The 122,483-nt window shown below is 24.0% G+C and overlaps 2 protein-coding genes and 2 long non-coding RNA genes across 10 annotated transcripts; all 4 read right to left on the bottom strand.

Annotated features, from left to right (window-relative positions):
• Positions 1 to 61,329: 61,329 nt before the first annotated feature.
• Positions 61,330 to 63,099, bottom strand: LOC133846952 (uncharacterized). 6 transcript variants are annotated; one of them, XR_009895082.1, is made up of 7 exons: positions 63,062 to 63,099; positions 62,943 to 63,008; positions 61,844 to 61,933; positions 61,715 to 61,765; positions 61,603 to 61,653; positions 61,512 to 61,548; positions 61,333 to 61,447 (listed from the first exon to the last, which is right to left on the bottom strand). It is a non-coding gene; the product is annotated as an uncharacterized LOC133846952 (long non-coding RNA). The 6 variants fall into 6 exon arrangements; XR_009895081.1 differs by having other exon boundaries at positions 62,943 to 63,005; XR_009895085.1 differs by lacking the exons at positions 62,943 to 63,008; positions 63,062 to 63,099 and adding an exon at positions 62,166 to 62,228 and having other exon boundaries at positions 61,330 to 61,447; positions 61,833 to 61,933.
• A 10,781-nt stretch (positions 63,100 to 73,880) lies between these two features.
• Positions 73,881 to 77,098, bottom strand: LOC133846895 (uncharacterized). 2 transcript variants are annotated; one of them, XR_009895049.1, is made up of 5 exons: positions 76,987 to 77,098; positions 76,748 to 76,825; positions 76,446 to 76,482; positions 74,811 to 76,384; positions 73,881 to 74,752 (listed from the first exon to the last, which is right to left on the bottom strand). It is a non-coding gene; the product is annotated as an uncharacterized LOC133846895 (long non-coding RNA). The 2 variants fall into 2 exon arrangements; XR_009895048.1 differs by having other exon boundaries at positions 73,881 to 75,624; positions 75,740 to 76,384; positions 76,987 to 77,093.
• Positions 77,099 to 85,215: 8,117 nt separating this feature from the next.
• On the bottom strand, positions 85,216 to 85,686 carry LOC133846885 (protein pangolin, isoforms A/H/I/S-like). The gene has a single exon (XM_062281596.1). The coding sequence runs from the start codon at positions 85,504 to 85,506 to the stop codon at positions 85,285 to 85,287; it is 222 nt and encodes a 73-aa protein (XP_062137580.1). The 5' UTR covers positions 85,507 to 85,686; the 3' UTR covers positions 85,216 to 85,284.
• A 1,020-nt stretch (positions 85,687 to 86,706) lies between these two features.
• Positions 86,707 to 121,979, bottom strand: LOC133846884 (protein pangolin, isoforms A/H/I/S-like). Its single transcript, XM_062281595.1, is given in 14 exon segments — positions 86,707 to 87,341; positions 91,550 to 91,619; positions 92,937 to 93,096; positions 95,279 to 95,388; positions 95,391 to 95,470; positions 103,357 to 103,506; positions 103,586 to 103,627; positions 103,629 to 103,664; positions 105,749 to 105,836; positions 110,603 to 110,714; positions 116,502 to 116,599; positions 118,843 to 118,891; positions 119,764 to 120,173; positions 121,292 to 121,979. Coding segments are annotated over 13 exon segments (1,596 nt in total). The 5' UTR covers positions 119,929 to 120,173; positions 121,292 to 121,979; the 3' UTR covers positions 86,707 to 86,905.
• Between the last annotated feature and the right edge of the window lie 504 nt (positions 121,980 to 122,483).

Here is a 122,483-nt window from a genome sequence, read left to right as displayed (position 1 = left end):
TTTCACCTAAATTAACTTAATCAAACTATTTCCGTCCTCCTTTAACAATGACCTGTTTACCATATTAATTAACTGTCAAGATGTCTCACAAATAAATTCCACTGACTATTGATAGCGGCAGAGTTGCAATTTATTTATTAAGAGCTTAATTATGCAAGGTATATTAAAACATGTACATTAAAATAAACTAATATAGATTAATAATGATATTATAATTGTAACACTAAACTTAGATTAATTATATATTGCTAAGTCTAGTCAAACTACCTTAACGCCTAATGTAAATCTGTTACTCATGTCCAATACTTTAATCTAACTATAGCTTCATAAGCGCCATTTGTACCTAAACCTAGCCTACAAAAAACATCAATTACTCCAAAACTATATTTGTTTAGGAACATTGCTCCCAAACCCTAGTAATGTAACAGACAACTTATCTAGCTTAATCTAAATGTTAATGTAAAGTCAATCCTAGCAGGCAAATATTTTCAAATTTTTATTTTTCAAAATTTTTTGATTTTAATTTTTATTTTTCAAAATTTTTTTTTTAATTTTTATTTTTCAAAATTTTTTGATTTTAATTTTTATTTTTCAAAATTTTTTGATTTTTTAATTTTTTTATTTTTCAAAATTTTTTCGATTTTAATTTTTATTTTTCAAAATTTTCCGATTTTAATTTTTATTTTTCAAAATTTTTCCGATTTTAATTTTTATTTTTCAAAATTTTTCCGATTTTAATTTTTTATTTTTCAAAAATTTTTCCGATTTTAATTTTTATTTTTCAAAATTTTTCCGATTTTATTTTTTATTTTTCAAAATTTTTTGAATTTTTTTTCAAAATTTTCCGATTTTAATTTTTATTTTTCAAAATTTTTTTTTAATTTTTTTTCAAAATTTTTCCGATTTTTTTTTTTTTTATTTTTCAAAATTTTTCCGATTTTAATTTTTATTTTTCAAAATTTTTCCGATTTTAATTTTTTTATTTTTCAAAATTTTTCCGATTTTTTTTTTTTTTTATTTTTCAAAATTTTCCGATTTTAATTTTTATTTTTCAAAATTTTTCCGATTTTAATTTTTATTTTTCAAAATTTTTTTTAATTTTTATTTTCCGATTTTTTTTATTTTTCAAAATTTTTCCGATTTTAATTTTTATTTTTCAAAATTTTTCCGATTTAATTTTTTTTTATTTTTCATTTTTTTTCCGATTTTAATTTTTTTTATTTTTCAAAATTTTTCCGATTTTAATTTTTATTTTTCAAAATTTTTCCGATTTTAATTTTTTTATTTTTCAAAATTTTTCCGATTTTATTTTTTTTATTTTTCAAAATTTTTCCGATTTTAATTTTTATTTTTCAAAATTTTTCCGATTTTTTAAATTTTTTATTTTTCAAAATTTTTCCGATTTTTTTTATTTTTCAAAATTTTTCGATTTTAATTTTTATTTTTCAAAATTTTTCCGATTTTAATTTTTTTTCAAAATTTTTCCGATTTTAATTTTTTATTTTTCAAAATTTTTCCGATTTTATTTTTTTATTTTTCAAAATTTTTCCGATTTTAATTTTTATTTTTCAAAATTTTTCCGATTTTTTAATTTTTTTATTTTTCAAAATTTTTTCCGATTTTTAAATTTTTTTATTTTTCAAAATTTTTCCGATTTTAATTTTTATTTTTCAAAATTTTTCCGATTTTAAATTTTTTTATTTTTCAAAATTTTTCCGATTTTAATTTTTATTTTTCAAAATTTTTCCGATTTTAATTTTTTATTTTTCAAAATTTTTCCGATTTTATTTTTTTTTATTTTTCAAAATTTTTCGATTTTAATTTTTATTTTTCAAAATTTTTCCGATTTTAATTTTTATTTTTCAAAATTTTTCCGATTTTAATTTTTATTTTTCAAAATTTTTTCGATTTTATTTTTTTTTATTTTTCAAAATTTTTTAATTTTTATTTTTCAAAATTTTTCCGATTTTAATTTTTTTTTCAAAATTTTTCCGATTTTAATTTTTTTTTTTCAAAATTTTTCCGATTTTAATTTTTTATTTTTCAAAATTTTTCCGATTTTATTTTTTTTTATTTTTCAAAATTTTTCCGATTTTAATTTTTATTTTTCAAAATTTTTCCGATTTTAATTTTTATTTTTCAAAATTTTTCCGATTTTATTTTATTTTTTTTATTTTTCAAAATTTTTCCGATTTTAATTTTTATTTTTCAAAATTTTTCCGATTTTAATTTTTTATTTTTCAAAATTTTTCCGATTTTAATTTTTTTCAAAATTTTTCAAAATTTTTCCGATTTTTCCGATTTTTTTATTTTTCAAAATTTTTCCGATTTTATTTTTTTTTATTTTTCAAAATTTTTCCGATTTTAATTTTTATTTTTCAAAATTTTTCCGATTTTAATTTTTATTTTTCAAAATTTTTCCGATTTTAATTTTTATTTTTCAAAATTTTTCCGATTTTAATTTTTATTTTTCAAAATTTTTCCGATTTTAATTTTTTATTTTTCAAAATTTTTCCGATTTTAATTTTTATTTTTCAAAATTTTTCCGATTTTAATTTTTATTTTTCAAAATTTTTCCGATTTTAATTTTTATTTTTCAAATTTTTCCGATTTTAATTTTTATTTTTCAAAATTTTTCCGATTTTAATTTTTATTTTTCAAAATTTTTCCGATTTTAATTTTTCCGATTTTTCAAAATTTTTCCGATTTTAATTTTTATTTTTCAAAATTTTTCCGATTTTAATTTTTTATTTTTCAAAATTTTTCCGATTTTAATTTTTTATTTTTCAAAATTTTTCCGATTTTATTTTTATTTTTCAAAATTTTTCCGATTTTAATTTTATTTTTCAAATTTTTCCGATTTTAATTTTTTATTTTTCAAAATTTTTCCGATTTTAATTTTTATTTTTCAAAATTTTTCCGATTTTAATTTTATTTTTCAAAATTTTTTTTTTTATTTTTTAATTTTTTTTTATTTTTTTCAAAATTTTTCCGATTTTAATTTTTATTTTTCAAAATTTTTCCGATTTTAATTTTTATTTTTCAAAATTTTTCCGATTTTAATTTTTTATTTTTCAAAATTTTTCCGATTTTTTAATTTTTTTTATTTTTCAAAATTTTTCCGATTTTAATTTTTTATTTTTCAAAATTTTTCCGATTTTAATTTTTATTTTTTTTTATTTTTCAAAATTTTTCCGATTTTAATTTTTTTATTTTTCAAAATTTTTCCGATTTTAATTTTTATTTTTCAAAATTTTTCCGATTTTAATTTTTTTTCAAAATTTTTCCGATTTTAATTTTTATTTTTCAAAATTTTTCCGATTTTAATTTTTATTTTTCAAAATTTTTCCGATTTTAATATTTTTTATTTTTCAAAATTTTTCCGATTTTAATTTTTTTTTCAAAAATTTTTTTTAATTTTTTATTTTTCAAAATTTTTCCGATTTTAATTTTTTTTTTTTTATTTTTCAAAATTTTTCCGATTTTCAAAATTTTTCCGATTTTAATTTTTTTTCAAAATTTTATTTTTTTTATTTTTCAAAATTTTTCCGATTTTAATTTTTATTTTTCAAAATTTTTCCGATTTTAATTTTTATTTTTCAAAATTTTTCCGATTTTAATTTTTATTTTTCAAAATTTTTCCGATTTTAATTTTTATTTTTCAAAATTTTTCCGATTTTAATTTTTATTTTTCAAAATTTTTCCGATTTTAATTTTTATTTTTCAAAATTTTTCCGATTTTAATTTTTATTTTTCAAAATTTTTCCGATTTTAATTTTTTTTATTTTTCAAAATTTTTCCGATTTTATTTTTTTTTCCGATTTTTCAAAATTTCAAAATTTTTCCGATTTTTTTTATTTTTCAAAATTTTTCCGATTTTAAATTTTTATTTTTCAAAATTTTTCCGATTTTAATTTTATTTTTTATTTTTCAAAATTTTTCCGATTTTAATTTTTATTTTTCAAAATTTTTCCGATTTTTTAATTTTTTTATTTTTCAAAATTTTTCCGATTTTAATTTTTATTTTTCAAAATTTTTCCGATTTTAATTTTTATTTTTCAAAAATTTTCCGATTTTTCCGATTTTTTTTTATTTTTCAAATTTTTTTTCAAAATTTTTCCGATTTTTTTATTTTTCAAAATTTTTCCGATTTTATTTTTATTTTTCAAAATTTTTCCGATTTTAATTTTTATTTTTCAAAATTTTTCCGATTTTTTTTTATTTTTCAAAATTTTTCCGATTTTAATTTTTATTTTTCAAAATTTTTCCGATTTTATTTTTTTTTATTTTTCAAAATTTTTTTCCGATTTTTCCGATTTTAATTTTTTTCAAAATTTTTCCGATTTTAATTTTTATTTTTCAAAATTTTTCCGATTTTAATTTTTATTTTTCAAAATTTTTCCGATTTTAATTTTTTATTTTTCAAAATTTTTCCGATTTTAATTTTTATTTTTCAAAATTTTTCCGATTTTAATTTTTATTTTTCAAAATTTTTCCGATTTTAATTTTTATTTTTCAAAATTTTTCCGATTTTAATTTTTATTTTTCAAAATTTTTTTTTAATTTTCAAAATTTTTCCGATTTTTTTATTTTTCAAAATTTTTCCGATTTTAATTTTATTTTTCAAAATTTTTCCGATTTTAATTTTTATTTTTCAAAATTTTTCCGATTTTAATTTTTATTTTTCAAAATTTTTCCGATTTTAATTTTTTATTTTTCAAAATTTTTCCGATTTTAATTTTTTATTTTTCAAAATTTTTCCGATTTTTTAATTTTTTATTTTTCAAATTTTTTTTCGATTTTTTAATTTTTTTTATTTTTCAAAATTTTTCCGATTTTAATTTTTTTTTTTTTTTCCGATTTTAATTTTTTTTTTCAAAATTTTTTTTAATTTTTATTTTTCAAAATTTTCCGATTTTAATTTTTATTTTTCAAAATTTTTCCGATTTTAATTTTATTTTTTATTTTTCAAAATTTTTCCGATTTCCGATTTTTTTTTATTTTTCAAAATTTTTTCGATTTTATTTTTTTATTTTTCAAAATTTTCCGATTTTAATTTTTATTTTTCAAAATTTTTCGATTTTAAATTTTTCAAAATTTTTCCGATTTTTTTTATTTTTCAAAATTTTCCGATCCGATTTTATTTTTCAAAATTTTTCCGATTTTTCAAAATTTTTCAAAATTTTCCGATTTTTTATTTTTCAAAATTTTTCCGATTTTAATTTTTATTTTTCAAAATTTTTCCGATTTTAATTTTTATTTTTCAAAATTTTTCCGATTTTTTAATTTTTTTTATTTTTCAAAATTTTTCCGATTTTAATTTTTATTTTTCAAAATTTTTCCGATTTTAATTTTTATTTTTCAAAATTTTTCCGATTTTAATTTTTTTATTTTTCAAAATTTTTCCGATTTTAATTTTTATTTTTCAAAATTTTTCCGATTTTCAAAATTTTTTTTTAATTTTAAAAATTTTTCAAAATTTTTCCGATTTTAATTTTTATTTTTCAAAATTTTTCCGATTTTAATTTTTATTTTTCAAAATTTTTCCGATTTTAATTTTTATTTTTCAAAATTTTTTCCGATTTTAATTTTTATTTTTCAAAATTTTTCCGATTTCAAAATTTTTTTATTTTTTTTCAAAATTTTTCCGATTTTAATTTTTATTTTTCAAAATTTTTCCGATTTTTTAATTTTTTTTATTTTTCAAAATTTTTCCGATTTTAATTTTTTATTTTTCAAAATTTTTCCGATTTTAATTTTTATTTTCAAAATTTTTCCGATTTTAATTTTTTATTTTTCAAAATTTTTCCGATTTTAATTTTTATTTTTCAAAATTTTTCCGATTTTAAAAATTTTTCAAAATTTTTCCGATTTTAATTTTATTTTTCAAAATTTTTCCGATTTTAATTTTTATTTTTCAAAATTTTTCCGATTTTAATTTTTTATTTTTCAAAATTTTTTCGATTTTTTAATTTTTTTATTTTTCATTTTTTTTTCGATTTTTTAATTTTTTTATTTTTCAAAATTTTTCCGATTTTAATTTTTATTTTTCAAAATTTTTCCGATTTTAATTTTATTTTTCAAAATTTTTCCGATTTTAATTTTTTATTTTTCAAAATTTTTCCGATTTTAATTTTTATTTTTCAAAATTTTTCCGATTTTAATTTTTATTTTTCAAAATTTTTCCGATTTTAATTTTTATTTTTCAAAATTTTTCCGATTTTAATTTTTTTTTTCAAAATTTTTCCGATTTTAATTTTTTTTTTTCAAAATTTTTCCGAATTTTTATTTTTCAAAATTTTTCCGATTTTAATTTTTATTTTTCAAAATTTTTCCGATTTTAATTTTTATTTTTCAAAATTTTTCCGATTTTAATTTTTATTTTTCAAAATTTTTCCGATTTTAATTTTTATTTTTCAAAATTTTTCCGATTTTAATTTTTATTTTTCAAAATTTTTCCGATTTTATTTTTTATTTTTCAAAATTTTTCGATTTTAATTTTTTATTTTTCAAAATTTTTCCGATTTTATTTTTCAAAATTTTTCCGATTTTAATTTTTATTTTTCAAAATTTTCCCGATTTTTATTTTTCAAAATTTTTCCGATTTTAATTTTTATTTTTCAAAATTTTTCCGATTTTAATTTTTTATTTTTCAAAATTTTTCCGATTTTAATTTTTATTTTTCAAAATTTTTCCGATTTTAATTTTTTTTTTCAAAATTTTTCCGATTTTAATTTTTATTTTTCAAAATTTTTCCGATTTTAATTTTTATTTTTCAAAATTTTTCCGATTTTATTTTTTTTTATTTTTCAAAATTTTTCCGATTTTAATTTTTTATTTTTCAAAATTTTTCCGATTTTAATTTTTTTTTCAAATTTTTCCGATTTTAATTTTTATTTTTCAAAATTTTTCCGATTTTAATTTTTATTTTTCAAAATTTTTCCGATTTTAATTTTTTATTTTTCAAAATTTTTCCGATTTTAATTTTTATTTTTCAAAATTTTTCCGATTTTATTTTTTTTATTTTTCAAAATTTTTCCGATTTTAATTTTATTTTTCAAAATTTTCCGATTTTAATTTTATTTTTCAAAATTTTTCCGATTTTAATTTTATTTTTCAAAATTTTTCCGATTTTAATTTTTATTTTTCAAAATTTTTCCGATTTTAATTTTTATTTTTCAAAATTTTTCCGATTTTAATTTTTTTTTTCAAAATTTTTTTTTAATTTTATTTTTCAAAATTTTTCCGATTTTAATTTTTATTTTTCAAAATTTTTCCGATTTTAATTTTTATTTTTCAAAATTTTTCCGATTTTAATTTTTATTTTTCAAAATTTTTCCGATTTTAATTTTTATTTTTCAAAATTTTTCCGATTTTATTTTTATTTTTCAAATTTTTCCGATTTTAATTTTTATTTTTCAAAATTTTTCCGATTTTAATTTTTATTTTTCAAAATTTTTCCGATTTTAATTTTTATTTTTCAAAATTTTTCCGATTTTAATTTTTATTTTTCAAAATTTTTCCGATTTTTCAAATTTTTTTTTTATTTTTCAAAATTTTTCCGATTTTAATTTTTTTTATTTTTCAAAAATTTTTTTTAATTTTTATTTTTCAAAATTTTTCCGATTTTAATTTTTATTTTTCAAAATTTTTCCGATTTTAATTTTTATTTTTCAAAATTTTTCCGATTTTAATTTTTATTTTTCAAAATTTTTCCGATTTTAATTTTTTATTTTTCAAAATTTTTCCGATTTTAATTTTATTTTTCAAAAATTTTTTATTTTTCAAAAAATTTTTCCGATTTTCAAAATTTTTCCGATTTTTTTATTTTTCAAAATTCCGATTTTATTTTTCAAAATTTTTCGATTTTAATTTTATTTTTCAAAATTTTTCCGATTTTAATTTTTATTTTTCAAAATTTTTCCGATTTTAATTTTTTATTTTTCAAAATTTTTCCGATTTTAATTTTTATTTTTCAAAATTTTTCCGATTTTATTTTTTTTTTCAAAATTTTTCCGATTTTAAAATTTTTCCGATTTTAATTTTTATTTTTCAAAATTTTTTCGATTTTTATTTTTTTTTATTTTTCAATTTTTTTCCGATTTTAATTTTTATTTTTCAAAATTTTTCCGATTTTAATTTTTATTTTTCAAAATTTTTCCGATTTTAATTTTTATTTTTCAAAATTTTTCCGATTTTAATTTTTATTTTTCAAAATTTTTCCGATTTTAATTTTTATTTTTCAAAATTTTTCCGATTTTAATTTTTATTTTTCAAAATTTTTCCGATTTTAATTTTTATTTTTCAAAATTTTTCCGATTTTAATTTTTATTTTTCAAAATTTTTCCGATTTTAATTTTATTTTTCAAAATTTTCCGATTTATTTTAATTTTTCAAAATTTTTCAAAATTTTTCCGATTTTAATTTTTATTTTTCAAAATTTTTCCGATTTTAATTTTTATTTTTCAAAATTTTTCCGATTTTAATTTTTATTTTTCAAAATTTTTTTTTTAAAAATTTTTCCGATTTTAATTTTTATTTTTCAAAATTTTTCCGATTTTAATTTTTATTTTTCAAAATTTTTCCGATTTTAATTTTTATTTTTCAAAATTTTTCCGATTTTATTTTTTTTATTTTTCAAAATTTTTCCGATTTTAATTTTTATTTTTCAAAATTTTTCCGATTTTAAATTTTTATTTTTCAAAATTTTTCCGATTTTAATTTTTATTTTTCAAAATTTTTCCGATTTTAATTTTTATTTTTCAAAATTTTTCCGATTTTAATTTTTATTTTTCAAAATTTTTTTTCCGATTTTATTTTTTTTATTTTTTTCAAAATTTTTCCGATTCCGATTTTTTTTTATTTTTCAAAATTTTTCCGATTTTAATTTTTATTTTTCAAAATTTTTCCGATTTTAATTTTTATTTTTCAAAATTTTTCGATTTTAATTTTATTTTTCAAAATTTTTCCGATTTTAATTTTATTTTTCAAAATTTTTCCGATTTTAATTTTTATTTTTCAAAATTTTTCCGATTTTAATTTTTATTTTTCAAAATTTTTCCGATTTTAATTTTTATTTTTCAAAATTTTTCCGATTTTAATTTTTATTTTTCAAAATTTTTCCGATTTTAATTTTTATTTTTCAAAATTTTTCCGATTTTAATTTTTTATTTTTCAAAATTTTTCCGATTTTAATTTTTATTTTTCAAAATTTTTCCGATTTTAATTTTTATTTTTCAAAATTTTTCCGATTTTAATTTTTATTTTTCAAAATTTTTCCGATTTTAATTTTTATTTTTCAAAATTTTTCCGATTTTAATTTTTATTTTTCAAAATTTTTCCGATTTTAATTTTTATTTTTCAAAATTTTTCCGATTTTAATTTTTATTTTTCAAAATTTTTTTCCGATTTTTATTTTTCAAAATTTTTCAAAATTTTTCCGATTTCCGATTTTTTTATTTTTCAAAATTTTTCCGATTTTAATTTTTATTTTTCAAAATTTTTCCGAAATTTTAATTTTTATTTTTCAAAATTTTTCCGATTTTAATTTTATTTTTCAAAATTTTTCCGATTTTAATTTTTTTTCAAAATTTTTCCGATTTTAATTTTTATTTTTCAAAATTTTTCCGATTTTAATTTTTATTTTTCAAAATTTTTCCGATTTTAATTTTTATTTTTCAAAATTTTTCCGATTTTAATTTTTATTTTTCAAAATTTTTCCGATTTTAATTTTTATTTTTCAAAATTTTTCCGATTTTATTTTTTTTTTTTTTTTCCGAAAATTTTTCCGATTTTCAAATTTTTTTTTTTAATTTTTTTTCAAAATTTTTCCGATTTTAATTTTTATTTTTCAAAATTTTTCCGATTTTAATTTTTTATTTTTCAAAATTTTTCCGATTTTAATTTTTATTTTTCAAAATTTTTCCGATTTTAATTTTTTTTATTTTTCAAAATTTTTCCGATTTTAATTTTTTTTATTTTTCGAAATTTTTTTTCCGATTTTAATTTTTATTTTTCAAAATTTTTCCGATTTTAATTTTTATTTTTCAAAATTTTTCCGATTTTTTAATTTTTTCGATTTTTTAATTTTTTTTATTTTTCAAAATTTTTCCGATTTTAATTTTTATTTTTCAAAATTTTTCCGATTTTAATTTTTATTTTTCAAAATTTTTCCGATTTTAATTTTATTTTTCAAAATTTTTCCGATTTTAATTTTTATTTTTCAAAATTTTTCCGATTTTTTTTTTTATTTTTCAAAATTTTTCCGATTTTAATTTTTATTTTTCAAAATTTTTCCGATTTTAATTTTTATTTTTCAAAATTTTTCCGATTTTAATTTTTATTTTTCAAAATTTTTCCGATTTTAATTTTTATTTTTCAAAATTTTTCCGATTTTTTTTTTATTTTTCAAAATTTTTCCGATTTTAATTTTTATTTTTCAAAATTTTTCCGATTTTAATTTTTATTTTTCAAAATTTTTCCGATTTTAATTTTTATTTTTCAAAATTTTTCCGATTTTAATTTTTAATTTTTATTTTTCAAAATTTTTCCGATTTTAATTTTTTATTTTTCAAAATTTTTCCGATTTTAATTTTTATTTTTCAAAATTTTTCCGATTTTAATTTTTATTTTTCAAAATTTTTCCGATTTTAATTTTTATTTTTCAAAATTTTTCCGATTTTAAATTTTTTTATTTTTCAAAATTTTTCCGATTTTAAATTTTTATTTTTCAAAATTTTTCCGATTTTAATTTTTATTTTTCAAAATTTTTCCGATTTTAATTTTTATTTTTCAAAATTTTTCCGATTTTAATTTTATTTTTCAAAATTTTTCCGATTTTATTTTTTTATTTTTCAAATTTTTATTTTTCAAAATTTTTCCGATTTTAATTTTTATTTTTCAAAATTTTTCCGATTTTAATTTTTATTTTTCAAAATTTTTCCGATTTTAATTTTTATTTTTCAAATTTTTTTTAATTTTTATTTTTCAAAATTTTTCCGATTTTATTTTTTTTATTTTTCAAAATTTTTCCGATTTTAATTTTTATTTTTCAAAATTTTTCCGATTTTAATTTTTATTTTTCAAAATTTTTCCGATTTTAATTTTTATTTTTCAAAATTTTTCCGATTTTAATTTTTATTTTTCAAAATTTTTCCGATTTTAATTTTTTATTTTTCAAAATTTTTCCGATTTTATTTTTTTTATTTTTCAAAATTTTTCCGATTTTAAAATTTTCCGATTTTATTTTTTTCAAAATTTTTCCGATTTTAATTTTTATTTTTCAAAATTTTTCCGATTTTAATTTTTATTTTTCAAAATTTTTCCGATTTTAATTTTTTATTTTTCAAAATTTTTCCGATTTTAATTTTTTTTTTCAAAATTTTTCCGATTTTAATTTTTTTTTCAAAATTTTTCCGATTTTAATTTTTATTTTTCAAAATTTTTCCGATTTTAATTTTTATTTTTCAAAATTTTTCCGATTTTAATTTTTATTTTTCAAAATTTTTCCGATTTTAAATTTTTATTTTTCAAAATTTTTCCGATTTTAATTTTTATTTTTCAAAATTTTTCCGATTTTAATTTTTATTTTTCAAAATTTTTCCGATTTTAATTTTTCCGATTTTATTTTTCAAAATTTTTCCGATTTTAATTTTATTTTTCAAAATTTTTCCGATTTTAATTTTTATTTTTCAAAATTTTTCCGATTTTAATTTTTATTTTTCAAAATTTTTCCGATTTTAATTTTTTTTATTTTTCAAAATTTTTTCCGATTTTAATTTTTTATTTTTCAAAATTTTTCCGATTTTTTTTATTTTTCAAAATTTTTCCGATTTTAATTTTTATTTTTCAAAATTTTTCCGATTTTAATTTTTATTTTTCAAAATTTTTCCGATTTTATTTTTATTTTTCAAAATTTTTCCGATTTTAATTTTTTATTTTCAAAATTTTTCCGATTTTAATTTTTATTTTTCAAAATTTTTCCGATTTTAATTTTTTTTTTATTTTTCAAAATTTTTCCGATTTTAATTTTTTATTTTTCAAAATTTTTCCGATTTTAATTTTATTTTTCAAAATTTTTCGATTTTAATTTTATTTTTCAATTTTTCAAAATTTTTTTCAAAATTTTTTAATTTTTATTTTTCAAAATTTTTCCGATTTTAATTTTTATTTTTCAAAATTTTTCCGATTTTAATTTTTATTTTTCAAAATTTTTCCGATTTTATTTTTATTTTTCAAAAATTTTCCGATTTTTCAAAATTTTTCAAAATTTCCGATTTTTTTTATTTTTCAAAATTTTTCCGATTTTAATTTTTATTTTTCAAAATTTTTCCGATTTTAATTTTTATTTTTCAAAATTTTTCCGATTTTTAATTTTTATTTTTCAAAATTTTTCCGATTTTAATTTTTATTTTTCAAAATTTTTCCGATTTTAATTTTTATTTTTCAAAATTTTTCCGATTTTAATTTTTATTTTTCAAAATTTTTCCGATTTTAATTTTTATTTTTCAAAATTTTTTTTCCGATTTTATTTTTCAAAATTTTTCCGATTTTATTTTTCAAAATTTTTCCGATTTTATTTTTTTTTATTTTTCAAAATTTTTCCGATTTTAATTTTTATTTTTCAAAATTTTTCCGATTTTAATTTTTTATTTTTCAAAATTTTTCCGATTTTAATTTTTATTTTTCAAAATTTTTCCGATTTTAATTTTTATTTTTCAAAATTTTTCCGATTTTAATTTTTATTTTTCAAAATTTTTCCGATTTTTTAATTTTTATTTTTCAAAATTTTTCCGATTTTATTTTTTTTATTTTTCAAAATTTTTCCGATTTTAATTTTTATTTTTCAAAATTTTTCCGATTTTAATTTTTATTTTTCAAAATTTTTCCGATTTTAATTTTATTTTTCAAAATTTTTCCGATTTTAATTTTTATTTTTCAAAATTTTTCCGATTTTAATTTTTTTTATTTTTCAAAATTTTTCCGATTTTAATTTTTATTTTCAAAATTTTTCCGATTTTAATTTTTATTTTTCAAAATTTTTATTTTTCAAAATTTTTTCGATTTTTTAAATTTTTTTTTTCAAAATTTTTCCGATTTTAATTTTTATTTTTCAAAATTTTTCCGATTTTAATTTTTATTTTTCAAAATTTTTCCGATTTTAATTTTTATTTTTCAAAATTTTTCCGATTTTAATTTTTATTTTTCAAAATTTTTCCGATTTTAATTTTCCGATTTTTTTTATTTTTCAAAATTTTTCCGATTTTAATTTTTATTTTTCAAAATTTTTTCGATTTTAATTTTTTTATTTTTCAAATTTTTCCGATTTTAATTTTTTATTTTTCAAAATTTTTCCGATTTTTAATTTTTCAAAATTTTTCAAAATTTTTTTTTTCGATTTTAATTTTTATTTTTCAAAATTTTTCCGATTTTAATTTTTTTATTTTTCAAAATTTTTCCGATTTTAATTTTTATTTTTCAAAATTTTTCCGATTTTAAATTTTTATTTTTCAAAATTTTTCCGATTTTAATTTTTATTTTTCAAAATTTTTCCGATTTTAATTTTTTTTTTTCAAAATTTTTCGAAAATTTTTCCGATTTCCGAATTTTTATTTTTCAAAATTTTTCCGATTTTAATTTTTATTTTTCAAAATTTTTCCGATTTTAATTTTTTATTTTTCAAAATTTTTCCGATTTTAATTTTTATTTTTCAAAATTTTTCCGATTTTAATTTTTATTTTTCAAAATTTTTCCGATTTTAATTTTTATTTTTCAAAATTTTTCCGATTTTTTAATTTTTTTTATTTTTCAAATTTTTTTTGATTTTTTAATTTTTTTTATTTTTCAAAATTTTTCCGATTTTAATTTTTATTTTTCAAAATTTTTCCGATTTTAATTTTTTATTTTTCAAAATTTTTTCCGATTTTAATTTTTCCGATTTTTTTTATTTTTCAAAATTTTTCCGATTTTAATTTTTATTTTTCAAAATTCCGATTTTATTTTTTTTATTTTTCAAAATTTTTCCGATTTTTTTTATTTTTCAAAATTTTTCCGATTTTAATTTTTATTTTTCAAAATTTTTCCGATTTTAATTTTTATTTTTCAAAATTTTTCCGATTTTAATTTTTTTTTATTTTTCAAAATTTTTCCGATTTTAATTTTTTATTTTTCAAAAATTTTCCGATTTTAATTTTTATTTTTCAAAATTTTCCGATTTTAATTTTTATTTTTCAAAATTTTTCCGATTTTAATTTTTCAAATTTTTCAAAATTTTTCCGATTTTTCAAAATTTTTATTTCAAAATTTTTCCGATTTTAATTTTTTTTATTTTTCAAAATTTTTCCGATTTTAATTTTTATTTTTCAAAATTTTTCCGATTTTAATTTTTATTTTTCAAAATTTTTCCGATTTTAATTTTTATTTTTCAAAATTTTTCCGATTTTAATTTTTATTTTTCAAAATTTTTCCGATTTTAATTTTATTTTTCAAAATTTTTCCGATTTTAATTTTTATTTTTCAAAATTTTTCCGATTTTAATTTTTATTTTTCAAAATTTTTCCGATTTTAATTTTTTTATTTTTCAAAATTTTTTTGATTTTTTAATTTTTATTTTTCAAAATTTTTTCGATTTTAATTTTTTTATTTTTCAAAATTTTTTCGATTTTAATTTTATTTTTCAAATTTTTCCGATTTTTTTTTTATTTTTCAAAATTTTCCGATTTTAATTTTTATTTTTCAAAATTTTTCCGATTTTAATTTTTTATTTTTCAAATTTTTTTCCGATTTCAAAATTTTTTTTTTTTTTCAATTTTTTTTCCGATTTTAATTTTTATTTTTCAAAATTTTTCCGATTTTAATTTTTATTTTTCAAAATTTTTCCGATTTTAATTTTATTTTTCAAAATTTTTCCGATTTTTTTATTTTTTTTCCGATTTTAAAAATTTTTCAAAAATTTCCGAATTTTTATTTTCAAAATTTTTCCGATTTTTCCGATTTTAAAAATTTTTATTTTTCAAATTTTTTTTTCAAAATTTCCGATTTTTTTTTTTTCAAAATTTTTCCGATTTTAATTTTTATTTTTCAAAATTTTTCCGATTTTAATTTTTATTTTTCAAAATTTTTCCGATTTTAATTTTTTATTTTTCAAAATTTTTCCGATTTTAAATTTTTATTTTTCAAAATTTTTCCGATTTTAATTTTTATTTTTCAAAATTTTTCCGATTTTAATTTTTATTTTTCAAAATTTTTCCGATTTTAATTTTTATTTTTCAAAATTTTTCCGATTTTAATTTTTTTATTTTTCAAAATTTTTCCGATTTTTTAATTTTTTTATTTTTCAAAATTTTTCCGATTTTAAATTTTTATTTTTCAAAATTTTTCCGATTTTAATTTTTATTTTTCAAAATTTTTTCGATTTTTTATTTTTCAAAATTTTTTTTAATTTTTATTTTTCAAAATTTTTCCGATTTTAATTTTTATTTTTCAAAATTTTTCCGATTTTAATTTTTATTTTTCAAAATTTTTCCGATTTTAATTTTTATTTTTCAAAATTTTTCCGATTTTAATTTTTATTTTTCAAAATTTTTCCGATTTTAATTTTATTTTTCAAAATTTTTCCGATTTTAATTTTTATTTTTCAAAATTTTTCCGATTTTAATTTTTATTTTTCAAAATTTTTCCGATTTTAATTTTTCAAAATTTTTCCGATTTTAATTTTTTATTTTTCAAATTTTTCCGATTTTAATTTTTATTTTTCAAAATTTTTCCGATTTTAATTTTTATTTTTCAAAATTTTTCCGATTTTAATTTTTATTTTTCAAAATTTTTCCGATTTTAATTTTTATTTTTCAAAATTTTTCCGATTTTAATTTTTATTTTTCAAAATTTTTCCGATTTTAATTTTTTATTTTTCAAAATTTTTCCGATTTTAATTTTTATTTTTCAAAATTTTTCCGATTTTAATTTTTATTTTTCAAAATTTTTCCGATTTTAATTTTTATTTTTCAAAATTTTTCCGATTTTAATTTTTATTTTTCAAAATTTTTCCGATTTTTTTTATTTTTCAAAATTTTTCATTTTAATTTTATTTTCAAAATTTTCCGATTTTTTTATTTTTTTTTTTTTTCAAAATTTTTATTTTTAAAAATTTTTCCGATTTTAATTTTTATTTTTCAAAATTTTTCCGATTTTAATTTTTATTTTTCAAAATTTTTCCGATTTTAATTTTTATTTTTCAAATTTTTCCGATTTTAATTTTATTTTTCAAAATTTTTCCGATTTTAATTTTTATTTTTCAAAATTTTTCCGATTTTAATTTTTATTTTTCAAAATTTTTCCGATTTTAATTTTTTATTTTTCAAAATTTTTCCGATTTTAATTTTTTTTTTTCAAATTTTTCCGATTTTAATTTTATTTTTCAAAATTTTTCCGATTTTAATTTTATTTTTCAAAATTTTTCCGATTTTAATTTTTATTTTTCAAAATTTTTCCGATTTTAATTTTTATTTTTCAAAATTTTTCCGATTTTAATTTTTTTTTATTTTTCAAAATTTTTCCGATTTTAATTTTTATTTTTCAAAATTTTTCCGATTTTAATTTTTTTTTCAAAATTTTTCCGATTTTAATTTTTATTTTTCAAAATTTTTCCGATTTTAATTTTTTTATTTTTCAAAATTTTTCCGATTTTAATTTTTATTTTTCAAAATTTTTCCGATTTTTAATTTTTATTTTTCAAAATTTTTCCGATTTTAATTTTTATTTTTCAAAATTTTTCCGATTTTAATTTTTATTTTTCAAAATTTTTCCGATTTTAATTTTTATTTTTCAAAATTTTTCCGATTTTAATTTTTATTTTTCAAAATTTTTTTTTAATTTTATTTTTCAAAAATTTTTTTTATTTTTCAAAATTTTTCCGATTTTAATTTTATTTTTCAAAATTTTTCCGATTTTAATTTTTATTTTTCAAAATTTTTCCGATTTTAATTTTTATTTTTCAAAATTTTTCCGATTTTAATTTTTATTTTTCAAAATTTTTCCGATTTTAATTTTTATTTTTCAAAATTTTTCCGATTTTAATTTTTATTTTTCAAAATTTTTCCGATTTTAATTTTATTTTTCAAAATTTTTCCGATTTTTTAAAATTTTTCCGATTTTATTTTTTTTTCCGATTTTAAATTTTTTTTTCAAAATTTTTCCGATTTTAATTTTTATTTTTCAAAATTTTTCCGATTTTAATTTTTTATTTTTCAAAATTTTTCCGATTTTAATTTTTATTTTTCAAAATTTTTCCGATTTTAATTTTTATTTTTCAAAATTTTTCCGATTTTAATTTTTATTTTTCAAAATTTTTCCGATTTTAATTTTTATTTTTCAAAATTTTTCCGATTTTAAATTTTTATTTTTCAAAATTTTTCCGATTTTAATTTTTATTTTTCAAAATTTTTCCGATTTTAATTTTTTTTTTCAAAATTTTTCCGATTTTAATTTTTAAAATTTTTCCGATTTTAATTTTTATTTTTCAAAATTTTTCCGATTTTAATTTTTATTTTTCAAAATTTTTCCGATTTTAATTTTTATTTTTCAAAATTTTTCCGATTTTAATTTTTATTTTTCAAAATTTTTTTCCGATTTTTTTCAAAATTTTTATTTTCAAAATTTTTCCGATTTTAATTTTTTATTTTTCAAAATTTTTCCGATTTTAATTTTTATTTTTCAAAATTTTTCCGATTTTAATTTTTATTTTTCAAAATTTTTCCGATTTTAATTTTTTTTATTTTTCAAAATTTTTCCGATTTTAATTTTTATTTTTCAAAATTTTTCCGATTTTAATTTTTATTTTTCAAAATTTTTCCGATTTTAATTTTTATTTTTCAAAATTTTTCCGATTTTAATTTTTATTTTTCAAAATTTTTCCGATTTTAATTTTTATTTTTCAAAATTTTTCCGATTTTAATTTTTTTTTTCAAAATTTTTTTAATTTTATTTTTCAAAATTTTTCCGAATTTTTATTTTTCAAAATTTTTCCGATTTTAATTTTTTATTTTTCAAAATTTTTCCGATTTTAAATTTTATTTTTCAAAATTTCCGATTCCGATTTTTTTTCAAAATTTTTCCGATTTTAATTTTTTTCAAAATTTTTTCGATTTTAATTTTTATTTTTCAAAATTTTTCCGATTTTAATTTTTATTTTTCAAAATTTTTCCGATTTTAATTTTTATTTTTCAAAATTTTTCCGATTTTAATTTTTATTTTTCAAAATTTTTCCGATTTTAATTTTTATTTTTCAAAATTTTTCCGATTTAATTTTTTTTTTTTCAAAATTTTCCGATTTTAATTTTTATTTTTCAAAATTTTTCCGATTTTAATTTTTATTTTTCAAATTTTTTCCGATTTTAATTTTTTATTTTTCAAAATTTTTCCGATTTTAATTTTTATTTTTCAAAATTTTTCCGATTTTTTAATTTTTTTTTATTTTTCAAAATTTTTCCGATTTTAATTTTTTATTTTTCAAAATTTTTCCGATTTTAATTTTTCAAAATTTTTCCGATTTTAATTTTATTTTTCAAAATTTTTCCGATTTTAATTTTTATTTTTCAAAATTTTTCCGATTTTAATTTTTATTTTTCAAAATTTTTCCGATTTTAATTTTATTTTTCAAAATTTTTCCGATTTTATTTTTTTTTATTTTTCAAAATTTTTCCGATTTTTTAATTTTTTTATTTTTCAAAATTTTTCCGATTTTAATTTTTATTTTTCAAAATTTTTCCGATTTTAATTTTTCAAAATTTTTCGATTTTAATTTTATTTTTCAAAATTTTTCCGATTTTAATTTTTATTTTTCAAAATTTTTCCGATTTTAATTTTTATTTTTTAAAAATTTTTCCGATTTTAATTTTTTTTATTTTTCAAAATTTTTCCGATTTTAATTTTTATTTTTCAAAATTTTTCCGATTTTAATTTTTTATTTTTCAAAATTTTTCCGATTTTAATTTTTTATTTTTCAAATTTTTCCGATTTTAATTTTATTTTTCAAAATTTTTCCGATTTTAATTTTTATTTTTCAAAATTTTTCCGATTTTAATTTTATTTTTCAAAATTTTTCCGATTTTAATTTTTATTTTTCAAAATTTTTTTCCGATTTTAATTTTTATTTTTCAAAATTTTTCCGATTTTAATTTTTATTTTTCAAAATTTTTCCGATTTTAATTTTTATTTTTCAAAATTTTTCCGATTTTAATTTTTATTTTTTAAAAATTTTTCCGATTTTAATTTTTATTTTTCAAAATTTTTCCGATTTTAATTTTTATTTTTCAAAATTTTTTTCCGATTTTTTTAATTTTTCCGATTTTTTTTATTTTTCAAAATTTTTCCGATTTTAATTTTTTATTTTTCAAAATTTTTCCGATTTTAATTTTTATTTTTCAAAAATTTTCCGATTTTAATTTTTATTTTTCAAAATTTTTCCGATTTTAATTTTTATTTTTCAAAATTTTTCCGATTTTAATTTTTATTTTTCAAAATTTTTCCGATTTTAATTTTTATTTTTCAAAATTTTTCCGATTTTAATTTTTTTTCAAAATTTTTTTTTAATTTTATTTTTCAAAATTTCCGATTTTAATTTTTATTTTTTTTCCGATTTTTTTTTTTTTTTATTTTCAAAATTTTTCCGATTTTAATTTTTATTTTTCAAAATTTTTCCGATTTTAATTTTTTTTTTTCAAAATTTTTCAAAATTTTTCCGATTTTTAATTTTTATTTTTCAAAATTTTTCCGATTTTTATTTTTATTTTTCAAAATTTTTCCGATTTTAAATTTTTATTTTTCAAAATTTTTCCGATTTTAATTTTTATTTTTCAAAATTTTTCCGATTTTAATTTTTATTTTTCAAAATTTTTCCGATTTTAATTTTTATTTTTCAAAATTTTTCCGATTTTAATTTTTATTTTTCAAAATTTTTCCGATTTTAATTTTTTTTTTCAAAATTTTTCCGATTTTAATTTTTTATTTTTCAAAATTTTTCCGATTTTAATTTTTATTTTTCAAAATTTTTCCGATTTTAATTTTTTATTTTTCAAAAATTTTAATTTTATTTTTCAAAATTTTTCCGATTTTAATTTTTATTTTTATTTTTCGAAATTTTTTCCGATTTTATTTTTTTTATTTTTCAAAATTTTTCCGATTTTAATTTTTTATTTTTCAAAATTTTTCCGATTTTAATTTTTATTTTTCAAAATTTTTCCGATTTTAATTTTTATTTTTCAAAATTTTTTTTCCGATTTTAATTTTTCAAAATTTTTCCGATTTTATTTTTTTTCAAAATTTTTCCGATTTTAATTTTTCAAATTTTTCGATTTTAAAATTTTTTCCGATTTTAATTTTTATTTTTCAAAATTTTTCCGATTTTAATTTTTATTTTTCAAAATTTTTCCGATTTTAATTTTTATTTTTCAAAATTTTTCCGATTTTAATTTTTATTTTTCAAAATTTTTCCGATTTTAATTTTTATTTTTCAAAATTTTTCCGATTTTAATTTTTATTTTTCAAAATTTTTCCGATTTTAATTTTTTATTTTTCAAAATTTTTCCGATTTTAATTTTATTTTTCAAAATTTTTCCGATTTTTTTTTTATTTTTCAAAATTTTTCCGATTTTAATTTTTATTTTTCAAAATTTTTCCGATTTTAATTTTTATTTTTCAAAATTTTTCCGATTTTAATTTTTATTTTTCAAAATTTTTCCGATTTTAATTTTTATTTTTCAAAATTTTTCCGATTTTAATTTTTATTTTTCAAAATTTTTCCGATTTTAATTTTTATTTTTCAAAATTTTTCCGATTTTAATTTTTATTTTTCAAAAATTTTTCCGATTTTAATTTTTTTTTATTTTTCAAAATTTTTCCGATTTTAATTTTTATTTTTCAAAATTTTTCCGATTTTATTTTTATTTTTTTCCGATTTTAATTTTTATTTTTCAAAATTTTTCCGATTTTAATTTTTATTTTTCAAAATTTTTCCGATTTTAATTTTTTATTTTTCAAAATTTTTCCGATTTTATTTTTTTATTTTTCAAAATTTTTCCGATTTTAATTTTTATTTTTCAAAATTTTTCCGATTTTAATTTTTATTTTTCAAAATTTTTCCGATTTTAATTTTTTTATTTTTCAAAATTTTTCCGATTTTAATTTTTATTTTTCAAAATTTTTCCGATTTTAATTTTTATTTTTCAAAATTTTTCGAAAATTTTTCCGATTTTTATTTTTTTATTTTTCAAAATTTTTTTAATTTTTTTATTTTTCAAAATTTTTCCGATTTTAATTTTTATTTTTCGAAAATTTTTCCGATTCCGATTTTTATTTTTCAAAATTTTTCCGATTTTAATTTTTATTTTTCAAAATTTTTCCGATTTTAATTTTTATTTTTCAAAATTTTTCCGATTTTAATTTTTTATTTTTCAAAATTTTTCCGATTTTAATTTTTATTTTTCAAATTTTTCCGATTTTAATTTTTATTTTTCAAAATTTTTCCGATTTTAATTTTTATTTTTCAAAATTTTTCCGATTTTAATTTTATTTTTTTTTTTTTAATTTTTATTTTTTTCCGATTTTAATTTTTTTATTTTTCAAAATTTTTCCGATTTTAATTTTTATTTTTCAAAATTTTTCCGATTTTAATTTTTATTTTTCAAAATTTTTCCGATTTTAATTTTTATTTTTCAAAATTTTTCCGATTTTAATTTTTATTTTTCAAAATTTTTCCGATTTTAATTTTTATTTTTCAAAATTTTTCCGATTTTAATTTTTATTTTTCAAAATTTTTCCGATTTTAATTTTTATTTTTCAAAATTTTTCCGATTTTAATTTTTATTTTTCAAAATTTTTCCGATTTTAATTTTTATTTTTCAAAATTTTTCCGATTTTAATTTTTATTTTTCAAAATTTTTCCGATTTTAATTTTTATTTTTCAAAATTTTTCCGATTTTAATTTTTATTTTTCAAAATTTTTCCGATTTTAATTTTTATTTTTCAAAATTTTTCCGATTTTAATTTTTATTTTTCAAAATTTTTCCGATTTTAATTTTTTTTATTTTTCAAAATTTTTCCGATTTTAATTTTTATTTTTCAAAATTTTTCCGATTTTATTTTTATTTTTATTTTTTTTTCAAAATTTTTCCGATTTTAATTTTTTTTTTATTTTTTTTTTCCGATTTTTTTTATTTTTCAAAATTTTTCCGATTTTATTTTTCAAAATTTTTCCGATTTTAATTTTTTATTTTTCAAAATTTTTCCGATTTTAATTTTTTTTTCAAAATTTTTCCGATTTTAATTTTTATTTTTCAAAATTTTTCCGATTTTAATTTTTATTTTTCAAAATTTTTCCGATTTTAATTTTTATTTTTCAAAATTTTCAAAATTTTGATTTTTTTTATTTTTCAAAATTTTTCCGATTTTAATTTTTTATTTTTCAAAATTTTTCCGATTTTAATTTTTATTTTTCAAAATTTTTCCGATTTTAATTTTTATTTTTCAAAATTTTTCCGATTTTAATTTTTATTTTTCAAAATTTTTCCGATTTTAATTTTTATTTTTCAAAATTTTTCCGATTTTAATTTTTTTTCAAAATTTTTGATTTTAATTTTTTTTTTCAAAATTTTTTTTTTTATTTTTCAAAATTTTTTATTTTTTTTATTTTTCAAAATTTTTCCGATTTTAATTTTTATTTTTCAAAATTTTTCCGATTTTAATTTTTATTTTTCAAAATTTTTCCGATTTTATTTTTTTATTTTTCAAAATTTTTCCGATTTTAATTTTTTATTTTTCAAAATTTTTCCGATTTTAATTTTATTTTTCAAAATTTTTCCGATTTTATTTTTATTTTTCAAAATTTTTCCGATTTTATTTTTATTTTTCAAAATTTTTCCGATTTTATTTTTTTTATTTTTCAAAATTTTTCCGATTTTAATTTTTTTTTATTTTTCAAAATTTTTCCGATTTTAATTTTTATTTTTCAAAATTTTTCCGATTTTAATTTTTATTTTTCAAAATTTTTCCGATTTTAATTTTTATTTTTCAAAATTTTTCCGATTTTAATTTTTATTTTTCAAAATTTTTCCGATTTTAATTTTTATTTTTCAAAATTTTTCCGATTTTAATTTTTATTTTTCAAAATTTTTCCGATTTTAATTTTTATTTTTCAAAATTTTTCCGATTTTTTTTATTTTCAAAATTTTTCCGATTTTATTTTATTTTTCAAAATTTTTCCGATTTTAATTTTTATTTTTCAAAATTTTTCCGATTTTAATTTTTATTTTTCAAAATTTTTCCGATTTTAATTTTTATTTTTCAAAATTTTTCCGATTTTAATTTTTCCGATTTTTTTTTTATTTTTCAAAATTTTCCGATTTTAATTTTTATTTTTCAAAATTTTTCCGATTTTAATTTTTTATTTTCAAAATTTTTCCGATTTTAATTTTATTTTTCAAAATTTTTCCGATTTTAATTTTTTATTTTTCAAAATTTTTCCGATTTTAATTTTTTATTTTTCAAAATTTTTCCGATTTTAATTTTTATTTTTCAAAATTTTTCCGATTTTAATTTTATTTTTCAAAATTTTCCGATTTTTTTTTATTTTTCAAAATTTTTCCGATTTTTATTTTTCAAAATTTCCGATTTTAATTTTTTATTTTTCAAAATTTTTCCGATTTTTTTATTTTCAAAATTTCCGATTTTAATTTTATATTTCAAATTTTGATTTTTAATTTTCAAAATTTTTCCGATTTTAATTTTTTATTTTTCAAAATTTTACTTTATTTCAAAATTTTATTTTAATTTAAAATTTTTCCGATTTTAATTTTATTTTTCAAAATTTCCATTTTAATTTTTATTTTTCAAAATTTTTCCGATTTTAATTTTTATTTTTCAAAAATTTTCCCGATTTTAATTTTATTTTTCAAAATTTTTCCTGAATTTAATTTTATTTCAAAATTTTTTCTGATTTTAATTTTATTTTTCAAAATTTTCCGATTTTAAATTTTATTTTTCAAAATTTTTCCGATTTTAATTTTATTTTTCAAAAATTTTCCGATTTTAATTTTATTTTTCAAAATTTGATTTTATTTCAAATTTTTTTCCCGATTTTAATTTTTATTTTTCATTTTAACGATTTTTCAAAATTTTTTAATTTTATTTCAAAATTTTTTTTATTTTAACGCATTTTATTTTTCAATTTTATTTTCAAATTTAATTTTATTTTTCAAATTTTCCTGATTTTAATTTTTTATTTTTCAAAATTTTTTCGATTTTAATTTTATTTTTCAAAATTTTTCAAAATTTTTAATTTTATTTATTTTAATTTATTTTAAATTTTTTCGATTTTAATTTTATTTTTTAAAATTTTCCGATTTTAATTTTTCATTTTTCAAAAATGTTCTGATTTTAAATTTTTTATTTTAATTTTTTGATTATTTTATTTTCAAAATTTGATTTTAATTTTATTTTTTAATTTTTCGATTTTAAATTTTTGTATTTTAAAATTTTTCCGATTTTTTAATTTTTTTATTTTTCAAAATTTTATCCTAATTTTATTTTTCAAAATTTCTGATTTTAATTTTATTTTTCAAAATTTTTTCGATTTTAATTTTTATTTTTCAAAATTTTCCTGATTTTAATTTTTATTTTTCAAAATTTTTTTATTTTTCAAATTTTTTTCGATTTTAATTTATTTTTCAAAATTTTAAAATTTTTCCGATTTTAATTTTTATTTTCAAAATTTCTGATTTTAATTTTATTTTTCAAAATTTTTCCGATTTTAATTTATTTTTCAAAATTTTTCGATTTTAATTTTTAATTTCCGATTTTAATTTTATTTTTCAAAATTTCCTGATTTTTAATTTTTATTTTCAAAAATTTCCTGATTTTAATTTTATTTTTCAAAATTTTTTCGATTTTATTTTTTTATTTTTCTTAATTTTTTTGATTTTTTTATTTTTCAAAATTTTTCGATTTTAATTTTATTTTTCAAAATTTTGATTTTAACTTTTTATTTTTCAAAATTTTAATTTTTAATTTTAATTTTATTTTTCTTAATTTCCGATTTTAATTTTATTTAACCTGATTTTAATTTTTTTTATTTTTCAAAATTTTTCCGATTTTTAATTTTTTTATTTTTCAAAATTTTTCCGATTTTAATTTTTATTTTTCAAAATTTTTTCCGATTTTTTATTTTCAAAATTTTTTTTTATTTTTTTTCAAAATTTTTCCGATTTTATTTTTTTTATTTTTCAAAATTTTTCCGATTTTAATTTTTATTTTTCAAAATTTTTCCGATTTTTTAATTTTTTTATTTTTCAAAATTTTTCCGATTTTAATTTTTATTTTTCAAAATTTTTTCGATTTTAATTTTTTTTTTATTTTTCAATTTTTTTTTTTCAAAATTTTTTAATTTTTTTATTTTTCAAAATTTTTCCTGATTTTTAATTTTTTTTTTTTTTCAAAATTTTTCCGATTTTAATTTTTTATTTTTCAAAATTTTTCCGATTTTAATTTTTATTTTTCAAAATTTTTCCGATTTTTTAATTTTTTTTATTTTTCAAAATTTTTCCGATTTTAATTTTTTTTATTTTTCAAAATTTTTCCGATTTTAATTTTTATTTTTCAAAATTTTTCCGATTTTAAATTTTTATTTTTCAAAATTTTTCCGATTTTAATTTTTATTTTTCAAAATTTTTCCGATTTTAATTTTTATTTTTCAAAATTTTCCGATTTTTCCGATTTTTCAAAATTTTTCCGATTTTTTTTCAAAATTTTTCCGATTTTAATTTTTATTTTTCAAAATTTTTCCGATTTTAATTTTTATTTTTCAAAATTTTTCCGATTTTAATTTTTATTTTTCAAAATTTTTCCGATTTTAATTTTTATTTTTCAAAATTTTTCCGATTTTAATTTTTATTTTTCAAAATTTTTCCGATTTTAATTTTTATTTTTCAAAATTTTTCCGATTTTAATTTTTTATTTTTCAAAATTTTTCCGATTTTAATTTTTATTTTTCAAAATTTTTCCGATTTTAATTTTTATTTTTCAAAATTTTTCCGATTTTAATTTTTTTATTTTTCAAAATTTTTCCGATTTTAATTTTTTATTTTTCAAAATTTTTCCGATTTTTAATTTTTATTTTTCAAAATTTTTCTGATTTTAATTTTTTATTTTTCAAAATTTTTCCGATTTTAATTTTTTATTTTTCAAAATTTTTCCGATTTTAATTTTTATTTTTCAAAATTTTTCCGATTTTAATTTTTATTTTTTCCGATTTTTTTCCGATTTCAAAATTTTTCCGATTTTAATTTTTCAAAATTTTTCCGATTTTAATTTTTATTTTTCAAAATTTTTCCGATTTTAATTTTTTATTTTTCAAAATTTTTCCGATTTTAATTTTTATTTTTCAAAATTTTTCCGATTTTAATTTTTATTTTTCAAAATTTTTCCGATTTTAATTTTTATTTTTTTTCAAAATTTTTCCGATTTTAAATTTTTATTTTTCAAAATTTTTCCGATTTTAATTTTTATTTTTCAAAATTTTTCCGATTTTAATTTTTATTTTTCAAAATTTTTCCGATTTTTTAATTTTTTTTATTTTTCAAAATTTTTCCGATTTTAATTTTTATTTTTCAAAATTTTTCCGATTTTAATTTTTATTTTTCAAAATTTTTCCGATTTTAATTTTTTTTAAAATTTTTCCGATTTTAATTTTTTATTTTTTCAAAATTTTTCCGATTTTAATTTTTATTTTTCAAAAATTTTTCCGATTTTAATTTTTTATTTTTCAAAATTTTTCCGATTTTAATTTTTTTATTTTTCAAAATTTTTCCGATTTTAATTTTTTATTTTTCAAAATTTTTCCGATTTTAATTTTTTTATTTTTCAAAATTTTTCCGATTTTAATTTTTTATTTTTCAAAATTTTTCCGATTTTAATTTTTTATTTTTCAAAATTTTTCCGATTTTAATTTTTTATTTTTCAAAATTTTTCCGATTTTAATTTTTTATTTTTCAAAATTTTTCCGATTTTAATTTTTATTTTTCAAAATTTTTCCGATTTTAATTTTTTATTTTTCAAAATTTTTCCGATTTTAATTTTTTATTTTTCAAAATTTTTCCGATTTTAATTTTTTATTTTTCAAAAATTTTTCCGATTTTAATTTTTTATTTTTCAAAATTTTTCCGATTTTAATTTTTTATTTTTCAAAATTTTTCCGATTTTAATTTTTTATTTTTCAAAATTTTTCCGATTTTAATTTTTTATTTTTCAAAATTTTTCCGATTTTAATTTTTTATTTTTCAAAATTTTTCCGATTTTAATTTTTTATTTTTCAAAATTTTTCCGATTTTAATTTTTTATTTTTCAAAATTTTTCCGATTTTAATTTTTATTTTTCAAAATTTTTCCGATTTTAATTTTTTATTTTTCAAAATTTTTCCGATTTTAATTTTTTATTTTTCAAAATTTTTCCGATTTTAATTTTTTATTTTTCAAAATTTTTCCGATTTTAATTTTTTATTTTTTCAAAATTTTTCCGATTTTAATTTTTTATTTTTCAAAAATTTTTCCGATTTTAATTTTTTATTTTTCAAAATTTTTCCGATTTTAATTTTTTATTTTTCAAAATTTTTCCGATTTTAATTTTTTATTTTTCAAAAATTTTTCCGATTTTAATTTTTTATTTTTCAAAATTTTTCCGATTTTAATTTTTTATTTTTCAAAATTTTTCCGATTTTAATTTTTATTTTTCAAAATTTTTCCGATTTTAATTTTTTATTTTTCAAAATTTTTCCGATTTTAATTTTTTATTTTTCAAAATTTTTCCGATTTTAATTTTTTATTTTTCAAAATTTTTCCGATTTTAATTTTTTATTTTTCAAAATTTTTCCGATTTTAATTTTTTATTTTTCAAAATTTTTCCGATTTTAATTTTTATTTTTCAAAATTTTTCCGATTTTAATTTTTTATTTTTCAAAATTTTTCCGATTTTAATTTTTTATTTTTCAAAATTTTTCCGATTTTAATTTTTTATTTTTTCAAAATTTTTCCGATTTTAATTTTTTATTTTTCAAAATTTTTCCGATTTTAATTTTTTATTTTTCAAAATTTTTCCGATTTTAATTTTTTATTTTTCAAAAATTTTTCCGATTTTAATTTTTATTTTTTCAAAATTTTTCCGATTTTAATTTTTTATTTTTCAAAATTTTTCCGATTTTAATTTTTTATTTTTCAAAATTTTTCCGATTTTTTAAATTTTTTATTTTTCAAAATTTTTCCGATTTTTTAATTTTTTTATTTTTCAAAATTTTTCCGATTTTAATTTTTATTTTTCAAAATTTTTCCGATTTTAATTTTTTATTTTTCAAAATTTTTCCGATTTTAATTTTTTATTTTTCAAAATTTTTCCGATTTTAATTTTTTATTTTTCAAAATTTTTCCGATTTTAATTTTTTATTTTTCAAAATTTTTCCGATTTTAATTTTTTATTTTTCAAAATTTTTCCGATTTTAATTTTTTATTTTTCAAAATTTTTCCGATTTTAATTTTTTATTTTTCAAAAATTTTTCCGATTTTAATTTTTTATTTTTCAAAATTTTTCCGATTTTAATTTTTTATTTTTCAAAATTTTTCCGATTTTAATTTTTTATTTTTCAAAATTTTTCCGATTTTAATTTTTTATTTTTTCAAAATTTTTCCGATTTTTAATTTTTTATTTTTCAAAATTTTTCCGATTTTTTAATTTTTTATTTTTTCAAAATTTTTCCGATTTTAATTTTTTATTTTTCAAAATTTTTCCGATTTTAATTTTTATTTTTCAAAATTTTTCCGATTTTAATTTTTTATTTTTCAAAATTTTTCCGATTTTAATTTTTTATTTTTCAAAATTTTTCCGATTTTAATTTTTTATTTTTCAAAATTTTTCCGATTTTAATTTTTATTTTTCAAAAATTTTTCCGATTTTAATTTTTATTTTTCAAAAATTTTTCCGATTTTAATTTTTTATTTTTCAAAATTTTTCCGATTTTAATTTTTTTATTTTTCAAAAATTTTTCCGATTTTAATTTTTTATTTTTCAAAATTTTTCCGATTTTAATTTTTTATTTTTCAAAATTTTTCCGATTTTAATTTTTTATTTTTCAAAATTTTTCCGATTTTAATTTTTTATTTTTCAAAATTTTTCCGATTTTAATTTTTTATTTTTCAAAATTTTTCCGATTTTAATTTTTTATTTTTCAAAATTTTTCCGATTTTAATTTTTTATTTTTCAAAATTTTTCCGATTTTAATTTTTTATTTTTCAAAAATTTTTCCGATTTTAATTTTTTATTTTTTCAAAATTTTTCCGATTTTAATTTTTATTTTTTCAAAATTTTTCCGATTTTAATTTTTTATTTTTCAAAATTTTTCCGATTTTAATTTTTTATTTTTCAAAAATTTTTCCGATTTTAATTTTTTATTTTTCAAAATTTTTCCGATTTTAATTTTTTTATTTTTCAAAATTTTTCCGATTTTTTAAATTTTTTATTTTTCAAAATTTTTCCGATTTTTAATTTTTTATTTTTCAAAATTTTTCCGATTTTAATTTTTTATTTTTCAAAAATTTTTCCGATTTTAATTTTTATTTTTCAAAATTTTTCCGATTTTAATTTTTTATTTTTCAAAATTTTTCCGATTTTAATTTTTTATTTTTTCAAAATTTTTCCGATTTTAATTTTTTATTTTTCAAAATTTTTCCGATTTTAATTTTTATTTTTCAAAATTTTTCCGATTTTAATTTTTTATTTTTCAAAATTTTTCCGATTTTAATTTTTTATTTTTCAAAATTTTTCCGATTTTAATTTTTTATTTTTCAAAAATTTTTCCGATTTTAATTTTTTATTTTTCAAAATTTTTCCGATTTTAATTTTTATTTTTTCAAAATTTTTCCGATTTTAATTTTTTATTTTTCAAAAATTTTTCCGATTTTAATTTTTTATTTTTCAAAATTTTTCCGATTTTAATTTTTTATTTTTCAAAATTTTTCCGATTTTAATTTTTTATTTTTCAAAATTTTTCCGATTTTAATTTTTTATTTTTCAAAATTTTTCCGATTTTAATTTTTTATTTTTCAAAATTTTTCCGATTTTAATTTTTTATTTTTTCAAAAATTTTTCCGATTTTAATTTTTTATTTTTCAAAATTTTTCCGATTTTTTAATTTTTTTATTTTTCAAAAATTTTTCCGATTTTAATTTTTTATTTTTCAAAATTTTTCCGATTTTAATTTTTATTTTTCAAAATTTTTCCGATTTTAATTTTTTATTTTTCAAAATTTTTCCGATTTTAATTTTTTATTTTTCAAAATTTTTCCGATTTTAATTTTTTATTTTTCAAAATTTTTCCGATTTTAATTTTTTATTTTTCAAAATTTTTCCGATTTTAATTTTTTATTTTTCAAAATTTTTCCGATTTTAATTTTTTTATTTTTCAAAATTTTTCCGATTTTAATTTTTTATTTTTCAAAATTTTTCCGATTTTAATTTTTTATTTTTCAAAATTTTTCCGATTTTAATTTTTTATTTTTCAAAATTTTTCCGATTTTAATTTTTTATTTTTCAAAATTTTTTCCGATTTTAATTTTTTATTTTTCAAAATTTTTCCGATTTTAATTTTTTATTTTTCAAAATTTTTCCGATTTTAATTTTTTATTTTTCAAAATTTTTCCGATTTTAATTTTTTATTTTTCAAAATTTTTCCGATTTTAATTTTTTATTTTTCAAAATTTTTCCGATTTTAATTTTTTATTTTTCAAAAATTTTTCCGATTTTAATTTTTTATTTTTCAAAATTTTTCCGATTTTAATTTTTTATTTTTCAAAATTTTTCCGATTTTAATTTTTTATTTTTCAAAAATTTTTCCGATTTTAATTTTTTATTTTTCAAAATTTTTTCCGATTTTAATTTTTTATTTTTCAAAATTTTTCCGATTTTAATTTTTTATTTTTCAAAATTTTTCCGATTTTTAATTTTTTATTTTTCAAAATTTTTCCGATTTTAATTTTTTATTTTTCAAAATTTTTCCGATTTTAATTTTTTATTTTTCAAAATTTTTCCGATTTTAATTTTTTATTTTTTCAAAATTTTTCCGATTTTAATTTTTTATTTTTCAAAATTTTTCCGATTTTAATTTTTTATTTTTTCAAAATTTTTCCGATTTTAATTTTTTATTTTTCAAAATTTTTCCGATTTTAATTTTTTATTTTTCAAAAATTTTTCCGATTTTAATTTTTTATTTTTCAAAATTTTTCCGATTTTAATTTTTTTATTTTTCAAAATTTTTCCGATTTTAATTTTTTATTTTTCAAAAATTTTTCCGATTTTAATTTTTTATTTTTCAAAAATTTTTCCGATTTTAATTTTTTATTTTTCAAAATTTTTCCGATTTTAATTTTTTTATTTTTCAAAATTTTTCCGATTTTAATTTTTTATTTTTCAAAATTTTTCCGATTTTAATTTTTTATTTTTTCAAAATTTTTCCGATTTTAATTTTTTATTTTTTCAAAATTTTTCCGATTTTAATTTTTTATTTTTTCAAAATTTTTCCGATTTTAATTTTTTATTTTTTCAAAATTTTTCCGATTTTAATTTTTTATTTTTCAAAATTTTTCCGATTTTAATTTTTTATTTTTCAAAATTTTTCCGATTTTAATTTTTTATTTTTTCAAAAATTTTTCCGATTTTAATTTTTTATTTTTCAAAATTTTTCCGATTTTAATTTTTTATTTTTCAAAATTTTTCCGATTTTTAATTTTTTATTTTTCAAAATTTTTCCGATTTTTTAAATTTTTTATTTTTCAAAATTTTTCCGATTTTAATTTTTTATTTTTCAAAATTTTTCCGATTTTAATTTTTTATTTTTCAAAATTTTTCCGATTTTAATTTTTTATTTTTCAAAATTTTTCCGATTTTAATTTTTTATTTTTCAAAATTTTTCCGATTTTAATTTTTTATTTTTTCAAAATTTTTCCGATTTTAATTTTTTATTTTTCAAAATTTTTCCGATTTTAATTTTTTATTTTTCAAAATTTTTCCGATTTTAATTTTTTATTTTTCAAAATTTTTCCGATTTTAATTTTTTATTTTTCAAAATTTTTCCGATTTTAATTTTTTTATTTTTAATTTTATTTTTCAAAATTTCGATTTTAATTTTTATTTTTCAAATTTTTCCGATTTTAATTTATTTCAAAATTTTTGATTTTAATTTTATTTTTCAAAATTTTCCGATTTTAATTTTTATTTTTCAAAATTTTTCCGATTTTAATTTATTTTTCAATTTTGATTTTAATTTTATTTTTCAAAATTTCCGATTTTAATTTTATTTTTCAAAATTTTTCCGATTTTAATTTTTTATTTTTCAAAATTTTCCGATTTTTTAATTTTTTTATTTTTCAAAATTTTATTTTTAAATTTTTTGATTTTAATTTTATTTTTCAAAATTTTCGATTTTTAAATTTTTCATTTTTCAAAATTTTTTTTTTCCGATTTTAAATTTTATTTTTAAATTTTCCTGATTTTTAATTTTTATTTTTCAAAATTTTTCCGATTTTAATTTATTTTCAAAATTTTATTTTTAAAATTTTCGATTTTAATTTTTATTTTTCAAAATTTTCCGATTTTAATTTTCATTTTTCAAAATTTTTTCCGATTTTAATTTTTTTTATTTTTTCAAAATTTTTCAAAATTTTAATTTTATTTTTCAAAATTTTTCCTGATTTTAATTTTTATTTTTCAAAATTTTTTTGATTTTAATTTTTTTATTTTTCAAAATTTTTCCTGATTTTAATTTTATTTTTCAAAATTTTTCCGATTTTAATTTTTATTTTTCAAAAATTTTTGATTTTAATTTTTTTATTTTTCAAAATTTTTCCTGATAATTTTTATTTTTCATTTATTTTTCCGATTTTAATTTTATTTCTTAAAATTTTTCCGATTTTTTTATTTTCAAAATTTTTTGATTTTTTTATTTTTCAAAATTTTCCGATTTTTAATTTTTATTTTTCAAAAATTTTTTTGATTTTAATTTTTTATTTTTTTCAAAATTTTTCCTGATTTTAATTTTATTTTTTTCAAAAATTTTTCTGATTTTAATTTTTATTTTTCAAAATTTTCCTGATTTTAATTTTTCAAAATTTTTCCTGATTTTAATTTTTTATTTTTCAAAATTTTTCCTGATTTTAATTTTTTTTTTATTTTTCAAAATTTTTCCTGATTTTAATTTTTATTTTTCAAAATTTTTTTGATTTTTTAAATTTTTATTTTTCAAAATTTTTTTGATTTTTTAATTTTTATTTTTCAAAATTTTTTGATTTTTTATTTTATTTTTCAAAATTTTTCTTTTTTTAATTTTTATTTTTCAAAATTTTCCTGATTTTAATTTTTTTATTTTTCAAAAATTTTTTTGATTTTAATTTTTATTTTTCAAAATTTTTCCGATTTTAATTTTTATTTTTAAAAATTTCCGATTTTAATTTTTTATTTTTTCAAAATTTTTCCTGATTTTAATTTTATTTTTCAAAATTTTTCCTGATTTTAATTTTTTTATTTTTCTTAAAATTTTTTTCGATTTTAATTTTTTATTTTTCAAAATTTTTCCTGATTTTAATTTTATTTTTCAAAATTTTTCCGATTTTAATTTTTTATTTTTCAAAATTTTTTCGATTTTTTAATTTTTTTCAAAATTTTTTTGATTTTAAATTTTATTTTTCAAAAATTTTTCCTGATTTTAATTTTTTATTTTTCAAAATTTTTCCGATTTTAATTTTATTTTTCAAAAATTTTTCCGATTTTAATTTTTATTTTTCAAAATTTTTCCGATTTTAATTTTTATTTTTCAAAAATTTTTCCGATTTTAATTTTTTTATTTTTCAAAAATTTCCGATTTTAATTTTTTATTTTTCAAAATTTTTCCGATTTTTTAATTATTTTATTTTTCAAAATTTCTGATTTTAAATTTTATTTTTCAAAATTTTTTTGATTTTTTTTTTTTTTTTTAATTTTAAAATTTTTCCGATTTTAATTTTTTATTTTTCAAAATTTTTTGATTTTTTTATTTTTTTAAAATTTTTTTGATTTTTTAAATTTTTTATTTTTCAAAATTTTCCGATTTTAATTTTATTTTTATTTTTCATTTTAATTTTTCCTGATTTTCCGAAATTTTTATTTTTCAAAATTTTTCCGATTTTTAATTTTTATTTTTCAAAATTTTTCCTGATTTTAATTTTTTTTTTTTAAAAATTTTTCCTGATTTTAATTTTTATTTTTCAAAAATTTTTCCTGATTTTAATTTTTTTTTATTTTTCAAAATTTTTCTGATTTTAATTTTATTTTTCAAAATTTTTGATTTTAATTTTTATTTTTCTAAAATTTTAATTTTATTTTTCAAAAATTTTCCGATTTTTAATTTTTATTTTTCAAAATTTTTCCTGATTTTAATTTTTATTTTCAAAATTTTTCCGATTTTAAATTTTTCAAAATTTTTCTGATTTTAATTTTTATTTTTCAAAAATTTTTCCTGATTTTAATTTTTTATTTTTCAAAATTTTTCCGATTTTAATTTTTTATTTTTCAAAATTTTTCCGATTTTAATTTTATTTTTCAAAAATTTTCTGATTTTAATTTTTATTTTTCAAAATTTTTTTGATTTTAATTTTTTTTTTTTTTTAAAATTTTTTCTGATTTTAATTTTTTTTTTATTTTTCAAAATTTTTCCTGATTTTAATTTTTATTTTTCAAAATTTTTCCTGATTTTAATTTTTATTTTTCAATCAAAATTTTTTCCGATTTTAATTTTTTTATTTTTTCAAAATTTTTCCGATTTTAATTTTTTTATTTTTCAAAATTTTTCCGATTTTAATTTTTTATTTTTCAAAATTTTTCCGATTTTAATTTTTTATTTTTCAAAATTTTTCCGATTTTAATTTTTTTTATTTTTCAAAATTTTTCCGATTTTAATTTTTTATTTTTCAAAATTTTTCCGATTTTAATTTTTTTTTTCAAAATTTTTCGAAAATTTTTCATTTTTCAAAATTTTTCCGATTTTAATTTTTTTTTTCAAAATTTTTCCGATTTTTAATTTTTTATTTTTCAAAATTTTTCCGATTTTAATTTTTTATTTTTCAAAATTTTTCCGATTTTAATTTTTTTATTTTTCAAAATTTTTCCGATTTTAATTTTTATTTTTATTTTTCAAAATTTTTCCGATTTTAATTTTTTATTTTTCAAAATTTTTCCGATTTTAATTTTTTATTTTTCAAAATTTTTCCGATTTTAATTTTTATTTTTCAAAATTTTCCTGATTTTAAATTTTATTTTTCAAAAATTTTTCCGATTTTAATTTTTATTTTTCAAAATTTTTCCGATTTTAAATTTTTTATTTTTCAAAATTTTTCCGATTTTAATTTTTTATTTTTCAAAATTTTTCCGATTTTAATTTTTTATTTTTCAAAATTTTTTCGATTTTTTAATTTTTTTATTTTTCAAAAATTTTTCCGATTTTATTTTTATTTTTTAAAATTTTTCCGATTTTCAAAATTTTTCCGATTTTAATTTTTTATTTTTCAAAATTTTTCCGATTTTAATTTTTTATTTTTCAAAATTTTTCCGATTTTAATTTTTATTTTTCAAAATTTTTCCTGATTTTAATTTTTATTTTTCAAAATTTTTCCGATTTTTTAATTTTTTTTTTTTCAAAATTTTTCCGATTTTAATTTTTATTTTTCAAAATTTTTCCGATTTTAATTTTTTATTTTTCAAAATTTTTCCGATTTTAATTTTTTTAATTTTTCCGATTTTAATTTTTTATTTTTCAAAATTTTTCCGATTTTAATTTTTTTATTTTTCAAAATTTTTCCGATTTTAATTTTTTATTTTTCAAAATTTTTCCGATTTTAATTTTTTTATTTTTCAAAATTTTTTTGATTTTAATTTTTTATTTTTCAAAATTTTTCCGATTTTTTTTTTTTATTTTTCAAAATTTTTCCGATTTTAATTTTTTTTATTTTTCAAAATTTTTCCGATTTTTTTTTTCAAAAATTTTTTTCAAAATTTTTCCGATTTTTAATTTTTTTTTCAAAATTTTTCCGATTTTAATTTTTTATTTTCCAAAATTTTCCGATTTTTTTTATTTTTCAAAATTTTTCCGATTTTAATTTTTTTATTTTTCAAAATTTTTCCGATTTTAATTTTTTATTTTTCAAAAATTTTTCCGATTTTAATTTTTTATTTTTCAAAATTTTTCCGATTTTAATTTTTTATTTTTCAAAATTTTTCCGATTTTAATTTTTTATTTTTCAAAATTTTTCCTGATTTTAATTTTTTATTTTTCAAAATTTTTCCGATTTTAATTTTTTATTTTTCAAAAATTTTCCTGATTTTAATTTTTTATTTTTCAAAATTTTTTCTGATTTTAATTTTTTTATTTTTCAAAAATTTTCCGATTTTAATTTTTTATTTTTCAAAATTTTTTCCGATTTTAATTTTTTATTTTTCAAAATTTTTCCGATTTTAATTTTTATTTTTCAAAATTTTTTCAAAATTTTTCCGATTTTTAAATTTTTTATTTTTCAAAATTTTTCCGATTTTTTAATTTTTTATTTTTCAAAATTTTTCCGATTTTAATTTTTTATTTTTCAAAATTTTTCCGATTTTAATTTTTTATTTCAAAAATTTTTCCGATTTTATTTTTTTTTATTTTTCAAAATTTTTTTTGATTTTTAATTTTTTTATTTTATTTTTCAAAATTTTTCCGATTTTTTTATTTTTCAAAATTTTTCCGATTTTAATTTTTATTTTTCAAAATTTTTCCGATTTTTTAATTTTTTATTTTTCAAAAATTTTTCTGATTTTTAATTTTTTATTTTTCAAAATTTTTCCGATTTTTTAATTTTTTATTTTTCAAAATTTTTCCGATTTTAATTTTTATTTTTCAAAATTTTTCCGATTTTAATTTTTTATTTTTCAAAATTTTTCCGATTTTAATTTTTATTTTTCAAAATTTTTCCGATTTTAATTTTTTTATTTTTCAAAATTTTTCCGATTTTAATTTTTATTTTTCAAAATTTTTCCGATTTTTAATTTTTATTTTTCAAAATTTTTCCGATTTTAATTTTTTTTTCAAAAATTTTTCCGAAAATTTTTCTGATTTTCCGATTTTTTTATTTTTCAAAAATTTTTCCGATTTTAATTTTTTATTTTTCAAAATTTTTCCGATTTTAAATTTTTATTTTTCAAAATTTTTCCGATTTTAATTTTTTATTTTTCAAAATTTTTCCGATTTTTAATTTTTTATTTTTCAAAAATTTTTCCGATTTTAATTTTTTTTTTTTCAAAATTTTTCCGATTTTAATTTTTTATTTTTCAAAATTTTTCCGATTTTAATTTTTTATTTTTCAAAATTTTTCCGATTTTAATTTTTTATTTTTCAAAATTTTTCCGATTTTAATTTTTTTTTATTTTTCAAAAATTTTCCGATTTTAATTTTTTATTTTTCAAAATTTTTCCGATTTTAATTTTTTTATTTTTCAAAATTTTTCCGATTTTAATTTTTATTTTTCAAAATTTTTCCGATTTTAATTTTATTTTTCAAAATTTTTCAAATTTTATTTTCCGATTTTTCAAAATTTTTCCGATTTTTATTTTTATTTTCAAAATTTTTCCGATTTTAATTTTTTATTTTTCAAAATTTTTCCGATTTTAATTTTTTATTTTTCAAAATTTTTCCGATTTTAATTTTTTATTTTTCAAAATTTTTCCGATTTTAATTTTTCAAAATTTTTATTTTTCATTTTTCAAAATTTTTCCGATTTTTTAAATTTTTTATTTTTCAAAAATTTTTCGGTTTTTAAATTTTTTTATTTTTCAAAATTTTTCCGATTTTAATTTTATTTTTCAAAATTTTTCCGATTTTAATTTTTATTTTTCAAAATTTTTCCGATTTTAATTTTTATTTTTCAAAATTTTCCGATTTTAATTTTTATTTTTCAAAATTTTTCCGATTTTTAATTTTAAATTTTTCAAAATTTTTCCGATTTTAAATTTTCCGATTTTAATTTTTTTCAAAAATTTTTCCGATTTTAATTTTTTTTTCAAAATTTTTTTTAATTTTTATTTTTCAAAATTTTCCGATTTTTTTTTATTTTTCAAAAATTTTCCGATTTTTCCGATTTTTCAAAATTTTTCCGATTTTATTTTTCAAAATTTTTCCGATTTTAATTTTTATTTTTCAAAATTTTTCCGATTTTATTTTTATTTTTCAAAATTTTTCCGATTTTAATTTTTTATTTTTCAAAAATTTTTCCGATTTTAATTTTTTATTTTTCAAAATTTTTCCGATTTTAATTTTTTATTTTTCAAAATTTTTCCGATTTTAATTTTTTTTATTTTTCAAAATTTTTCCGATTTTAATTTTTTTTTTTTATTTTTCAAAATTTTTCCGATTTTAATTTTTTATTTTTCAAAATTTTTCCGATTTTAATTTTTTATTTTTCAAAATTTTTCCGATTTTAATTTTTTATTTTTCAAAATTTTTCCGATTTTAATTTTTATTTTTCAAAATTTTTCCGATTTTAATTTTTATTTTTCAAAATTTTTCCGATTTTAAATTTTTCAAAATTTTTCCGATTTTAATTTTTTTCAAAATTTTTCCTGATTTTAATTTTTATTTTTATTTTCCGATTTCAAAATTTTCAAAATTTTTTATTTTTTTATTTTTTTCAAAATTTTTCCGATTTTAATTTTTATTTTTCAAAATTTTTTTGATTTTAATTTTTTTTATTTTTCAAAATTTTTCCGATTTTAAATTTTTATTTTTCAAAATTTTTCCGATTTTAATTTTTTATTTTTCAAAATTTTTCCGATTTTAATTTTTATTTTTCAAAATTTTTCCGATTTTAATTTTTTATTTTTCAAAATTTTTCCGATTTTAATTTTTTATTTTTCAAAATTTTTCCGATTTTAATTTTTTATTTTTCAAAATTTTTCCGATTTTAATTTTTTATTTTTCAAAATTTTTCCGATTTTTTAATTTTTTTTATTTTTCAAAAATTTTCCGATTTTAATTTTTTATTTTTCAAAATTTTTCCGATTTTAATTTTTATTTTTCAAAATTTTTCCGATTTTAATTTTTTTTTTTTTTTAAAAATTTTTCCGATTTTAATTTTTTTTATTTTTCAAAATTTTTCCGATTTTAATTTTTTTATTTTTCAAAATTTTTCCGATTTTAATTTTTTATTTTTCAAAATTTTTCCGATTTTAATTTTTTTTCAAAATTTTTCGAAAATTTTTCCGATTTTATTTTTTTTTATTTTTCAAAATTTTTCCGATTTTAATTTTTTATTTTTCAAAATTTTTCCGATTTTTTAATTTTTTTATTTTTCAAAATTTTTCCGATTTTAATTTTTATTTTTCAAAATTTTTCCGATTTTAATTTTTTATTTTTCAAAAATTTTCCTGATTTTTATTTTTTTTTTCATTTTCCAAATTTTTCCTGATTTTTATTTTTATTTTTCAAAAATTTTCCGATTTTAATTTTTATTTTTCAAAATTTTTCCGATTTTAATTTTTATTTTCCAAAATTTTTCCTGATTTTAATTTTTTATTTTTCAAAATTTTTCCGATTTTATTTCATTTTTTTTATTTTCCAAAATTTTTCTGATTTTAATTTTTATTTTTCCAAAATTTTCCTGATTTTTAATTTTTATTTTCCAAAATTTTCCTGATTTTAATTTTTTATTTTCCAAAATTTTCCCGATTTTATTTTTTTTTTATTTTTCAAAATTTTTTCCGATTTTCCAAATTTTTTTTATTTTTTTTTCAAAATTTTTCCGATTTTAATTTTTATTTTTCAAAATTTTCCTGATTTTAATTTTTTTTTCAAATTTTCCTGATTTTAATTTTTTCATTTTTCCTGATTTTAAATTTTTTTTTCCAAAATTTTCCGATTTTTATTTTTTTATTTTTCAAAATTTTTCCGATTTTAATTTTCATTTTTCCAAAATTTTTCCGATTTTATTTTTTTTTTTTTCCAAAATTTTCCGATTTTAATTTTTATTTTTCAAAATTTTCCGATTTTGATTTTATTTTTCAAAATTTTCCTGAATTTTTCAAAATTTTCCCGATTTTTTTTCCATTTTTCCGATTTTTTTCCAAAATTTTCCGATTTTAATTTTTTCATTTTCAAAATTTTTCCTGATTTTTATTTTTATTTTCCAAAATTTTCCGATTTTATTTTTTATTTTCCAAAATTTTCCTGATTTTAAAATTTTCCAAAATTTTTCCGATTTTAATTTTTATTTTTCAAAATTTTTCCGATTTTATATTTTTTCATTTTCAAAATTTTCCGATTTTTAATTTTTCATTTTTCCAAAATTTTCCGATTTTATATTTTTTCATTTTCCAAAATTTTCCGATTTTTATTTTTCAAAATTTTTCTGATTTTTTAATTTTTTATTTTCCAAAATTTTTCCGATTTTTAATTTTTTCCAAATTTTTCCCGAAAATTTTTCCTGATTTTCTGATTTTAATTTTTCTTCAAAATTTCCAAAATTTTTTCCTGATTTTCCGATTTTTAATTTTTTTCCAAAATTTTTCCTGATTTTAATTTTTTCATTTTTCCAAAATTTTCCGGATTTTTATTTTTTCATTTTTCAAAATTTTCCCGATTTTTCAAAATTTTTCATTTTTTCAAAATTTTTCTGATTTTATATTTTTTTTTCCAAAATTTTTCCGATTTTAATTTTTTTCATTTTCCAAAATTTTCCGATTTTAATTTTTCATTTTTCAAAAATTTTTTTTTCATTTTTTTTCAAAATTTTCCTGATTTTAATTTTTTATTTTCCAAAATTTTTCCGATTTTAAATTTTTTCATTTTCCAAAATTTTCCGATTTTAATTTTTTATTTTTCAAAAATTTTCCGATTTTTATTTTTTATTTTCCAAAATTTTCCGATTTTATTTTTTTTTCCAAAATTTTCCGATTTTAATTTTTCATTTTCCAAAATTTTCCGATTTTTAATTTTTTATTTTTCCAAAATTTTTCCGATTTTCAAATTTTTTTATTTTTTCAAAATTTTCCGATTTCCGATTTTTTTTATTTTTCAAAATTTTCTGATTTTAAATTTTTCATTTTCAAAAATTTTCCAAAAATTTTTTTTTATTTTCCAAAATTTTCCGATTTTTATTTTTTTTTATTTTTCAAAATTTTTCCTGATTTTAATTTTTTCATTTTCCAAAATTTTCCGATTTTAATTTTTATTTTTCAAAATTTTCCGAAATTTTTTTTTCAAAATTTTCCGATTTTTCATTTTTTCATTTTTCAAAATTTTTTTTGATTTTCATTTTTCCAAAATTTTCCGATTTTTATTTTCCAAAATTTTCCCGATTTTAATTTTTTTTCAAAAATTTTCCGATTTTTATTTTTATTTTTCATTTTTCCGATTTTTTTCCGATTTTCCAAAATTTTTTTTTTTTTCAAAATTTTCCGATTTTCCGATTTTTTCAAAATTTTCCGATTTTAATTTTTTATTTTTCAAAATTTTTCCGATTTTAATTTTTTCATTTTCCAAAATTTTTTCCGATTTTCCAAAATTTTATTTTTCATTTTTCAAAATTTTCCGATTTTAATTTTTTCATTTTTCAAAATTTTCCGATTTTTTATTTTCATTTTTCAAAAATTTTCCTGATTTTAATTTTTATTTTTCCAAAATTTTCCGATTTTTTTTTTTTTTATTTTTCAAAATTTTTCCGATTTTCCGATTTTTTCATTTTTCAAAATTTTCCGATTTTTTTCCAAAATTTTAATTTTTTCATTTTCAAAATTTTCAAAATTTTTCCGAAAATTTTTCCGATTTTCCGATTTTTATTTTTTCCAAAATTTTTCTGATTTTAAAATTTTTCAAAATTTTCCAAAATTTTCCAAAATTTTCCGATTTTAATTTTTCATTTTTCAAAATTTTCCCGATTTTAATTTTTCATTTTCCAAAATTTTTCCGATTTTATTTTTTCATTTTCCAAAATTTTTTTTATTTTTCAAAATTTTTCCGATTTTAATTTTTCATTTTTCAAAATTTTCCGATTTTTTTTTATTTTTATTTTTCAAAATTTTCAAAATTTTCCGATTTTTTTTTTTTTCAAAAATTTTCCGATTTTAATTTTTCATTTTTCAAAATTTTTCCGATTTTTAATTTTTATTTTTCAAAATTTTTGATTTTAATTTTTTATTTTTCAAAATTTTCCGATTTTCAAAATTTTTATTTTTCAAAATTTTCCGATTTTTATTTTTTATTTTTCAAAATTTTTCCGATTTTAATTTTTTATTTTCAAAATTTTTCCGATTTTATTTTTTATTTTTCAAAATTTTTCCGATTTTAAATTTTTCAAAATTTTCCGATTTTTATTTTTCATTTTCCAAAATTTTTCCGATTTTAATTTTTTTTTTTTTCAAAATTTTTCCGATTTTAATTTTTTCATTTTCCAAAATTTTCCGATTTTTTATTTTTTCATTTTTCAAAATTTTCCCGATTTTAATTTTTATTTTCCAAAATTTTTGATTTCCGATTTTATTTTTCAAAATTTTCCCGATTTTAATTTTTCATTTTCCAAAATTTTTCCGATTTTAATTTTTTCATTTTCCAAAATTTTTCCGATTTTTATTTTTTCATTTTCCAAAATTTTTCCGATTTTAATTTTTTCATTTTTCAAAATTTTCCTGATTTTTTTTCCGATTTTTCAAAATTTTCCGATTTTAATTTTTCATTTTCCAAAATTTTCCGATTTTTTTTTTTCATTTTTCAAAATTTTTCTGATTTTTTTTTTCAAAATTTTCCAAAATTTTTCCGATTTTTTATTTTCCAAAATTTTTCCGATTTTAATTTTTTTCATTTTCAAAATTTTTCCGATTTTATTTTTTTATTTTCCAAAATTTTCCTGATTTTATTTTTTCATTTTTCAAAATTTTCCGATTTTTATTTTTTTCATTTTTCAAAATTTTTCCGATTTTATTTTTTTTTATTTTCAAAAAATTTTTCCGATTTTCAATTTCAAAATTTTTCCAAAATTTTTCGATTTTTTTGATTTTTTTTTCAATTTTTTTCCGATTTTTTAATTTTTTTATTTTTCAAAATTTTCCTGATTTTATTTTTTTTTCAAAATTTTTCAATTTTTTTCCGAAAATTTTCCGATTTTCCAAAATTTTTCATTTTCCAAATTTTCCGATTTTTTCAAAATTTTCCGATTTTTAATTTTTTTCATTTTTCAAAATTTTCCCGATTTTATTTTTTATTTTTCAAAATTTTTCCGATTTTAATTTTTTTCATTTTCCAAAATTTTCCGATTTTAATTTTTCATTTTTCAAAATTTTTCCGATTTTAATTTTTTATTTTTTTCCAAATTTTTTCCGATTTTTCAAAAATTTTCCTGATTTTAATTTTTTTTTTCAAAATTTTTTTTTTGATTTTTTTTCCGATTTTTTCAAATTTTTCAAAATTTTCCGATTTTATTTTTATTTTCAAAAATTTTCCGATTTTAATTTTTTATTTTCCAAAATTTTTCCGATTTTTTTTATTTTCCAAAATTTTCCGAAAATTTTCCAAAATTTTTGATTTTTTTTATTTTCCAAAATTTTTCCGATTTTAATTTTTTTTTTTTCCGAAAATTTTCAAAATTTTCCGATTTTAAATTTTTTTCATTTTCCAAAATTTTCTGATTTTAATTTTTCATTTTCCAAAATTTTTCCGATATTTTTCATTTTCCAAAATTTTTCCGATTTTATTTTTTTTTATTTTTCAAAATTTTTCAAAATTTTCCAAAATTTTCCGATTTTTTTTTATTTTTCAAAAATTTTCCTGATTTTTTTTTTTTTTTTTCGATTTTCATTTTTTTCCCGATTTTTTTTTTTTTATTTTTCAAAATTTTTCCGATTTTAATTTTTTTTTTCAAAATTTTTCCGATTTTAATTTTTCATTTTCCAAAATTTTTCCGATTTTTAATTTTTTTTATTTTTCAAAATTTTTCCGATTTTATTTTTATTTTTCAAAATTTTCCGAAAATTTTTCAAAATTTTCCGATTTTTTTTTCAAAATTTTTCCGATTTTAATTTTTCATTTTCCAAAATTTTCCGATTTTTTTTTTTTTTATTTTTCAAAATTTTTCCGATTTTTCCGATTTTTTTTTATTTTTCAAAATTTTTCCGATTTTAATTTTTTTATTTTCAAAATTTTCCGATCCGATTTTTTATTTTTCAAAAATTTTCCGATTTTAATTTTTTATTTTCAAAATTTTCCAAAATTTTCCGATTTTTCATTTTTTTTCAAAAATTTTCCGAATTTTTTATTTTCCAAAATTTTTCCGATTTTAAATTTTTCATTTTCAAAATTTTCCGGATTTTAATTTTTTCATTTTCAAAAATTTTTTTTAATTTTTTTCATTTTCAAAATTTTTCCGATTTTAAATTTTTTCATTTTCCAAAATTTTTCCGATTTTAATTTTTCATTTTTCAAAATTTTTCCGATTTTAATTTTTTTTTCAAAATTTTTTAATTTTTTATTTTCAAAATTTTTCCGATTTTTATTTTTCATTTTCCAAAATTTTCCGATTTTAATTTTTTATTTTTCAAAATTTTCCGATTTTAATTTTTTCATTTTTCAAAATTTTTCCGATTTTAATTTTTTATTTTTCAAAATTTTTCCGATTTTAATTTTTTATTTTCAAAAAAATTTTTTTTTCCTGATTTTTATTTTTCATTTTTCAAAATTTTTCCGAAATTTTTTTTTTCCAAAATTTTTGATTTTTTTTTTTTTCAAAATTTTTCCCGATTTTAATTTTTATTTTCCAAAATTTTTCCGATTTTACATTTTTTCATTTTCAAAATTTTCCGATTTTTATTTTTTATTTTTCAAAATTTTCCGATTTTTAATTTTTCATTTTTCAAAATTTTTCCGATTTTTATTTTCCAAAATTTTTCCGATTTTATTTTTTATTTTTCAAAATTTTCCGATTTTTAATTTTTCATTTTTCAAAATTTTCCTGATTTTAATTTTTTCATTTTTCAAAATTTTTCCGATTTTAAATTTTCAAAATTTTTCCGATTTTCAAAATTTTCAAAATTTTTTGATTTTAATTTTTCATTTTTCAAAAATTTTCCGATTTTAATTTTTTTTTTTCAAAATTTTCCGATTTTCCAAAATTTTTTCATTTTTCAAAATTTTTGATTTTATTTTTTTTTCAAAATTTTTCAAAAATTTTCCTGATTTTTAATTTTTCATTTTCAAAAATTTTCCGAAAATTTTTATTTTCCAAAATTTTTTATTTTTTTTATTTTTCAAAATTTTTCCGATTTTTTAATTTTTTCATTTTTCAAAATTTTTCCGATTTTTTTATTTTTTCATTTTTCAATTTTTTTCCGATTTTAAATTTTTCCAAAATTTTCCGATTTTAATTTTTTTTCAAAATTTTTCCGATTTTAATTTTTCAAATTTTTCAAAATTTTCCCGATTTTATTTTTTTTCATTTTTCAAAATTTTCCGATTTTAAATTTTATTTTTCAAAATTTTCCGATTTTAAATTTTCCAAAATTTTTCCTGATTTTAATTTTTATTTTTTTTTTTTGATTTTTTTTTCAAATTTTTCCTGATTTTTGATTTTTATTTTATTTTTCAAAATTTTTTCCGATTTTTTTTTTCCGATTTTTCAAAATTTTCCCGATTTTTTTAAATTTTTCATTTTCCAAAATTTTCCGATTTTAATTTTTTTATTTTTCAAAATTTTCCGATTTTAATTTTTTCATTTTCCAAATTTTTCCTGATTTTTAAAATTTTTCAAAATTTTCCGATTTTAATTTTTCATTTTCCAAAATTTTTCCGATTTTAATTTTTTTATTTTTCAAAATTTTTCCGATTTTTAATTTTTTATTTTCCAAAATTTTTCCGATTTTAATTTTTATTTTTCAAAATTTTCCGATTGATTTTCATTTTTCAAAATTTTCCGAAAATTTTTCCGATTTTATTTTTCATTTTCCAAAATTTTCCGGATTTTAATTTTTTTTTTTCATTTTCCAAAATTTTCCGATTTTTAATTTTTATTTTTCAAAATTTTTCCGATTTTCCTGATTTTTTTATTTTCCAAAATTTTTTGATTTTTAATTTTTTATTTTCCAAAATTTTCCCGATTTTAATTTTTTATTTTTCAAAATTTTCCGATTTTATTTTTTATTTTTCCAAAATTTTTCCGATTTTAATTTTTATTTTTCAAAATTTTCCGATTTTTAATTTTTTATTTTCCAAAATTTTCCGAAAATTTTCCAAAATTTTTCCGATTTTTATTTTTCATTTTCCAAAATTTTCCGATTTTAATTTTTTCATTTTCAAAATTTTCCGAAATTTTTCAAAATTTTCCGATTTTAATTTTTTCATTTTCCAAAATTTTCCTGATTTTAATTTTTATTTTTCCGATTTTCCGATTTTTTTTATTTTTCAAAATTTTCCGATTTTATTTTTTTATTTTCCAAAATTTTCCGGAATTTTAAATTTTTATTTTTCAAAATTTTTCCGATTTTAAATTTTTTATTTTTCAAAATTTTCCCGATTTGATTTTATTTTTCAAAATTTTTTTCATTTTCCAAAATTTTCCCGATTTTTAATTTTTTTTTCCAAAATTTTCCAAAATTTTCCTGATTTTCCAAAATTTTTTTTTATATTTTTCAAAATTTTTCAAAATTTTCCAAAATTTTTCAAAATTTTCCGATTTTATTTTTATTTTTCAAAATTTTTCCGAAATTTTTTTTTCCCGATTTTCCGATTTTTATTTTTTTTCAAAATTTTTCCGATTTTAATTTTTTATTTTCAAAATTTTCCGATTTTTATTTTTTATTTTTCCAAAATTTTCCGATTTTATTTTTATTTTTCAAAATTTTCCGATTTTAATTTTTCATTTTTCAAAATTTTTCCGATTTTATTTTTTTTCATTTTTCAAAATTTTTCCGATTTTAATTTTTATTTTTCAAAAATTTTCCGATTTTTAATTTTTCATTTTCCAAAATTTTTTGATTTCCAAAATTTTTATTTTTCAAAATTTTCCGATTTTAAATTTTTCAAAATTTTCCTGATTTTAATTTTTTCATTTTCAAAATTTTTCCGATTTTAATTTTTCATTTTTCAAAATTTTCCGATTTTAATTTTTTATTTTTCAAAATTTTCCGATTTTAATTTTTTATTTTTCAAAATTTTCCGATTTTTTTTTGATTTTCCAAAAATTTTTTTTCATTTTCCAAAATTTTCCGATTTTTTATTTTTTTATTTTTCCAAAATTTTCCGATTTTATTTTTTATTTTTCAAAATTTTTCCGATTTTAATTTTTTATTTTTCAAAATTTTCCCGATTTTTTATTTTTTCATTTTCCAAAAATTTTCCCGATTTTTTTTATTTTCCAAAATTTTCCGATTTTAATTTTTTTTTCAAAATTTTCCGAAAATTTTTTATTTTCCAAATTTTTCCCGATTTTCAAAATTTTCCAAATTTTCCGATTTTTTCATTTTTTTTTCCGATTTTTTTTTTTATTTTTCAAAATTTTCCGATTTTATTTTTATTTTCCAAAATTTTCCCGATTTTTTTATTTTTCAAAATTTTCCTGATTTTTTTAATTTTTTTATTTTCCAAAATTTTTTTCCGATTTTTCTGATTTTTTTTATTTTCCAAAATTTTCCGATTTTTTTATTTTCCAAAATTTCCGAAATTTTTTTTTCCAAAAATTTTTTATTTTTTTTCAAAATTTTCCGATTTTATTTTTATTTTCCAAAATTTTTCCGATTTTATTTTCCAAATTTTTCAAATTTTTTTTGATTTTTTAATTTTTTTATTTTTCAAAATTTTCCGATTTTTTAATTTTTTCATTTTTCAAAATTTTTCCGATTTTTCAAAATTTTCCGATTTTATTTTCCAAAATTTTCCGATTTTAATTTTATTTTCAAAATTTTCCTGATTTTAAATTTTCAAAATTTTTGATTTTTTATTTTTTCATTTTCCAAAATTTTCCGATTTTAATTTTTTTCATTTTTCAAAATTTTTCCGATTTTTTTTTATTTTTCAAAATTTTCCAATTTTTTTTTCGATTTTTCAAAATTTTTTTCATTTTTCAAAATTTTTCCGATTTTATTTTTTTCATTTTTCAAAATTTTTCCGATTTTATTTTTTTTATTTTCCAAAATTTTTCCGATTTTTAATTTTTTATTTTCAAAATTTTCCGATTTTTAATTTTTTTTTTCAAAATTTTTCCGATTTTTATTTTTCAAAATTTTCCTGATTTTTCAAAATTTTCCGAAAATTTTCCGATTTTTGATTTTTTTATTTTTCAAAATTTTTCCGATTTTAAATTTTTCATTTTTCAAAATTTTCCTGATTTTTAATTTTTTATTTTCCAAAATTTTCCGATTTTTTATTTTTCATTTTTCAAAAAAATTTTAATTTTTCATTTTCCAAAATTTTTTGATTTTAATTTTTATTTTCCAAAATTTTCCGATTTTAAATTTTTTTTTCAAAATTTTTTTGATTTTAATTTTTATTTTTTTTTTCCAAATTTTTTCCGATTTTTTTATTTTCATTTTTCAAAATTTTTCCGATTTTAATTTTTCATTTTTCCAAAATTTTTCCGATTTTAATTTTTTCATTTTCCAAAATTTTTCCGATTTTTAATTTTTCATTTTTCAAAATTTTCCGATTTTTAATTTTTCATTTTTCAAATTTTTCCGATTTTTTTAATTTTTCATTTTCCAAAATTTTTCCGATTTTTTTTAATTTTTTATTTTTAATTTTTCATTTTTCCAAAATTTTTTTTATTTTTTATTTTTCAAAATTTTTCCGATTTTTATTTTTTTTTTTTTCAAAATTTTCCGATTTTAATTTTTTATTTTTCCAAAATTTTTTGATTTTAAATTTTATTTTTCAAAATTTTTCCGATTTTTTTCCAAAATTTTCCGATTTTTTTTTTCCAAAATTTTCCGATTTTTTATTTTTCAAAATTTTCCTGATTTTAATTTTTCATTTTCCAAAATTTTTCCGATTTTATTTTTTCCAAAATTTTCCGATTTTTCAAAATTTTCCCGATTTTTATTTTTCAAAATTTTTCCGATTTTAATTTTTATTTTTCAAAATTTTTCCGATTTTAATTTTTTTATTTTCCAAAATTTTTCCGATTTTAATTTTTTTTCATTTTCCAAAATTTTCCGATTTTTTTTCATTTTCCAAAATTTTCCGATTTTAATTTTTATTTTCCAAAATTTTTCCTGATTTTAATTTTTCATTTTCCAAAATTTTCCGATTTTTAATTTTTCATTTTTCAAAATTTTTCCGATTTTTTTATTTTTCAAAATTTTCCGATTTTATTTTTTCATTTTCCAAAATTTTCCGATTTTAATTTTTCATTTTTCAAAATTTTCCGATTTTAATTTTTATTTTTCAAAATTTTCCGATTTTTTCCGATTTTCCAAAATTTTCCGATTTATTTTTCAAAATTTTCCGATTTTATTTTTATTTTTCCAATTTTTTTTCCGATTTTTTTATTTTTTATTTTTCAAAATTTTTCCTGATTTTTATTTTTTCATTTTCCAAAATTTTCCGATTTTAATTTTTTCATTTTCAAAATTTTCCGATTTTATTTTCCAAAAATTTTCCGATTTTTTATTTTTTATTTTTCAAAATTTTTCCGATTTTTATTTTTCATTTTTCAAAATTTTTCCGATTTTAAATTTTTTTTTCAAAAAATTTTTCCAAAAATTTTTCCGAAATTTTCCAAAATTTTTCCGATTTTTAATTTTTATTTTTCAAAATTTTTCCGATTTTATTTTTTTATTTTTCAAAATTTTCCGATTTTAATTTTTCATTTTCCAAAAATTTTCCGATTTTATTTTTCATTTTTCAAAATTTTTTCCGATTTTTTTTTTATTTTCAAAATTTTCCGATTTTAATTTTTTTTTCAAAAAAATTTTCCGATTTTTCAAAATTTTTTTTATTTTTCAAAAATTTTCCGATTTTAATTTTTCATTTTCCAAAATTTTTCCGATTTTAATTTTTTTTCAAAATTTTTCCGATTTTTTTCCGATTTTCCAAAATTTTTCCGATTTTTTTTTTTTCAAAATTTTTCCGATTTTTTATTTTTTCATTTTTCAAAATTTTCCCGATTTTATTTTTTCATTTTCCAAAATTTTCCGATTTTTATTTTTTTATTTTCCAAATTTTTCCGATTTTTTATTTTCCAAATTTTTCAAAATTTTTTTTTTTTTTTTTATTTTCCAAAATTTTCCGATTTTAATTTTTTTTTTCAAAATTTTTCAAAATTTTTCCGATTTTTATTTTTTCATTTTTCAAAATTTTTCCGATTTTTTTTTTATTTTTCAAAATTTTTCAAAATTTTCCCGATTTTCCAAAATTTTCCGATTTTTCAAAATTTTTCCGATTTTCCGAATTTTTTTTTATTTTCCAAAATTTTTCCGATTTTTTAATTTTTTTATTTTCCAAAATTTTCCGATTTTAATTTTTATTTTCCAAAATTTTTCCGATTTTAATTTTTATTTTTCAAAATTTTTCCGATTTTTTTTTTTTTCAAAATTTTTCCGATTTTTGATTTTCAAAATTTTAATTTTTTCCAAAATTTTCCGATTTTAAATTTTATTTTCCAAAATTTTTCCGATTTTAATTTTTTCATTTTCCAAAATTTTTTTTTATTTTTCAAAATTTTTCCGATTTTATTTTTTATTTTCCAAAATTTTTCCGATTTTTAATTTTTATTTTTCAAAATTTTCCGATTTTAAATTTTCAAAATTTTTCCGATTTTTTTCAAAATTTTTCCGATTTTAATTTTTTCAAAATTTTTCCGATTTTAATTTTTATTTTTCAAAATTTTCCGATTTTTTTTTTTTTCATTTTTCCAAAATTTTCTGATTTGATTTTTAATTTTTTCATTTTCCAAAATTTTCCAAAATTTTCCCGATTTTAATTTTTTATTTTCCAAAATTTTCCGATTTTAATTTTTTTATTTTTCAAAATTTTTCCGATTTTAAATTTTTATTTTTCAAAATTTTCCGAAATTTTTTATTTTCCAAAATTTTCCCGATTTTTAATTTTTATTTTTCAAAATTTTCCTGATTTTAATTTTTCATTTTTCAAAAAATTTTTCCGATTTTAATTTTTTTTTTTCCAAAATTTTCCGATTTTAATTTTTCATTTTTCAAAATTTTCCGATTTTATATTTTTTATTTTTCCAAAATTTTCCGATTTTTAATTTTTTTTTCATTTTCCAAAATTTTCCGATTTTAATTTTTATTTTTCAAAAATTTTCCGATTTTAATTTTTTTTTCAAAATTTTTCCAAAATTTTTCCGATTTTTGATTTTAATTTTTTCATTTTCCAAAATTTTTCCGATTTTCCGATTTTCATTTTCAAAATTTTCCTGAAAATTTTTTTATTTTTCAAAATTTTCCGATTTTTTTTATTTTTCAAAATTTTCCATTTTCCAAAATTTTCCGATTTTTATTTTTTATTTTCCAAAATTTTCCTGATTTTTTATTTTTTATTTTCAAAAATTTTCCGATTTTTCAAAAATTTTTTTTAAAATTTTTCAAAATTTTCCGATTTTAAATTTTTATTTTCAAAATTTTCCGATTTTAATTTTTATTTTCCAAAAATTTTCCTGATTTTAATTTTTTATTTTCCAAAATTTTTCCGATTTTTATTTTTTATTTTTCCAAAATTTTCCCGATTTTTTTTTATTTTTCAAAATTTTTCCGATTTTAAATTTTATTTTCCAAAATTTTTTTTATTTTTTCATTTTCCAAAATTTTTCTGATTTTAATTTTTATTTTCCAAAATTTTCCTGATTTTAATTTTTTCATTTTCAAAATTTTTGATTTTAATTTTTCATTTTCCAAAATTTTTTTGATTTTTTAATTTTTTTATTTTCCAAAATTTTCCGATTTTAATTTTTTATTTTTCAAAATTTTCCTGATTTTATTTTTCATTTTTTTCCGAAAATTTTCCAAAATTTTTCCGATTTTAATTTTTTATTTTTCAAAATTTTTCCGATTTTATTTTGATTTTCCAAAATTTTTCCGATTTTTTCCAAAATTTTCCGATTTTATTTTTCATTTTCAAAATTTTCCTGATTTTAATTTTTCATTTTTTCAAAATTTTCCCGATTTTTTGATTTTTGATTTTTTTCATTTTCCAAAAATTTTCCGATTTTAATTTTTCAATTTTCCAAAATTTTTCCGATTTTAAATTTTTTTTTTTCCAAATTTTCCGATTTTAAATTTTTCATTTTCCAAAATTTTTCCGATTTTTAAATTTTTCATTTTTCAAAATTTTCCTGATTTTAATTTTTATTTTTCAAAATTTTCCTGAATTTTTTTTTCAAAATTTTTTGAATTTTTCATTTTTCAAAATTTTCCGATTTTTCAAAATTTTCCGATTTTTTTTATTTTCCAAAATTTTTTTTTATTTTTATTTTTCAAAATTTTCCGATTTTAATTTTTTTCAAAATTTTTCCGATTTTAATTTTTTATTTTTCAAAATTTTTCCGATTTTTTTTTATTTTCCAAAATTTTTCCGATTTTAATTTTTTCCAAAATTTTCAAAATTTTCGATTTTAATTTTTTTTCATTTTCAAAATTTTGATTTTTTTTTATTTTCCAAAATTTTTCCGATTTTAATTTTTATTTTCCAAAATTTTCCGATTTTTATTTTTTTTTTTCCAAAATTTTTCCGATTTTTATTTTTATTTTCCAAAATTTTCCGATTTTGATTTTCCGATTTTTTTTATTTTTCAAAATTTTCCGATTTTATTTTTCATTTTTCAAAATTTTTCTGATTTTAATTTTTCATTTTTCAAAATTTTTCCGATTTTAATTTTTCATTTTTCAAAATTTTCCGATTTTTTTAATTTTTCATTTTCAAAATTTTTCCGATTTTTATTTTTCATTTTCAAAATTTTTCCGATTTTTATTTTTTCATTTTCCAAAATTTTTCCGATTTTTATTTTTTTTTCAAAAATTTTCCGAAAAATTTTCCAAAATTTTCCGGAATTTTAAATTTTTTCATTTTCAAAAATTTTCCCGATTTTAATTTTTCATTTTCCAAAATTTTCCGATTTTATTTTTTTTTTCAAAATTTTTGATTTTCCAAAATTTTTTCAAAATTTTTTTTTATTTTTTCATTTTCCAAAATTTTCCCGAATTTTTTCATTTTCCAAAATTTTCCGATTTTTAATTTTTTTCATTTTTCCATTTTTTTTCCGATTTTCCAATTTTTTTTATTTTTCAAAATTTTCCGATTTTAATTTTTATTTTTCAAAATTTTCCCGATTTTTTAATTTTTTTATTTTCCAAATTTTTCCGATTTTTATTTTTTCATTTTTCAAAATTTTCCGGATTTTTATTTTTTTTTCAAATTTTTCCGATTTTAATTTTTTTTTTCCGATTTTCCGATTTTAATTTTTTTTTCAAAATTTTCCTGATTTTTAATTTTTTTTTTTCAAAATTTTCCGATTTTTTTTTTATTTTTCAAAATTTTTCCGATTTTAATTTTTTCATTTTCCAAAATTTTTCCGATTTTAATTTTTATTTTTCCAAAATTTTTCCGATTTTAATTTTTATTTTCATTTTTCAAAATTTTTCCGATTTTCAAAATTTTTTCATTTTTCCAAAATTTTCCCGATTTTAAATTTTTATTTTCCAAAATTTTTCCGATTTTACATTTTTCATTTTCCAAAATTTTCCGATTTTAATTTTTCATTTTCCAAATTTTCCGATTTTTTTTTGATTTTCCAAAATTTTTTATTTTTCAAAATTTTCCCGATTTTCCAAAATTTTCCGATTTTTTATTTTTTTTTCCAAAATTTTTCCGATTTTATTTTTTTATTTTTCAAAATTTTCCCGATTTTAATTTTTCATTTTTCCAAAATTTTCCCGATTTTTATTTTTATTTTTCAAAATTTTCCAAAATTTTCCTGATTTTATTTTTTCATTTTCAAAATTTTTCCTGATTTTAATTTTTCATTTTCCAAAATTTTCCGATTTTATTTTTTTCATTTTCCAAAATTTTCCGATTTCCGATTTTCCAAAATTTTTTTTGATTTTCCAAAATTTTTCCGATTTTCCAAAATTTTCCGATTTTAATTTTTCATTTTCAAAATTTTTCAAAATTTTCCGATTTTTAATTTTTATTTTTCAAAATTTTCCCGATTTTATTTTTTTATTTTCCAAAATTTTCCCGATTTTTTAATTTTTCAAAATTTTGATTTTTAATTTTTATTTTCCAAAATTTTCCCGATTTTAAATTTTTCATTTTCCAAAATTTTCCTGATTTTAATTTTTTATTTTCCAAAATTTTCCCGATTTTATTTTTCATTTTCCAAAATTTTTCCGATTTTAAATTTTTCATTTTCCAAAATTTTTCCTGATTTTAATTTTTTCATTTTCCAAAATTTTTCCGATTTTAAATTTTTATTTTCCAAAATTTTCCCCGATTTTCATTTTTCAAAATTTTCCGAAATTTTTCCGATTTTTAATTTTTTTTTATTTTCAAAATTTTTCCCGATTTTTAATTTTTCATTTTCCAAAATTTTTCCGATTTTTAAATTTTTATTTTCCAAAATTTTCCGATTTTAATTTTTTCATTTCCAAAATTTTTCAAAATTTTTCCGATTTTTCAAAATTTTCCATTTTTCAAAATTTTCCGATTTTTTTTTCATTTTCAAAATTTTCCGATTTTTCAAAATTTTCCGATTTTTATTTTTTCATTTTCCAAAATTTTCCGATTTTAATTTTTCATTTTCCAAAATTTTCCGATTTTACATTTTTTCATTTTCCAAAATTTTTCCGATTTTAAATTTTTCATTTTCCAAAATTTTCCGATTTTTCAAAAATTTTCCGATTTTACATTTTTCATTTTTCAAAATTTTCCCGATTTTATTTTTTTCATTTTCCAAAATTTTTCCGATTTTACATTTTTATTTTTCAAAATTTTTCCGATTTTTATTTTTTCATTTTCCAAAATTTTCCCGATTTTAAATTTTTTTTTCCAAAATTTTTCCGATTTTATTTTTCAAAATTTTTCCGATTTTTCATTTTCCAAAATTTTCATGATTTTCAATTTTTTTTCCAAAATTTTCCGATTTTATTTTTTCATTTTCCAAAATTTTCCCGATTTTAAAGTTTTTTTCATTTCCAAAAATTTTCCGGATTTTAAATTTTTTTTATTTTTCAAAATTTTCCGATTTTTAAATTTTATTTTCCAAAATTTTTTTTTCCAAAATTTTCCGATTTTAATTTTTCATTTTCCAAAATTTTTCGGATTTTAAATTTTTTTTTCATTTTCCAAAATTTTCCGATTTTAATTTTTCATTTTCCAAAATTTTTCCGATTTTAAATTTTTCATTTTCCAAAATTTTTCCGATTTTAATTTTTCATTTTTCAAAATTTTCCGATTTTTAATTTTTCATTTTTCAAAATTTTTCCGATTTTAATTTTTTCATTTTCCAAAATTTTCCGATTTTCCGATTTTCCAAAATTTTCCGATTTTTTTCATTTTCCAAAATTTTCCGATTTTTATTTTTTCATTTTCCAAAATTTTCCGATTTTAATTTTTCATTTTCCAAAATTTTCCGGATTTTTTTTTTTTTCAAAAATTTTCCAAAATTTTTCATTTTCCAAAATTTTTCATTTTTTCATTTTCCAAAAATTTTCCCGAAAAATTTTCAAAAATTTTCCGATTTTAATTTTTTCATTTTCCAAAATTTTCCGATTTTAAATTTTTCATTTTCAAAAATTTTCGGATTTTCCAAAATTTTCCAAAATTTTCCGGATTTTCATATTTTTTCATTTTCCAAAAATTTTCCGGATTTTAAAATTTTTTTTCATTTTCCAAAATTTTCCGGATTTTACATTTTTCATTTTATTAAAGAATTGGTCGAACATGGTGGCAGAAACTTGGCTGTGTGCTTTGAAGGATCTAGATACAAATTAGGCCGAAAATTGCAGCAATCTTTAACATATAATATAATATAATTTGGCCGGAATTGCGGCAGTGAAAAATTTTTGGCCGACAATTGCGGCAGTTAATATTATTTAATTTTGATTTAAAATTTTTATTTTTGATTTCTAGGTGAAGAGTTTTCATTTTGTTAGTCGACGGCACGACTTTCGTTGTCGATAGTTATATCGCCAACTCGCTATATTGCTGTTGTTGTTGCTGCTGCTGCTGCACATATATAAAACGCGAGGAAAACTTTTTTCCCGCTCAAATATTTAACAATTTTAATAAAATATGTATAATTCAAAGAAAACAAATATACTACGACATGTATATATAAGTATATATATATATATATATAAGTAAGTAAGCAATTAATAAATTATTTGCTGCCAAAAAGGTATTTACTTACCAACATTACTTACTTATCTATACATATACACCCAATTTTCACACTTTTGTCGTTTTCCTCGCGTTTTATATATGTGCAGCAGCAGCAGCAGCAACAACAACAACAACAACAACAGCAATATAGCGAGTTGACGATATAACTATCGACAACGAAAGTCGTGCCGTCGACTAACAAAATAAAAACTCTTCACCTAGAAATCAAAAATAAAAATTTTAAATCAAAATTAAATAATATTAACTGCCGCAATTGTCGGCCAGAAATTTTCACTGCCGCAATTCCGGCCAAATTATATTATATTATATGTTAAAGATTGCTGCAATTTTCGGCCTAATTTGTATCTAGATCCTTCAAAGCACACAGCCAAGTTTCTGCCACCATGTTCGACCAATTCTTTAATCGATCGCCGTAACTTTCGACCTAAAAGCAAGCATATAAATTCAGTAACCGTTTTGTGAAACCACAGGCAAAAAAGAAATTCACTTGTGTACGACTTTCACAGACTAAGAGGATACTGATCCTTCAGAACACAAAGTTAAGTTCTAACTGCCACAATATTGGCCAATATATGAATAGATTGCTGCAATTTTCGGCCTAATTTGTATCTAGATCCTCCAAAGCATACAGCCAAGCTTCTGCCACCATGTTCGACCAATTCTTTAATCGATTGCCGTAACTTTCGACCTAAAAACAAGCTTATAATTTCAGTAACCGTTTTGTGAAACCACAGGCAAAAAGAAATTCACTTGTGTACGACTTTCACAGATTAAAAGGATACTGATCCTTCAGAACACAAAGTTAAGTTCTAACTGCCTCAATATTGGCCAATCTATGAATAGATCGCCGCAATCTTAGGCCCAAAGTTATCCAAATCCGCAATTATTGGCCTAAATTTACTACTGCTGCAAGAATTGGTCGGCTGCCCAAAAAGGAGGCCTTACGCTTACAAGTCACCGGCAACAGAAGATCCGTATCTCACGTGGACCACTAGATGGCATTTGTGAGTAACTGCAAAGGACTTTCCCCATTACTTGAGTTTACCAAATGAAAGTTTAATTCCTTTGTGGCCGTTTTAAACTCATGCCCGCAATAGGCGCGCATGTTTATGTAAAAAAATTTTGGAAAATGAAAAAATGTAAAAAATCGGGAAAATTTTGGAAAATGAAAAATGTAAAAATCCGGAAAATTTTGGAAAATGTAAAAATCGGGAAAATTTTGGAAAATGAAAAATGTAAAAATCGGGAAAATTTTTAAAATGAAAAAATGTAAAAATCCGGAAAATTTTGGAAAATAAAAAAGCAATAAATCGGAAAAATTTTGGAAAATGAAAAAATGTAAAAATCGGGAAAATTTTGGAAAATGAAAAATGTAAAAATCCAAAAAATTTTGGAAAATGAAAAATATAAAAATCCGGAAAATTTTTGAAAATAAAATGTAAAAACTGGGAAAATTTTGGAAAATAAAAAATGTAAAAATCCGGAAAATTTTGGAAAATGAAAAATGTAAAAATCGGAAAAAATTTTGGAAAATAAAAAAAGTAAAAATCGGGAAATTTTTGAAAATGAAAAAATGTAAAAATCGGGAAAATTATCGATCGCCGTAACTTTCGACCTAAAACAAGCATATAAATTCAGTAACCGTTTTGTGAAACCTTTGTGACCGTTTTAAACTCATGCCCGCAATAGGCGCGCATGTTTATATATAAAAAATAAAACCGTTTTGTGAAACCACAGGCAAAGAAAATGTGGTAGGTATACACACACGTAATAAAACAACACGAATTGCAGTTTAGCGTCCGATTTATTCTGCTGCTCGATCAAGACTGACCGCGTAGCTTAATTATGTATAATACGAATGTGAAAGGAGACAAATGATAAAGAGAGCCAATATCGAGAGAGAGAGTTCGGATAGCCGAGAGAGCATCGAGTTAAAGTATATGTATGTGTGTGTAGGCACACGTCCTACTACAACTCGGCCATCCTGCGAACCAGATCTCCTGATCTTGACTTTACAAAGAATAAAAATAAATCTTAACTAATACTTTTACTATTATTTCGTACAGTAAAACATTTTTATACATTTTTACTTATTTACTAATTTGATAAATCTTTGTTGTTCTTAACTATTTTCTTCTAATAATTCCATAAAAGTTTTTTTTTTTTCATTAAATCAATCGCCCTTAATAAATTGATCCTCTAATAGTTGTGATTTAGCATAACAATCTCGTAACAGTTGTGAGTTAGCATAACAATCTCGTAACAGTTGTGATTTACCATAACTATTTCCTAACAGTTGTTTTCATTATTCGTTCTGTTATCGTTAACAGTCTGTGCCCCTAACAATTGTTGCCTAACAGTTTATGTCCCTAACAGTTGTTGCCTAACAGTTTATGTCCCTAACAGTTGTTGCCTAACAGTTGATGTCCCTAACAGTTGTTGCCCAACAATCTGTGTTCCTAACAGATGTTGCCTAATAATCTATGTTCCTAACAGTTGTTGCCTAACAGTCTGTGTTCCTAACAGATGTTGCCTTGTGATAAAGCGATCTTCTCCCAAATGCATGCACATGATTTTCCGTCGACCTCCAGCGTAGCTTCCTTTGCGAGTGCGAGCGAGACCGCTGATCCACATTTTACTTCGTTTAGCTCAATTCTTCTCTTCTCCAGTACTGCCCATAGCTTGACATACAGAACTGCTGATGTTGTTGTTGTCGTTGTTGCCGTCGCCCAAATTCGCGACTTCTGGCGCCGAACGCTGTGCACAAATCGAGTAAGTGTGTGTGGCGCCGTTGTTGTTTGTGTCGATCCCGTTTCTGTCGTTGTTGTTGTCGCCCAAATTCGCGACTTCTGGCGCCGAACGCCGTGCAGCTGCGCGTAAAAACTGTGTGGCGCCGTTGTTGTTGTCTATTTCTGTTGTAGACATCTGATGTGCAGCTGCGTTGTACTGAGAATTTCGCAATTCCTCTTTGCTTAAACGTAATTCTTCTTCTGACTTTTCAATGGTGTTTAGCAAATCCTGGTGAACACCCTCTCCTCTGTCAGAATTTTCGCGAACATTTTGAGTCTGATCATGACGCTCGTTGTTGTTGTGCAATTGCTTTTCTTGGCTAGACAAAATATTGGCCAAACTTAATAAATCGTTGCTTCCTGCTGGTACTCTTTTAAACTTCTCTGGTGAAACATCGAGCAACCGTTTTATTAATTTCGCTTTGCTGCCTGTCGTGGGCAAACATAGCTCTGTTAGCCACTTTTTAACTAGGCCGTAGCGTATTTGTCAAATGTAGACGTGTTCATAATTTTTTTTTTTCATGGCCGATCCCACTTCTGAAATTGTGATAAGTATACACACACGTAATAAAACAACTGCAGTTTAGCGTCCGATTTATTCTGCTGCTCGATCAAACTTACCGCGTAGCTTAATTATGTATAATACGAATGTGAAAAGAGAGAAATGATAAAGAGAGCCAATATCGAGAGAGAGAGTTCGGATAGCCGAGAGAGCATCGAGTTAAAGTATATGTATGTGTGTGTAGGCACACGTCCTACTACAAAAAGAAATTCACTTGCGTACGACTTTCACAGACTAAAAGGATACTGATCCTTCAGAACACAAAGTTAAGTTCTAACAGCCACAATATTGGCTAATCTATGAATAGATTGCTGCAATTTGCGGCCTAATTTGTATCTAGATCCTTCAAAGCACACAGCCAAGTTTCTGCCACCATGTTCGACCAATTCTTTAATCGATTGCCGTAACTTTCGACCTAAAAACAAGCTTATAAATTCAGTAACCGTTTTGTGAAACCACAGGCAAAGAAAAGAAATTCACTTGTGTACGACTTTCACAGATTAAAAGGATACTGATCCTTCAGAACACAAAGTTAAGTTCTAACTGCCTCAATATTGGCCAATCTATGAATAGATCGCCGCAATCTTAGGCCCAAAGTTATCCAAATCCGCAAGTATTGGCCTAAATTTACTACTGCTGCAAGAATTGGTCGGCTGCCCAAAAAGGAGGCCTTACGCTTACAAATCACCGGCAACAGAAGATCCGTATCTCACGTGGACCACTAGATGGCATTTGTGAGTAACTGCAAAGGACTTTCCCCATTACTTGAGTTTACCAAATGAAAGTTTAAATCCTTTGTGGCCGTTTTAAACTCATGCCCGCAATAGGCGCGCATGTTTATATAAAAAAAATTCCGTCCTTATGACACTCATGCGCGAAAAATACGGCAGCCCAGTCGACAACCACTCCAAAACAAAAGAAACTCACTAGTCACTAATATCCACAAACTTAACCGCAACTCTGCTCCATTTCAACAAATTAATATAGCACATTGAAATTCCTATGGCTTTAAAACAATACAAATTAACTTAAAAGCAACATTAAACTACATTATATAGACACAATGATGGTCATAGAAACGAGGCTACACCAGAACAACTAACTCACACCTTACAACTAACACAAAACTGAAACTAACCATAACAACACAACCAACTTATGACACTCACAACACATAACTTAACTTCTTTGCTGATACACTACAAACTAATAAATCATCTCAACTCTCAGAACACTTATTCAACTGCAAGCTAAACAACGATGAAACAACTGTACATACACTAACGTCTCCCTTACAAAGTTCACTGACAATCTATTAGCCAACAGACTAACTCTACGAACACAATATAAAATACGCCTCGCCAATACACAATTAAAACTCAACAATAAAACACAATTACACATTTAAACAAAGTAAACAGCACACAGTCACTTATCACTGCAGACTCGAACAACATACATCCAGATATCTTAGCCCATTGAGAGCCAAAATTATTTTCCAGCAGCCAATAATAGAACTGTCTTCTCATATTCATCTTTCAAATTTATTTGAGCAGTTTGCTGTAGCTCTCAATTAATAATTACGCTTGGTACATTTCATTCACTATTCGCTAATACACCATTTTATCTGGAATACGAACAAATAAATACATTACTAACTTGCCATATAACAACAATATTTTCGTACTTACCATACGCCTCCTCCGGCCCATCGCTCTAACACACCACCTGCAAAAAAATAACGCAATGATTAAACAAGAATAAAAAAACACAATGCATTACCTTACGTATGAAACATTGGTTCAATCGCTGTCTCGTTGTACTGCATATAATCTGCAAAATGAATAAATAGATAAAATAGCATGCCACTTAACAACGACACACTCGTACTTACCCCGCACCTCTTCTGGTCCACTGCTCCAGCACACCAGCTCTAACACACCATCTGTAAACAAAAAAAAACACAATCAACTAATATAATGAACTCAACTTAATCTTTATGACAACATTACATTATACTCACACCACTTCTACTCATCCGGTGCCTGCACTCGTTGCATGCTCCTTCTTCCTCTGAACAGCCACATCAATGGGCACTCGTGCCACCTCGTACCTAAAAACAAAAAAATAAAAAAAATAATAACAAATTCAACCATAACATATTAAATATATTAAAATAATAAAAACATAACTCAATATAAAAGTGCTGCACCTTTGATTCTAAAGTAAAACACACTATTTTTGCCCGTCTCTCTCCTCTTCAAAGAATATACTGACATCACATAAAATTTGTCGACTGTGTTCTGCACCCCATAAATTTATTAATTAACTTATTCTAATCTTACCATACGCGTTATTAACATACATATACAACTAAACACAGTGCAATAATAAATTTAATACTTTCCTTCTGAACACATTTATCGATAACTAGAAGGCACTAAAATTGCAAAAACATCCCTCCTATAAATAACCAGCCACTAATTAAATAATTACCACAGGCTCCAGCGCCAATCGATAACCCTAACGCGCATAATTACCAATGTACCTTTGGCATATTTCCACTGCCACTGCAGAGGATCAGGCTACTTCTCTAAATACAAATAATAAATAAACACTTAAACAGCCACAAATCAATTATATCCATCAGCCCCTAGTTACAATCTGCAAATTAAAGTATTCACATAAAAAAAAATTAAATCTATTACTCCTTATTAAACTAACTCACTGATAGCGGCAGAGTTGCGGTTCATTTAAATTAAAATTTGTAAAAAATACAAAACATACACATAACATAAAATTAAAACATTAAATATATGTTCTAATGTATCACTTAAATAACCTAAGATAAATCTGATACTCTGATACTCATGTCCAATAAATAAAACTATAGCTTTATAAGATAAAATTGTACCTAAACCTAGCTTATAAGAAGCGTCAATTACTCTATAACTATATTCATTTAACATAAACCTAGCAACGTAACGGACAATATTTTTCTAATTTGTACTGAATGTTAACGTAATGTCAATTCCAGCAGGCAACATTTACCTGTAAACATTATCCCTAAGACCATATAATTGTTTAAGTTGCTATAAGAGTAATATTAGAATAAATTTTACCTTCAGTTGCTTCTGACTGGCGGGTTAATTATCATCAAAATGTCTCGTCGTGCAGCATATAACCTGCTAAACAAATAAATAGATAAATTAGCGTGCCACACAACATTACTCGTACTTACCCTGCTCCTCTCCTGAACAGCCATTCTAACGCTCAACCAATATAAATATAAATATAAATATAAATCTAAATCTAAATCTAAATCTAAATCTAAATCTAAATCTAAATCTAAATCTAAATCTAAATCTAAATATAAATATAAATATAAATATAAATATAAATATAAATATAAATATAAATATAAATATAAATATAAATATAAATATAAATATAAATATAAATATAAATATAAATATAAATATAAATATAAATATAAATATAAATATAAATATAAATATAAATATAAATATAAATATAAATATAAATATAAATATAAATATAAATATAAATATAAATATAAATATAAATATAAATATAAATATAAATATAAATATAAATATAAATATAAATATAAATATAAATATAAATATAAATATAAATATAAATATAAATATAAATATAAATATAAATATAAATATAAATATAAATATAAATATAAATATAAATATAAATATAAATATAAATATAAATATAAATATAAATATAAATATAAATATAAATATAAATATAAATATAAATATAAATATAAATATAAATATAAATATAAATATAAATATAAATATAAATATAAATATAAATATAAATATAAATATAAATATAAATATAAATATAAATATAAATATAAATATAAATATAAATATAAATATAAATATAAATATAAATATAAATATAAATATAAATATAAATATAAATATAAATATAAATATAAATATAAATATAAATATAAATATAAATATAAATATAAATATAAATATAAATATAAATATAAATATAAATATAAATGCAAATATAAATATAAATATGTATATAAATATAATATACTTTCTCCAACATAAAAACTACATCTACAAATAAATCTCAAAATTCACTTTAACTTTCCATGTACCTGCGCTCGTTGCATGATCTGATCTTGATCTGCCACTCCACTTGACCATTTTGTCCTAACGCACCATCTGAAATTTACAAGAGCAATCAATTAATATAAAGAACAAGAGTAATAAATATTAGTACACAAATATAAATACAATATAAAATTCCTAATTCAAATAACTACACTTACAACTTAAACCTCAAAGTTCACTGCAACTTGTAATGAACCTGCTGAATAAATACAATTAAAACAAAAAGACAAAAGAACACAACCATTAAATACAAAGGCTACAACAAAACAATAATACTACAAAAAAAAAAAAAATCAAACCAATGAGCAAAACACATATAAACCTACTAAATCTTGTTTCCATCCCCTTGCCCTGCGACGACACTAATTCAACTAATAAATAAATAATAATAAAATAATATATTAATTATAAATCTCACCTACTTACACTTCGCCTTGTTATATTTTCTCATTGTTTATACTCCATGTGCCAACCTCTGACTTTATCGATAAATTACAGCACAGCACTGCAAGCGTGCCTTTTAGCTTTTGTCAACTATCATTTCAGTAAAAGAGGCCACTCCATCAAAATTCAATTAATAAATAAAATTTAATTTTAAAACAAATAATAAATAATTAAGACAATATACCACATAAAATTTTACTTCTACTTTTATACTGACATTACATTACACAACGTGTATGTTACCGACAGGTATCGATACCCCCAACGCGCAAATTACCTATGTACCTTAACCCTCTAATACCCAAGAGTGCCTCAAGGCACTTATTATATAATTTGTATTATCTAAAAGCGAAACACTTTTTAATATATTTGTCAGTTCACAATAAAAATATGAGCTTATGAGTGGAAGCTTTGAAAGCTCTCGAAGCTTTAAAAGGGGACTTTTTCCGTGTTGTTTACATGCATCATGTATTCGCGCGCAAAAATTGCTGTGTGATGCGTAGTGTGTTTGTGTTAATTAATAAAAGTGAAATAACTTCAAAATCAGCCAATTAAAAATTATTGTTCTTGAAGGTGCGATATTATATTATCCAAATCAAGTTGTATATCGTGACTGATCATCGGTCAACTCGAATAATTTAAACCGTCTACGCATTCGACCTGCCATTTCGGTTTGTCTTCAATGAGAAACCATTTAGTAAACAGAAACAAACACAAAAATTGCATGCAGTTGTGAAATAAGCGGTGTTTGTAAAAGGTCGCGTGGTGTCCCAACAGTGCCTCAAGGCACTTATCACAATTTCACCGCTGCAACGCATTATTTGTATAAAGTTGCTGGATTTGTTCAATGATGTTGAAACGGACGAGGAACTCTTGGGTAACTCTAGTGATGACGATGAAGACAGCTTGGATTTAGTAGAAGCACTTAACGCGGCATTAGAGGACGCCGAAACTATTTCATTTATAGACAATAGCGGTGATAATGACAAAGAAAAGGTACAGCAGCTTGAAAATTCCCAAAATCCTCTAAAGAGACCTCGTTTACCACTGCCGACAATTGAATATTAAGTGTGTACATCTGAGCCTTCTGGTGGTTTTAATTGTGCCGGTAAGAAATCTAAGTTATAAAGTAGTACTCAAATAAGTAATTATTTTATGAACAGGTGTTGAATTTATAAACAAGGTGCCAACTAAGGTAACATGGAGGCAGCAGTCGATGCAGTTACATGTCAACGACATAGCTTTTCGGGGAGATTCTTCACTCCCAAATTGTATAAAGGAACTTGCAACACCTTTACAGATTTTCTGTTACTTCTTCGATTCACAGATTATGAATATGATTGTTGAAGAAACCATTCGGTCAGCACTAACGCAAAACATAACCAATCAATTCAAATTCAGCATTGACGATGTCCATCACTACATTGGAATTTTAATTTACATGTCAATTTATCGATACCCGAATATAAAAGCTACTGGGGTATAAATGCATTTGGACCTGTAAAACACACCATGTCGCGAAACAAGTTTGAAGAAATCAAAAATACTTCTCACTGCGGGATGAGAGCAAGCGAAGTCATCCCCCGCAGCAACATGTTTTTACACATTATCCCTAAGGTCAAAAATAGTTAAAGTTGCTTTAAGAGTAATTGAACAATAAAGAACACCATCAGTTGCTCCTGACTGGCGGGACATTACCAATCAAAGTTCAACAACGACAAAACAACAGTTCTCACACTAAGACTCCCGCAACAAAAATCACTAACAAAATATGTGACGCCAGACAAACACTACTAACACATAAAGAAAATACGTCTTACCTACATACAATTAAATACCCAACAATAACTTAATAATTCTTCACAATAAACTCACCTGCCAATCACCAATCAATAACAGCACTGCTCCGCGTCCAACTGGACGCCCTGTTTTCCGACGGTCTTGCCTGTATTGAATGTTGTGCAGTGATGGGATGGGCGGGGAGTGGTGCGTCCGCTTGGATCCCGCACAAATTGCCACTGCACTCACACCTGAAAACCAAAACTAATCCCCAACGCCTTCACAGAACTGCTGTTTCAACTACCTGCAAAACATAAGAACAAATATTAACATCTAATGTATTTAAATTAATAATTATATGCTAACAACTCTTTTACTTACTCTGTGTCTGCACCTACTGCACGCTCCCTCGTTCCCTAAGTGATAACAACTTGTCAATTCCTAGTCATTCATTTATTTGCTTAAACAATTAACAAGTACTATCAATTTGCATCAGCAGGCCCACGCGCCGGCCGCCAATTACTACGGTGTTCTGTTCACTCGCTGCTCGTTGTCTCAGCATGTTATCTGCAAAACAAAACAAATTAAATTAAATTAATTAAATTAACTCGCCACATAACTACAACACTTGCGTACCTACCTTACGCTTCTTCCGGCCCATTGCTCCAATACACCACCTGCAAATAAAAGATTACAATGAATAAACAAAGAACACAATACAATATTAACATTAATACCTAAACTGCAATTCTTACAATCTCCAAATCACTGCGACACTGCAATTAAACATGTTTAAAACTTAAATAAAATTCTTCTACTAACTTGCGTATGTATCAGTGGCCCAAATCGCCGTCTCGTTGTGCAGCATATAACTTGCAAACAAATAAATAGATTAAATAGCTTGCAACACAACATTACTCGTACTTACTCTGCTCCTCTCCTGGATAACCGTTCTAACGCACCACCTGCAATTACAAGAACACATTCAATAATTATAAAGAACAAAATATATAAATAAATAAATATAAATATAATGTACATTTTCTAATATAAATAACTACATCTACAATTCAAATCTCAAATTCACTGTAACTTCCACGTACCTGCACTCGTTGCATTCTGTTCTTATGCACCATCTGTAATTACAAGAATAAACAATAAATATAAAGAACAAGAATATATAAAAAATAATACACAAATAACAATAATACACTCGTACTTACCCTACATCTCTCCTTGTCCACAGTTCTAACACGCCATCTGCAAAACAAAGTACACATCAATAAATATAAAGGTCACAACACATTAACAAATGTTAAACTAATTAAAATAACTTATTAAATTATAATACTCACAATAATACGAGGTTGAGTATCTCAAATTACTTACTCTGTGTATCTGTTTACATTCATTAATATTCCTCTATATACCAACCTCCACAATTTATCGATAACTTCCCAGCACAGAGCTGCAAGCGTATTTCTCAGATTGTTCCCACTACCATTGCAGTAAAAATAGCATCTTCCAATAAACTCAAATTAATAAATAAATCTTTTTCTCTTTTAAAATAAAAAATTTACCTCATAAAATCCATAAATAAATATTGACTACAAGTGACATCTGCCAATTAATAATAATCTTCTTTTATATCTGTTAGCTTGTTTCCACTGGTATTGCAGTGAACATAGGCTATTTCACTAATTTCAAAAAATAAATAATATAAATTTATAATAAAATATAACACAAATAAACAACCAATATTATTTATTACTCATTCCACTTAAATCAAATTTCTCACACAATTTTATACTCCTGACTCCAGTTACCCCCAACACACTCTTTTTTCGATAACTCCAAATCACACTGCCTTGCAGTGAGAACAGACTATCCCATTAAATTCAAATTATAATACCTAAATTTAAAATATAACACATAAAACAGCCACAAAAAAATTATTTCAACGAACCACTAAATCAACTACCACACCTCTTTTCCAACTCAACGATCAATTACTTACTCCATTTAATTCCACTGACAATTGATAGCGACAAAGTTGCAATTTATTTATTAAGAGTTTAACTATGCAAGGCATATTAAAAAATGTACATTAAAATTAAAACTAAATATAGATTTAATAATGATATTATAATCGTAACACTAAACTTAGATTAATTATAAATTGCTAAGCCTAGTCAATCTAGCTTAACGCCTAAACTAAATCTGTTACTCATGTCCAATACTTAAATCAAACTATAGCTTCATAAGTTCCAATTGTACCTAAACCTAGCTTACTAGAATCATCAACTAACTAATTAACTAACCAATTAATTAATTAAATAAATAAATACAACAATTCTTTAATCGATCGCCGAAACTTTCGACCTAAAAGCATGCTTATAAGTTTAGTAACCGTTTTGTGAAACCACAGGCAAAGAAAAGAAATTCACTTGCGTACGACTTTCACAGACTAAGAGGATACTGATCCTTCAGAACACAAAGTTAAGTTCTAACTGCCTCAATATTGGCCAATCTATGAATAGATTGCTGCAATTTTCGGCCTAATTTGTATCTAGATAAAAAATCAAATGCCGCAATTATTGGCCTAAACCTACTACTGCTGTAAAAATTGGTCGGCTGCCCAAAAAGAGACCTTACGCTTACAAGTCACCGGCAACAGAAGATCCGTATCTCACGTGGACCACTAGATGGCATTTGTGAGTAACTGCAAAGGACTTTCCCCATTACTTGAATTTACCAAATGAAAGTTTAAACCCTTTATGGCCGTTTTAAACTCATGCCCGCAATAGGCGCGCATGTTTATATAAAAACAAAAGGCTGCTGGCCAGAGGCGCTGATGTCAGATGCTTCCACGACACTTGATAACTCCATACACCTGGCAACTGAGATCAACGTGGCCACTGACATTGACGATGCTGTGAATATATTATTGCGAAATATACAAACAGCTGCAGATGCCGCGTCTGCGCGAGCAAGACCATCAAATGTTGGCAACGGACAGCGAAACAGCCAGAGGCAGCGACAAGACCAAAACCTGGAATTAGATGACGACGTTAGAGCACTATTAAATGACAAGAAACGATGCAAACGCTACCTTCTTCTGACTCACACCACTGAGGCTAGACAATGCTATCGGGCTGCACAAAATCGCCTGAAAAAAGCGCTGGAAATAAGAAAAACAAAAAATTAATAAACTATTCGAGGGCATAAATTCTCAGGATCCATATGCTATACATAAATTATGGAAACTGACGAATAGGATCAAAAAGCAGCCGCAAACAAATCACCCATTAAAATACTCTACAAGCACTATTGACGCGGCCGGCAATGTTACTGAGAAAATTATTTGGACGAAAACGACGGATGAGAAAGCTGAGGTGTTTGTCTCCCATCTGGAAGACAGATTTACACCAGCCCTCTCAAACACGGAGGATGAACGCATGGCCATCAGAGAGGACCAGCTGGCCAGAGGTACTCAGCATATATTAAGAGCCTATGAAGAACGTCAATACTGCTCAGCCATATACATCGACATATCGGAGGCGTTCGATAGAGTGTGGCATGAGGGCCTGTTAAGCAAAATCATTAAAATACTTCCACTAAATTTATATACAATCATAGAAAGTTACCTGACTGATCGCACTTTTGCAGTCAAATGCAACGACGGAGTAACATCCAGAGTCGGCTGCATATCAGCTGGTGTACCACAGGGCAGCGTCTTGGGACCGATCTTATACACAATTTACTCGTCAGATATGCCGCTACCTTTGCTCACTCAAAATCGACGACATCTGGGGCCGAATGAAAGGTCGATGCTGTTGTCTACATATGCGGATGACACTGTCAGCATGTGCTCCGCTGTTCATCCGGCCAATGCAATAAATGAAACACAGCAGTACCTGCACCACTTTGTAAAATGGTCAAAGAAATGGTGCTTCAAAATAAATGCGACAAAGACAGCACATGTTATATACACGCTGCGTGACCTATACGAACGAGAGAGGACAAGAACGATTACAATAAACGGTCATGAAATTAAAATGAAATCCAAGCACACTAACCTGGGCGTCACACTTGACCGTAAATTAACGCTGGCCACACACGTGACAAGACTGTGCGTCAAAATCAGAGCAAGAGCCATGAAATTGGGCTGGCTCCTTGGGCGAAACAACAAATTGGCAAAGGACTGCAAAATGCTACTGGTTAAGCAGCTCATCATGCCAATTTGGAAATACGCTTTATCCATCTGGGGCGCGCTCACCTCAAACTGCCAGATCAATCGCTTGCAGCGGCTGCAAAATAAAATAATTCGTAAGTCGCTAAATGTATCTTGGACAATAAGAAACGAGTGCATTAGAAATACATACCAGTTGTGCACAATTGATGGCGCGTTTCACGTGGCCAGTGAACGCATGGCGAAATCACTGGCGGCACACCCGAGGCTACAAAGCTGATTAGAGAGCCATTGATTGTGCAACGCCTGCAAAGGCCCAGATACATGGAGCAGCTCGAAAAATATATTAGGCCACTGAGCACAGTTCTAAATGCAAGTATAACTAATGCAACACACTTGCAAATGCAAGGCGAGCATCTGCGCATAGAACTAAACCAGACATATGACCAGCAATTTTGCGAAGGCAGATTCGGCCGCTGTTACCGACGCTGATTCGTATCCAGGAGGAGTCCGATGAAGCCAAAGCGAACGGTCAACGTGAACGCGAACAGGCACAGCGGCAGCAACAAACTGGCACACAGACAGCTGCGAGATTAAAGGAAAGAGAAATAAATCAACTGAGACGGAAATTTGCACAAGGAATACTCACCAGAGAAGCGATTATGGAGCACATATGTGGCCAGCCATTACAAATCCAAAAATTAGTACTGCCGGACATCACAGCAGAAGAGCAGCAAAAGCTACGCAGAAAGCCGCCAGAACGTTTCTGCGAGTCAACTATAAATACGCTGCGCAAACGTTTTAGAGATGGCCTTCTTACCAGATACGACGCGCTGGAGATCACGAGAGGGCAGCCAACTGGAATTAAAAATATTATCATACCTGACATCACCATGGACGAGCATATGGCGCATCTTGAATGCACAATGCAAACAAATGACGAGCTACAGACGGGGCAGCAGTAAATACAAATCATCTGCATTGAAGATTCGCCACCACAGACTAATTCTCAACCACATTATCCACTTACCCAACACGAGGCGACTGGTCCAAATTTGGTGCCGGCAACTCCAGACGAGACGCTTGACAATGGCCTAGAGCTGGTGAGCAGACTGCTGGAGCGCCTTCTGGACGAAGAAGATCCGCCTGCTGAGGTATCGCAAGCAGCGCTAACTGCCAACAAAAATCCAGATGCAAGCAGAAAGGCCAACGAAATACACAAAGCCCAGCAGTGGCAGCAGCAAGCCTCCTAATCCTAGGATGGGCCGCCACTGCCAGCCTTGTAAGTATGCCTGCACTGGCCTCACTGCGAGTTTCTCTTTTCAGACGCGACGACGGCTGCGAACACCAGCAGACGGCCGGCAACCCACGGTGAGGCCATATTGGGAGCCTCATAGCATCCAGGAGACGACCACTGGGCCACTGCCAGCGTCCAAACGCTGAACGATGACCCGCCTGCAACTCGTCCGTGGCATCTGTTGCGCCCTAGAGAGCGCACTGCAACTCAATCCAGACGCGAGGCGGCCACCAGACGACCGCCCTGAGGACAAATCCGGATGCAGACAACTCCAGCCACTACAAAAGAAGGAACAAAATCAGAAATTATATTGAGCTAAATATATACTGATTGACACTTACCGGCAACTCATCTGCAAACACCAATTTATATCCCAATTGGTGAATGCAGAGTCCACGAGAGGCGATGAACGAGTGGAGGCGACCATGCTGGATGCCCCGGCACCTTTTGGAATTTTTCCTGTAAAATTAGATTTTTAATTTAAATTTTTCTAAATTACCTCTGTCATGTTGTTATATTTTCTGCTTCTTTTAAATATCAATGTATGTTCGTACATGTCACAGGGTGACTCTATGTTTGTACGTAAAATGACTCGGTAAAATAAGCGTAAAGTACTTGTCTTGTCTCGATTAATCGTTTGTGAGCCCGCGAGGGCAGCGCCATTTAAAATATGTATTTGAAACCAAATGTAAATGTACCAAACTAACAGCCACTGTTACCAATTCAAATTTATATGTTGCTATGTTAGAGTAATAGAGATAAATTGTACAAATAAAGGCCCCTCAGTAGGTGATCAGTTGTTGGAGGCGAGTCGTGCGCCTACGCGCCGAACTATTTGAACCGAAAAAAAAATCACTACTTACATACTCATCTTCACACCAATAACTCACAGCAACAACAATCCACTCCACGCCATTACATTTCTCTGCAATTTAAATTAAAATTATTTTGCTTTTATTTTTCTTTTTCTCACCTTTTTTTTTTCTTCATACAGCCCATGTGGCTGCATTTAGGATAATTCATACAAATCAACCCTGCTTTTTCCTTTCAAATATCACACTTCCGCTACCTTACCTTGACTATGCTATCGATATCGATTTGTGGAAAATTCTCAAATCTCCATCTCACGCCATTACTTTTTACTCCAATTAAATCTAAAAAAATGTTCTCCCCTTTTCACTACTTAAAAGAATCACAGTCAATCAATCGATAAACCGCCATACCCTTTGGCGCGAGTTATCGATTCGCGATTACCACTCAAATCCCAATTCAAATCTCTACTAACAATTCCATTACCCCGCAAGCATAAAACAAATAAAATAAATAAACATATAATGAAACTATACGAATAATTTTATTAATAAGCCAATATACTCAAAACCCTTAGCTACTCAACTCCACTCCAGCAATTAGTTAATTCCTTGAGGTGGCCTGAGCAACTACAATTAAGTTAAATTATTACACCCTACGCCAAATTATTTTATAAATGTATTTGTAAAAGTCGCCGCTCAATATAATTCTATATTACTAAGTCTTGTCAAACCCACCTTAACGCCTAATTTAAATCTGTTATTCATGTCCATACTTAAAGTAAAACTGTAGCTTCATAAGATTCAATTGTACCTAAACCTAGCTTATAAGAAACAGCAATTACTCTAAAACTATATTTGTTTAGGAACATTGCTCCTTAGCCCTAGCAACGTAACTGACAACATTAATCTAGCTCAAACTAATTATTAAGTCAATCCCAGCAGGCAACATGTACCTGTAAACATTATCCCTAAGTTGCTATAAGAGTAATAGAACAATAAAGATCACCATCAGTTGCTTCTGACTGGCGGGACATTACCATCTGAAAGAAAAAAAAATTACCCACTCAAAAAAAAAAACTAACAAAAATAAAATGCTTAGTATCACCAATAATAAAAGGAAAATAAAAAGAAAGCAGTGCGTTCAATAGTGAATAATACAGTGAATCTTGACTTAATGTCGTCCGCCGCGAGTGTAGTGAGTTTATACGACTCCGACGGCACCACCTGTCCACAGATCCCTCCTCTTCTGACATGGATATACCCAGCTCCGACGCGAATACTTCTTGGAAGTAATCTCACCTAACCAGACAATCCTAAGGAGAGAAGCAACGAAAACAAAATTCAGTGTACAACGACCATCAACCATCATGGCTACTGTAGCCAACCCTCCCGCTAGCAACATCAACTTAGCAACATACAACTACAAACATCAAACAGCCAACACAGGAAACCAGCAACAAAAACCAAGCAACATGGCGTCTCCAGTCGACACCTCCGTTGGCAACATTAAGCCAGTTACTTACAAAACAACCAACAGGCAACCATTACTAAACCACAACAACAAAAACCGACGCCAAATCTCGCGCCATCACCAGCACACACACCGACGAAGGCCAGCAATCCTACAAAGCGCAGCTTGATACACACAATTGCAAACATACAAGTGGATCCAGTGGCTCCTAAACTGCCAACTACAGCCACCACTCGTATTGATAACGATGTCTCGACACCATCTAAGCGCAAACGAGTTGAGCTTGACTCCAGTGACGACCACATAAGCATGTTTGAATCCATTAAAACTCCAGCATTTAAAAGCGACGCAGCAAAATCTATAATGCAAGCAAGAAGAGATTCCCAAATACTTACCAAAAGCCAGCAAATCATTCAACAGCAAGAACACCAACAAAGCTTCAATAAAAACGAGAATCTGATCGTAATGTTGGAGAAATTCCTCCTTTATTCATTCCAAAAGTTGATGCCATTCTTCATCTATTGGAAAAATTAAAAATACGCCAGGCATAGGCAGCTACGTGGTCAAGGTTGCATCCAACGGTGTCCGCATCATCAGCAGCTGCCTAAGTACATACAACGCCATTCTCAACACCTTAAATGAAGCTGGAACACATTTGTTTTCACACCAAATGAGGAAAGACCTGCGCGTCGTCATCAGGCATTTGCACCACACCACTCCTACCGAATGGATCGCCGCTAAGCTCGCTGAAATTGGCTACAAAACTAGATTCATCAAGGCCATTAATAACAAATTCACAAACAAGCCATACAACCTGTTTGAAGTGGAAATTGAGCCGAAAACTGATAGCTCACACTTCAAGATCCTGCAGCTTTAGCTTCTGGGTCTCCAGGTTATAAAAGTTGAAAGGCAGGCAAAGCCAATGGATCCTGCCCAATGCCACCGATGCCAAGTTTTTGGTCACACCAAGACTGCGACTGCCGTCGCCCTTTGTGAGCATGAAGTGCGCTGGATGCCATCCAACGACAACATGCCAAAAGAAGAGATGAGGCATCCAAGTGTGCCAACTGCAAGGGCAGCCACATCAGCAGCTACAAAGGCTGCCCATCATTCAAGGAAGCCAGAAGCAAATTACTCCACTCCCGCCAGATGCACCAGGCCAAAATGAACAACCTTCAAAATCATCTCCAGCACATGCAGCAGCAACAACAGACAGCGCGCCGACTCCAGATGCCTCCGCCTCCAGCCACAGGGGAGCAGCCTGCAAGCTCAATGCACGCTACTGCCTTGGTTCCAGAAGCCAACAACAGGCCAACGTACAGCGCAGTTCTCCGCAGCCCGGTACCCGAGACTGCGCCCCTGTCACCTGTACCTGGTCGAATAAACAAACATCAGCAGCCAGCCCAACACAACCTGAAAAGAAGACGATTAGCAAAGTGATGATATCAGCCAATAATACTCACCAGCCTTCTGAACATCGGGAGCATCAACATCAGCATCGGCAGCATCAGCAGTTCCAGCATCGACGTCAGCAGGCGGACGAGCAGACCCAACAGCAACAAAGCAGCAATGCCTCACCCTGCGAAATTCTTCTGGCCCTCCAGAGATCGGTGGAGATCTCGAAGGTCCTTGAAGAGAAAAGTAAATAATTTATCAAAGACTGTCTATTCCGACCTTATAACACTCATGCGCGAAAAATACGGCAGCACAGTCGACAACCACTCTAAATCTAAGGAAACACACTAGTCTCCAATATCCATGTACTTAACTGCAACTCTGCCCCTTCAACTAATTAAATATTGCTAATTGAAAATCATGCGGTGTTCAAAACAAAACAGATGAATTTAAAAGCTATTTTTAACCACATAATATAGTCATTTTGTTGGTCATAATAACGAGGCTACATGTGACTACGCCAGTACAATTAACTCACACCTTACAACAAACACAATAACTGAAACTAACCATAACTATTCAACCAACTCACTACACACACAACACAAGTCATAAAATTCTACCGCTATAAATATTACTGACAATCCATGCGACAACAAACTAACTCTACGAACACAATATAATATACGCCTCACCAACACTCAACTAAACAAAAAAAAAAATAAATAAATAACAATTACACCACTAAACAAAGTTTAACCATATAAACAGCACACCGTCACTTGACTCTGCAGACTCAGATTCAACACACATGCAGATGTCCTATCCCATCGGCCCATGTGAGCCAAACAACTTTCCAATTAGCCAATAACAAAACTGTCTTTTTCTTTTCATCCTTCATGTTTATTTGTACGGTCTGCTGTTGCTCTCATAATTGATTGTAATCATAATGTTCGTTTAGTCCATTCACTGTTTGCTCGTTCAGTATCTTATCTGGAATACGAAATAATCAATATTAGCTATCTTGGCTAACAGCTTCTATATTTGTACTTACCCTGCACCTCTCCTGGACAGCTGCTCTAACGTACCACCTGAAATTACAAGAACAAGAAAAAATAAATAAATACAAATATAATTATAATAATAAAAACAATAATAATAAAATAAATATAAATATTATATAAAATTTACTAACAATCAATAAATATAAATAACAAATATATAAATAAATAAATACAAATATAATTATAATAATTTTAAAAATAATAATAATAAAATAAATATAATTATAATATAAAATTTACTAATATAAATAACTACACCTTCATCTTAAATCTCAAATTCACAGTAACTTACCAGGTTCCTGCACTCGTTGCATGCTCTTCTGACTGTTTGTTCTGCCTCTCCATTTGGCTATCTTGTCTAACGCACCACCTGCAATTATAAGAACACATACAATAAATAAAAAGTACAAATATATAAATAAATAAAAATATATAAATTTGTAGATGTGGTTGTTTATGTTGGGAAATGTACACTATTCCAACATAAATAACTAAATCTAAAAATCAAATCTCATTTCCACTGTAACTCACCATGTACCTGCACACTCGTTGCATGATCTGATCTTTGATCTGCCACTTTATTTGGCCATCCAGTTCTAACGCATCATCTGAAATTACAAGAGCAATCAATAAATATAAAGAACAAGAATATATAAATAATAATATACAAATATAAATACAAATACAAAGTAAACACAATATAAAATTCCCTAATACAAATAACTACATCTACAACTTAAACCTCAAAGTTCACTGCAATTTGCAATGAACCTGCTGAATAAATACAACTAAAACATGTCAAATTATAATCAAAATAAATCTACTCACACTGTGCCTGTACTAGTGATATGTACAGTCCATCCACCGTCTCGCTTATACAGCAAATCATCTGCAATCGGAAAATATTAATATTGATTGTCATAACAATAATACACTAGTACTTACCTTCGCCTCTTCTGGTCCACCGTCTCCAACACTCCATCAGCAAGACAAAAGAACACAACTATCAAATACAAAGGCCACAACGCAACAATAATACTACAACTTAAAAAAAAAAATAATAATAATAAACAAGTAAAATAATCAAAGAGCAAAAACACTTTAAAACGACGACACTTGTTGTTCGCGCGCGCGGCCCAGCCACTGCCCCACTCGCACTGTTCCATGCAAACTAAAACAAAAGAATAAGAAAACAGATAAAATTCACTAATTAAATAAAAAATAACAATAAATAAATTTAATAATACTAAATCTCACCTACTTACACTTCGCCTTGTTTATATTCCTCATTGTTTATGCTCTATGTGCCAACCTCTAAATTTATCGATGAATTACAGCACAGCACTGCAAGCGTGCCTTTTAGCTTTTGTCAGCTAACACTGCAGTAAAAGAGGCCACTCCATTAAACTCAATCAATAAATAAAATTAAATTTATAACAAATAATTAAAATAATAACAATATACCACATAATAATTTTACTTCTACTTTTTCCTATAATACTGACATCACTTTACAACGTGTAATTAACTGACAGATATCGATACCTCCAACGCGCAATTTACCAATGTACCTTAACCATGTTTCCACTTCCACTGTAGAGGAATTGGCTACCACACAAACTTTTAAAATAAAACATATAAGTAATAAAACATTAAGTAATACAAACCAGCCACCAAAGTAACATTTCCATCAGCCAATTAAAAATCACAAATTAAATTCATTTCATTTAAAACTCATTTAATTATCTTACCTACTTTCCTTGCCACCGAAGTAAACACACTGACAAACGTTATTTAGCGTTACCAAATCTCTTTCTTTTTTGATAGCGGCAGAGTTGCAGTTTATTTAAATTAAATTTGTAGAACAAACTAAACATGCACATAACACAAAAATTAAAACACTAAACACAAGTTCTAATGTATCATTAAAATAACCTAAGTTAAACCCACCTTAACGCTAAATAAAAAACATCAAATATGATCAATACTTAAAAAAACTAAAATCCAATAATACCTAAACCCTAATTAAAGATACTCAATACTCTAAAACTGTAACCAATTATATTCAAACCTAAATTAAGAGACAGCCAATACTCAATACTTTAAAACTGTAACTAATTGTACCTAAACTTAATTTAGAGATACAGACTCAAAAAAAAAAAACTACAATCGCTTAGGAACATTTGTCCCTATACATGAAGCAATGTAACTGTCATTATTTATCTAGCTTTAATTTAATATAATATAATAGTTAAGTCATTCCCCGCAGCAACATGTTTGTATACAATATCCCTAAGGCCAACAAATTGTTATAGTTGCTATAAGAGTAATAAGAACAATAAAGATCACCATCAGTTGCTTCTGACTGGCGGGAAACTACCCACTATAAAAAAAATGTTCGTACATGTCACAGGGTGACTCTAAATGACTCGGTAAAATAAGCGTAAAGTACTTGACTTGTCTCGATTAATCGTTTGTGAGCCCGCGAAGGCAGCGCCATTTAAAATATGTATTTGAAACCAAATGTAAATGTACCAAACTAACAGCCACTGTTACCAATTCAAATTTATATGTTGCTATGTTAGAGTAATAGAGATAAATTGTACAAATAAAAGCCCCTCAGTAGCCGTGATCAGTTGCTGGAGGCGAGTCGTGCGCCTACGCGCCGAACTATTTGAACCGAAAAAAAAAAACAGATAAGTTCTAACTGCCTCAATATTGGCCAATCTATGAATAGATCGCCGCAATCTTAGGCCCAAAGTTATCCAAATGCCGCAATTATTGGCCTAAATTTACTACTGCTGCAAGAATTGGTCGGCTGCCCAAAAAGGAGGCCTTACGCTTACAATTCACCGGCAACAGAAGATCCGTATGTCACGTGGACCACTAGATGGCATTTGTGAGTAACTGCAAAGGACTTTCCCCATTACTTGAATTTACCAAATGAAAGTTTAAACCCTTTGTGGCCGTTTTAAACTCATGCCCGCAATAGGCGCGCATGTTTATATAAAAAAAAAATCAAACTACCACACCTCTTTCTTCCATACCTCCAACACAACGAACAATTACTTACTCCATTTAACTCCGGCACACATTTATCGATAACCCTAACGAGCAAATTCAAATTAATTAAATTAAACTATCTCCGTCCTCCTTAACAATGACCTGTTTACCATTAAATTAACTGTCAAGATGTCCACAAATTAATTCCATTGATAATTGATAGCGGCAGAGTTGCAATTTATTTATTAGAGCTTAACTATGCAAGGCATATTAAAACATGTACATTAAAATTAAAACAAAATATAGATTTAATAATAATATTATAATTGTAACACTAAACTTAGATTAATTATATATTACTAAGTCTAGTCAAACTACCTTAACGCCTAAACTAAATCTGTTACTCATATACAATACTTAAATCAAACTATAGCTACATAAGTTCCAATTGTACCTAAACCTAGCCTACTTGAAACATCAATTACCCCAAAACTGTATTTGTTTAGGAACATTGCTCCTAAACCCTAGTAACGTAACTGACAACTTTTATCTAGCTTATCTAATGTTAATGTAAAGTCAATTCTAGCAGGCAACATTTTCCTGTAAACATTATCCCTAAGGCCAAAAATTGTCAAAGTTGCTATAAGAGTAATAGAACAATAAATGAACACCATCAGTTGCTTCTGACTGGCGGAACATTAAAAAAAAAAGTTTATTTAAATTAAATTTGCAGAACTTATTAAAACATGCACTTAACATAAAAATAAAACACTAAATGTAAGCTATAATGTACCACTAAAATTACCTAAGATAATCCCCTTAACGCAAAACTAAAGATATAAAATATGTTCAATTCTCAAACAAACTAAAATCCAATAATACCTAAACCCTAATTAAAAGATACTCAAGACTATTAAACTGTAACCAAAATTATACTCAAACCTAAATTAAGAAACAGCCAATACTCAATACTTTAAAACTGTAATATAATAGTTAAGTCATTCCCCGCAGCAACATGTTTGTATACATTATCCCTAAGGCCAAAAAAATGTTAAGTTGCTTCTGACTACCACGTAAGCCGTTAACCGTTAATGGTTCTATGTACAAGCCATGCACTCTTGTTTAATTTCCCTTAGCCATAAATGTTGTATAAGTTGGTCAGCACCCAATAAAACATTTGTCTTGTGCCGGCTGTCGGATCAATCTCCCTTTGTATATTAAAAATCATTGAAAATTTGTGCTTTATATTCATTTCAATTTTAATATATTGTTCGGTCATTATGTATAATTAGTTACGTGATTGTTGAATTTTTATTTTACTTTATAATATAAATATCTATTTATGATAAGTATATTTTATATAACATTTTATATGTAAATATTTATAACTTATATATATATATATATACAAATATATATATATATATATATATATATAGGTAAAGTTACAAATGCACATACATATACATATAGATAGGTTCATGTTATATTTAACTGTTTAATAATAAATCTCTACTTACAGTTAGACCTATTAAAATTAAATGGAACAATTAACCAATCAGTTTAGTTATTGACTAAGATTATTTTTTAGAAATATAATAATTTAAGTTTGTTTGTAGTTTTACTCATTTTGCGTGCATAAGAGTTACAAAATTAAATATTGTAATAGTTTAAGTATATGCAAATTATGACTTTTGGCTACATGGTTGCCAATTGACAAATATTTATTTTTCTTTGCATCAATAGTTTGGTTTTAACAAATAAACAAGTAAATAAAAGCAAATTGCTAGATTTACTATAAAGTATTTCGATTCAGGTTCTTTTTGTAAGTTTTTTATCTCTTCAATTTAATAATTATCAAATATTTTAAATCAGAATCGGACAAAAATGTCTATATATTTTGAAATAAATGTAAACTAAAAATATTCATGAATTAAAGAGTATATATACATGTATATATGGGTAATTCTCTGGTAAATGTCGCGTGCGATCTTCACAATGACAAAAAAAAAACATAAGGTAAAATAATTTTAAAAATTAGTGAAGGTTATTCTTAAAGCTTTCGATTAGCTCTATTCTTAGAGTTAAGATTGATTTTAGAAACTTGTTCTGTTTTACGATAAATATATATATTCGTTTATTTTTGGTGTAGCGTACGAATTTGTTAATTTTTAAATTATCAGAACAGAAAACAAAACAGAAAGAAAATTCCAAAACCATTTTTAGTTATAATTAAAGTACTAATCTAGAGCTATAAGAGTAACATTTTCTTATTTTTAAAATTGTTTTAGGATATGTTTTTTCTGTTCACTGAAAAGTTGGTCGCACGCGACATTACGCGAATTATAATCCATATATGTGAATTTAAAGCCCCTCTTACGTATTTGTAAAATGGTTTACTAGTTTCTTTTTTCATTAGGTTAACTTAAAGTTAATGGTAATTCAATAAATAAATCAAAAAATATTGCAGTCAGAGATATAATTGGCTTAGATACAAATAAAAACACAGAAAAATTGGAAGCATTGGAAGTAAATTTAAAATTGTAACTTTTGATTAGATTACATTTCATTAGAACTATGTTAAGTATGCGATGTAACATACGTATTTTCATGATGTAAATATTTTGCGCATAAAGTCATAATTTAATTCGCAGAAAATGTTCTAATTTATTTGCACAACTAATTATCAATGTGTGATAAGTTTTGCAAATATTATAATCTAGATACTTGCACTGTAAGTTTTAATGTCTGAATGTATCTGTTCTTAAAATATAAATTTTTCACTTATAAAATAGTTTTAAATATAAATAATATGCAATTATACATTTGTTTGTTTATATGTATTCACGTTGTGTATTCATTTGTATGTACACTTATAAATATACTATTTCATTAACAGTCTTTATTTTTATACATATGTATACACGTATACTTATGATTGGCAATGACTATAAATATGAATGTTATTTCTAAAATATAATATTAAAATATGTACATAACATACATATTTACAATATACAATATAATGTTTTTTATATCTTAGTTAATTTTGAATTTATTTTCATCGCCCACTGTTTTTAAATCTTTAAAGCTTAATATTTAATTAATCATCAATTTATGCCTTTATGTGTACTAAAAATACATTCATACTTGAAAATTCGATAAAAACAAATAATTAACAATTTGATTGAAGTTCTCATTCATTCGGCTTGTTCAGGTATTTTGCTTGTGATAAATCGACAAAAACCTCATTTACAGATAAGTTTTTAAATTTTGTGTTAAGTAGCCCAATTAAAAAGTTGGTGAAACGAGGTAAAATTATTAAATTACTAGCGAGCTGAGCCTGCAGCTTTGCCTGCGTTGAGTTTTGATATATGTATGTATGTAAATAAATTTCATTTTAGCTGCTTAAAACTCCGTATAGAAATATTATTAAAACTAACATTTAAAAAATATTATTGTGTTCGTTTTTATTCGATGAGCTTTTATTGTGTGAAAATTGTAGACTCACGATACGACTTCTTGCTGCATATACATAAGAGCAGTAACGAGTATAAACGCGATATTTCAATTTGAATGTGACTTATGTTTTTAAGGCATGTGCATTCGCAGACTAAAAAACACTGACCAGAACCCAAATCTTAAAGTTAAACGAAATACACATCTGCAGCAAAGTTTGGATGCTTATCGTGTCTATCAAACACGCACCCACCATAGAATTTACTTTAGACTACCGATTCACCAGGTAGATCAAAGAACTATAAATATCCACATATTTTAACATAATTGTACAGTTAAATCAGTCGTAAATATGCTGTATATGTAAATATGCTGTATATATATATATATATATAATATTAGAATATATATACATATATCTGTATATATTTAAATTTGTATTATATTTTGATCAATTTTTGTTTTTTTTTGTAAATATTCTCCTTGCATATAATGATACAATGCCAATTTATCTACAGACATAAAATGGAAATTATTAAATTGTAATAGTCGCTATCAGGTCAATGGTCAATAAATTCGTACGTTTTACTTTATAAATGTGTGTATGAACCTACAAACTGCTGCCACTGAGTATATACAATATACGATCACGTATGTTCGCAAAGGTATAAATAATATACATATCTACATTGTTTACATTTGTGTATCTATAAATTCATACACATTCTTAAGTAAATGTAAAACATTATACCATATTTTATTAATTTATTTCATGATCTACTTGGTTGTACAAGTAGAGTAAAATGCCGCAAAATTCTATTACAATTGAACCGAAAAATATCAAAATTATTCCCAAAATATTAGGCATACAAATTGTTAACCTTATCGAACTCAAATTTTAATAAGTTGTTAATAACGAAAACTCATACCTAAGGCAATTTTGTATTATACATTTTGTGGGTGGTTACCCATTATAAAATTACACCACAAAATCCAAATATCCATTTGAGATGCTCTTGTATGATGTAACCTTATTTCGTGAACTCTGAATATATCTGCAATCCTTGTTATGGGAGACGACTAGTGTACACTACAATATAGAATTAATCAATTAATGATTAATATATATATTTTGGTACACATGATACTCATAATTATGATTACAGTACTTTCTTGTTTTTGGCACTTTTTAATAATGGCCGCAATTTAAATAGTATATTTTTTAATGGCAATAGTGAGAAAATGGCAAATAACGCTTCTTATTGCACGTTTATTGTGGGTGATTGTTTTGTTGAAATACATTGATATTTATATGTTGAAACATCAATTAAATCACAAAACTGCTATGAGACGCTAATGGCTCCAGTATCCGAGGTACTGGTTGTCGCAGCAGCATTGCCAGATGCTGTGGATGGAGTATCAGATGTATTGCGACGTTTTATAGTCAAGGTGGGGGTATCAATTGGAAGTACAGCTGTTTGGAGTCCGATTCCGATCCCGTTGACAGTACTGTTGCTGGTTGCTGCGAGATGATTACTTAATTGTTGCTGAAAGTGCTGTGTAAAACTGCTGTTGAATAGCGAATGATGAGGATGCGCTGCGTGAGGATTCATATACGGACTATGACGAAGTGATGCTATCGATGCTGCTGTCGATTGAGAATCGTAATTAGCCACGTCATTTAACACAATATTGTGATCGTCTCGTCTCTTTGTCAGTTGATTGATGCTCAAAGGATTGTTAATGTCGTGCGGATTAGCACCAATTGGATTGCGATGTAATGATGATGAAGTTGTTGGTAAGGGAGTTAACGATGTTGAGCTTGAGGTTACTACCTTACTGCCTGACGTCGTTGCGTTAACAGGCGCGTTATAAGTGTTAAATCCATTTGTTGCCAAAGAGGTAGAGAGGCTGTGGCTTTTACTTAAGCTGATGCTGGTATCCGTGCACGAGCTCGTGTTAAAATGATAGACGTTTGATTGAAAGATTTTTCCGTAGACAGACTTAAGCCCATACCTAAATGACTGAAACGAGTGCCAAGCATCGTGGCCCTCTCATTAGCTGATGTTGTCGTCGGTGCTATACTGGTTCCCATTCCGTTTCCGAGTCCCGACGACGAGGTCGCTGCCGATGAGGCACTTGAGGTATTTGGCGTGTTAATTATGATACTTGTTGAAACGCTACTCGACGATCCACATCCTTTCGTTTGCTGAGTATTCGTAGCAGTCGACTGCTCAGCATTGACTGCAAGTGAAAGCATACTAACTGTAGCCAGCGTCTGTGGTGTTGCTGGACTAGTTAACATATTCATATTCAGAGGACTGGCAAGGCTCGTCGTCGTTGAGCTTTGTAAGCTCGACAAGCCACTCAGGCAACCTGGACTTGACATTGACTGATTTGTTGACTCTTCTGTATCCTCAGTATCTGCCATTTTATTGGTTTCCGTCTCATCGCCGCTTCCCCACTGGCACCAGCTAGATCAGCGTCATCATCGTCGTCGTCGTCCTCATCGCTCAGTTGACTCATGTTGCCAATATCATCCATACAACTACCATCATCCTGTCTCCCGCTTCCGTTCAACGCCTCCATGTATCTGATGCACTTCTTTTACGCCTAAGTAAATAAAAAAATTATTAGCCACATTTATTAATTGAATCATGCACAACCTAAATACCAAAATACATAAACATTCCGTAATATAGTACATGATTATAATTTGTATAAATCATGCACAGGGTGCAAGGACCCATCACTACAAAGTAACAAATATCATATATAAAAGAATAATTTTTAAAATACATATTGACCGTGCAAACTAAAACAAAAAAAAAAAAATCTTTAAATTCTTCTATCTTATGCTTATGTAAAATTATTTATGCCGATAAGTCATTACATATCATGGGTATTTTTTATAAAGAAGAACAAATAGAAATATCTTTCATTTAATAGAACAATAATTGAAATTAAATCCGCTAAATAATTCTTGAGACAACATTCAATTGGTAGTGATTAGTTTTATTGTAAAATTAACCTAACAGTGTAAATATATAAAAATTTCATATCAATAACGTGCTTACTGAGAGTTAAGACTCTTTAAAATGTTTCAATGATAAAAAAGGTACAGGATTATGAACAGATAAAGCAAAGGAAACAATAAACGGAATGCAGAAGAGTAACAAAAACAAATTTTTGAACACGATTGGAACAACTCAATTAGATAGAAAGCTATTCATAAAACAATAAATAACTGTAAGTAAAATATTAATTAAAACTCAATTTCATATTGACTTTATGTTGTCTATTGCAATTCAAGACTTCATTATTATGTTATCGAGAAATAAAGCAATATATTGACGCAATATTTACAATATACATATTTAAATATGGTTTTGTAAAACTAAAGATGGTCACATATTCAAATCAAAAAGCAAACAGCAACAACAGCAACAATAAGAACATTAATAAATAGCTCTTACAAAATAGCTATCATGGTATATATCTCAATTTTTAAATGTATTTAATTTTTAATTAGGAATAAATATAATATGTTTCCTTTTATATGTACAGTTTAAGTATGCACATACATACATACAAATGTAGACTTTTAAGAGATATTTCCTAAGTTCGTTTGTTTTATGCCATATTAGCAAAATTGTCAGTAACAAATTAACTTTAAAAGATATATTGAAACATATTGGATTTTTTAAATTTCCACAATTATAAGTCAATTGGTCATTGCCCAAAAAATTCCAAATTCATTTTTAAAGATATTATCTTTAATACAAAAATAAAAATGTTAGTGAAAAATATGCTAATATGGGGTAAGCTATTTATTGAAAGAGCTATTTTCTTTTTATTATTTGAAAATATTATTTGATAGCAAATTGGTATACACTGACTTAAATATGTAATTGTAATTTATTTACTGATTTTTGAAGAGCAGAAGCTCGAAGGTCGAGTGTACCAAGCAGTTCAGTTTTAATTGATGTTATCCTGGAATTTGCCTGCTCATTTCAACGTCATCATATCCAATCTTTACAAGTTGACGTAAGTTGGAGGTGCTTGGGGATAACTGTTGAATACTTGCTGTGGTCGCAACTATTCCACCTCCATTGTTACTACTACCAAGAATGGAACCAATAACGGTCTGCTGTGCATGTTGTGTGTTTCCATTAATAGTAGATATTGTTGATCCATTTCCATTGCTATTGGCCAGTATTTGTAAGTGTGTTTGTGCTAGCGATGAAGATGTTGATGAGGACGAAGAGCTCGACGAGGAGTTTGGTAACATCACTGTGCCTCCTACACCAACTATGCCGGTCGTAAGCATGCCGACACTTATGCTATTAACACCTGAGCCCCCGACAATGCCGCTAGCGTTGTTGTTGGACACTGATGAAATGGCGCCCAAGCTCATACTTGGACTGAGGGAAAATCGCAAGTGGGCAATATACATTTTATAGGATAATTTAATAGTCCAATATATATTTGGTATAGCATTAGAAAAAACGATAATACTTAAAATTATCCTTTGATATTGTAATCTCAAATATAGAAACATTGTCTGTGAGTATGTGTGGGGATCTATCAAATCTAAATAAATTCTATCATAAATGCCTACAACCTGTAGATTTTAAAACGCCATTAATAGCCAAACCTAAGCTGTTTATACCTGAGCCCCCATTATGCCACTAACGTTGTTGTTGATAAAACCCCAAGTTTGCAATATAAATTTTGGGTTCAGAATCATTAATAGTCTAATAAATATTAAATATAGCATAAGCAAAAATAAAAATACGACGGGACCACGGGAGTAGTGCCCAATCATTGTTAATAACTCGAATAGGAATAGAGCTTAAAAAAATGTCCGAAGTCTGAACATATTAAAACAACCATAATTAATGTGTGACAGCCCAACATTAAAAAATACGTTTAGAGTTACTCTATATTATAAAATCTATTGAACTCTTGAACTAAAAACACAAAAAATAACAGTAATAATAAGATATTACTAATTGTGTTGTAATCAACCTAAAGATTAATATTACATTTTAAATTTTAATCATACTCGATTTGTACAGTGAAATGTGTTGTCTGTGTATACCGCCTACTCAAAGAAGGAAGGTAACAGCAACTCATTAGCCATTATTTATTCGAATTTGAAACAATTACTACCATGATAAGTAACTGAGTGAAAAAGTGACTTTGTCGTCAAAATTCATTAAAAGCTTTTTGCAATGCTTGCTTGCATAACTTTGGTGATTGTTCGCTCCAACCGCATGTCATCAAATGAAAATTTAAATAACAATAATTACTCTAAAATCAGTCTCCTTTAAAATTTTAAATCTTAACTTTTCACTCTAAGTTTGTAACAATTTCAAATATTCTTAAAATGTTCCCAGCATCACGTCATTGAATTGAAAAATGGTTAGCGGCCATCGCACAATTATTAATTTTGTAACTTTCGTATTTGTTTAAAATTAGTATTGTGATACATTGTGTATACATTTATAATTGAAAAATATGAACTTTATTTTAAACAATTATTTTGTATATAAAAATCGTAAGGAAAACAGCATTGTATTTATCGAAATTTGTCATAAAGTTGCACAAGTAACCTGGTTTTATATCAGATATTGACACCTATAGTATCGCTTTAGATTTGACCATCCGCTATCAATGTCAAATATAATATCCAATGTATTATCCCTCTTTATCAATGTACAATTAATACATAGTGTCGAATATTACAACACTTGTTATAGTTGCACGCTGTTCAAATTGGCTTTAGATATTTGAAACGCCCACTTCCACAGGTAATAAAATAAAATTTGAATAGCAAGTGGAATTTTAAAGCTAGAGTCACGATTCTTTGTACAAACCCATATATAAAATATTCTTTGGTTTTATTTCTACTATTTTTATTATTTTTGCGGTATATTAACTCGGTAGAATTTATTTATTTATACCTCAATATTTTGCTTTTATTCAAAAAGGGGAGCGGGCATATGAAAGTTGAGCACACTCCAATGTAGCTTTTTTACTTAATTTAATATATGTGGGATATATGGGTATTGTTTATTTGAACTATAATACAGCTGTTCCATTAGTTTGCTGTCATAGGGCAGCAGATATCTTTCAGACGAGCACAATCGATTGAATCTATTTAAAATGTTAGTATGCCTACATCGCATAAGAGATATTATTTTTTAAGAAAACCCAGAATTTATCCACAAGTGTATGAAAAACCTTCAAATTAATCGCTGATCCTTAGAGCTTGATTATTATACTTTATACTTCATTATGGAAAATATTTCACATTGACGAACTTATATTATTGCTTGTTGTTGTTTAAAGTTTGGTGTATGGTCGACCTTTTTTAGTCGTGACAATTTTCTATTTATTTCTCATGCCCGCAAATTCTCAAAATTGTTCCCGAAATATGTTAAACGTAATTTCAACTAATGAAATGTTTGTAATGTAATTGCATTTATAAGCGAGATTACCATTAGATAAATTGAAGGAAGTCGAGAGGTTTACATATGAATGCTAATACAATGCAAAATCATAATTCGCCGTATAAATCATATGGTGATTTTGAAAAATAAGAATTATGGGAGGTCTTGAACTATTTACGAAATTAAGAATAGCACCACTTTTTAAAATTTGTTTTGTTTATAAATATCTAATAAAAATTGATAAGGTGGAAAGTCTTTCAAAGAGTATTGGTATCATATATTTAGTCGTTTATTTTATTTTTTTAGCGGGAAAATTGACGAATAAAATAATAGCATAACTTGGAATATTATCGTGAAAATAAATTTCGAAACTTGCGCTAGTCGTACGTACTTTCCTTAATTTTCTCGCTAAAACCATTTAAAAATAAGCAAAGTAGTAAACCAAATAAAAAAAATTATGCCATTTTTAATTTTAATAACTGAATATCAACTGTTCATCAATGAACTTAGTAATTTTGATGACATATATATATAGCACCTATTGTCAACATGCAACAAAATATTCATTTGTATATGTCTATGTAGATGTAGATGTAGATGTAGATATAGATGTAGATGTAGATGTATATGTTGGCCCTCGTACATATACATATCCACTTGGCCCTCGCTTAACACGGACTCTTTTAGCACGAACACTCGACTGTAACTTTCTTACTTGTTTAATTTAATACCAAACTTTAATTTTGAAAATATGAATGTCATGCATTTATTAAAGGCATATGCATAATAACTTTTGGTTAATTTTGAAAAATATGTATGAAACTTTAATAAAAACAGACCAAATTTGAACAACATAAAAATTTGTTTGCTGCCAATTTTGAATTTTGCGAACGTAACCCCATATTTTGTACTGAATCCATGTTTCGCTTAACACTATTTCGTGTAACACGAAGATTTCTAGGAACGTAACCCCGTGTTAAGCGAGGGCAAAGTGTTTACGTATATGTATATATGTATATGTATATGTATATGTATATGTATATGTATATGTATATGTATATGTATATGTATATGTATATGTATATGTATATGTATATGTATATGTATATGTATATGTATATGTATATGTATATGTATATGTATATGTATATGTATATGTATATGTATATGTATATGTATATGTATATGTATATGTATATGTATATGTATATGTATATGTATATGTATATGTATATGTATATGTATATGTATATGTATATGTATATGTATATGTATATGTATATGTATATGTATATGTATATGTATATGTATATGTATATGTATATGTATATGTATATGTATATGTATATGTATATGTATATGTATATGTATATGTATACGTATATGTATATGTATATATGTATATATATATGTATGCAAATGAATATGCATGTATTCATTTGAATGTACTAATTGTTTATATGAGTGCAGGTTTGAAAAATTAGGAATACGTGAAAATTTAATTCATTGGCCTTATGTTATTAATCTATTATCATCACTAATTACTGAAACTTTAATGAAATCCTACATTCAAAAATACATTGACAGGTACATCGGACTCATCTGCGAAAATAACGTAGGCGCCACGAAACAAAAGTTTAAGTTTTTATACGTGTGTTTTTACATAATTGTGTAAGAAATAAATGTCACAAACTCGATATTTATTCATAAAGTTCAAAGCACTCAAAGAAAACCCTACAGTTCGCAGTTCAAAAATTATAGTTTGGTTTAATGATAAGTTTTTTTTGCACCAATCGACCTGCAATGTATGCAATTTAATCACGCATATTATTAATAGGTTATTATTCATTCGACCATGTTCGCCTGCAAGATAGCTGGTTTCCATATATTGAAAATTCAATATATTTAACATATATATTTATGCATTTATCATAAAAAATAATACAAGTTAATTCAAATAAATTTTGCAAGGACTGTATACCTTTAGTTTAACTTTATGTTTTCGAATTGACTAAAATATAAAATATAAGGGAATCAATTTGCATAAGGTAATCTTCACGCATTTTGTAGTTTTTCAAGCACGTTTGTATAACCATACGTAAATGTTTTTGTGCGTATTATAGCTTTTATGTATGTGGGTAATGAAGTATATGTATTTTAGGCGAAATACCTACCTGCAGGGCTTGCACCATTGATTTTGCTGATCCAGACCAAATCGAGCTCGACACTTTTTCATATTGTTACCTAAGAAGAAATTTTTTTGTAGTTGTTTTTGTTTGATAACGATAGTTGAACAGTTATAATTAAGTATTATATTGTATTTTTTAAATTTTATGATTACAAATTAATAATTTATTTGCAACTTTTGTTAGTTTGTTAGAAAATATTCAAAGCATTCATTACAACAAAACAAAAACTAAAAAATAAAATAAAATGGAAGTGAACTACGTAGTACAAGTTTTATGATACCAGCATACTATATTTTTGACTGACGATAAATAAAAGGCAATATGTATATCTTACCCTTGAATAATGAACTTAATAATAATAAACTAATATATGTACATACAAATATACTTAACGGTTCACGCTGGATTGAAGCTATGTCTATAATCAGAATTTAAATAATATTCAAAATCCTGCTATCCCATTCAAAGCTATTATTAAAATGTCATAAAATGAATACCCTGAACAATAAGATTGTAATTTAAAAACGTCAATTATGCAAGGTCTGGATTATTGGTACATATATCTAATTGTGTAAGAATAAAAACTGTGATTTTGACGAAATTGGATGTAAATAAATAATATAATAAATATAAAACATAAATATGCATGCAATAAATGGGTATGAAGAAAGGCTATATATTTTGAATATATATAATGCCTTATATATATGTATATGTATATATAATAATCATGATATTTCAAGTTTTCAATCTGCACACATTTTGTAGTTTTTCTAGCACGTGTGTATATATATATAAATAGCATTATATATATGCAAAATAATATAGGCAACTGGGACAATTTTATATATACTAACGGTGCAGCGTTTTGTTTTTAAATTTACATTGCGTTTATGGAGACTCAGACAAAGAAAACACATAATCCGGTGAATGGGTGAAGAAGTTGGAAGATTAGTTTACCGCACTTAGTGAAATAAATTATAAACAATATTTTAGACAATGTCAAATTGTCTTTATTTGTCGAAATGTATAAGTTACCATATCTACTATTTTTTTGTTGGTCAAAATAGTATTCATTTATTGTATTATTTTCCGATTTATTCTTAAAATCTATTTAACATCACTCAACCTGCCTTCAATTTTAAAGCCTATGCTGCAACGTCTATATATTGTAGTTATTTTTTATACATACATATTAAATAGTGCGTGATGTGACTTTTTTTGGTTGACTAATTTCGAAGCTCTTTTCAATTTTGTGTCAACACAAATTGATGACATACATATTATTAAGGTTTATATAATTGATTTTTAATTGAATAATTGATATAGTACATATGTATCGTACAAGAGAGTTTAATAAAGTAAATCTAACCTCCTCCGTCGTTGCTTGCCTCTGGCTTCCGCTTCCGCTTCTTTCCGCGTGTGGTGTTCGTGCGTGAACTCCAATCGGGATACATTTGCATGTGCAGTTGGCGTTCCCGTCGAGCCAACTCGTAATATTTAGCCTGCTCCTCACGCCCCAATGCATGCCACTGGGGTTGTGAGATGGTCATTTGCGATTGCGAAGGTGTCGCAAAAATTGAGAATTGTAGGTAATAGTAGTATTTGTATTCAGTACAATCGATGTGGATTGATTATTTTAATTTAAGTCGAGGCGATTGATTTAATTATTATATATTTTATATTATTATAAGTTGTATATGTAAAAAAATTTGCGCATATCGCAATATTAAATATACCTTTATTATAAGTATTATATATAAGTATTATTGTATATATTAAGGTAGAGTATATTGCGTTATGCGCAAATAAATTTTTTTTTTTTTAAAGTAAGGCAATATAATATTAGATAAAAATAAATACATTATTTAAATATGTATAATAATAACGCCAAAAGGTTAAAGTCCTGTCAACGAAAATATCACGAGAACACGTTCGATTATAATTAGATGATATTCTGCGTAGATACATATTATGGAAAAGCTTTGACTGATCGATCTTATAGACGGTTTCGGGTGCATGCATTAGCCAATTGAAAGTTCACATGTTTAGAGATTTCTAAGTTCGTATATATATTTTGTGTTGTTTTAATTCTTATACTCAAAAACTATGGAAATGAAAGCATTAAATAAAACGATATTATCTTTTTATATTTTTTCCTCATTTCTAGACATTGATCGCCAATTTTAACGTAAAGAAATATTTTTTGTATTCGTGTTATCGTAAGTGTATTATGTTGCCAATAATTTCTGTACACCTATTACTTCAGAGGACAAACCCTGATCAAATTTTTAGTCCGAAAACTTTTTCTACGGACAAGGAGCATACGAAGAGGGAATTCTAATCAACGTAGAATTGAACGCCAAGTGTAAATCTAAAAAATCTAAGACATACCTTTTAACCGAGAATACAACAGTTAAAATAACAAAATTGTTTAAGAAAACAGAAAATTTTGTCAATAAATTTATTAATTTTGAACTTCAATCCTACTAAATAAAACTTAATTTTAAGGTCTGCCAGACATCATTGTAAAGAAAATTATAACTCTTTTGAAACACTTTCTATTTTTTTAGAACTATTTTATCAGTAAAATAATATACGTTAAAAATGAAATTCGAAATCTTTTCAATATGACACTATAATCAATTTTCTATTGCAGTTAATAATACACTTCTAATTTCTGCATGTTATAGGTGCAAGCTGTAAATAAATAATGTATGCTAAATGTGAGAATCATACAATCTCCTTTTCTAACACTTCGAATTTAATGTTCAAAAGTTTGTTGCGGTTGTTGATGTTATTTTAATATGATTTTAATGCAATTTTTGATAAATAATATAATATTAGGTACGGTACGAGAATAAAATTTATTCTAAGTATTTACACAAATTACATTGATAAGTGTTACTTGAATTATTTAAATGTTATTAGTTCAAATTGTTGTTATTTTGGTGGATTAGTAGCTGATGTGAAATGTGTGTGCTGTGTGTGTTATTGTTAGTTCTATGTGTCGTATGTAAAAATATGCAATGTGTTTTTCAATGAAAGATTTTTTAACAAAATCGAACACAAGGAAAAATAAAAATTGAATGCAGTTGTTTAAAGAATAAAATAAGAAATATAGAGAGAAAAAGTGTTACAAATTCGACAATTTTGTGCAATACCTCCCGAATCCGCAGTCGATCTGTCTTTTTACGCTTTTTCTTTTTGACACGTAACCGTAGTTATCTCGTGCGCTCCACCCCGGATACAACTCCATATGCAATTGACGCTCTTGGCGCGCCTTTTCGTAATATTTGCTTTGTTCTTCGCGGGACAGTTCGTGCCACTACAAAAATGCATCATTAATGTTGGAATCAGTTAATTTTTAGATTTATTGTATACTTTATCGAGTATATGCCACTCTTACAGTGTATCTATTATATATATAAAGAAAATGTATATATATATATATATATATATATATATATATATAACAATATATATATATATATATATATAAGTCAGTCAGTGTGTCAATTACGTTACTTTGTTATTTATAAAATAAATTCCTATTATTTATTCTTTTATATCCGGTTGTGAGTCGAAATGATAAAACTCTGAAAACTTAAAGGCAGATTGTTATTTTGGTACAACCTTTCAAAAATACTTAATACTGCAGCTGAGTTGTGAAATTTATATTTTATTTTTGTTGTTCTTTGTTAAATAACTTACCCGTCTTCCTAAAATCTGATTGATTGCTGCTGACTCTTTCAGTGTACATTCGGCAACTACTTTGGCACGCATCTCTTTCATGTAGAGCATAAATGCATTTAAAGGTTTTTAATATGTGGTTTCTTCTTATCATTCGAACTATCTTTACAGTCATTTGACTGCGAATTTGATGAGGTTTTGGTATCCAAGTTTCTGCAAAATTTAGAAATAATACATTAGTAAAATAAGGTCTCCAAATAATAAATAAAATATAAGATGAAATAATAATAAATAATAATAAACTGTATCACAATTAATCTTCAAAATCATAAGAAAAATCATTTTAAAATTGACTAAAAATTAAGAAAGAATGTTAAAGAAAATTATTATTGGTATATTATTGGTATATATAAATAGTTTATTACATTAAATAGTACCCGCAAAAACAGTCATCGCATTCTGCATAGTTTATGGGATAACTCTCAAGTTTTTATTCGATAGCAACATTAAGGTAATAGTAATAACAAAGCCCAAGATGGTAATATGCAAATCACTTTATATACTCGCTACTCATAGATTAGGAGGCTACAGAAATCGCTAGCAGAATTGATTCCGCTGACAGCAATTCCACTTTTATCGTTTTCTATCCAAAGGCGTTCATTATATCCGCTACCCATAGGGTAGAAGGGTATTATAACTTTGTGCCGGCAGGAAATTTATGTAACAGGTAGAGGGAGGCATCTCCGACCCTATAAAGTATATACATATATTATTGATCAGCGTCAACAGCCGAGACGATCTAGCCATGACCGTCTGTCCATCCGTGTGTATGAGACACTGGATCTCAGAGACTATAAGAGATAGAGCTACAATATATTTTCGACAGGATTTGTTATGTTTGCTCGCAGATCAAGTTTGTTTCAAATTTTTGCCACACCCCTTCCGCCCCGCAAATCAAAAATCGAATAGCAAGTGTAATTTTAAAGCTATAGCTGCGAATTGGTATATACAATAACAACTATAGTAGTTATGATTTCTGAAAATTTGGTTGCGATCAGATAAAAATTGTGGAAGTTATTAAAGAAATACTTTTGGATGGGCAAAATGCCTACTTACTGGGGGTCTTAGTAGCTTTGGTTTTCAATCTGGTATATTGTGTCGTCTATGGTACATTTTGAATGTGCCACTATATCGATATACCACATTAATTTCAGATTAGAAAATCTGGTCGCTGACCTTAACTCAATCTCAATCAAATAAGTGGCATTACTTAACGCAAGCGATTGATAGCTGATTGATAGCGGAATCATTCCGCTCAAAATTTTTCTGCGAAATGAACTATGTCACCGAGGAATTGAGGCGGAATTTCCGATTTTGTGACATTCCTGATATTCTTGATCAACGTGAACAGCCGAGACGATATACTATAGACATATCAGTCAGTCTGCCTGTTTTGCCGTCTGCCCGTATAGGTACAATTTTATTGTATAGGAGTTGTTATTGTTGCACGCAGATGAAATTTGTAGATTCATATTTTTGCCACGACCACCACCCTTGCCCCCGTAAACTGAACAAAATATCGAAAAGAAAACGTAATTCGAAAGTTTTATACAAGATTGTTAATCCAATAATAAACATAGTTAGTTTTAATGATTGATTTGTTGCGATCCGATAAAAATCTTATAAGGTGTTGAAGAAATAATTTTATATGTCAAAAATCGGCTGTTGCTGTCAGTTCTTAATTTGGTGTTTGGTATAATTTGAATTTATATTTGCAATATCAAAATATAGCTTTTGGTATATTTCAATATTTTATTGGTTGAAGTTGGGTAGAGGGTATCTCAAAATCGAGCAAACTCGACTGTGGCTTTCTAACTTTTTTTTTGTTTGTTAAAAATAATGCTTTAGCTTTCGGTACCCCAAACATAAAACTTTTATTTTACTTTTTAATTACATTTTTTGTAGACGGCTTCCAATGCTCAAATCGTAAGGGACGTCAAATACAGTGATACCTTCACAATTATTGCTAGGAGCACCGGCTTTAGTAGTACCAATTCCAGCTGGAGTATTTCCATTTGTAATTTTACTCTCATTGGCCGTCGTCAAGGAGTTATATTGAGTCTTTAACACATTAGAAAGCGTGCGGTCTTGAAATGTAGATACAGTTGCTACTGTTGAGGAGGAAGTGGCGATGGTTGTTCGAGTAGCGGCTGAAGTTTTTGAACACACCGGCAGATTGGCAATTGAAACGACCACGTCTTGAAATACCTTCTTATTATTCGTTGCGCTGATATTTGGTAATAATGTTGCAGGTATATCAATGCGACGCGCAAATCGCGATTTCCGGCGATTATGATATCCACTGTTGTTTGAAGTAGAAGATGCACCAAGCGGACCCGTTGAGCAACTACTGTTACTACTGGTCGGTGGCGTCGATGGCGTTGGAGGGAACTGAATGTCCACCAAGTAACTGGGATCGCTAATACAAGGAACAATGTTTTCTGGTTTAAGTGCATGAGCAGTTATTGGCGATAAGTTTAAAACCGGACAATTCTTTGTCATGCCATCTTTTGGATTTTGAACAGGAGCATTTGTTTCACTTATCATGGTATTCTGCAATCGAGATTTTGATGCGAATTCCAACACAATTTCCGCAGCAGTACTGCAGCCAAGTTGAATTGGTTCTGAGCGTTGATCAGATATTGAGCTAGGATGCCAAATACACAGAGGCGTCGCCTCTTCATCGCTATTACTATCAGTATTTTCACCTTGATCATTGCAAGAGGTTTTTTGATTGAGCACCGTTGCGGCTTGTGCCAGTATGATATTTTCAATGTCGTGCAAGCTGCGTGAATGTATATCAGGATCTTGCGTGTGGGATTCCGACGGATTCCAAAAATTTTCGTGCTTCACTTCCCGTCTATCACATTCAGCAGATAGAGCAATTGCTGCTAGTGCCATCGTATCATGTGTAAGCTGACGTGGGTTTGCTCGATCTACATAGCAGGAACCATTTTCAATATCTGGTGAAAGTCCAAGACGTTGCAAGCTTCGTATATAGTAAAGTTCTGCGCTGCTCCACTGCTGATAAAGCCTTCGCACTTGCAATATCATATTATCAATTTTTTCGATTACTCTTTAATTGCATTTGGACAGTAAGTTCAAGTGCTGTGCTTGAATCTTGTAATTTTCGTTGTTCATCGTCAACGTCATGATCGTTAGCATCGTACGGGGACCTAAATGCTTGTCGGGACGCGCTTAGATTTAATTGAAATTTTTGCAAAGCAATGCCCACTTTTCCAAGCCCTTCTTAATATCAAAAGGATGTTCTTTTGCTCCCGAAAAAGTTACTCCTGGAGTCAATGTACGTTTGTTTTCCTATTGGACTTTTCGAATACTTTTCTCTCTGATCATCGAGGATATGATTAATGTTCTCTTCTTTTCGATCACTTTGAAGGCTATCGTCAGCAGCAATATCACTAAGAGTTCTAAAGTTATTGTTGTTGTCCTGCGTAATTTTCGACGATGATGATGACGATTCAGTTTCTATTGACGTTTTTTCCAATCCAGGGAACTCAAACAAATGAAACCTAAGATCTCTTCCCATCACTTCATGGTGTTGTTGTTGCGGTTGCTGCAGAAATTGTGCATACATCAACTGAGTTGCTAATAAATTTTGATGTTGTGGTTGTGAAGAGCAATTATTGCTGTAAATACGAGTCAATAATGTATCACGATTGTGATTCCACGAGGATTGCCCACGTGTCAGGTCCACGTCCAGTTTCGACCACTGCTGAAATAATTCACGATACTGTTGTTGACGTAATATATTTTCAGACTTCAATGTCAAACTCGTTGCATTATTAATCAATGGATTATTGAATATTTGCTCCATAATAATCGAATTTGCATTTTTAACGCATTCATTCTCTGATTTATTGTAGTGATTATCCAATTCGCTAATGACTGTTTGACTATGCTTTTGTTGTTGTGAAACTGATGGGGATTGGGAACCAGATTCAATTAAAACCTCTTCTGGAATCTTATTTTCAGTTATAATATTTATATTTTGTTTTGAAATCAGTTCCGTATAATCAAGGGAATGTAATTTTACAGGATCATTAATGCAGTCCTTATCCATAACAGCTACAGTGTTTATGTACGCTAATATTTAATATTAACTACTTGGAAAGGAATTTTCGCGTGACTTGCAGTTTAACAGGTTATTTCACTGTTTACAGTTTCTTACATTTTACCTATACATAAGTTCAAGAAACACTAAATTCAATTTATTTGACCGCTTTGAGCTGTAAATTTTAACTGTAAACTGTAAATTTTAAAAAAATTATAGTTTTATTTATATCTAATTATTTCATTATTATATAATAATTTTTTTTACAGTATGTTTGTATATATGTATGTTCCTATATAACCACCAAAAACAGAAAGTAACCCAAAATTCTATATATTTTCTAGTTTTCAGTGCATGGTCTTACTTGAATATTAAATAAAAATTCTTGCCTACATGGAGTTTGGAGAAGTTATTTGGAGACATTTTTTTTTTTTTCAAGGAATACTTGCTTATGAAATAAGTGTTCAAAATAGAACAAATGCTTTTTGAAAAGCTAACATTTTTATGTGTAAATAGAATTTAAACTTTCTCTTTCATTCTTGACCTGCACCATACAACTTTTTTTTTGCACTTGGTGTTGCAGGCTCTCACCATGTATGTTAATCACATGAAGTATCATTCTCTCCGTATGTCTGACATTCTCTCTCTCTCTCTCATATGCTGTTATGCTAGTCGTTTTAGTTAAATGTTATCCAGATATTTGCCTCCTGCCTTTGTCACAATTGCTTTGAAAATATGATTTTAGAATAATGGAAATTTGTGTATGTATGTATAGTACATCAAAATATTACCTTTATGCATATGCATATGTAATATGTGCGCAAACATGTATATAAACATACTATATATACACAAATATACATTCCTTAAATACAGATATACCTAAACATACATATATACATTTTTTTTTTTTTACATTTTTATTGTTATTTAAATTTCTATTATTATTCACAAAACAAAAATACACATTTTTTATAGGCAAAAACATTATTTAATATATTACACTTGTACCAATTTCATTGATAGCAAAGAAAAGTTGTTTAGATTGTGTGTTTCGCGTTGAAAAGCTTCTCGCAGTGCTTGGCGGTTGACGGGGGTTGACGGAAACGGCTAATTGTTGCATATCGCATTTTATTTAAAACTTATTGCATTTCGGACAAGTTTTCGATATTTTATTGAAATATTTGATTTTCTAACAACGATATACGCAGCCTAGCTCAACAATTTGACGAATTACTTCCGACTTTCGTAGCTTCAAAGTTAACCATTTTCAGTGGTTGTCTGGCCACGATAATTCCTACGCTACTCTTCGCTCTCTCTCGCTCTCTCTGCTCAATATGGTTCTCTCTGAAAATGCAAAAAAAAACCGGCGTGCGTCTAAAATGAGAGAGAAAACTTGCGTGTCGAGAGCGTAAGCGCATTTTAATTTCTCTACTCTGAGAATAAATGATTTATTTTTTACTTGGAGTAGCAGAAAGTTCAATGTGTAATTATAACTTGTACCAACTACCCGGTTACCAATTTTCTATGCTTTTGATAAAATATAGATATTATGGATAAATTAGTTGTTTGTGATCAGATTAATTGACATTGATTTCTTGTTATGGCAGGAACCAAGTTATTATACAACCCGAACGACTTTTATCGCAACACTTAAATAAAAATGAATAAACCTTATATAACATATATCAGTAATCGTAAATCAATAAACGTATGTGCGGTAGATATAAGTATATAACAAATATTTGGACAACATTAAAAAGTACAAAATCTAAAAAAATTAAATTATTATTAAGGGAATCACCAAAAAGGCACCCTGATTCTTCAACTATCAACATATCGTTCAGTGCAATAAACTGTTCGGCAACTGTTGTGCAACAATGGCGCCATCTGTGTAAAGAAATTGAAATAGTGGGACCTTTTTGTAAACGTTCTGAGCAAATTCATCTAATATAATGGGTAACTAAATTTGCTTCCAAGTGTTTGGCAGTTTAATTTGCAATTAATTTATGTTTGGTCAACGACCAAAAAATACATCAAATTTGTTTTAATATGTATGTTTGAATTTCATTTGCATGACATGAGTTTTTGGCTTGTTTGAAATTAAATTTCGGCAGATCTGAAGCAAAACACGTTAATTAGCTTGATCCCTAAAAATATACCGAAAATATACCAGCCTGATCCATTTGGTGTTTATAATTTTTATTACGATGAAACAATTTCAAAGATGATCTAACATCATAACAAATAAGTCTGTGCAGCTGCATATTGTTGTCAACAAAATTGTAGATATTAAATTAAAAAAATTACATTAAATTAATTCAACTATTAGGGAGCAACTTCGAACCATTTACGGCCATTGAACAAGATTCCCAAAACAAATTTTATCACAGTACTATTGAAGGGCAAATTTAAAATACAAGTTTGTTATCTAACAGCACATTTTTATATAAATATATTTAAATTGCACTATAATCCCGTATATTTGCAAAAATGCCTCACTTAGTAACTCAAGAAAAAAATATATCTAATAGATTGATATCAAATCCATATGATCACATAGCGACCATGCTACCATTGGGTTATTACTATCGCTGACTTCAAGGACATGTGCAATTTTTCTGCTGCGTACTTAATTTAATTATTTTTGAGAACTAAAATTTTCATTGACGGCATATTGTAGAATTTTAATCCGAGTAATTGACATTTCGTGACACTAAGACTGGGGCGACTTAAAATTTGGAAATTCCAAATACATAATAAATAATAATAATAAACTAAAATTTAAATAACAACACAAAAAATCTTATGTTAAAATTTCAGCTTGCTAGCATTGGGTCATGCGTTCTGTAAGTGATTAACGGTCAAATCCATTTAATGTTTACTGCTAAATAATACATACTTAAATAGTATAAGCTCGCGAAATCACACAGTCATTCACAATATGACAATATGATATTATTGTGGTTACTTTACTAATAATAAAAATAAAAAGATGTTGAACTATTAGAAATTACTTAATATGTATACCATTTGTATTTATCAAAGGCATAGATTTTAGTAATATTTATTTGCTGAATTTATTTAGTCATTGCCTATCGGACCCTCCGATCGAATGTAAGTGCTTATATGTATATCAAATTGTTTAATTAATATTAATGTATTATTACGAGCTTTAAAACTACGTTTGCTTCAATATTAATTTGTTAGCGAAGGCGAAAAAGGCGTAGCTAAATTCTAAACCAAACTTGATCTTTCTTTAAAATTAAAGAGAATTGTCATAATTGACGGTAGTTCTTAACCTGATTTGCCCCTGATATAATAGTTCAAACATATTTAAGTGTTGTGAGATGCGCACGTACCCACCGTTTTTGTGAAATCGCTTTAAAATTAAGGGGCAATGCTATTCATGTTAGGGGATGAAATTCAATGCGCAGACGCATAGTTTTTGAAAGGGCCAATGGGAATGTTTAATATATATGAATGCACATGTGTATGTGAGGTGATGTATGTGTGTATATTTGTTTGACTAGGCATGTGCGAGATTTTGTGTATGCGTAAGTATGTATGGGGGTTGCGGTTCAAGTGGGCTGCGGAGCAGGGTAAATTAAATATGGCGTCCGAGAAGTCCCCACTTAATGAACCACTGCGCAAGTATTATGGTCGTGTTAATGACCGAGTGTGAAAGTATGAGATTATGGATCTCAGTATCTTAAGAAATTTGTAAAAATGTTCAATAGCTGAATATTAAATATTGTTTTGATTTTGAAGACACTCATACATATTAAATTTTGAGTTTTCCAAACTTTTTAGTATCAATTTGTCAAATATCCTTTCAAAGTATTAAAATTTTATTTAATCCGTTTACGTGCAACACGCCATCAGTTTGAAAATATGAATATATATATAGCAAACCGACAATAATGATAATTAATTTAATATATACATATATATAATTTGTTCTTACCTTGAAAATCTGTTGTTCGTTGTACTATCTTGTATACTGCCATCCTGTTTCGAACTAGAAGTTACAATTGATTGATGTGAATTTAAAACGTGGTGAGGAGTCGCATGAACAGAGGGTAAAAGGCTTGGTGAGAACCGAAATGGGAAATCGCTGTAATTATAATTATTTATAACTTAGATATTTAGCAAATATACTATTTAGATTTAATTTTAGTTAATTGCATTGTCACCTCGATAGCGTTGTATTTATTGGCAACGAAGAGGGATAAGGATCTAAAACTAGAAGCTGTGTACACTGACGGCGTGTGCCTGAAAATAAATGTTTGAAAATAAGTCAGAAATTGTATAAAATAATAAACCAAATATTATATATTTATATAAACGAAAAAAAATACCACACTAAGTAAAAGTTCGTGAGAGGAAAAATAACAAGCAATTAGCAAAAAAATTTTAATATGTACAGCATATGAAATTATTATTATCCCTTTTCTCTTTTTTAGTAGCAACTACGTGGCATTTTATTTGAATCTTATTAAATATTTGACAAAAATATAAAAACAAATTCGCACCAAATCTTTCTTTCCAGTCACAAATAACTGCTTGTGGCCTCGACAATATGAATACAAATAATGTTAAAAATGTTTTTACTTATTAAACATAGGGTAAAAGATTAGTGGTAGCAGCCGACCAATTCGACCAATTTGGCCACTGCTCTGAAGTGGTCTAACGGTTGCATTTGTTGTCCGGAGTGAACAAACGCGGCACCCATCGCGCCGACAGCTTTCTCATGCCTAAAATTTTATTCAGGATATGACCCACGCGGTCTTTTGAGATACCTACTGTCTCAGCTATCTCGCGCATCTTCAATACGAGATCGTGAATTTTTGTCACGTTATCCTCCGTGGCAGCCGTTTTCGGGACACCAGGGCGTGGCTCATGAAAACCCAACGTGCGACTACGTTCAAACGCGTTAAGCCAATTTTTGACGGTCGCCATAGAAGGAGAAGAGTCACCGTGCACAGCTTCCAAGCGCTCTTTGATTTCACTGCGCGATTTCCCTTCCAAAAACAAGAATCGAATCATAGACCGATATTGCTTTTTCTCCATTTTTCTAAAATCCGCGGACACGTACGATACCACACGTCAAAACAAAACTACGAGTCCGATTCGGCTGAAGTTTCGACAGTAGCCGTCTACGAGAAAGTACTTCACGATAGTACATTTCTCTTGCGATAGTGACGCCATCGGGCGGTGAGGCTAAGTACTTATCGGACTGCCCTCGTAATGCTGATCAGGAATATATATACGAGTACTTTATGGGCTCGGTAGAAACTCTTTTTATATAACATAAAATTGTTCGCTTCGTATTTTCAATGGGAAGGTATTTAAATATCATTATATTATATATTTTGAGGCGCATAGCAAAACAAATGCAAACAAGAAATCTACAGTCAAGTATGCTCGACTACCCGCTACCCATTTTTCATAAAAGCAAAACAGTGCGGTATTATTCTTAAAATTTACTAAATTAAAAATTTCTCAAATATACCGAATGTTATTTTTAATAAATTAATACAGTGCTAAATTCAATTTATTCAAGCTTGTCAGTCAAAACAAATAGCCTCGATTGATGTTTTTGACATATAAAACTATTTCTTAAATAAATTTTATGAAACTTTATTTGCGTGCAAAAATAACAGATGCTGTCCAAATTATGTTTCATACGGACATACAAATAAACGGATATGCCTATGGCGTCCCGGCTGTTAACGCTGATTAAGAATATATATGTCTGTTTGTTACATATATTTCCCGAATACACAGTTAAAATACCCTTTTACCCCGCTAAATTACCTCTGCTCCTAGTGTTCATAATTAAACACGAAAGCTACCCGATTCACATTTTCAATTGAAGAAAATAGAGCGATCTTATTCCAGAAATAAAGCAAATGTACGCAAAAATACTCAACATTTGTATATCGATATACTATGATACTACATTCAAAATATACCAAAGAGTAAAATATAATGTAGATTGTCACCAAAAATATGTACTCTAGCTTTAAAAAGTGTTTAGGTGTCTGCTGCTGATCCTCATATTGAGATGACTTTTCTGTCTCTTACATATATTTTCTGTAGGCACAACATAGTCTTCTCTGTGTTTAGCAGGTATTAATATCAAGCATATTGAGGAAAAAATTGAAACATATATAGCGTATGACGAAATAAGAAATATTAAGGACTTTTGTTTCTTTTATATATTAATCATTTTAAAAATGTTTGTAGTAATAAACAGTTCTTTAAACCTAACATTTATGTACAAATTATTAAATCATAAAATTCGGGAAGAATAGTTGGCTTACGAAAAGAATATTGTGGGTTAATAAACTTACCAAGAAGCAACTTGAGACATGTCTGGACTTAACATCGGATATGGGTATTGGCCCGTAGTAAATGGATATAAAGCAGGACGAGCAAGACCTGAAAATATATATCACATATAATTTAAAAATTCTAGTTATAAGTACAAAAATTATTTCCGTTTGTTTGTCAAACCGGCTATATATTTTTTCTATTCCCGCTGTTGCAAAAATCGAAAACTAAATTCAATCTTATTATGACTGTATCACTATCACTTATAAGGATTTGGAACTCTGTGCCATTAAAAACAAGTAAGAAAGCTACAGTCGAGTGTACTCGACTGTGAGATACCCGCAACCCATTCTGAATAAAAGAAATATATTTTGCGGTATTTTTCTCAAAATATACCGAATATACTGCAAAAATACTAAACAAATATATTAAATGGTATATTTGGTATATTGATATAGTACCGCATTCAAAATATACCATAGACGGCACAATATTTCAGATTGTCATCTAAAGCAACTAAGACCCTAATAAGTAGGCGTGTTTGCCCATACAAAAGTATTTCTTTAATAACTTCGACAATTTTCATCTGATCGCAACCAAATTTTCAGGAATAATAACTACTACAGTAACTATTATATATACCAATTCGCAACTCTAGCTTTAAAATTACGCTTGTTATTCGATTTTTTGATTTGCGGGGCGGAAGTGGGCGTGGCAAAAATTTGAAACAAACTTGATCTGCGTGCAAACATAACAAATGCTGTCGAAAAAAATTATAGCTCTATCTCTTATAGTCTCTGAGATCCAGTGTTTCATACGGACGGACGGACAGACACACAGACGGACATAGCTATATCGTCCCGGCTGTTGACACTGATCAAGAATATATATACTTTATAGGGTCGGAGATGCCTCCTACTACCTGTTACATACATTTCCTGCCGGCACAAAGTTATAATACCCTTCTACCCTATGGGTAGCGGGTATTTTATCTGAAAATTGTCGAAGTTATTAAAGAAATACTTTTGTATGGGCAAAAACGCTTACTTACTAGGGTCTGAGTTGCTTTGGCTGACAATCTGGTATATTGTACCGTCTATGGTATATTTTGAATGCGGTACTATGTCGATATACCAAATATGCCATTTGGTATATTTTTAGTATTTGCGCAGTATATTCGGTATATTTTGAGAAAATACCGCAAAATATGTTTCTTTTATTCAAAATGGGTAGTGGTATCTCACAGTCGAGTACACTCGACTGTAGCTTTCTTACTTGTTTCAATTATCAGAACAGAAAACAAAAGAGAAAGATAATTCCAAAACTATTCTCAGCTCTTATTAAAGTACTTATCTAGAGCTATAAAAATAACCTTTTCTTATTTTTAAAATTGCTTCAGGTTGTTTTTTTGTCACTGTAAAGATGGTGACATATCTCAGAGAATTACCCATATGTATTAAAATATATATTTTTAATTAATACAAACAATGCTCATAACATTATTGAAATAAACGTGTCATTATCATTGATTCTGTAAAATTGTTTATATAAATAATTACTTAAGGATTTTCAATTTGTCTTGACATGTCATAATAGAGTTTAATTGAAAGCTTGTTGTTCCTCCACGATAGTCAGCGTCTCTGACTATTTTGGTGGTCTACAGTAACAATGAATTTCTCAGTAATGTTGTCATTTCAAAGTTGTATTACACTAAGCCAATGTTTTATACAAAAAATAAGAGATGCACGTAGCACAAAATTAAAAAGGGGCTATGGCCACGACCGTCCCTGCTAAAGCAATCAGCCGCGGGCCAACGTGGCATTGAATGCCGAGGGTGGTGGTGTGGTCGAAAAGGAAAAAGGGATCTAGCGACGGTAAAAAGGATGTCATTATTATGTGGTTGTGCAACATGTTTTTATTCATTAGGGGCTTTTTTTTAGATTTCGAGTTGAATGCGTTTGGCCAAATTAGTGATACGGATATCTTTCATTTTATGTCTACTGTCGCTACCCTTTATCCAAAATTTGCTTCACAGCTTAAACAACAAATTTGGTTTAGTTTTTTTAAGATTATTGAGTAGATAGTTATTTGCAAGCATGCAACAATAAATATTTTTGTTACATTTGAATAAAACATTCTTCTATACTTAAATATTTTTCTAATGATTGGTATAATATATAAATAATTCTAGAAGAATTATTATGCTGTAAACTGATAAGTAAAAGTCTATTGATTAAATATTCAATTGTATTAATTGTGGAAGATATATAATAAATATTTTAGTTAAATTTGAATAAAACATTCTTATATACTTAAATATTTTTCTGATGATTGGTATAATATATAAATAATTCTAGAAGAATTATTATGCTGTAAACTGATAAGTAAAAGTCTATTGATTAAATATTCAATTGTATTAATTGTGGAAGAGAATTAAATATTCGTTATGATTCCGTTGTACGCGATTGCCAAAAGTGTCAACCCTGTCTATTGTAAAAATATCTTATTAAAGCTTATTTGCTTTAAAGCGAGGAAAACCGGTCTGTCCTCTTTCTCTGTCGCAATCTCTTTTTGTTCTTTTGTCAATGCATCCATTTTAGAGTATTGAACGTACTTAAGCTGCGCATATCATTACGAGCATCTGAAAGAGGCATGTGCCGATGCCCATGATGATGACGATTGCGATCTCAATTTCGATCCTGGGTTGCTTAGGGTCACGGGGGTTGATGACAACCCGCTGCTACAGCCTATACCCGATTATTCGTTTTAAGTATAGTACAACAGAAAAACACGCACGACACGGTTGCAACCTTGTAATCGAGTGTGTAGAAAGAAAATACGCCCCTTTTAAAAATACTAATAGCTCAGCAATTAGGCGTTTTTATTGCAGCAGCGGAAATATAATATGCCAAAATACATTTATTTTCCAATATAGAGAAGTTAATTATTACAACAAAGATGTTTACTATTTCAACTGAAGAGTAGTTATTCAGCTCTTACGCATAAACTGTTGATAGCTTTTGATAATTATTATTATGTGAATAAATAGAATCAGGGAAAACAAGTAATGTTGAATTTGATAAGTTATATATATACGTTTTTTTTTTTGTGTACTAATTTGCAATATTCAAAGCATAAAATCGCTCTGTTTTTAAGTCGGTAGCTTTCCTACTTGTTTCGATTTGAGTGAGCGGAGACTTTTCATTGTGTAATTAATCGAATCGTTGGCAATAAAGTAGAAAATTACGAATCATAATAATGCCCCTTGGAAATGCCTCCCTCTATCTATTAAATTTATTTTCTGTTGACACAAGTTATAATATCTATCTACCGTAAAATTCATTTAATTTTTCTTCGTCTTGCAATTATTTTAAAACATAATTTAGACAACTTGACTACCAAAACAAATACCAAAAACCTTCCTACCATTTTGCAGCATCTAAAAAACATGTTTGATTCATGAATGGCCGGTCGTCAAAAGATAAAGCAGTTATCTGAGATTCTATTGTGTTATTCAATTATTAGAATGCTAGCATTGTTATAGATTATAATGCCGTGTAATCCGTCAGCAGCTCTTAAGTGTATGCCTTTTATTTACGCCGCTGGTTCCCATTAAGCAACCGACTATTACCATTAACAGGCCCTTAAACGGCCAACCACCGCAACCCCTAGGAATAAAAATACGACAATCAAATACACACAATGAGGGAAATTTGGCAGAATGAATGAAAGGATGCCATAATCGGGCATACACACTCACACATAAAAATCGTATCATGCACAATTATTATTTCATAATTTGTTTGCATTTAGCCTTTAGCTTTGCGGGTGAAAAAGTCAATCCTTTTGAATATATGTAAAAATGCTGACTTAATATAGTATCCTAGATTTAAGTTCACAATTTGGGACTTAATATTTCATAAATATTTATTTATATTATGTAAATATTAATTATTTATATTATATGTAATGATTTTGAATATATATTTAAAAATTTATGTTTTTATTCCCGATAACACAGGGTCTATCGGCACCTTTGCGAAATGCACTTATGTATGACAGAATATAGTACATATGTATATGTATATGTATATGTATATGGGCAATTCCTGAAAATGGTAAACCACGACCGAAAAAAATCTTCACATTCATCGTATTTTTTGTATAATGTCATAAAGAAATATCCAAATTTTCATTATATAATGGATCCATAGCATATCTTAGTTGTTTTTATAAAAAAAATTTGCCTGAAAACTGAAAAAAACAAGTAAGAAAGCTACAGTCAAGTGTGCTCGACTGTGAGATACCCGCTACCCAATTTGATTAAAAGCAAAATATACCGAATATAATACTAAATACTATACTAAAAATACTAAGAATATACCAAATGGTATGTTTGGTATATCGATATAGTACACCATTCAAAATATACCATAGGCGGCACAATGTGCTAGATTGTCCGCCAAAGCACACAGACCCCTAGTAAGTAGGCGTTTTTGTCCATACAAAAGTATTTCTTTAATAACTTCCATAATTTTTATCTGATCGCAACAAAATTTTCAGGAATCATAACTACTATAGTAATTATTATATATACCAAAATAAATTAAAATTACGCTTGTTATTCGATTTTTTGATTTGCGGGGGCGGAAGTGGGCGTGGCAAAAATTTGAAACAAACTTGATCTGCGTGCAAACATAACAAATGCTGTCGAAAAAAATTATAGCTCTATCTCTTATAGTCTCTGAGATCTAGGTGTTCATACGGACGGACGGATATATACATATATACATACATACATAAGCATTTATATATACTTCGTCATTGATTCATTGTATTTATTACATATATATTAAAAGGGTCATTAAACTCACCTATAGCTTTTGGATCTAATTGATAAGGAGGTATTCCACAATGTGCAGGCGGCGGTGTTGCTAGTGGGTCACCATTATGGCAAAAGAAAGGCGGTAAACCAATTTTATTTGCCTGCAAATATAAAGTTGATATATCGAATTGTAACATATTCTGAATTAAGTAACTGTTTTCTGTTAGTATAAAGTACATATAAAAGCGAGATATACTACACTTAAACAACATAATATAAATATAATTATTATTATTCATATTTGCCATCTTTTCCATAAATACTCCAATGTACATATGTATGCAGTATGAATATTGCAGTAATCGAAGGAATTGCATATTTAAAGCAATAATAACTTGTAAATACAAATATACTTAATCAATAACGATAACTAATAGCGAAGAAAATACATATGTACATGTGATATTTATCAAGTTTTATATAAGGGTTTTTAAATTGTTTTCCAAAAAATGTGTTACTTGTTGCTTACAAATAAGACATTCTGTGTAAAACTTCAGTATTAGAAAGAATATGTGCTTTACATATCTACATATTTGAATTGAATAAATCATTTGTAAACAAATGTCACCTAAGGTATTTTTGTCGAAATGTTTCGATAAGTTTACAAATGTGTGTTGTGAATGTAGTTATCTATCTTCATAAATACAGCGCTATGTGCATATGTGTGTTTCATATCATCACCTATATTGTTACGAGGTACTTGGGACTTGATGAATAAAACAACAACATGCAAACGACAGAAACAACAACCATAATAATAATATCAAGCAACAGAAATGGCAGCAGCAACGTCGAATACAAAGCAAGCGACGAGTCAGCGAAACTGAAAATATGTCTTTGATGTTGCCGCCGCTTAACGAATATAAAAGTGCCGCCAACGCTGCTCTCTTCCTTTCCCTCAGCGTTTGCTTGGTCTACTAAACTACTCCACGCTTACCACAATAAAAATCATCACTTCATAGACAAAAGAATAATCGACTAACGTATGTTGCTGTTTTACCCATAGATCAATTATATTTGAAGAATGTTTCCTTGTACCCTGTATTAAGTTCTAGTTTAATATCATTGATGATATTAAAAAGCAAGTAAGAAAGCTACAGTGGAGCGTGCCCACAACCCATTTTAAATAAAAGCAAAATATTGCGGTATTATTTTCAAAATATAGCAAAATTACTACAAAAATACTAAAAATATAACGAATGGTACATTTGGCATATCGATGTAGTACCACATTCAAAATAAACCATAGTCGGCACAATATACTATTTGTAAGTAGACGTTTTTGCCCATACAAAAGTATTTCTGTAATAACTTCGACAATTTTATAGTTATTATTGTTACAGCTTTAAAATTACGCTTGTTATTCGAATTTCTCTGATTTGCGGGCGCGGAAGTGGGAAATTTGAAACTTGATCTGCGTGCAAACATAACAAATGCTGTCGAAAAAAATTATATTATCTCTTAGTCTCTAAGATCCAGTGTTTCATACGGACAAACGGACATGGCTAGATCGTCTCGGCTGTTGACACTGATCAAGAATATATATACTTTATAGGGTCGGAGATGCCTCCTTCTACCTGTTACATACATTTCCTGCCGCCACAAAGTTATGATATTCTTCTACCCCATGAGTAGCAGGTATGATTAAACATTGAAAACAATATTTATATATAAATATGTTTTAATATTTCATTAATGCCATAAGAAAACCAAAGGAGTCTACCAGATTAATTAACACTTGTATGACTTTAATACGGTATTACTATGTCTGGGGATAACCAAATAAAAGTGCTATAATATTAAAGTCTAAGATCTTAAATTTGACAGTACTCGAGTATGTAATAATCAAATGAAGTTAGTCCTCAAATTTGATCACCACCCTTTCTGTCCTGTCAGACGTAACAATTATATATAATAGTATTAAAACTCGAATTTTGCTACCAACATAATATCTATTCATTTCAAAGTTAACAAATTTTTACGTTAAAATTATTTCATGAATAGTTTTATGTATATATAATATATCGATACACAAAGTACAACATTTGATATATTCTAATATTTTGTTTTCACTAATTTTTAATATTTAACTATTTTTTGGTAAACATATATTGTGAATATTTGAACGGAATTACCGATTTCGCATTGTTTTTTATTATCAGAATTGGGTAGCGAGTATCTCAAATCAAGCACACACGACTGTAGCTAACGTTCCAGTGTACTTATAATTTAATCGAATTCAAGTATTCAATCATTTTTGCAATACTTTAACTAGAGCCTGCAAATTGTGTTGAATCTTATGCGATTAGCAAACAAGCAAGAAATTTTTATGGCGACAATATCCCAAGCACATATTATATTACATATATGTATATTTTTTTTTTAATTTCATATATTATACATATAATATTGCGACTACCCAATATTAATTAATGTTATTTCTTTTCACGAAAAAAATGCTCAGACGCTTTTTAATTTTTAAAATTATCGATCGTGATTCATCCACGTGCATTCCAGTACTTAAGAAATACCTTATACAATATTTATCTGATCGCTACTAAATTTTTAGAAATCATAGGGCATAGTAAAATCGAAAACTAATTTAATCTGCTGTTATGTAATAGATGTTCAGACTGAAAGCTGAAGACAGACGTGCCTATATCATATATTGACGCTGATCAGAAATATGCTCTCTTTTCGTGTTATACTTCACGAAAGGTAAAGAATGCATTTTTTAAATTAATCTTTTTCTAAATAAAAACAAAGTTTGTATTATTAACGTTTCAGTATATATCGGAGTCGATAGATTTATATCTATCCTTTTTTACTTTGAATTGGCATAATGATATCTATTTGGTTTTTCTGTTAGAAACATCTGAAATTGTTTTCGACAGGTTCCTTTTATAGTTGAAGGATCTAATAGGCGTAGCAATTATCAATGAGTTTATATATATTATTAATCTAGAGAAAGAGTTTTGTTTGAACCTTTTATTTGGTGGAGTAAAATTAATTTAAAAAACGAAGCTTAGACGGAAAAACATTTTACTTAAATGATTCTGTATAAATGAAATTGGACGCCATTGTTTAAAAAAATAAGTGCAGCGGAAAATTTGGGGGTTGTTCTATGTCTCTCTCATTATAAGAAACGCCAGAACCCAGGACGTCGGTACTTTGGGGGTGGTTGTTGGCTGAGGCTGCTATCACTGGGAGTATGACATGTAGCTGGGGTTGGAAGCACTGCTTTTTTAGATTGCTTCCTGAGCTCGTCAGATACTCAGACGAATAGTACGTATGCTTTAATACATATATATGTGTATATGAGTGCATACAATATATACATACATATATGGGCCAGAATTCAGGTGAGCACTGGTGGTACTATGTCTCTATGTATGTGTGTTTGCGCCTGAGTGTATGAGAGTTCATAGATTGGTATTGTTTTTATACGTTAGCCAGAAAGAGACAAAGTAAAAGAGAATCTCTATATGCACACATGTGTTTTGTGTGAGGTTATACCAAGAAGTGGCAGATAGTATGTATGTGTACAAGCTGAAGCTTGAAAGTACTACCACAAAGAACACCAAACGATTTCAGAAATAGCAAAAGCAAATAATGTCCAACTACAACACAGAATGGATCAGAGCACTATAAGGAACTGCGTTGATTAATGAGTACACAATTTTAACGGATTGTGAATTTTGAAATTTTTCCAGCTTTTCAAATATCTTTCACAAAAATTTAAGTTTTCAAGATTTAAATTTTTGACCAGCTTTTTTCATCTTTTACAAAAATAAATCAATTTAAATGATAAAAATTCGGTTTACTTATTAATCTTTCATTCTAATATTAGGACACATAAATATTAAAAATATTTGAATCTACTGAATTGTCGAAGACGTAAATTATAAAGAGCCAGGTAATAGTAATAATAATAATAATAATAAAAAAATACTTGGAATATTTTAAGGAAATATATTTTTACAACATTAGCTTGAACTAACGGTGCCGGAAGTGACTAGAACCTGTTGATGCCATACCATACCATATGTTCTTGCCGTAATGGCTTAGGATGTTTGCTGATGTTATTGTACTTAATCTTTCTTTGTTATCATTGCCCGCAATGGTCCCCTGACCTCAGCTTCTTTATACGACTTAAGGTTGGGGCAACTAATACGAAGTAAATTGAAAGAAAAATGCCGTTAGGGAAACATCCGTACTATAATGGAAACATTTGGCTTATAAGGTGATGACATTCTCTCAGAAAGTTCTCTGTCTAACCTTCACTTCTTAGGCTTAACAACTTAGACTAATCAAATAATTTTTCGCAGACATTGGGTAAAAGGAACAAAACAAAATTAAATTGGCACTAGTGGTGTCAACGTATCCGTTTATTGCTCAAATCTAATAATTCAGTTTCTAGACTTTAGAAATGTATCTTTTGTTTACCAATCAAGTAAGAATATTACAGTTCGAATGTGAGATATTCGTTATTCATTTTCAATAACACCAAACAATGTGAAAACGGTGTTTTTGATTATCAACATACTGCTACATTCAAAATATTAAATGGTTACAATAGTGTGTAGTGTGTTTTATAGAATTATGTAAGAACTCTACTGCAATATCCAATACGTTCGTGTTAATACCTATATTTCTAAGGCAATGAAAATTGTTTATATATAATATCATTGATAGGTAGAGATACATAACCAGTCCTAATAAGAAAGCTACAGTCGAGTGTGCTTGACATTGAGATACCCCAAACCATTTTCAAGGAAAACAAAATTTTGCGGTATTGTTCTTAAATTTTAAGAATATAAATATACCGAATAAATATTAGAAAAATCGAGCTTGATCTCCGTGCAAAAATTACAGATGCTTTCGAAAAAATATTGCTCTGAGAAATTGTGTTTCATGAGGACAAACCAACGGTCATAGCGATATCGTCTGGGTTGCTGACGCTGAATAGTGTCAGTTAGATATATTTGTTGGATGCATAAAGATATAATACCCTTTTACCCTACGGGAATAAGAATTATTTATGTATATTTGGAATCAAGTGAGCCATACAGTCTGTCCCTAAGAGCTTCTATATATTTCAATAGGCAGATATCATATGGGTAATTCCATGACAGAATTTGTCCCGTGCCGAGACTCTTTACATTGAAAATAACATAAACTGAAACAAAAAGCTAATTCCGATAACGTACATGCGGCAGGCCTTCTGTTGTGTAACACAGGACTACAGTTGAGAGTGCTCGATTCTGAGATACCCGCTACCCATTTGTAATAAAACCATATTTTAAAAATATTCTGGATAAACATCAAAATTACTCAACTATATCGCAGGGTATATTTTATATATTACTACATTGAAAATATACCATAGAGTATATATTGTCAGCTACAGCAACTAAGACCCGATTGCAATACTCGTTTTTTTACTGTACAAAAGTAATTCTTAAATAACTTCCACAATTCTTATCTAATCTAACAAATTTAAATGTTCTTGGTTAGCCGATATAAAAAGGATTAAAAGGGAAATGCCGACATCCTTTTATCAATTTGTAAAAAGACTACATTAAAAAAATGATAATAATCTTTTTACATCATTTTTAGTTAATTTTACCCCACATAATACTTATCAAATAAATTGACCGCGATGAATATATTATTTATAATATTATAAACACACTTTCATTGCGGTCAACGAAATTAAAATTGTTTTTGTCCTTATTTGCCTAATAATTTTACATTATTAAAGAATATAATATTTTTAATGGTTTAATAAAAACACTTACTGTAACTTTAAATGTAGTGTATATGATTGTCTTTTACCATAGTTTACTCTTACTAAAATATTTGTATTAATTAAAAACATTACTCACCATAGTTACGGGCAATCCACCAGGTGCGCCATTAGCATATGAGTACGGTGATACCAAATATCCCATATTAAAGGTATGAGTATGGGGCTCAAGCTTATCTGAAAGTAAATAGTAACAATACAAATGAATAATTTCACCAACCTTAAATATAAGAGTTTAATATGATAATGTTCTTGTACTTGATGTTCGATTTCTCTATAAAAATATATTTTAGGTATCATTTTGTTTTCCGCACTTCTTAAAAAATTTCTTAATTAAAATTTGTGACTAAGATATTTTCTAACAACGTTCTTATCGATAGTGTTTGGCCACAGCCTGCGATCTCAATAGGTTTATTTACTGATACGTTTTAATTGTTTTTATTTTTTATTAACAAAATTATTAATAAAATCATAATCAGATTAAAAAGACAAAAGGTTTTAAATCAGGATTTAGGTCACATATTCTACTAATCCATTGGAAATTGCTTGATTTTAAAATTTAATACACTGTAAGAGTATTGATAGTTATCAATTACATACACAGAATGCACCCTAAATTAATATATGTGCAAAAAATTACGTGTTAAAAGTGTGCTGATTTTATGTAAATTAAGGCATATCCCTTGCTAATATAAGACAAAAAGTAGTGCATATGAAAACAAAAATATGGAATACAAAAAGGCCACAATTTAAAGAGAGCAGCATGATAAATCGACCATTGCAAGAGTTACTTCAATCATTGATAATAATTTTATGAATGTCTATCTAATCCACATTATGTTAGTTAAACCAATATTAAAAGTATTATTGCTATTTTTTTATAATTGACTTTGTACTGATAAAAACAACAACAGAACAATCCAACATCGGTGTCAGGCCCTTTAACTTCGACAGCTTTTTAGTTTCAACATCAGCTGCACAACGAACGAGTCCAACCAATTCTACGAAAACTCATTAATTTTCAAGGACTCCAATACTAAGGTAGAAATACTTGGAGATATGTACGTATGTAAGTATATGGCAGTGTGTATTATGTATACACAAAAAAACACATTTATGTGTACATACATATAATTTTACAATCATACTTAAATTGGTGCCTAAAAAATTATACTGATTGTGGAAAAGGGAATATGGAGTTTTATGCTATGCCGAAATATATTTGCACGTACATACATATGTATGTATGTATCAAACAACTAAAAGGCCCATAATGTTATGACTATGTTGCTTACAAAAATCCTATAATACAAGAAAAAATATATTAATACAATTAACCAAAGTAAAGTTGATTTTAAAAAGACGGTTTTACAAACTTAATGCCCTCTACATCTATCTTTTAAAACTAATATTACCAAATTTGGTTGCTGGCCCTTATGTTGTACGAGTGAATGTTCACTGTGTGTTCAATGAATAAACTTGTACTTGTATATAGTATTAAAGTATGAGTATATATTTTTGGAAATCTAAAATGCATGCGTACGATGTTCAAGTCGTATATATGCCAACGCATATTCTGGATATACATACATGTGTCCGTTTATATACGTTTTATTTATTTACTCGTTCTTTTATGAAAACATGCTTGCGCACACAAACATACACCAATCCATACAAGCATGGGTACGAGTACGTACACCCCGCTGACGAACACAAGAAAAAGAAAGCAAAATGTAGCAAACAGAAAACAAGAAATGAAGTAAGTAGCGTGTCGACGAGGCGATCTGCATCACCTTGTTAGCACCATGGAAGCCGATGTGAACAGTCTCGACGCAACGCGACGTCGACGGATGTTAAGGTTAAAACTCGACAGCGGCGGCAGCAGCCGGTTATTTATCCGACCCACACCAACTATGGCTGAAAGGCTGTGTCTGGGCACATGTTGGTACTGAAGAATATGCCTATAGAGAGTGAGATCGATTATGTGCAAACCAACTTCAAGATACTCTGTATTTGTGGAATAGTACTTTGTGGGATAGTACTTTGTACGGCCTCCAAAACAACTTTGGCTTAATATATCAATATTCATTTTATAGAAGATCAAATTAATTTTAGTCAACAATTCTTTATATTATTTTTTTGAGTTAATTAAAGCTAACGGACTAATTCTAAGAATAATACCTCACTATTTGAAATACACCTCATTGTTGACTTCTTTAATATCAATGTGAACAAGAGTTAAAATAAGTCACATTTTAGATTTTCTAATAATATTCCTAAAAGCCAATTTAATGAAATACAAATTTTAAGTGATTAAATACATTGTATATATTATATATTGTCATTTATACAATGTAATTTAATGAAATTCTTTATGATAAATAATAGTAAACAAAAATATTTTTGTGATATATACTTACTAAATACGGGGCTGTGGCCTGGCCTCGAAACTGTCTTGGTGCCCTTTTCCTGTATGTAAAGTTTGATTATATATTAAGCGAAATTAAATTAGCTAGACACTTAAATTTAATACAAAATAAATCAAGTATTTATTTAACTATAAGTATTTATTTATTTTCAATATATACCAGGTTAACCGACCTTATTGTGTAAAACTATTTTTGAGTGCAATACTTACTTAGATTACTAGTATATATGTATGTCACCCTATATAGATTTAAGACTCTTTTTCAAAGGTACAGTTACAAATCGGGTACGTCTTAGTCGGCCATACGTGCGACTAAAATGAACTCATACATGATTATGTGATATATTTAATGCTCCTCATAGTTTAAGTCAAATATTTTATTTATATTTAATACTCTTACACCTAAATACTATTCACTTCTATGATGAAACTTTTAAATAAGTACAAAATATATATAATCGATTGTCAATAAAAATTTATCATTATTTATTAAATACTAATAATGAGCAATCTATATTTAACTTTCTAAACCTTGTTGCTGTTATGCCTAAAGACTTTTCATAAATGAATCATGAATTTATCCCGAAATCTGTTTTGTGTATAAATTATAGTCTCTAGTATGTGAATATTGAGCTTTCTGATAATAATTTGAACAAGTTATTAATTTTCCGTTTTAACATTAAATATCATTCTTATATCGTATTTTCATTCTTATTTTATTTTACGTCCGCGAATTACGGTCCTTATTATTTAAGTAAGTAAGTTTACCTCCATTTCGGCCAAGCCTATGCTTGTTGGTGGTAAATTTAATTACAAACCATAATAAAATCATATTAAATATTATAGTAACGTCCATAAAATAAATATATATTATATATGAGACAATAAGTAATTCAAATTGTTAAAGGCCTACCTCACTTTCAGTTAGATCAATCAAACTTGATTTTTCTTCGACTAAAAGGTTCTCGGATGATATTTTCTCATCTTCGCGGTCGCCTTCATCCTTAAATATCTTGACTTCATCGGTGCTGCCTAAATCATCTCCAGATGATCCATGTCGCGTATGTGTATGTGGCATGATTCAAATCTTGCCCAGCTATTTAGAAATAGGTGACCGTTACCTAAATTATTTAAATATCGCTGACGCCTTGCTTATGATAAATGCATAATACAAATTCACTTCGGATAACCTCAGTAGAATATTATGTAAAATTGTTTTTCTATCCATGTCGCTCCAGACATGTGCTATCCAAGGATTTGTTTACTTCTGTATTTATCGATGCCAAATATCCATCATGAGTAAATTTTCGCCACGTCGTGTTACTGTAGGATCAGAAATAAAACGTAATATTTACAGATCAATCTCATCATTTTACAAATTTAGAAACTTTTTTCAACAAATTTTTAGTTAATGAAAAAAATATTTTATACCAAAATATTTTGCTGACAAGTATTATTGCAGCTATTGCTACGTTGTATTTATATCGCTCTTCGGTTCACATTCTTCTAAAAAGGGGCTATTTCCGTGCTATTTATTGGTTGAAGTATTGAGACAACTTACTGACACTTTTATTACTAAAGATTTAAAATGCCTTTATTCTTGTTTCATATGTATACACACATGCAAATACATATTCAACATTTAAAATAAATCACCTACTATAATTTTAAAACTTCAGCAATGTACGTAGGTAACGTCATTTTAATTAACATTTTACAGAAAATGCTCTAAAATTGCTTTCGATTAAAAACTAGTTAACATTTTAATGAATTTTTTTATTCGAAGTTTCGAAGTTCTTTGTTATCGGCTTGTTGTGCAAGCGGCCGATCAGGACTAAGAACGGCAATCGATGATTATAAGTTTTGGGATTCTAGCAGCCTATGCCTCTACACTGTCCCTTTAAATGTTCTACAAATATACAAAAAAGGTAAGAATCAAAACATACATACAACAGCACACACGGGGTTGCTTAAGTCGCATATGGTTGTGTACATATCTATGTATGTACATATGTATGTCTATAAAGTATATCCAATAAAGTGTGCGTATGTATGTACTACTTGTTGAAGAAATGCAAGATTTAAAGCACATACACTATTATTAGGGTACACACTCGTAGTAGAACATAACGTCAACTATTAGTTCAAGGTAACAAGCGAACCCAAAACCACGACAACAACAAAGCACCGTCACAACACTAATGACAACGAGTTTCTATTTAGAGAAATGATTGTGGGATATCAACAGGTAGAAAAAGAAACGAACGAAACAAAACAAAACGCCGACCAAAGAGAATTCGAAAAATATTTTTTCCCGAAAATATTCACAAACGAACGTTTATAAACGCATGTTCGTACAAATCATCTTTTATCTTTTAAATAGTTTGTATATGATGAATGTAGTACAAAAAAGGAATACAAAATTCATTGAAGCGACTTACCTTTTTTTAAATGCAATTCAATAAGATTATACGCATTCAATTATATAAACAATATTTTTTCTCCGTCGGCAAAACAGGTTAACGTGTTTGTTGTGCCTTATTGTTTTAAGATGGTCTTGCTTAAGATTAAGGCACAACCAAATAAATAAATTGGTAACCAATCGCATTAATAAAAATTCTTTAAATCATTTACTTTTTAAATGATTAATTTGCATTCATTTTAGATTTTTGCATACATATTCATACACCATCAAGTGTGCATGAATTCGCGCGCGCGCGTGAGTGTACATAAGTACATATAAAAATAAATTAATATTATTTGTTTACTTATTCAGTGTGATCTGCTAATATAATATACACTTTTTTATTTTTAGTTGATTTATTCGTATTTCATCATTAAAATTATTTTAAAAATAATTTCTTCATATTTATCTTTTATTTTGTTGTATTCTTTGAAACTTTTTCTAATTACGCACGCACATGCCACCACACACATTCATATACACAAATGGATTGAGACGATGACGATCCCGATCACAATCGCTGTACTTTATACACTTGCACATACCATATAGATACATACGTGTATATATGCATAGGCTAACACATGGGAACAGATATAATATCATCTGTATTCTTGCCTGTGTTTGTTAATTTTCATATGGGTATGAACACATAACATGCGTCAAAATGGTATATATATATATATATATATATATATATATTCGTATGAATGAATAATGTTTAGCAATCACATCAACTTATAAATTATTACGATCCTTTACGAACTAAATATATTTTTATTGTGTGTTTCTTTTGATTGTATTTGATTACAATACAATTTAAAATATTAAAATACAATTCAATGTATATCGAATAACCACGAAAGAATTTAACACGACCGCTCGCCAAGCCTCGCGCACTAAAACTGAAAATTTTACAAATGCTTCCTCAACACATTCCTGTTATTAACAGAAACGACAGTACATTCAAAACGTAATTTTAAACTAACGAGTATTGTTCTGTTAGTCGGAATTGCTCGCTACAGAAACAGCTGATGGCTTTTCGTATCATATCGATACAAACTATTATCGAAATGTTGACTCGAGTGTTATAGCCAAGTTACACTAACCGCACTTTCTTGAAAGATTCTCAAGCCAGATATGTAAAAATATCAAAGAAAATTAAATTT

Source organism: Drosophila sulfurigaster, chromosome 4, assembly GCF_023558435.1.
Source record: "Drosophila sulfurigaster albostrigata strain 15112-1811.04 chromosome 4, ASM2355843v2, whole genome shotgun sequence".
NCBI classification, from domain to species: domain Eukaryota; kingdom Metazoa; phylum Arthropoda; class Insecta; order Diptera; family Drosophilidae; genus Drosophila; species Drosophila sulfurigaster.
This window is presented reverse-complemented; position numbering and strand designations above follow the sequence as displayed.

Bases quoted from the DNA above. Each gene is read 5' to 3' on its own strand.
- LOC133846885 (XM_062281596.1), bottom strand. From the start codon at position 85,506: ATGGAGGCGTTGAACGGAAGCGGGAGACAGGATGATGGTAGTTGTATG.